Below are 133,282 nucleotides of genomic sequence, written 5' to 3'. Positions count from 1 at the left end.
CCCCACTCCCATCCACCCAGGCAGCCACAGCCCCTCCCCCACAGCTGCCCTCCACCCTCCCTCCCTCCCTCCCTCAGCCACAGGTCCCCACCCCACCCCAGCAGCATTCCCCCTGGATACCACAGCCCCTCAACGTGCCCCACCTCCAGCGGCCGGCCCGGGCCCCTCTTCCAGGCTCCACTTAGCCCCGGCCTCCACCACTGTTCCTCCCCTGGTCTTGAGGCAGGCCAGTGAAGTTGAGAGAACGGGAGTTCTACAGCTGCAGCCTCCTCTGGGCCACTAACTTGCTGTGTGACCCTGAGCAAACCCACGAGCCTCTGGCGCGGCTCCTCCTTTTTTCCACTTGTGACCTCTCCTTCCTGAGGAATCCGTAGTGAGCCCGGGTGTAGGAAATGGGTGTACGTTCGGTCAGTTATTGAGAGCGCGTTGGAATTGCGGGGCCCCGCGTTCGGCCATGGAAGTGCCACGTGGGGTCGGGGCTGGGTCTAGGAAGCCGGGGCTCAGAGCGTGGACGGTCTGGACAAAACGGCCCGACGAGTGTCTCCCCGCGTCCTACATTCAGGACTCCTGGGATGTTATGATGCTGCCCCTCCCCGGCGTTCTCCCTGAGCGGCTCCCCCACCCATGCCCCCTGCACCCCAACCATTCCAGGGAGCATGGAGCACGGCCCCTCCAGGAGCCGGGAACGAAGATGCCCCCAAACGCCATTTGCCAGACAGGGCCTCCGGAGCTCACTGAGCCCTTTGGAGATGGGGGGGTCTCTGAGGAGATCCAAAGGAAAGCAGCTGCCACCCCCGGCCGCGGAGGGGCTTCCAACTGAGGTAACGGCACACTCCCTCCAGAGCTCAAACCGCCGATGGTCGTCGTCCTTCCTTCCCCCTCCCAGATGCTAACACCTCAACAGATGGGGAGAGGAGCCAGACCTGGCTTTCTGGGAAGCAGCCCCCCCCCATTCCATATAAGGGAGCGCAGCTCTACATGGAGCTCACTCAATTAGCAGCCACCCGGTACCAGGCCTGGTTTCCATGGTGACAGAGATGAGCTACAGAGCCCCAGGCTTAGCCAAGCCCACCGGGCCTGGGCCCCAGCCCCCAGCCCCAGAGCCGACAAAGTGCACGGCCGGACAGCTGAGGTCCCAGCTTGGAGGCTGAACGCCGGGGACCACTGGCTGTGGACGCCGAAAGCTGTGGCTGGCTGCCCCTCCCTCCCTTTCTGCCCCAGAGCCCCCTGGGAAAAGGCCTAGACCAGCTCAGGAGGGGAAACCAGAGCACAGCTGTCTGGGAGGGAGAGGCCCACGCATGTGACCCCACATCAGGGGGGTCAGGGTGGGCCAGGAGGGAGGAAGGGCACGTGGGGGAGCCTGGGAGCTGGGCGGGTGGAGGCCGGGGAAGCGTCCTGAGCTCCTGGGCTGGCAAGCTCCTTCCAAAGGCTTGTTCTCCATTCTCTTCCCCAGTGGGGAATGTTCTCCTTTCAGGGGGGGCACTTTCCTTATGGGGGGGGGCATTTTGTGGGCAGTCTTCCCCAGCAAAGCTAAGATGGCCATCCCTTCCACCTGAGGTCCCAGAAGCCTCTGCCCTGGGGTGGGCAGCTTCCTGTTGGGCGGGGACCAGCCCCCTGTGGCCACTCTCCCAGCCCCCGACTCATAAGCAAGGACTTCCGGAAGCCGCTTTCCCTTCCCAAAAACTGACGGGGTGGGACACCAAGCGCCCTTTCACTTGGGAGCACCCGGAGATTTCAGTGAGCCAGTGTGAATATGTGTGTGTGCTCACACACACCGCACACACTCACACAGACACACACACTCCCCTCCTCACCGCACACACACCGCGCACACTCACACACACACACACACTCCCCTCCTCACCGCACACACACCGCACACACTCACACACTCACACACACTCCCCTCCTCACCGCACACACACCGCACACACTCACGCACTCACACACTCACACACACTCCCCTCCTCACCGCACACACACCGCACACACTCACACACTCACACACACTCCCCTCCTCACCGCACACACACCGCACACACTCACACACTCACACACACTCCCCTCCTCACCGCACACACACCGCACACACTCACACAGACACACACACTCCCCTCCTCACCACACACACACCGCACACACTCACGCACTCACACAGACACACACACTCCCCCCTCCCCCCAACCTCCAATGGGATCCACAATCCTTAACCTCTTTGCCAACGCGCAGCGCCCTCTGTGGCCAGCTGCCCCATTTGCTGGAGGGACTTTCTGCCCCCGCCCCCAGGGCCCGACCGCAGCTCTTCTGAGGTGTATCTGGGAGAGTGATGGGAGAGGAAGATTAATCGCTGCCTGGCCAGGCTGGGGGAGGAGCCGACAGAGCCCTGCTCCGGGTCACCCATCAGGAGGGGGAGGGGAAGGCCTGAAGCCAAGCTTCCTTCTCCCGCAATCCTCTGGGGGGCTTGGAGGTAGGGGTTGAGTGAGGAAGGAGGAGGAAGGAGATGGACACGAGGCTCCTCCCCTCCCGTTCCTCCTCCTCCCTGACTCCCCCGGCTCTTGGCGCTGCACCTCTCTGGGTTTGGGGGCCCCTGTCCTGGGTCTCCCTGTGGTCGGATGCCCTTTCCTTGGGCTGGTGCCCACCACTCCTGGGCTTCCTCTTCCCTCCGGACCATTTCCACAGGTCTCGCGGAGCCTGTCACATCTCCGCTGATTGCTTCCCAAGCGTGTGCGTGCCACTGACCAACCAGTCGGAAACCCAGCCCGACGGCCCAGTTCCCCGTGGCGGGCGAGGGTGCCAGCGTGCCCCGGTGCCCGGGGTATCACCGCAACTTCAGCACCATGCTGGCTCTTTACCCCCTCATCCCCCAAAGCCAGGCTGCCGCGTGGGGACCCGACCTTTGCGACGTCTGCCCCCGACGTCCCCTCTGTCCTCAGACACCACCAGCGGGCTAATATGGGCCCTGGGCCCCCGGCTTGCCGGGGCGTCCGCCCTCAAATCGGCCTCCAAAGTGATTTCCCCAACGCCGAAGATCGCCGCTGCCCCGCGGGTGCCCTGCCGCCCACTCTGTTGCTGTCACGTGCACTTCTCAGCGCCCGTGGACGGCACCCTCTGGGTTAGTTTGGCAGAGATACTGGCGTGCTGGGCAGGCCTTCTCCAGGGAGTTAAAGCAGAGGCTGGAGGCCTGGCCCAGGGTCGGGAAAGTGGCGGGGTACCTGCGGCTGGCTGACTTCCCTTCCTAATTCCAGGCCCAGCGGCTAGCTACTGAGCCTCCTAGCTGCCGTCACCTGCAGCATCCAGTAGCAAATGCTCTGCTTGGCCTTCGAAGCCTTCATAGACGAATCTTGCCCCGACCTCTCCAGTGTCCTTGTGCCTTACTTCCCCCTCCTTGTCTCGGATCCAGCGACACTGGGCTCCCCCTTGTTCTGAGAGCGAGACCCTCCATCTCCGGGCATTTTCCTTGGGTGTCCCCCCTCGCCCAGGACGCTTCCCCTCCTCACCCCTGCCTCCTGGCTTTCCTTGAGTTCCAGGTGGACCCCACTTTCCCCAGGCCCCCCTCGGGGCGGGCGCCTTCCCTCAGTTGGTGACGGAGCAGTTCTCCCTCCTGCAGCTTGTTTGTACACAGTTGTTTTCTTCCTCCCACCCCCATTAAAGTGGAAGCTCCTCGAGGGCAAGCATCACCTTTTGCCTTCCTTGGTATCCCTGGCACTTGGCACACAGCATGGCACCACAATGTTTACCACATGTTCATGGACTGGCTCCTCCAGCCCCTTGCCCCTAGCTTGCCACGGGGGGAACCCCAGAAAAACTAAGGCTGAAAGCCTGCAAGGGACCTGGGCCTCCGTACTGGAGCCGACGGCCGCCTCCTTCCGACAACCGTTGCCTCGTCCGCACCCAAGTCCACAGCACCTACGCTTCCCCGTTCTCCCCAGACCTGCTGGCCGAGGACATCGGAGGGGTTCTCTGTGCCTGTCTCCGGCACGAATCTGAACTGTAGGAACCCCGTAGCGGTCCCCAAGCCGACCCGTGCCCACCGCCCGCAAGGGCCGACTCGCACGGGGACGGCAGCGAGGCGGGACACGACTCGGGGGGTGACGCTGAGGGAGGCGTTGAGTTCTCCCTCAGCCTGTCTCCAGAGCCGAGCTGCTGGAAATAGCCCCTCTCGGATAGTGCTTCCTGAAGCCCGCTCTTCGCAGCCCGCGCCCTCCTTCCCCCCTCCCTTAGCGGGAGGCTTTGGTGTGAGAGCCGGGTGAGAAGCAGCACTGAAGGTGCAGGGTGAGAAAACGGGGCCCACGGGGCCGGGGGTGGAGCTGGGCAGGAAGAAGCTGGAAGTCAGCTGAGCGGCACCCACGGGGCTGGAGCGTCTGCGGATCCCTGCCCCCGGCCTGCCCCTGCGGATCCCTGCCCCCGGCCTGCCCCTACTCCCCAGCACGGCCGGCCCGCAAAGCAGCCCCACTCTCCCGAGGGAGCTCCGAGAATGACAAAGGCACAGCTGGAAAGGGAGGGACAAGGACAGGCTTCTGGACCACTGTGGGGAACGGTGGGACTTCTGGGAGGAGGAGGAGGGGGCAGGGGAAGGAGGGAGGGACCCTTATCTCTCCCCAACCCCCATGCCCCGAGTTAGCCCTCACTCCCTCCGGATTTCATAAACAGCTGAAACCCAACACCTCCCAGAGGCCTTTATGGGCTCCAGATGTGGCCCCGCTCCTGGCTCCGGCCCGGGAGAAGCCCAGCCGTGTGCTGAGTGTGCAGAGAGGGGCACGAGGGAGGGAGTGGGGGGGGGGGTGCAGACTGTGGTAAAGCTGTGGCTGCAAGATGCCAGCGAGAGAGCGGGGGGACTTTGGATGCCAGAGGCTGGGAGGGAGAAAGCAAGAGGGGGCCCGGCCAGTGCTCCTGCCAGGTGGGGCAGAGGAAAACCCAGCTGTGTGGCAAGTCACTTCCCTTCTGTTTGCCTCAGTTTCCTCAGCTGTCAGACAATACTAACAGCCCCTGCTTCCCAGGGCGTCGGTGACGTCACAGATGATGAAAAGGCCCCCCTCCCCTGCCCCAGTTTTTCACCTGGGAAGGAAGGCCACTGCCCTGCCCCAGCTCACCCTGGTGCCACAGATGGCGTCGCTGTGTCCCTTCAGCTGAGAGCAACTGTGACTCCTCTGCACGAAAACAATCTTGACGGTGTCTGATGGGGCTGTGTTGGGGAAGGAAAGAGACCCTGACATGGCACCTACTATACACCAAGTGCTGTACCGGGCACCTTTAAAAAACCCAACATTAGCTCATTCAGTCCTCATAACAACTCTGGGAGGTGGGTGCTATTTGACAGATGAGGAAACTGAGGGAGGCGCTATTATTATCCTTAGTTGACAGATGGGGAAACTGAGACAAGCAGAGCTAAAGTGACTCACTCAGGCTCACCCAGCTAGTTGATGTGTGAGGCCACCTTGAGGCAGGTCTGCCTCCATGAAACTCCAGGCCCAGGGCTCTTTCCTCTGTGCCACCCGGCTGTGTCTTTTGGGGCAGAGAAGGGCCTAGAAGGAGCCGATGGGCAAGGAGGATCTTGGTGAGAAGTTGCCCCGGTGTCCTCGATCCCTTGTGGCGGCCAGCCTCTACCCGGCAGCTCCTTTCCAGGCTTCTCCGAATTTGCTCTGCCTTCTTCCTCGGAGATGGCTGTCAGAGTCCTGCTCAGGCAGCCGGCCCGCTGGGTGGGTGAAGTCTCAGAAGGCTTGGACTGAAGGCAGAGTCTCCAAGGCAGGAAGAAGGCCCGAGCGGACCTGTCCGTGCTCCCTCCCGTCATCCCCTGCCTGGGCTGGCCTCGGCCCCCCGGCTCCATCCGCTCGGGATAGCTCGCTCGCCTGACTCACCAGGCCTCAGCCCTTGGTTTCTGGGGCTATGCTGGGGCCAGGGTTTGGTGGTGAGCCCCACGTGACTGAAACATGTGGCCCTTTCATTATGGGCTACAGCAGGGAGGGGTGACTGGGCTCAGCAAACGTGGCTGGGTAGGGAGGGCGAATCAGGAAGCTGGCACTCACACAAAGGGAACCACCCTCCGCACTCGCCCCAAACCACCAGCCTCGGGCCCTCAGATCCTGTCCTATAACTCTGCCCAGTCCCCTTCCTCCCATCTTCAAGAGGAAAAGGCACCTGGAAGAACTTCCAAACCCTCAAAAACCCATGCCACCATTTCTACTTGCCCATCCTCCCCTGGAACCTCTGCCCAGGGGCGAGGGGCTGGCCGCCACATTTGGGTTTGCCCGGCACTGAGCCCTGCTGGGAGAATCCCGTCCTGTCCGGCCAGATGCCGAGGCCAGGTAGAGGGAGAGCCAGCCCCCGGTGGACCAGTGGAGGAAGCGCCGGCCACCGGCAACAGGTCTCCCATCACTCTCTTGGCTACGCGTTAGCCGTGTGACCCAGGAGAAGTCATTTATCTTCCCCAGCCTGTGTTTACCTAAAAGGGGGATGACAACATCACCTATCTAGGTCATCTTTGAAAAGTGTCAAGTACACACTGGAGCTTCGTGGCACCCTGGAGGAGAGAAGCGGCTGCGAGGTGGAATGAGGGCAAGGCCGGCTCTCTCCTGGGGCTGGGAAAGGGTGAAGGTTGTCCAGGGTGAGCTCCCTCTTTGTGCACTGGGGCCCGGGAGACGCCCCAGAGGAGGCAGAGGCTCGGGGCAGCTGATCTGGAAATAGCCTGAGGTAAGCAATTCCACCCTCCAATTTGGGGGTGGCCTGTGGTCACCCAGGGTGGGGGCTGCAGCTCGGGCAGCTGTCGTCAGGGCTTGCGGTGAGGGCTTGGGCCCGGCTGCGGCCGCCGGCCCTCTGCTCCCCCAGGCTCAGACACCTAGGCAGGAAGTTGGGCCTCAGATCCCGAAATGGGAAAGGGAGAGGAAGGGAGGATGAAGGGCCGGCCTCCATACCCCTCAGCTTCTGGGCCACAGGGGTCTGCCTCTGGGAGGCTTTTAGTTAGGAAATGAAGGAGGGAGTTTTCACTCAAGCCCCTTCCCCTCCTCCCATCTTCTGACTCCTCCCGCCACACACAAACTAGAACATGAGCTGCCGGGTCATATGATTCCCACTCAGAAAGTGACTCTGTTCCTTCCCTGCATTGGAAAAGGCCTTTTGAGAGCTGTTCGGGTGTCCCCCGCCCATATTTTCTCTACAATTCTTCCTGTCTCAATGGCATTTCTTCTGTTGCACCTCAAGGGAAAACTGAGGCTCAGAGTGACGGGGCCTTGCACCAGGTCTCACTGACACAGGCCCGCAACTAAAGGTCCCAGGTGTTCTGACTTCTGAGGCCTAGAAGATTATTTCCACAACATCTTGCTGCCAGCTCTGTGCAAGTCCCCCTCCCCCCTTCTCCCCTCTTCCCTTCCACCTACAGCTTTCCTTATTTACTGGCGTACATGGGCTGTTCAGCGGCGGGACGGGCACCCTGAGCTTGCCCAGCACGGAACGGTGCACAGCCGGCCCCCAGTTCTCAGCTGATGCAGGTCGGGCCACCACACTCGGGAAAACTGTCTCTGCAGCTGCGCTAACCCAGGTTCAGGAGGGGCTACCCCACCCCCACCCCTCGAATGGTCAAGGGTGAACAGTTTGTTCCTAACAGCCGGGAAGGGGCTGAAGCAGGAGCTTCACCAAGAAGACACCCAGAGGGTCCGATGCATCCCGGGCATTGCCACTGTTGCTGCTGAGCTTCTCGGACTCTGGAAGAGAGGCTGCTGACTCTGCTCACCCGGCTCTCACATAAATTTAATTCAAGCTCAAGACTAGTCCTTGCCAGGGATGTCATCGGTCCTCTCTGACAGGATGGGAACAACCTTTGTTTGCCCTAGCCTATCCAGCTCTTGCACATGGGGACCAGTGCCGTCACCGGGTCCCCGCCTGCTCCCTCCTGTTTCCATGATGTCCCTCACATAGGGCATGGGCTCGTCCCACTCACCTCTTGGAAGCCTTCCTTGACCATAACCACCCCAAAGTGAGGGCCGGCCTTGAACTGCTGTAGAGGGGATTCATCTACACTCACCTGTCCTTCCAACTTGCTGTGTCTAGTCTGGTGGCTGGGGCTTTCCACCTTGCAGTCCCAGCTCCGACTTTAAGGCCTACAGGTGAGCCTGCTGACTTGACTTAGCTCTTTGCAGACAACTTTGTTTTTTCCTTTCTTTCCTTTATTTGTTTGCTTGTTTATTTGTTCATTGCTCAGGTTCACATATTTCCCACTGAGTCGTGTTGGGAAAGAAAAATCAGAACACAAGGAAAAAACCATAGGAAAAAAAACCAGAAGAAAAATAGGTGAGAATAGTAAGCGTTGATCCACGATCCGTTCCCTGGGTCTTTCTCTGGAGAGGATGGCGTTGTCCATCCCGAGTCCATTGGCATTGGCGTGAATCGATGTTGAGATTGAAGATCTCAAGCAGTGTGCGTGCTGAGGAGAGCTAATTCTTCCCCAGTTGATCACCCCGCAATCTTGCTGCTGTTGTGAACAAAGCTTTCCTGGTTCTGCCCGCTTCACTCAGCAGAGGTTCATGCTGGTCTTTCCGGGCTTTTCTGAAGTCAGCATGTTCATCATCTTTGCTTTATTGTAGTTTATTTATGTTTAGTACACACTGCTTTGTGAATCTTGTTAGGAGAGAAAAATCAGAGCAAAAGGGAAAAACCAAAGAAGACATTAGGGAAAAAAAAAAGAAGAAGAAGAGAACATAGCACTGTTGATTTACATGGTCTCCTTCTTCTTTTTTTGGCCGCAGACGGCATTTTCTGTCCAAAGTCTGTTGGGATCGCTTCGGATCACCGAACCACTGAGAAGAGTCGAGCCTTTCGTGGCCGATCGTCGCCCTTTCTTGCTGTTATTGCGTACGATGCGTTCCCGGTTCTGCTCGTTTCTCAGCATCAGTTCCTGTGAATCTTTCCAGGCCTTTCCATAATCAGCTTGTTCATCATTTTCATAGAACACTACTGTTCCGTGGCCTTCACGCACCACGGCTTGTTCCGCCATTCCCCGGCTGGCGGGCATCCACTCTTTTCCCAGTTTCTTGCCACTGCTGGGAGGGCTGGGGGGGGGTCTTAGTTTCTAAGGGGTCGGGTTGCAGGGGCAGGAGCTGCTGCTAGAAAGGATGGATACCCACAGCCACTTACAGGTTTGTGCTGACTCCATCCACTGCGTTAGAGAATTTCGGGGGGCCCTTTTCACAGTGCCCGGCCGCTCTCTCCCCAGACCTAGGAACTAGGCCGGCCTCAGCCTGCTGTTCCAGTCGGATGGCATTTTAGCGGTGCCCAGGGGGGGATAGCGTACACCCCCCTTCCCTGGGAGCTCTGAGGAGACACACAAAAGCCCCATTCAAGCCCTCAGCCTGGGCACTGGAAGCGGATCTCCAGCCTCGGGCCTCTCAGGGCCTAAGGTCCCAGTGGGGACCACTGCCCTGCAGCCCCCAAAGGCTCAAGCAACAGGGGGATACGGTGGCTCTGAGGGGCGGGGCTTAGCTTTCTGCCCATCTCACTTTTCCTTCCCCTCCATTTTCTGGCCGGCCTGAGCCAAGCAGTGCGGGGCTGCCAGGTCCTGCCTGGAGGGGAGGGCGACGGCTGCCGCTTCTCCCCCCTCTCCCCCTTCTGCTGAGCCCATTACACAGAAAAGAGAAGAGCTCTGTGTCTTTCAGCATATGTCACGGGGCGCTGGTGTCGGGGGGGAGGGGAGGGGGTGCGCTTGGGAGGCTGCTCCGCCAGAGGTCCCAGGGAGAGGGGGCGCAGAGCCTCCTCCTTCGCTCCTCCTGCCCTCTCCTCTCTGTCCAGGCTTCTCCCCACCAATGCGAAGCAGGGGAATGGATGGCAGAGGGGAACGAAGGATGGCAAAGGCAGGAAACATGCCCCCACTAAGGTGGCAGAGGCAGCCTTTCATCCGGGGCTCCTCTTGGGGCGGGATCCCCGGCCCTCCAGGACACCGACAGCGTGGGACCCTTGGGCCAGTGGGTACTCCCCTCCCCCCACCCAGGTCGGGCCCCAGCCTGCCTTCTGGTCCGCAGGGGAAGAAGTGAGTGGGCTGCCAGCTGGGGCTTCAGAAGAGAGACAGGAGAGCAGGAAGCGGGACGCCCCCCGCCCGCCGAGGAGGCCGGGCTGACCCCAGAGCTCCTCGGGCGCGGAATTCGGGACTCTCACAGTGATGTGGCAGGTCAGACCGGGGAGCTCTCTGAGGGCCCATTGTTCGCGGGGGACCCCATGGCCCTTGGGGACCAGCTCCACAGAGAGGTCCGGACAGCCTCGGGGGGCGAGGCCTGCGCTGGGGTAACAGAGGAGCCTTTTCCCAGCCGCCCAGCGTGATGGAGGACCCTTCAAAAGGAACAGCCGGATCATTGTGGCGGTGATGGGGGGGTGAGAGCGTGGGGGGGAGTCTGTGTGCCTGACGGGGAGACAGAGAGGCAGAGACAGAGAGACAGAGAGGGAGACACAGAGACACAGACAAAGACACAGACAAAGACATGGACAGACACAGACCACACATACACAAAGATGAACACAGAAAGAGATGCACACACACTCAGAGACAAACCTCCAGAGACAGGCACAGAGAGACACTCACACTGAGAGACACGTAGACAAAGACAGGTACAGACACACCCGGACAGAGACGGGGAGACAGCAGCCCGAAGCTGGGCACACAAAGACGGAGGGCATGGGAAACCAGCGGGCTGCCAAGCCCTTTCGTGGCAGACCCTCTCCTCAAGCGCTATTTGCAAGGAGGCGACTCAGGACGGGAGGGAGAGAAGGCAGCTTTGTTCGTGCTCAGGCCGTCAGAAGCAGGGAAGGGAAGGAAGGGCAAGGTCAGGCTCCAAGTGGCCCCACGACGGGGCGGGCGGGCGGCATTCAGGACTTAATGGGAGCAGCCGCACGGCTCCTGTGGCACCCCCCATGCCGGGCCAGCTGTCGCCCGCCCTTGCTCCGGTGTGTTCTCCGGGAGGAGGTGGCCAGCAAGCAGGGCACTTTCGAGAAAGTCAGAAGGAACATGGGGACCCTTTTCCCACCCCCTCCTTCTTCCACCCTCAGACTCCGCTGGAGCGCAGGTTCCTTCCCGGTGATGATGAGCACCGGCTCCCCGCTCGCCCCTCCGTCCGGGCCCCAGCCACGCGTCCCTCCGCCGGCTCCACGGCCACTTCCAGCCTCTCCCTTCTGCCACGCAGCCACTGTTGCATTTGAATCTCCCCTTTTTCATCTCGTCCAGAAGCTGGCGGCTGTCATCCACTGACCCAGCGGCTTTGCAGAGCCAAGGTCATTGGCTGGCTCAGTTCACCCCCCCCCCCCACTCCTGCTCTCCTGCTGAAGGGCTTCCTCGCAGTCCCTCAGGCACCCGGCCCTCCATCTCCTCACGCCCTTCTTCTCCACTCAGGCGTGGTTTCCCACAGAAATGCCAGTCCCACCCCGTCTCCCCACCCCGTCTCCCCACCCCGTCTCCCCACCACTCGCAAGGTGCCCATTTTCACATACGGGAATGAACCAGTGTTTTTTCCCTTCGCCCTTCCCTCTGCATTGGTCATCCTCCCAGTACCCTTCTCCACCTCTTCTCTTTGGCAAACCATCAGACGTGCCCCGACTCCATCCAAGGCCCTCATTCCCCAACCCAACCTCAACGCTGTCCCGTTGGGGCCCCCGGCCTCCGTCCTACTGCTCATGGTGACTTGCCAAACCCAAGCCTTGGATGATTCCCACCACCTGTCACCCTAACTTATTTGTGGGCTGTTGAAAGCACTTGTGACGGTGGCTCTCCCAAATCTTTTCACCCCCTCTCAAAGCTCCCCAGTCCTGCGGGCTGAGAGTCTCGCCTCCCTGCACATGCACACACAAATGGAGGCTATCAGCAGCCAGCTCCCTCATCAGATGTCTTCCCCCCCCCATCCCCTCCTTCCCAATCTCACACGGAGGCGACTTCTCGCCAAAGCCGCAGCGATCCCGGCCCATTCTCCCTTCTCGAGAAGTTAAGGGGATGAGCATTTACCATGTGCAAGGCACTGTGCTTGGCGCTTTTTACAAAGATTCTCTTCTTCCATCTTCACAGCCATGGGAAGTGGGTATTATCGTTATTCCCATTTTACAGTTCAGAAAACTGGACCATGTTCTCTCCCGGATCTTCCTCTTCAGACTTTTCTCTGCTTCTTCTCCTCGCTGATCTCATCAGATCCCATGGGGTCAAAGAGCATCCTCATACAGACGATTTCCCAGCTGGGTCTCCTGAGCTCCCGTCTGGCATCACCACTTACCTCTTGGGCATCTCCAACGGCATCTCCCATGGGCATCTCCAAGTCAGCGTGCCCAAAACAGAACTCGCTATCCTTCTCCCCCAAACTGCCTCCTTTCCCAACTTTCCTCTCTCTGTTTAGGATACACCATCATCCTCCTGGTCACTGTCATATTGAAATAGCATCAGTGACTCCATTTTACCTTTACCCACCACAAGATGACCCTCCCTCCCCAAAGTCACCCAATTAAAGAATGCTAGAAAACAACTCTTTTCCTTTTCTCCAGCGTGTCTCCTCATCCACCTCAGTAAGAAACCAGGGTCCTCACCCCTTCCTCTTCTTTTTCCTTCCTTGCAACCTGGATGTGAATTTGGCAAATACCATTCCCGGGTCCTTGGCTGTGGAGAAGCTCGGTTCGTTTGTTAGCAGTCGGCATGCACTGCTTAATTGCTGTCCGGATGATTCGCGGTTCCTTTATTTCCATGTGATACCACCTAGACTTGCAAACTCAGTGGCATCCCAACTCTCGGCGGGAATTCACCCCCCAGGTCTGATCCGCTGCCGGGTCTTGTCGTTTCTGGGGCAGTCGGGTGGTTTCACGTGTAGAGCAGTGGGCTGGGAATCGGGAAGATTCATCTTCCTAACTTCAAATGCAGCCCGAAACACTTATTGGCTGTGTGGCCCATGGCGAGTCGTCTCACCCTGACTGCTTCAATTTGTCATCTGGAAAGTGAAAGGAAGATGGCAGACTACCCGGGTGTCTTTGCTAAGGAAATGCCAAATGGGGTGCTAGAGTTAAACACGAATGGCCAACTTGTCATTTCTGCCTTCACAAAAGCTCTGAATATGTCCCCTCTCCTCTGCCATCGCCACTATCCTGGTGTAGACTGCCATCCGACCCCCAGCCTACCACCCTACTGCTCCAACTGCTGATTGTTCAACCTCCATTCAGCTGCCAAAGTGGTCCTCCTGAAGGGCAGGCCTGACCTTTTCCCCTCCCCTCCCCTCCTCAGTGGCTCCCCATCATCTCCAGGACCAACTACAAACCCTCAGCTTGGTTTTGCAAGCACACAAACAAGTCCTCTGCTGCCTTGCCAGTCTTTTGGCACTTGACCTCTGTTCCTGGGCTCCCAGGCAACTCCCTGCTCTCTGGCTGGCTGTAGCTTGAGCCTTCCCCAGCCTCCTTGAAGATAGCCCAGATCCTACCTCCTGCCGTCCCCTGTCCCAACTGCTCAAGCCTTCCCTGAGGTTCCCTTTCTTCCAGAATCATCTACTTGGCTTGTACAGTGAGTTTGACGCTGTCTCCATTCAAACATGAGCAGGGCAAGGGCTGTGTTTTTGCCGTTCTTCTATGCCTTGAGCACAGTATGGCATTTACAACATTGTAAGTACTTTAAAAAGCTTTGTTGAAATGAGATAATTCAGATCACTTCCACTTGCTCAGTGATGAAGAGAGCCATCCACACCCACAGAGAGGACTGTGGGAACTGAGTGTGGAACAAACGTAACATTCTCACTCTCTCTGTTATTGTTCGCTTGCATTTTGTTTGGCTTCTCTCTTTTTTTTTTTAACTGGTTTGAGTTGATTTTTCTTGTGTAACACGATAGTTGTATAAATATGTATGCATATATTAGATTTAACCATGTTTAACATAAAAAAAATGTTTGTTGATTGACTGGGGTTTTAGGTACCCTGTGGTTTCCTTCCATCCAGTCATCTCATTCGTGTGTGTGTGTGTGTGTGTGTGTGTGTGTGTGTGTGTGTATCCCACAGATGTTGAAGACAGAAAGGTTTTATACACACACACACACACACACACACACACACACCCCAAAATAATATCAATAGCAGTACTTTTGATAGCAAAGGACTGGAAACAAAGTGGGTGCCTGTGGATGAATGACTGAACATGGAATGGAAATATTATCATGCAGTAAGGAATGATAAATGTGAGGAATTTAGAGAATCACAAAAAGACTTGTGTTAACCGATGCAGTTAAATAAGTATAAGCAGGACAACGATGTACATAATGAACTACATAATGAAGTTAGTTTGGCCTTCGTCCTCAAAGAGGACCATGACATCAATGACATGCAAGTGAATGAACTTAAGTGAGTGCCTCTCTTTGCCCTCCAGAGTCATCTGGCTCCAGGGGCCAGAGGGAGATCAGAATGACGTTAAAGATCACCACAAAGAAGCTAGCGCCAATTACTTTGGAAGCATGTCCATCCTCTTTGACCTAATTGCCTCGTTGGATGCCCCAAGGAAGTCAAAGACAAACAGAAAGGTCCCACGTTCACCAAATCTCCACAGTAGCACTTTCTACAGTAGCAAAGAACTGGAACCAGGGTAGATACCCATTGACTGGGAACAGTTGAACACAGTGCAGTAATTGAATGTGATGGAATATTATTATTTTACCATAAGAAAGGATGATGATGATTTCAAAGAAACCCAAGAAAACTCACGGAGAAGCTGTAAACAGAACTGAACAACCAATCAACAAAATATAACTGCAGAGAGCAAATGAAGCTGAATGGCCCAAGATTCCTCTTGGAATGAGCCAGCTGGGTTCCTAGGGAAGAGCTAAGAAGTGGGGAGCACTAAACAGACACAGCTGCTGATCTGGTCGCTTGGACGAAACCCATGGGTTTCTGTTTGTTTTGTTTTCTTTTGATTCTTTTTTAGAATATAAAAGATGGTTTTCTGGGTAAGGGAGGGAGGCTTATATAGTTACACATTAAGAAGTTTGAAATACAAGACCTCCTATCTCTGGGCCTTTTCTCTGGCTGCCCATCTTTCCTGCTTCCTCATCCTCATCTCCTGGCTTCCTTCAAGTCCCATCTCAAATCCCACCTCCTCCAGGAAGCTTTTCCTGCTCCCCCTTAATACTGATGCCTTGTCTCTGCTGCTGATGTCCCACACAGCCCATCTATGGCTAAAAAAGCCCTTATCTGCATGTCGTCTCTGCCATTAGGCTGTGGGCTCCTCAAGGGCAGCCACTGGTTTTTGCCTGTCTTTGTATCCCAGTGCCTGGCATACAGTAGGGGCTTAATCAATGTTGGATTGAATGAATCTGTTACAAGGAAAAAATGAATGGCCGGCCCCAGTGGGATGACGGCAGAAGAATAAGCTGTATTCAGAAGTAACTAGAGTGAAAACACATTGTTTTTTGTTTTTTTTTTTAAATTAGAAAAAGCATTTGTGCTCCTTCTTTCCCTCAAATCAGGGCTCAGAATATAAGAGTTCCAGTTCTCATGCAAAAGTTTATTTATTCTGAAATAAGAAATGTATAAGTCACAGTAGAATTAGAGAGTACAAATTCAGGAATCAACTCCATGTCACAGCTTCCTCAGTCTGCGTCAATTCCAGGCTCTGCTTCCCAGATGGACCTAAACGACCTGGAGACATTAGAAAAACAGTGGGGGGGAAAAAAGGGAAACAAAACCAGGGGGAAGTTCCATAATGGGGAAAGGACGGACAGGAAGAACAGGGGAGGGAAAGATGTGTAGAGGCAGCGGTGAACGTTCCGTGGCAGGCTTAACAAACGAGGGAATGGATGAGGATGGAGATGAGGTGACGGAGTACGCACTATCTTTTACAGGTGCTCAGCGGATCTTTGGGATGGAAGGGATGGGAGCAAGAGATGGGGGGAGACAGGGAGGGGAAAAGGAAGAAAGCGGGGGAGAAAGAAGGACAGAGAGACAGAGAGAATAAACATATCAGTAATATGGTTCAGACCTCAAGATTGTGATTTGTTTTCTTGTGGGGCTGTGGACGATGATTGCAGGAAGCTGGGAGTGGGGAGCAATGTATACTATATATGTGGGGGGGGGAAACAAGCCATCAGAAGGCTGGATGTAATTGTGGGTGGGGTTGAAAGGGACCTGTGCTTAGTAGCTTCCAGGTGGACCTTGCCCAACACACCTCCCCCAGGTCCCCATATACCCTTCAGGGTGGCAACAGCAGCCTGTGGAGCTCAGCTCAATGCTGAGCGGCCCACAGGGCATCACTTGGCAGCTCCCGCTTGCCCTCAGAAGGCCCAAATCTCCTCCCCCCGTTGCCCTCTTGCCCTCAACTTCTAGCTCCTCATGGTGTACTTGGTCCATTTCTTCTCCGGGTCATAGGGCTCCCAGCGGCTGGCTGGGAAAATATGTTTGTTCTTTTCATACCAGCTTCTCAGCACCACCTTTCCTGCGTGTGACTGCGGGGAAAAGGGGCCAGAGATCACATGCTGACTCCCCACTTAAGCCCCACCGTCTGAAAGGTTCAACCATAGCTTTCCAAGGAGATATCCCACCCCCACCCCAGCCCCAAGTCCCAGCTGCCCAACAACTCTCAAGGCCCACCCCGGTCCTGCCCACTCACCTCATCCTTCTCCACTGTAGCATCATTGAGCAGCCGGACGTCGTCATGGACATCAAAGTTAAAGAGTGGGCCTGGTGGGAAAACGGCGACTGGAAGTCAGGTTTTTCCTGTACTGGTAAGGTGGCCAGTACCCACAGGCAAGAGCCATGGCTGTGGGTGCAAAACTGAGCCCAGGGACTCAAGGCACCCAAAGGAGCCGGAGTTCCCGCCCCCGGGCTCACTCACCACTCTTGCCTCTGGCTTTGGTGACAATGAAGTCATAGAAGCTGCGATGCTGGAGGTCAACAAGAAGAGAGGGGTCATTGAAGCATCTGGCCGAGGTGGTGCCCGGTAACAGTCCAGCGGGATGGGAACGGTGAGTGGCTCCTCCTTACATGCCCAGCCAGCATTCCCTACCCACCATTCCCTGGTCCGTTCCCAAGGGAGGCAGAGCTGCTAAGAGGCCATATGGCGTCAGGGAAGGGGCACTCTATTGGCTTTTGAAAACTCCTCGAGGGAAGGGGCCGTCTTGCCTCTTCGGTATCCCCAGCCCACAGCTCGGTGCCCTGCAGACAGCTGTTTACTGATTGGTTGAGACCTGGCCCCCAGGCCTGCTCCTGCTGCTTAGCTAGCTCCGTGGCCCGGGACACACCCCTGGCTTTCTATTTCTCATGTGTAAAGGACCGTGAGGATGCAGAGAAAGAGGAGCAAAGTGCATTGTCAACCAGCAAGGGCTAGACTGACGTGAGGTGCCATCGGCATCATTTGGACCTCCATCTAAGCCAAACCACAGGAGAAAGGGCCAAAGCTTGCCTGGGACTGTCCCAGGCCGAGGCTTCCCAGGCGCCCTGCCCCGCCCCCCCACGCTGTTTCCCTTCTTTTGCCAAGGATCCCTTGGAGCCAGGAGAAGGAGCACTAACGTGAGGAATGATCAGATCCTCCTTGATGTACATGAGCTGCTCCACTCCTGCTGACCTGAGGGGAAGTAGGGAAAGGAAGTCAGCAGCATGGTCTTCCCCAGCCTCCTCCCTCCCCAGATAAAGAAATCAGATTAGCCAGAATGTGGGGGCAGCCCCCCCACGCGTCCGGATCCATCTCCCATCAGCCTTCCAGCCGACCCAGCCGGATCTGTCAAGAGCCAGTCACATCTTCGGGTTAGACAACAGAGGCAAGGCAGGGCCCTTGGCTCCAGAGGGCCCCTCCTAAAGTGCACATGTTTCCTAGGAGAACAAGGGGAGCCAGGCTCTGGCCTTCTGTCATGAGCGCATTAGCATCACTTAACAAGTGGGGACACGCAACCGGAGGCACCGTGTGCTGGCCCAGGGCCCAACAGACCTCAGCTCACTGAAGTCTTTCCGCAGGATCACCAGAGCTTTCTGCAGGAACTGGTGCATCGAATTCCCCTTCTTCATCTACCAGAGGCAGCGTGGAGACAAAACAATTGAGGAAGGAGAAAGGGACCACAGAGTGAGGGTCATCTTTCCAGTGGGCCAGAGATCTCACTCAGGCCCTGCAGGAAGGAAGAGCAACGGTTCCCCCTTGTGCCCCCTGCTCCAGCTAGTGCCCAGCCCGCCCCTGGGCATCCCACGGGGCAGCCACCCATAGACAACTTGGGCCTCTCCTAGCTCGAGCTGCATTTTACAACCCTCTCCTGTGCTCCTTGCTGAACACTAAGCAATCAGTCTCAAACCGGGGTCTTGCCTGAGGAATGGGACAGCTAAGGCGGTAGCAAATCTAACCTCCCCCTTTTGCTTCTCCCAGATAGCAACGGTCCCTACCATCACGGTTCTCCGGTGCCCAGAGCCATCCCAGTAACTAAACGTGATTTCAATTTCTTCACCTAGAAGTGGCAAAAATCATTGTTCTCGGCTCCAGACTTAGAAGTACTCTGAAATATCTACATTTAGATGTTTCTCACCCCCTCCGGTCACAACTGGAGAAAGGTGCCTTCCCATGTGGGCAGAATCCCTGGGGTTCTTTCAGGGAACCCAGACTACCACGTTGTACCCTCCATGAAGACTAGAGGGAGACTCGCCCCCATTGCCCCCACCGCCCCCACCCCCCTCCCCACCCTCCGCCCCCTCCCTCAAGTTTAGTCCCACAGGGGCAGGCACGTATGGAGTAATGTTTGTCTGGGTATCCTGACGCCTCACTCTTGATCTTCTCCTGCTTGGCCTCCCATTCCTGCCGAAGTTCCTCCCGGAGCCGGTTTTCCTCTTCCTGTGGGAGAAAATGGGAAAGGGGAATGAATAGTGTATTAACAGATGTGGCCACTCTACAGTTTGCTTTAGCTAATTTTCATCACGAGGAAGGGTTCAATTAGGGGAGCGAGCGTGTAAGTGTGTGAGTGTAAAACATGATGTAAAGATAGAAGTGATCGATAAAATGTACCTTAAAAAGAAGGGGGGGCTATTGAGTCCCAATTCCTCCTTCCTCAACATACCAAGGCTCTGCCCCCACCAATACCCTAAAGCGAGACGAGCTTCCCAACTCAAGAGGGACTCGGGCACAAACGGACTGGGTTTACCTCTCGTTCACGGTCCGGAAGAAAGCTGGTGTCCACGTCTGGGTTCTTCCCTAATTTTCTCTTCTTTAAAGGAATCTCTGTAGGGAAACAGATGTATATCATCAACACCCAGTGCCAGTCACTCTACCTCCGATTCCCCCACCTGCCAGCACAACCCTTAAGCAGAGTCCAACACCAACCAATATGTGTTGACAAAGACCCCGTGCTATTTATATGTCTTCCTTACCACTGAGACTGTAGGAACCACGTCTGCTCTTGTTCACACCTACATTGCCTGTGGCGTACAACCACACAATAACAGCTTTCCACCACCTAGGTCCCACATGAGCTTCCAGCCTGACCTTCCCCGTGCTCTCCTACACATCTGGGTCAAACCTCGTAAGCACGCTCTGCCGTTTTTGCTCACGGCCCCAGGAAAGCCCTCCCCGTCTTTTCTGGCTAACTAAATTCTAGCACTCTTTAAGATCCAGTCCAATGCCACTTCAAGTGCAAAATCTTCCCTTGACTGCCCCAGCTGCAAGCCAACACACACTATGTGTTTGGTGATTCCTTCCACTGCTTTATCTTAATTATTCTACCTTTTGCAAAGCTAGCTCCAGGGATGTGGGCTCAGACTCCAAGAGGGCAGGGCCTAAGTTCGGAAATGGCTTGGATCTGATCTGCTTGACTCTGCTGTCCCTCTGGGCATCTCCCTGTCTTACTTTCTCGCAGCAGGTCATCATTCATACCTTCCTCTTCCTCATCCATGGAGAAGGACAGGTTAGAGATCTTCCGCTTCTCTTCCTTCTTGCGTTTCTTTTCTCGCAGTTTCTCTAGCTTTCTACAAGGGTATGCAATAAGCTTTAGCCAGTGGCCTCCATGTTAGTCCTGTCCTCTGCCCACCTCTCTCCGGCCTGCTACAAGTTCCTCTTGTATGGTTCCCCCTGTACTGCCAGCAATGTCTCCTAAGGGAGCTAGCTGGGGTAGAGTCAGGGAATCCCTGGGCAGCTCTTCGCATTTCACTGTAACAAGGGATGCCATGGGGGCCAGAGGGGTAAAAGGGGCTAGTGCTGCAAATTAATGATCTGTTCATAACTCAAGATAGAATTTACTCATAAGAAGGAACACTGGGAAATGAGTGTGGACTGTTTGCATTTTGGTTTTTCTTCCCAGGTTATTTTTACCTTCTGAATCCAATTCTTCCTGTGCTACAAGAGAACTGTTCGGTCCTACACACATATATTGTGTCTAGGATATACTATAACACATTTAGCATGTATGAGACTGCCTGCCATCTAGGGGAGGGGGTGGCGGGAGGGAAGGGAAAAGTCAGAACAGAAGGGAGTGCAAGGGATGATGTAAAAATGCCCCATGCATATGTTCTGTCAAGAAAAAGTTATATTAAAAAAATGCCCTAATCAAAAAAAAAAAATTACTCAGAGAAGAATGGTTAACAGGTATACTATGAATATAAAGAAACTGAATATCAAAAAGTTGATTTTTCAAGGCGTACGGTATATAAGTCCAGCTTTATAAACTTGTTCCAAAGGAAGGAAAATTGTCCCCCTTAGAGAGAGCTCACCATCCCCTCAGAATCCTGGGCAGCCCAATGCTTGTGCTAAAGTAGAGCCCCCATCCTGCCCCTGGTGGGCATCTGGGGGAACTTTCTCAGCCTCCCTCCTCCTCCTCCCCTATCCCACAGGAGGAAGGCCAGGATACCCACAGCTGAAGTTTTTTGGACTGTTCCTTTTTTAGCCAGCTGCTTTTCCCGCTCCTTCACCAGCGCTTCCTGCTTGGCCTTCATGTCATTCAGGGTTACAAGACCTGGCAGATGAAGGACACTGGTAAGGACAGAGCTGAGGCAACGGGCAATGGCCTTATGGTACATAAAATGAATAACTGCATTTTTTGCACAAGCACAACCAGTGAAACCAAGATTAGAAAGAAAGCAGAAAACCCATTAGGGGTTCAGGCACACGTCCCTACTCACCCACAGTGCTGGATCTGAGCTCAGCCTCTACCGCATCATAATGGATTGAGAACTTCTTGTCAATGTTTGCCTTCATGATGTTCTCCTGTTAAGGAAAGCAGAGGCCGTCAGGAATACGACCAAACTCACGAACTGGCAGAGGGAGGAATGGAATCAAGACAGTGAAAGGCTCTCATTTCAACCTTGCAACTGGCTTGCTTGGGAACTCTGGACAAGTCCTTTTCCCTCTAAGGAGTTCAGTTTCTCGACTTGCAAAATGGGGCATCAGCCCCTCCGATTTCTTCCTGCCCCCGATTCCAGCCTCTGACTCTCCTTGCTCCTGCGTCAGGAAAATGTCCACCAGAACTTCCCACAGAACAAGAGCCCCTTTCCTCACTGTGAGGGATGGGTGGGATCTGCAGAGGCTCCAATCCCAATTGGAGCCTCTGACCTGCCCAACCTGTGCCCGACAGCCCCAAATGCCACCTCTTGAGGCCTTTTGTGTCCTTCCTCCTTCCTACACATGCATTCCAGCAAAGTGAAGTCAGGGAGAAGGAAGGGGCGGTAGAGATCAAAGGCAGCTGCCGCCTGGTTCTGCTGATTCTATCTCCCAAATCCACTTTCTTGCCTCTCAGCCAGGCAGCACTCCTGAGTTCAGGCCCTTGGCTCAGTCTCAAAAGCTTTTTGTACATATATGTCCTTTTTCTTCTTCTTCTTTTTTTTTTTTTAAATCTTTCTGGGCTATGGACCCAGTAGTGATATTGCTGAGCTAAAAGGTATGCACTTTTATGACCCTTTGGGCATAGTTTGACATTGCTCTCCAGAATGGATGGATCAGTTCACACTTCCACCAACACTGTATTAATGTCCCCATTTTCCACATCCCCTCCAACATCTGTCATTTTCCTTTTCTATTATATTAGCCAATCTGAGAGATGTGGGTACTTTAGAGTTGTCTTAATGTGTTTTTCTCTAATCAGAATGATTTAGAGTATTTTTAACACATGACTATAGCGTCTTCTAAAAAGTGCCTATTCCTAACCTTTGCCCATTTATCAATTGGGGAATGACTTGAATTCTTATACATTTGGCTCAGTTCTCAATATATTTGAGGGGAAAAGGCTTTTAACAGAAACTCGCTGTAAAATTGTTTTCCTCCAGTTTTCTGCTTTCCTTCTAATCTCGGTTTCACCGATTGAGCCTGTGCACAAACCTTTCAATTCAATGTAACCAACATGATTCATTTTACGTCCCATAATGCTCTTTATCTCGTTGGGTCATAAACTCTTCCCTTAACCATAGGCCAGGTAAGCTATTCCTTGCTCTCCTAATTTGCCTGTGGTATCTTTGTCTAAATCACATACCCATTTTGACCTCATCTTGGTATACTGTGTAAAATGTGGCCCAATACCTACTCTTGATCCTACTGCTTTCTAGTTTTCTCAGAAGTTTTTGTCAAATAGAGAGTTCTTATCCCAAGAGCTGGGTTCTTTGGGTTTATCCAACACTAGATGACCACAATCAGCCACCACTGTGTACCTAATCTATCCCTGTCTCTTGGCCAGCCCCAGATTGTTTTGATGATTACCATTTTCTAATACAGTTTGAAATCTGGAATGACTAGGCCACCTTCCTTCACTTCCTCCCCCCACATTGCTTGCCTTGATATTCTCGACCTTTTGTTCTTTTAGGTTAACTTTGGTATTATTCTTCTAGCTTTAAAAAAGCAATTTTTTGGGTAGTTTCATTGGTATGGCACTAAATAAGTAAAGTGATTTTGGTAAAAATATAATTGTTATCATATTGCCTCAGTCAACTCATGAGCAATTAATGTTTTCCCAATAATTTAGAGTTGACTTTACCTGTGTGAAATGTGTTTTGTAATTCTGTTCAAATAGTTCCTAGTGAACAATCTGGAATTATGCCCAAAAATTTATCAAACTGTGCATACCCTTTGATCCAGCAGTGTCTCTACTGGGCTTATATCCCAAGGAAATACTAAAGAAGGAAAGCGACCTGTATGTGCCAAAATGTGTGTGGCAGCTCTTTTCATAGTGGCTAGAAGCTGGAAGATGAATGGATGTCCATCAATTGGAGAATGGTTGGGTAAATTATGGTATATGAATGTTATGGAATATTATTGCTCTGTAAGAAATGACCAGCAGGAGGAATACAGAGAGGCTTGGAGGGACTTACATCAACTGATTCTGAGTGAAATGAGCAGAACCAGGAGATCATTATACACTTCAATACTGATATTGTATGGGGATGTATTCTGATAGAAGTGGATATCTTCAACAAAGAGAAGAGCTAACTCAGTTCCAATGGATCAATGATGGACAGAATCAGCTACACGCAGAGAAGGAACACTGGGAAATGAGTGTAAACTGTTTGCATTTTGGTTTTTCTTCCCAGGTTATTTTTACCTTCTGAATCCAATTCTTCCTTTGCAACAGCAACAACAGCAACAACAACAGCAACAACAACAGCAACAACAACAACAACAACAACAACAACAACAACAGCAACAGCAACAGCAACAGCAACAGCAACAACAACAACAAAATTCGATTCTGCACATATATATTGTACCTAAGATATACTATAAGATATTTAATATGTATGGGACTGCCTGCCATCTAGGGGAGGGGGTGGAGGGAAGGAGGGGAAAAATTCAGAACAGAAGTGAGTGCAAGGGATAATGTTGTAAAAAATTACCTATGCATATGTACTGGCAAAAAATCTTATAATTATAAAATTAATAAAAAAAATTAAAAAAAAAAAACCCAAAAGCCAAATAGTTCCTAGCTTTGTCTTGGCAAGTACTTTATATTATCTCCACTTAATTTAAATGGAATATATCTTTCCATCTCTCGCTGCTGGTCTTTGCCTGTGACATATAGAAATGCTAATGATTTGTGTGCGTTCGTTTCATATCTTGTAACTTTGCTTAAGTTATTTTTTCAACTCGTCTGTTTTAGTTGATACTCCAGAATTCTCTAAGTCTATCTTCATGTCATCTGCAAAGAGTAATAGTTTGTTTTTCCTCATTGCCTACTCTTAATTCTTTCAGTTTCTTTTCTTTTTTTTGCTGCTAAAGCAAACATTTCTAGTAATATGTTGAATGATAGTGGTGATAATGAGCAACCTAGCTTCACCCCTGACAGAGGGTCATATTTTAACCACTAGTTTTAATGATATATAAACAGTAACGATCCAAAGGAGTGTCAGTCCTCCCTGCCCATTTTAATCTATAAAAAAGAAACTAAAGAACTTGTTGCCTTCCATCTGAAGATCTAGATCTCTGGGTAATACCATGGCTAAAGTTTATGCTTTTAGTCTGTCTAAAAGTTTCCTTAGTTGGAGTATGAGAGATGGACGCATCAGCAGGAATCACAGAGCTTTCATGCCCACTGCACCGAGCATGACTTCTCACTGCAGTCCAGCTTGGACAAAGTCAAACCCAAAAGGAAAGAGTTTGGGGTGCCCTGACTTCATCTAACCAATGGTATCGGCTTCATGCCATCCTACCCAAACAATGAGCCAGTTTGCAGGAAGAGGCGATCAGCATTATACAAAGATTCTACTGGGGAAGTAAGCCTCCTAGCCATACCAGCAATGGCCCTAGCACGGGGTGGGGGGGGCAATTTAGCCATAGAGCAGGACACCCTTGGCTCCCTGACTGAAATGCTGGATGACAGAAATGAGGTTGCCATGTGGACACCATTAAATGGATCCAAATGTATATCCTTATTGCTTGATGGGGGGAGGGAGAAATAAGAAGAGGATACTCACCACAAAATCCCAAATGAAAATCAGGAGATCTCAGCAATGTCTGAGAAAAATACCTATTTTTACCTTGGAATCCCCATGGGGTTTCACACTGCAAGTTCTGCCAAGGATGTCATTACTAATAGGGCCTTGTGGTCAAATCAAATTGGCTCCTTGGCAGAAAGTAGTAACAACAGCTACTTTCATGCTCCTCGTGTCTCATTCCATCTTAAGAATGGTATGGACCCCCAAAATGAACTCAAACTCTTGGAGAGAAAAAGTTGTTTAAATGACAAGCGCTAACTACACCTCCCCCAAAGAGTTAGTATGGATCCCTGCTTCTCATCTATAAAATGGGGGGGGGAGATTAATCTGGTATCTCTAGTTGTAACAGTGACATCAGTAAGTTGGTCACGGAGTGAAGCTTCTGACATTAGGTGATCTGGGCCAATTGTCTCACAGTTGTCTAAGTGATAAGGTTAAGGAACAGAATTCTGGTCTGATCCTTGACCAGGAGAGTTGGGTTTCATATATATCATGTACCCATTTGGACCTTATCTTGGTATATTTCATATAAAGGGGCTCTATGGAAAGAGGATTTGGACAGGAGAGGGCCCAGAGACATTCAACTGGTACCAGATTTCTGTTGATTATTAACTAAAATCTCAACTGAATAAAGAAATGGCTGACTTGGAGAACAATCTGAAATATGTACTTTACTTCAAACAGCATTTAATCAGCAAACCTGATCAGGGAACGGCGTATTCTATGACCTCAATGGCTATGGCCTCCAACTTTTTTGGGAGGGAAGGATCTTTTACCTTATTATCAAAGTAGTGATTCATTCACAGAGCCAGACTGAACTGTGCTTCACTGAACAGGCTAGGAGATTTGTTCTTGGTGTGGGGCTCCTCCATATACCCTCTAGCACCGTGGCCTTCAACTGAGGGGATTATTACCTGGTGGCAAAATGCTACTCCAAATGACTTATCTAAGCTCTTGGAGTGCCAGAAAAAACTGAGATTTGGGTACATTCAACAAGCTGCAGGATCGGGGGAGATCTTAAGACCAGATTTAGACAATAAGAATGGTACCATCACTATTATCATTATCACATCCTTTGAAAATTGATCCTCTGTCTTTCAAATAGCCAGAGCTGGCAAGTCTAAGAAACAGCTTTTGTCTGCCTCTGGTTTAGGAAGGGTACCTGCCAGTGAGGGCCCCAGGATCCCATTAAATGACACTGTATTATTTAAGTTAAATTTAAAAGGTCCTCCCAATATTGATGCATTGTCGGTGGAGTTGTGAAAGAATCCAACCATTCTGGAGAGCAATCTGGAATTATGCCCCAAAAGTGATCAAACTGTGCATACCCTTTGACCCAGCCATACTACTATTGGCCTTATATCCCAAGGAACTACTAAAGAGGGGAAAGGGACCTGTATGTGCCAAAATGTTTGTGGCAGCTCTTTTTGTAGTGGCTAGAAACTGGACAATGAACGGATGCCCATCAACTGGAAAATGGTTGGGTAAATTATGGTATATGAAGGTTAGGGAATATTATTGTTCTGTAAGAAATGACCAGCAGGAGGAATACAGAGAGGCTTGGAGAGACTTACATCAACTGATGCTGAGTGAAATGAGCAGAACCAGGAGATCACTGTACACTTCAACAATGATACTGTATGAGGATGTATGCTGATGGAAGTGGACATCTTCAACAATGAGAAGAGCTAATTCAGCTCCAGTTGATCAATAATGGACAGAATCAGCTCCACCCAGGGAAGGAACACTGGGAAATGAGTGTGAACTGTTTGCATTTTGGTTTTTCTTCCCAGGTTATTTTTACCTTCTGAATTCTACACACATATATTGTATCTAGGATATACTATAATATATGTAACATGTATGAGACTGCCTATCATCTAGGGGAGGGGTGGAGGGAGGGAAGGGAAAAGCCAGAACAGAAGGGAATGTAAGAGATAATGTTGTGAAAATTACCCATGTATATGTACTGTCAATAAAAAGTTATAATAATTTAAAAAAAAGTCATCCCACGTAGGCTAGCCCGATGGGAGGGGAGCCGAGAGGGGTCAGGGCCATGGACAGTGAATATAGACCAGGAATTAGGCAGTACTCCAAAATGAGCTCTGGGGAAGAATATTGGGAGAAGCAATGGAGTTGTTATCAATTGGCACACAATGCATCACAATGTTTCTCTATAATCTATTTTCAAATGGAATCGTACAGTATAATGTTTACTTTGATAGCTTTTATATAGCAGTTTAAATATGCAATAACTTATCCCTCTAAAAGGTAAGATGTGATCCAAAGTACCTGTCCGTCTGTTCTGAACAAAATAAAGACACCTGTCGTAGAATCTCAGCGGGGGGTCCCAGCAGCCGAAGGCCATCGAATCCAAGCCTGACTTGATGCCGGGCCCAGCAAGTATTATCCTGCCTTCACTTTTGAGATCCCTCAAATGCTGAAGCCAGAGGCAGAGAAACGGGCTTGGGAAACATCACATACTGGAAGAATTGTACTGGGAAAGTGTCGTTTTCTAAGACAATCAACAGCCCCCAGCTCCATTTGAGGTGGGAATGTGTCCCTTACATGAACCCTAAATGAATCTCTTTACAAATCCCACCCGTGCTCCCAATAGAACGAGTGGGACTCCTCTTGCTTTGTCCTTAAAGCCGACTATCGCATCCACTCCATACCACTAGTCCCCCAAGTCTTCTCCAGGTTACACAGGTTCAGTTCTTTCAACAACCAGTGCTTTCTCAGCATCCCAGCCCCCTGACAGTTTCTTAGCTAGCAGCTTCGCCTTGAAGGAGGCCATGGTTTGGGAGTACTTAACGAGACACTCTGGGAGTCCACTAACCAGACATTCGAGGGACTGCAAATCTCCATGATCCATCACAACTAGACGGCTCAGTCAAGCTTAACAGTCCTCTCTGCCTATTTCCTTTGCCAAGTATACTACCTCCAACCCTGGGTACATTTAGAACCTTTCTCCTTCCCACCTCTTCCGGTGGAAACTGGAATCAAATCAACATTTTCATTGCCATGAGAAAGGGCATATGAATCAGCTCCCCTAGGCTTCCAATTACCTTCTTATGAGTCCCAAGTCAAAACAACCCTGCTTGGAGGCACTGTTCTCTAGAGCCCTAGCTTCCTCTTTTTTAAAAAATAGTCACAGAAGACTTTATTAATGACAAAACAGATGGACCAAGTCTAGCAATTAGAAAAAGTTGGGGAGAGCTTTATGTATTGAAAACTTAGGGTTTCACTGCAAGGTTAGGATTAGGGTTAGGGTTAGGGTTGTAAAATGTAAGAGAGATAAGGAAGGACCCAGGGTATCTTAGAGGAAGGTATTGTTATTAAAAAAAAACAAAAACAAAAAAAAACTATAAGTCAAGATGTAGCTTTTACAAAAAGACAAATAAGTCAGGTTGGGCCTTTTCACGAGACACACAGAGCAACAAATAAGTGATTTAGAGTTCAGTTTCTAAACTGGTTCACTACCCAGTCTTATGGACTTATGGAACGTAGGGCTCCATGATTTATCATCAGTAAATCTTTGATTTGCATACTAATTTTATATACTTATGTACCCAGAGTCTGTAAAAAAGGGTTACCAGTGGAAAAAAAATTAAGAAGCCGTGCTAGAGTCTCCCGCATTAGAAAGGAAGCTTCTTGAGGGTGGAGACTATCTACTCCCAAATTAATTCCTTAAGGGCAGGAACTTCTTCTTTTAGTCCTTACATCCCTAGACCAGTGTGTGGTTCATACTTTTCAACACCTTTGGGAAACAGATGGGACACGGGAGATTGTGTGGGGGAACGCCTAGGGCACTGTTCTGGGACTCGTGGTCACCCACTGAGGATGACTTGATTACAAGTACATACACAATACTGATGGAATCTAGCTTCTAGGGGAGACAGCAGTAGGGAGGGCCCGCTGACCTGGGGGTGCTTCGGTTCTAACAATCTGTCAAGGATTTTAAAGTCTTCTGGCTTTGGAATCAGTGATCCCAAGGTCTCCCCGACTTTAGAGTACTATTGTTCTGGCAATCTGCCCATCAATGATTGCAAAAGTCTTCTGGCCTAGGAATAGAATAATATGTTTTCCCTTAGACTCTAGGGAATATGTATTAGGGATCCTGAGACTCTCTGACCCTAGAGTGCGATTGTTCGGACAGTGTCAATGGTTCTGAAGTCTTCTGGCCCCAGGCTAGGCCCAGATCGGCTGGTCAGTGATAACCAAATTCCTGAGCCCCCTCCTCAGCTCTGCCTCTAGAGCATAAAATTAGCCTACGAGTGACATGAAACACCTCATCTTTCTGTCTTCTTCCTATAAATGTATCTTCTTGCTCCTGGTCCTATGATAAATCCTTTTGGAACTTAGCCCGCTTCAATTGGCATTACAATTACAATAAACTTTGACACCAGTCTGCGATCCCCAACCTTCTGGGGTCCCTTCTCAATCTCCATATTTGATGGCCCGCGCCAGGGAGAGTCTGGACTCCTCTAGTTTGATTCCCTCCTAGTCAAGGTAAGCCCCCCATTTGTTTTTCTCCCTCAACCCCATAGCTGGGACATCCCAAGCAACTGGGAGAAGACTTGTCTGAGTCACGTTGAGCTCCAAGCTCAGCATGTTTCCCTTGACTGGGGACGACCAGACTTGGAAATTCTTGCAATTTTTGGCAAAGTCCTAGGGAACCTTTGCCACCTTTTCACTGTCTCTGGGACTCCGGAGGAGGCGAAGTACAACAGGATGGCTTTTGGCAAAGCGAGACAGTGCTCTAGCACGTCATTTTTGTCTGTGTCTCTGTGCAGAATGTCTGTGTCATGTTTGTTCTGTGAACTAGCTTCTGTAACCTGGAAAGATTAAAATGCAACTAGGAAAAAACCCCCAAACCCTAACCCTAAATGCGCTGTATTAGAATGCTGCGATTTTTCCTGAGGACTCTGCTCTGGCCCAGTTGGGGGCTACACAAGTTAGCTAATTAAAATTAAAATAACATCTTATGACTACGAACCACTACATAGAATTCCCAATCCCCTTATTTTTGTCCGCCTGCATTTCGGATTTCCTTCACAGGCTAATTGTACACTGTTTCAAGTGCGATTCTTTTTGTACAGCAAAACAACTGGACATGTATACATATATTGTATTTAATTTATACTTTAACATATTGAACATGTATGGGTTAACCTGCCATGGGGAGGGGGGAGGAGGGGAAAAATTGGAACAAAAGGTTTGGCAATTGTCAGTGTTGTAAAATTACCCACGCATAGATCTGGTAAATAAAAACTATTATTATTTTTTTTTAAAAATAACATCTTAGCAGACCCTCAAAGTTTTGAAAACAATGACTAGTAAGTTTGGCAATTAGTCATTTTAAGATGGCAAGAAAAATTCCTGAAACATTAGGGCTAATTCCAGAAATTTCCCTCATTCTGAAAGAAAAAGAAAAAACAACCTAGCAATTTTTTGGCTAACCTTTCCTTGACTCCTGTCTTGTCGAATCCCTTTGGAAGAGCGCCCCAGAACGTATTAAGGGACCCTCTTCACTCCACTTCCCGCAGTCCTGAGTGTACCTCAGTTGTGGGGATTGCTAACAAGATCAGTATAGCCCAAGCCCCTGTGTTTGCTAAATTCTCTCATCTCAGGTCAGATTAAAACTCAAGTTCGGCCTCACCTGTGGAAATAGGGGAAGCAGCTGTGGGGATCCCACACAACCTTGCTGAGACGCCTCCTCAACCCAGCTTGGGGGAATGGGGATGGAGTGGGGGTCATGGCCGGCATTCCCTGAGCCCCAGCACCTCAAACTACCATCAAAGGGAGCTCCTGGCACCAGTCCCCCCAGATTTTAGCAGCTTCTGTCCAGCAACGGCCTGGGAAGAGTTGGGGTGCCCTGGCAGCGCCCAGCTGGCAGTGTGAGGGGAGAAAGCCAGTCAGCCTGGGTATTCGGTAAGCCCACCATTCTCTGGGCTGTGGATATGTATTGGCTATGTCATTTTCGGCAAATTATTTTATCTCTGCCCACTTTTCTGATTTGTCAAGAGAAATAATAGACATTGTTGTGAAGTGCTCAGCATGAAACAAATGCTATATGAACGTTAGCTGCTTTATTGGCTAGAATTGCTTCATGCTTGCTAACTATGGTCGCATGACCAACAGATAAATGACTTCTATGTGTGTGTAAAGAAATTTGGAAATGGGTTTGAGATGTGATAGTAAAAGCAGTCTTGAAGGAGTTCTCTGAAAGCACTAAAGGCTTACTTTTAGGGAAACAGAAAAGCAGCTTGCTAACTCTGGCCACAAACAAGCCTGCTTTTGAGTGACCTAGAGTCAGACTTCTGAGGGCCCTGTCAGTAAAAACTGGCACCGTGACCCTTTCCTGGCTCACAAAGGAGAAATGGCTTGTGTGAAATTGGAAAAGAACCAAAAGGCAGTTCGGCCTGTCTGGAACATTTCATTAGAATTTAGGGAACCTCATGAACTAAAAGTGAAGTCGATTTAAAAATCGGTTGTATCTCAGTTTGAAGAATTGTTTTGTTTTCTCCCTACAATAAAGGGGAAACTAATTTAAGAGAAAGACTATTTGGCTATTAGGAAAATTCTAAAATTGTTAACTGGCATTTGGAGTTCTAGTCACGTTCAACCCCAAATTGGTAATTACTGTGGGTGGAACAAGAGGGATGAAGTAAAAGCCTTATCAGTGTGAGGTGTGCAGCACCTTCCTCCTTCACAGAGTGGGGGGAGCCCATGAAAACACCTAGAATGGTTGGGGTGGGCAACAGCAAGCTCAGCCCCTTCCCTGGGGTCTCTGTCAACTCCCCTTCATTCCTAAGCTCGCCAGTTTGTTTTTTTTTTTAAACCATCAGGAGAAGCAAGGTTATCAGCCCTAAGAAATGACCTGTTCAGGATGTATAGTTCCTAAAAAAGGGATGTGTTTGCTCGGTATCGATAAGCTTGTTTAATGATTGATCCTTTGCACCAGGAGAAGTTTAAACATCTCCAACATGTGAAGCAAAACCTGTTGTGTGTGTGTGTGTGTGTGTGTGTGTGTGTGTGTCCTGGTAAACTTTAAAGCCCTGAGCTGGGATCAGCAGAATTGGCTATTAGCGATAACATCTCTGGGGTCTAGAAGTGATATTCTTTTGGAGCTGACTGCCTAATGGATCATGAAGTTGATAACCCACTGTTGGAGAGCCGCCCTAAGTCTCTGAGGGGAATGCCTTCTTGAAATGTCTAGCTGGAGTTCCTATCTGAGCAAGAGCTGGGAGGCTGGGGCAGGCCCCTCAGACCCGATTTCCAACTGAATTCTACCTCTAGGCCATAACATTGGTATATCCAGCACATGAAGAACTGGACCCGTTTGCGTCTCCTTTTCTCGGTCCTTTGCTAACTCCTTTTGGTATTTATAGCTGCTTCGATTAACGTTACGATTACAATAAACTTTGCCCCTTGACTTGGATTTGGGTTCAAACCTGCACATTCTTTTTTTCCTGAGGCTGGGGTTAAGTGACTTGCCCAGGGTCACACAGCTAGGAAGTGTCTGAGGTCACATTTGAACTCAGGTCCTCCTGACTCCAAAGCTGGCGCTCTAACCACTGCGCCCCCTAGCTGTCCCACCTGCAAATTCTTTTGAGACACCTCCCGGAGCCCCCGCCCCCTGACCTTTGGGGTCTCTCCCGAACCTCGACAATTCGATACGGTACAAAGGATAAGTTTTCCTAGTCCTGGCACTAAGAGGCTCCCCAAACACAGCAGAAACGGAATGTTAGTCAGATCCCAAGCAGAGCCCGAAGAGCCGGGGGTCAGCCAGCCAGCCCCCCGGGGAAGCCTGTCCTCACTACCCGTACAGCCCTAGAAACGGCAGCGCCCCAACCCCAGGCCGGCGGACAAGCCCCTGGGCAACCAGCAGAATTACGGGGTCCCCGACTCCAGGAGCCAAGGGGGCGGAGAAAAAAGACACACAACCATATGGCACTTTAAGGTTTACGAGCTATTCCCGAGGAGCCTGGCAGCTCTCTGCTGCCCCCTGGCGGCCGCGACGCGCCGGCGTCAGGGCAACCAGCGCAATGGCGCCGGGGGGCTGGGCCCTCTCCAGGCTTAAAACACCACCGGCCAACGCGATCTCATCCCAACGACCCTTTTCACTTGGTTCGGTCCCACGGGCGGCAACGGCTCCAACTCAGGCTGGCGTCCGGCACTTGCACGGAAGAAAGGAGGGCTACGTTCGGCACTCATAGCGCGTCCTGGGCCCGGGCGCGCGGCGGGAGAGCGAGCTCGAAGCGATGGCGGAACAGAATGAACAGGTCTCCCTTCGCCAGAAGGTGGCACACGTCACGCATGCGCAGACCCAGCGGGCCGCAGCGCTTCCGGCCCACAAGGCTTAGCGGCGCGGCCAGCGCGCATGCGCGGGGACTGGGCCCCTCCCTTCCCCCCGTCTTTTTTTTTTTTTTTCCTCCCTCCCTCTCACTTCAGCGTTCCGCTGTTTCATCTGCTCAATTTGTTCCCGCAGTTCCTCCCGCTTCTTCACGAGATGCACGGCGCGGCCCGGCCCGCCTCGCCGGCAGCACCCTTGTAGTGAGCCATGGTAGTTTACGGTCGGCGGTCCCTTGGGCCGGGAAGCGGAAAAAAAAAAAAAAAAAAAAAAAGCCCACCATGACGTCACAAAGATGCCTCGTCCCGCACCACGTGAACAGCGGGAGCGTAGCGGCCGCGGTTTCGGTTCCGTCCGGGAGCGCAACACGCGATGTGACGCGGCGAGACCCTCCCTCCCCGCCCCTCCCCCCCTCCCCATAACGGCTGCAGACACTGAACTTTTCAACAGGCTTTATTGGGAACTTATTTCTCCTGTCCGATACACAGTAAGCGGGAGTCACACACAGTCACTTGTCGACATTTGGTCCCGCCCCCCACTGGCCGTGGGGGGTGGGGGGAAGGCGGGGGAGGGGGCAGGCCATGGCAGGAGTTTGGTCCCTTTCCCCACCTCTTTTTGTAAACTTTCCCTCAGAAAACCTCTCCGAAGTCCTGGCTGGCTGCCCCCCCCCGCGGGGCGGGGGCGGGGAAGGGGCTCCGTCTCCCACCTACAAGGGGCAGAGTAATACAGCACGGACAGGCCGGGGTGGGGGGAGGGAGAGGGGGGAACTACCTTTCTTCTTCCTTCTCCTGCACCCTACGGGAGGGGGAGGGGGAATCACTACGGAAAGGAATATTAATAAGTTAAAATAAATTAAGGGAGAAAGGGCTGGCAATACAATTCGATGATGCAGCAGCAGCGGCGGCGGCAGCAGCTTGATGTCCCGTCCCTCCCACCCCCCTTGTATTCCAGCCCAGCACAGTCAGGACAAAGGATGAGTGAGTAGCTGTTAGAGGCAGCGAGTGTTCATGGGAGAAGAGGAGCACGAGGACAGACACCTGAGACACGGAGGGGAAAGTCTGCTTCCATCTTTCATTCTCTAGCCCCCCTCCCCCCAAAGAAAAGCACCATAGAGGCCGGGGGTTTGGGGAAGGGGGGGGGATGACCACAGGGATAAGCAGAGCACAGAAACCATGACACGTGACAGGGGGGAGGGAGAGAAACAGGAGAGATCTCCCAGACTCCCTAGGGCAGGGGCAAGGAGAAGAAAGGTACCCACCGCCAATCTTTCACTGCTAGGCTAGGGTTTGGTCAACAACTGGAATGAATCCGAAGGGGTGCTAATAGGAAGGTGCAGAGGAGGGAGTAGGAGGGCAAGCAGGGGCACGTTGCTGACTTGGGGGGCCCATCTAAACCTTCCCCTTGAGCCCCAAAGTAGAAAAAAAAATAGAAAGGGAGAAAAGGAAACTCGGTGCTGAGGGAGGCAGGAGAAGGTGTGAGGGCTCTAAGGGAAGGGAATTACTTCCTGCCATCACTGCTCATCCTCTCCGAAGACATCGTTCTGTTTGCGCTTCATGTTTTCAAAGTCAAAGTCTGTCCCAGCCATGCGCTTGTAAATATCTTTGATGTCATTGCAGGTTGTCTCAAAGTGAGTGGTGGCGTCGTAAGAACAGGAACAGAATACCTAGAGGCAGCCATACTCAGAGGATGAGAGAAGCCCGGCATCTCCGCGGCGGACCCTCCCACCCTGGCATCGCTTTGGGACTGGATACTCCCAACCTCCCGGGGGGAGAAGCCATCTGGCAGGTGTTACCTGGCTTTCCAGTCCATTGTCGGTTGGTTCATACAAGTCACTGATGGCCACGAACCTAAGGAGCAGAGCAGGGAGGGTTCATCCGAGGGCTCCTTTCCTCCCAGGCCAATATTTTTTTCCTAGAACTCCTCCCCTTCTCCCCCCTCCCCCAATCCTATTTCCCTGGTCCCTGACAGTCTCAGTTACAAGGAAGGAGATGAAGATTTTGCAAAACAGAGACCTGCTCCCTTGGTACCTCCCGCCAGTCACCCCAGCCTCTCACTTTTGATCGATGGGCTCCAACAGCTCCAGCGCCGGCTCAATCTCCTTCTCGGGCTCGGCCGTTTCCACTGTGGTGCTGACGATAGCGATGTACTTTCCCTGGGCAGCCACGTTATGGGCATAGGAGATCATGCACACATAGATGTCTTAGAGAAGAAAAGTGAGTTAACAGCAATCAGTCCTCTCACTCTCCAACAGCAGCTACTTAGAATTCTACAGCCCTGTCCCATACAACTTTCTGTATGGATACAATAGCTACAAGGGAGGAAAACAACCCTGAGTGATTCTGTCAGGCATTTTGGCCTGTAATCAGCTGTATTATGTAAAATGCATATTCAGGGGGCAGTGAGGTGGCTAGAGCACCAGCTCTAGCTGAAGTCAGGAGGACCTGTGTTCAAATCTTAACACTTAACACTGCCTAGCTGTGTGACCCTGGGCAAGTCACTTAACCCTAATTGCCTCAGCAAAAAACCAAACAAACAAAGCCCCTCATAATATATTATGTTATCCCCTGGCAGCCAGTTACAGCTGTTGGGATTCAACCAGTCCGTAGGTATTCAATTGATAACCAATAATTGACTGTCCCTATCTGTTACATGAGTCTGGTAAGGCTGAGTATCTCCCCCACGAAGGCAGGCGAAAGATCCCTGGTCCGATGGAGGGGAAATGGGATCCAAAGAAAGTATGAGTGATCCAGCTACAAATGCTCACTCATGCCGGCAACGCCCACCTGATTTCCTGTTGACCTGATTCTGGGGAATGATGATTTGGCAGGAGTTGGCATCATTGGTGTTCTTGATGGGGTGGCTGAGGATGCAGATGACTCGGATGACCTGGCCAGCCTTTCGAACCCGGTCGGGGATGTAGCTGGGGTCACAGATCAGCTGCTTACAACGGGCCACCTGGGGAAGAGGGAACCAGCACCCTGGCCTGTTGAACTGGGTCTCCAGCAGTAGCTAGCTATCTTCACTGAGTCGTTTCCATACTCGACTACATTTGATCTTAGCAAAAAGGCTGAGAAGCGATCCATATTCAACTACATTTCTCTCATGGGCCAAGGACTTGATACAGCCAGATCACATGGGGTTAAGTAGCCTCATTAAGCCATAGAAGAAGCAAACCTATGCTTTTGACCTCAATAATCAACTCTAGCCCTAACAGACTAAGAAAATTAGTTGTTGACAAGAGAAACTGTAAAACCCTTGGATCAAAATGCACATGTGAAGACGGATACCATCTGTTCGCTAGTCTAACGGATCAATTGTATGTTTTCACAAAAATAGCTGGAGGAGAATTAGAAACTCCATGTGGGCAGGTAACTTGATATCCTAGTTTATTCTTATTGGTCCAGGCTCAGTTCAGTGGCTTCCTTATCTCTTCCCCAATCAGTCAGAACCTAGAAAACCAAAGGTACCTAGAAACCTGCTGTAACAAGGGGAAAAAAACTGAAATCCGCTTTGGACTCAATACTAAGTGAATGTACCATACAGAACTTCTAGAACACCTCAGCCTCTGGATGTACCTACCACCCGTCATTTCAAACTTGTCAAAACCACTTTTGGCCCTTTGACTACAATGGGAGAGATCTCTAGAAGAATAGTTTAGCTTACCTCCCCTTCTGACTTCACCCCTACCACCTTTCCATTCTCCATGATGATGTCATCCACAGGCTTGTTCAGCATGTATGTCCCACCATAGATGGCGCTCAACCTGAGGTGGGAAGGGGGTACCAACGATGAGAAATTCTCACCCCTTAGGCTGGTCCAGAAGACTTGAGTTGCCAGTCTAAGGGTGTGACTTGGGTTTAACCACATTCATCACTTTAGTGCTCATGTTTCCCTACTAATGTAAGGAAAAAAATCAATAATGCCCATTCTGGTTTTGGGGGGTAGTTATGTTTTTTTGTTTTGTTTTTAACGGAGCTATATTTCTATGAGGCTATGTTAACTTCTCTCACACCCATTCACATGAACAAAATTCGGAATTGTAAACCATGGAATGTGAAGAGCCCTCAAAGTAGCATTGAAGCAAGGCTTTGAGTATTCAAATCCTAGACTGCTACAGGCCTTATTATTGTGTCATGGGTATCAAATATATTCCACTGATCTATCACTCTATTTCTTAGCCAGTACCAAATGGGTTTTGATTACTACTTCTTTCCAATATAGTTTTAAGTTTCAAACTGCTAAGCCAGCATCCTATTTTTTTTTTTTTTTTTCATTAATTCCCTTGATATTCTTGACCTTTTGTTCTTCCGGTAAATTTTGTCATTTTTTTCTAGTTCTATAAAATGTTTTGGCAGTCTGATTGGTATGGCAGTGAACAAGTAGACCAATTTAGGCAGAACTGTCATTTTTATTCTATTAGCTCAGCCTAGCCACAAACATTTGATATATTTCCAATTGTTTAGATCTGATTTTATTTGTGTGAGAAGTGTTTTGTAATTGTGTTTGTATAGGTTCTGGAGCTTGTCTTGGCAAGTAGACCCCCCCCCCCCCCCATGTATTTTATTTTGTCTCTTTCCATCTCTTGCTGATGGGCTTTGTCATGGAAATGCTGATGATTTGTGTGGATTTATTTTATATCCTGCAACTCTGCTAAAGCCGTGAATTGTTTCCAGTACGTTTTGGGATGATTTTCTAGGATTCTCTAAGTATATCATCATATCATCTGCAATGGGTGCTAATTTTATTTCCTCACTGCAAGGTTTTGGGTATTGAGAACAGAGCCAAAAGACAGCAATACAAGATCATCCTAGGCTCAGGGATGGTAACCTTGGCTGGGTAATCACTACACTGCTATACTTTGTTAAGCCTCAGGTTTCTCCAGCTGGACAATAGCCTGATAACAATAAAAAGAACAGCAGCAAAATTGGAGAATTCCCTTCACATGCCTATCGTTACCTCCCCCTCCCCCCAACCTCTGCTTGAATTCTCCTTGCCCCTCACCTTGCAAATCCCTGGGGTAGTTCACCCAGGCCGTAGAGAGGATACAAGTATGGGCTCTTCCCATACCGAGCCAGAGACTCGCTGTAGAGTTTGATGCGGTTAATGGTCTCAAGACAGGGCTGGTCCAAGTAGCTAAAAATGGGAAGCAAAGAAGGAAAAGAGGAAGTTTGTTTAATAAACAAAAACGTTGTGGGACAGTGCTAGAACATGGCCAGTTAAAGGAAAGGCCCTTAAACTACTACCATTCAAGGTCAAGCAAGGGGCTAGGAGGAAAATGGAGGAATGCCTTACTCGTCAGTTCGGTAGAGTGCCAGAGCGTGGCCAGTGAAGTCAATAACATCTTGGCCCAAGTCAAATTTTTTATACACATCTCGCATGGTTGTGGTCTGAGGATCAACACCCTCAAAGCTCTTGGGGTCGTTCTCATCGAAGTTTGCCACAAACACCAGGAACTTTCTAAATCGGCGTTTCTCGAACATGCCCATCAAGTCTGAGAGAGAAAGGAGTTTCTTTACCAACCCATTTCCTTCCCCTAGAGGTGAGAAGGGGGCAGAAACTATGAAAAACTCAAGATAAAAAGACAAAACAGCAGACTAGGTCTACTCTTGTTTTAGTTACTGTATGACTTCTGGGCCTCAGTTTCCTAATTTAAAGATCGGGGCACTATTATCTTTCCAGTCTTCAAAATCAATATTATCCCCAACTCGACATCCCCATCATCCTAACAAGGTCAATGATTTGCTTAATCTTTGTCTCTACCTCCAAAACATCTCTCACATCCAGGCTCTCATTGTCTCATCTGGACTATGGTTTCCTAACCAGTTTTTTGGCTAAAATTATCTCAACCAAAGTCCGTATTATTTCCCTGTTCAAAAGTGTGATGGCTGTCCAGAAGTTTGGCTTTAAATTCCCACACAGCCTGGCCTCAACCTACCTAACCTCACCAATTAACAAGGCGGAGAACTCCAAACTGGTCTCTACACTGCCACATCTTCTTTCCCTGAGCCTTTACACATTATGTGCATGAAACCTTTCCTGATCTCCCCAATTGATAATGACCAGTCCTCCTCCCTAAACTCCCTCGTATTTGTTTTCCGTGCATTTATCTAAGTACACATTTTCCTCTCTGCCAGAATTTCAGCTCCATAAGGGCAGAAATGGTTTCATTTGCCTTTCCAACTTTCCTACCATGCTTAATACAAAATAGGTAGTTTATAAAGGCTTGTTGAATTCAACTTTTACCCTTCTGACACGGCTTGCTTAACCTCTTTGGAAAGCATGCACATTGAAACACAAGTTCTGTCAATGGGCAAGCTCTGCCTACCTGTACACCTGTGACCCCCTGGTATGGCCTTTTCCCCAGTGTTCTGGACAAGTCACTTTCCCCCCATCTGTATCATGAGACCGCTCAGTCTTAGAGCTCTCTGGGATAGAACATTCTCCCCTTCGCCCTGACAGCTGGGATCAAAAGACACACTTACTGGAGGCCAAGGCCTCAGTCTCAGTAGATGGCACCTTGTAGATCTTGCCCCCCTTGTAGACAAAGCTTCCTTCTACGACTTTAAAGTCTAGGTAACGAGTCACTTCTGTGTACAGCAACATCTTCACCAACTGGCCTGTAGTAATATGGGAAGAGGAAAAGAGACATCTCCGTAAGTGCGCCTTTTCCCACTCACTTGGTTTGTCCCTGATCCCTCTGCTCAAATTCATTCTCCCCATCCCACCTCCGTCATCTACCACCGGCTACGTCCTCCCACTCACCATTGGCCATGAGGAATTTGGGGATCAAGTCGACATTCCAGTCTCGGCCTCTGCCCAAGCTTTCAGGAGGCCCTTCAGGTAGGTCAAACCGTTTGAACAACTGCAGGCAGAGAGAGAAGGAAAAGGGAGGATTCAATGTCAGCCTCACCTCCAAGACTGTCCCTTAGGAACTTGAAAGAGCTGATCGGACTGTGGAAGTCCGCCTATAAAAAGCTGGGCAATGGAGTCTGGGAAAAACGGAGCAAGTCCCCTCACCTCTTCCAGGGGTGTGATGGAGGAGCTTTCACCCCCATAGTAAGGATTCCGATCCATGTGCAACACCTTCTTCCCGTTCACAGACATGATGCCAGAGAGAATACACTCCTGGAGAGAGGAGACCAACAAGGAAAGGGAAAAAACAATTGTGAATCTGCTCTCTCCCGAGACCAGTGTAGAATTCTTAGCATGTCTATTCTTTTACCTTAAAGGGGGGGGGGGGAGGAGGAGCAGTAGGAAGCCCCTCCCCTTCCCCCAACCAGGCACACAAAAGGTTGGAGAGGTAGGTTTCCATCCCCATACGGTCTCCATGGCGCAGCTTTTAGGGGCCGGCCATTTGGGCTGGAGGAATGACAAGGCGTGGAGAAACGCCCCCGCCCCCCCCCCCCTCCAGTCCCTGACATCGGATTTCAGGAAGTAATAAGAATGTGGACAAACAGTTAGCACAGGTGCAATGGGAAGCAGAGAAAGGCCATTTTCCAAGGGCCCTATCCTAGGCGGGAGGGACCGGGAGAACTCCATTTCCCAGGCTCAGGTACCCTCCCACAAGAGCAGGCTAATTGATGGAGAAGAGGCAAAGCAACCCTGCCCTCGGGCCACCATCTTGTGGGCGATTACATTTAGAGCTGGAAGGCACTCATTTTACAGATGAGTAAACTAATGAATCAAAAGAGAGATTAAAATGACTACCCAGGATCCCCCCGGCTATTCCACGGCCGGTGGTCTCAACCTACATCCATGGCATCCACTCCAGGGGTAACGAGCACACCCAGTCGGTCCTGTGTCCCCCCCTCCGGGGGAAGGGGAAGTGGGTGGAATCACTTCAGGCCCCTACCCGAGGCGGGATGGCGGGTCAGACGCTTCCAACCGCTCGGCCACAGGGGTGGATTCCCTTATCATCAATACTAGAGTGCTGCTGAGATCCAGTACTGCGGTCTTGGGGGGGGGGGGGGGGGCAGGTGAGGAAGGGACTACGGTAAACCTCAGGGCTGGCCCCGGGAGGGTGGGAAGTAAAGTAGTCCTGGCCCGGGGGCTGCGGACAAGGAGGCTTTGACGAAGGCATATGGGATCACAGGACATAGAGCGCGGAAGAAAGGTCACGATGCGAATGGGTCGGAAGGGTGGGGAGAGGTTACGCTTCCAGGGGGCTTGTCTTGGGGCGGGGTGGGGGGGTGGGGGGGAAGAAAGGGCCTGATTTTCTTTTGGGAGGGGTCAGCCTCTGGATCCGGGCGAAGGGAGTCTGGTCTTTGGGGGTAGGGAGAGGCTCTTTTTTGGGGAGGGGGAAGAAAGGAGGGGCCTTGGAGCTTGAGAGGGAGCGGGGGCGGGGTGCTGCATTCCCATCGGGGCTCCTCGGAGGTGCGGCGCCAGTCCCGGCCCCGCTCCCGGCCTCCCAGCGCCCCCGACTCACCGTAAGGCCCGTGCCCAACACGATCACATCGTACTCCTCGTCCATGGCTCCGCTCGGCCGGCCTCAGCTGGGCTTTGCTTCTCGGCTTCGCCGTCGCTCCCGCCGCTGCTACCGCTCCCGCCGCCGCTGCCGCTGAAATGGACCAAAGATGGCGGGCTCAGCACCGCCTCTCCACCAGTTCCCTCCGCCGTCCCAAAGAGTCCCGGCTCTTCCGCGCTCGCGCCACCGCCCCGTCGCCCCGTGGACCACGCCTGATTCCGGACTCGGCCGGCGGGCTTCCAGGATGCTCGGGCCAGGGGCTACGAGACGCCCGGTCCCACTTTGGGCATGTCTTCGTTTCTGGGGAGGGGGAGGGGAGGGGCGAGAGGTCCGGGGACCCGTGAAGAGACCGAGAGAGAGATTCATCCGCGCCCCTTCCCGCATCTTCCCGCATCTTCCAACCCACGGGGATGCTGTGGGGAGGGGCCGATCTCGGGAGGGGGAGCTGCTCTGGGGAGAGTGAGGCTGAGGGGCGCTTTGGACGAAGGGACCCCCCAGCAGGCTCTGGAGTAGGACTAAGGAAAGCGCCCCAGGCCCCACCACGGCAAATAGGGGGCGCGGGGCTCCTGGGCGCAGGTGCCAGAGGGGGGAGGGAGGATGCTCAAGGCCTGGGTGGGGCATGTTCACAGAATCCTCAGCTCTGCAGGAGAGGTTACAGCCGCTATCTTCAGCACCCCACACCCTCCATGACTCAGCTTTGTCTTTTCCCATCCGTCCCCCCAAATCTCGGAGGGACAAATGTAGTCCGGGCCGGGACTGCACACCGGCCAGCCCGAGGCAGCTTGGGAGGGCTCCGAAAGCTCCTTCCCCGGTGCCCCGCTTCCTTAACACCCCTAGTCCTCATCCGTTACCCCTTCTCTTCCCAAGACTAGGAGACATGACGCTCGGACCTAACTCGGGCAGCCCACAGATTCTCCATCTTGTATCACGGACCCTTCTCAGAATCATGCTTTTAAATGCACAAAGCATTGCAAAGGAAACCAATTCCAGCCTAGAGTTTTTTAATCCCATCCAATTTTAAAGGATCCCCTGAATTTTATCAGTGACCCCAGGTTGAGAACCCCCGGTTTTGGCTTGGCTCCCATAATTCACTGGGCAGCCAGGTGATGATGCAGTAGGCTTTCCAAGTACTGGGCTTGGAAACAGGAAATCATCCAATCCAGCCTCAGACACAAGCTTTGGGACTCTGGACAGGTCACTTAACCTTGTTTGCATCAGCTCCTCATCCCTGACGTGAATTGGAGATGACAAACCACTCCAAGCACTGTGTCAAGAAAACCCCAAATGGGAAGCAATTAAACTGGGAAAACGTTTTTACAGTCAAGGGTTCTGATAAAGGCCTCATTTCTAAACTCTACAGAGAACTGACTCTGATTTATAAGAAATCAAGCCATTCTCCAATTGATAAATGGTCAAAGCATATGAACAGACAATTTTCAGATGATGGAATTAAATCCATTTCTAGTCACATGAAAAGGTGCTCTAGATCACTATTGATCAGAGAAATGCAAATGAAGACATCTCTGAGGTACCACTGCACACCTGTCAGATTGGCAAGATGACAGGAAAAGATAATGGTGAACGTTGGAGGGGATGTGGGAAAACTGGGACACTGATACATTGTTGGTGAAACTGTGAACCAATTCAACCATTCTGGAGCGCAATTTGGAACTACGCCCAAAGGGTTATCAAACTGTACATACCCTTTGGTCCAGCCGTGCTACTACTGGGCTTCTATCCCAAAGAAACCTTAAAGGGAAAGAGACCTGTATGTGCAAGAATGTTTGTGGCAGCCCTCTTTGTAGTGGCCAGAAATTGGAAACTGAGTGGATGCCCATCAGTTGGAGAATGGCTAATTAAGTTATGGTATATGAATGTTATGGAATATTATTGTTCTGTAAGAAATGACCAGCAGGAGGATTTCAGAGAGGCCTGGAGAGACTTACATCAACTGATGCTGAGTGAAATGAGCAGAACCAGGAAATCACTATACACTTCAACAATGATACTATATGAGGATGTATTCTGATGAACGTGGCTCTCTCCAACCATGAGATGAACCAAATCAGTTCCAACAGAGCAGGAATGAACTGAACCGGCTACACCCAGAGAAAGAACTCTGGGAGACGACTATGAACCACTCCATGGAATTCCCAATCCCTCTGTTTTTGTCCACCTGCATTTTTTCTTTCCTTCACAGGCTAATGGTACAGTTTCAAAGTCCAATTCTTTTTGTACAGCAAAATAACTGTATGGATGTGTACACATATATTGTATTTAATTTATACTTTAACATATTGAACATGTATGGGTCAACCTGCCATCTGGGGAAGGGGGAGGAGGGGAAAAATTGGAACAAAAGGTTTGGCAGTTGTCAATGTTGTAAAATCACCCATGCATATATGTGGTAAATAAAAACTATTAAAATTTAAAAAAAAAAAGAGAGAGAAGAAAAATGACCAGCAGGATGAGTACAGAGAGGCCTGGAGAGGCTTACATGAAATGAGCAGAACCAGGAGATCATAATACACAGCAACAAGACTATACAATGATCAATTCTGATGGATATGGATGGCTCTTCTCAATAATAGCTGATTCAGGCCAGTTCCAATGATTTTGTGATGAAGAAAGCCATCTGCACCCAAAGAAAGGACTGTGGGAAGTGAGTGTGGACCACAATAGTGTTTTCACTCTTGTTTTCTTTCTCATTTTTCCCCCTTTTTGATCTGATTTTTCTTGTGCATCATGACAATTGTGGAAATATGTATAGAAGGATGGAACATGTTTAACATTTATTGGATTAGTTGCCATCTGGGGGAGGAGGGCGGGAGAAGAGAGGGAAAAAATTAAAGGACAAGGTTTTGTAAGAGTGCATGTTGAAAATTATCCATGTATTTATTCTGAAAATCAAAAACTTTAATTAAAAAAAAAAAAAAAGAAAGAAAACCTCAAATGAAATCACAAAGAATCAGACAAGACTGAACCACCACCACCCATGACATACTGGTCAATCCCTCAGACAAAGAATCTCTCTCCTCCGGAAGCAAAGCCACACAAAACGAATGAACAGCAGCACTGTCATGGAGGCTTTAGAATTTTATTTCAATTTTTTAATCACATCCAACTGTAGCATCACCGAAAAACTAAAAACAGGAAGCAAACAAGACAAATGACCAAGTTCAAGTCGGAACCCCCTCCCCACCTAGAGCTCCCTTCTAATCCCAGGACTATAGTTTATCTAATTCCCAGAATACATTTCACACAATAAAGTAGCTAGACCTGAGGGCAGCGATCTAGGGAAAATAAATAAGGTTAGACAACCAGCAGGAAGAAAGTGGTCCCAGCTACTCCTTTCCCTTTGAAATAAGTGATTCCTATATAGGGAACGAATGTATACACCTTGTTGGACCAGAGGGACAAAGGGTGGCTGCTGCCTTCTGCCTCCTGCATCACAGAGAAGAGCCTCCCCACAGGAAGTGCTGCTTCAAGCTATCTCTAGGAGGCAGAGCTAAACTCCAGCCTCCCGGTTTTCACTGGGGCTATTTGTCAGAGGCCGGCAGCGCTTTCGATACCACAGACAGAGTAGGGAAAGGAAACGACAAGCTCTGGGTTAATGGGGGGTGGAACCAAGAGGAACCAGGTATACGGAGGCCTAGCTACTGAGGAAGCACAAATGAGTAGTAGCTTGGCAGCCCTTCCAAAGACAGGAGGCAAAGTCACCCGAATCTGCCTCCAACTCTTCTGGTCCCCCTCCCCGCCTGGGATTGGGAGGGTCACTCCGTCAGGGGCACAGAGAGAGTGCTGCCCTTGTGGTCATCAAATCGATCCATGGTTTTGAGGTTGAGGATCATGTGCAGCCCATAGGTGAAGGTGAAAAGCATGAAGATGGAGGAGACCAGCCCCATCCAGATGCCAGGGGAGAAGAAGCCGGTGCAGTCACTGGCATAGGAGAAGTTTCCACCTGATAAGTTGAAGGCCTGAATCTTGAAGGGAAGAAAGAAAATGGAGGTGAGAGACTCAACCGCTGGGCAGGGCCCAGGGCTATAGCATCCAAAGGGAACTGGGGGAGCTCAGGGTCCCTTCTGGAGTAGGTGCTGAGGAGTTTGTGGCCAACGCGATAGGGGGGAAGGCGAACGGCCCCAAGGACCGGAGAGGTTTTTATATCTTGACCGAGGCATTTATGGCACTCCCCACCTATGTAAAAGACGGAGTGCGGTCGGGAAGAAGGGGATGAATCCTCGCTCTCAGCCAAATCCTGTGCTACTGTGCTCATCATTTGCCAATCTCTCTCCTTTTGAGGTTTTCCACAAAGATATTCCACCCCACTCCATCCCTCCCCCCCTTCTTTCCCAAGGAGTTCCGTCTTTCTCGCTGCCCCAACGTCTGACCACGTTCATCTTCGCCGACTTCATCTCCTGTGATAGCACGCTTGTGCTATCCTGTGATGATCTACTCCACACCCAGTCATAACCCTGATGTCAGACCGAATGCTCTACTTCTATGACCCAAGGACTCAAGTGTCTGTCCCTACTCCTCTTTTTGTACTTTCCACCTTCTCCCTTTATCTATTCTTCATCTCAACTCAATTCCGGTCATTCCACTCCTCCCTGCGTCACCATCTACTGCTCTCACTTTCCACCCTCATTCGTTCAGCTCAACGTCCTTCAATCTCTCGCCCCTTCCTCGTCCTGTCACTGTATCCGGCTTTCCAAGTTCCAACCCTGGGAATCCCACCCTCCCGGCCCAGCCCTATCTGCTCCCTCCGATCCCAAGAATGTGGAGTTTACTTGCTTTTGATGTTCTCTAGTTTCAGTTGGGCCCCTGCTACTGACCATTCGTCCTCAACTGACTCACTCTCACCTCCTTCCCACTTTCCATCCCTTAGCACAGGACCTCATGCAGCCTTTTAAGAAAACTGATGCCATCTGTAAGCTTACTTACACTCCTCAATTCCACACTCCAGATCCCCTAATCATCCTCCCCAGTCTCCACCTCCCGGTTTGGGTTTGTGATGAAAAGCTGGCCCTCTTCACCAGGGTCCTGGATCCTTTCCCCTCCAGGAGCTTTTCCTCCCAACCCCTAAAACTGGACTGCACCCTGTGTTCCTCAGCCTACCTGGAAATTCTGGAGATTCACCCGCCAGGCAGAGGAAGCAGGAGAGGACATTAGGAGCCCATCCTTTGAGCGGTCAGTGCTAACGGACTGGCAGTGAAAGGAATAGATACTAGGTGCTGTGATATATGAGGAATTGAAGACAACCACCGTGTTGTTGGAGTGGATCTCTAGTCGATCCATGGTGAACCAGGTTCGGGCTGAAACGGGGTAGAAATGATTTCTCAAGATAAACCTGGGAGAGAAAGGCAGATGATGAGGGGAGATGGGCCAAAGCTTTCTACCCCCCCACCCCCCCCCGGCCTCCACTCTCGGCACTTACTTGAGTGTCAGATATGGCCCGAAGAGGTTTTTATACGTCAGAACGAGCCTGGGAAACAGAGGAAAGGAAGGGCTGCTTAGCTTTACCGGCCTTAGCGATCAAAAAGTGCCTCTAGCACCAAAGCGTTCAGTACCGCTGAGCCTGAAGGGTTTTGGACTGTTCTTAACTTCTGGGCAGGGATTCAGTCAAGCAAGTTGAGAATGGAGCTGGGGCTTGGACCAGGCTTCAAAACTCCCAAGGCATACATAGCCCTACCACCCACTGGCCCCACGGTCGTGTTCAAAGAAAACCATGTGAACATTCCTGCCACCCCAATAGAGCTCCAAAAATAGGACCAATGACTTAAAAAAGGGATAAAGCTGTGCGCTTCCTCCATCCAGGGTAAACGGAAAGAAAGCACGGAAGCAGCATGGACCGAGAGGAGGAGACAGAGCTTTGGGAAGCAAAGCACCAGGGATCAAGCAGGGCTCTTGCCACCAGCACAAACGTCATCCGGGTTGGGCCTCTTCAGGTCGTAGCAAGGAACAAAGGCGACTCTGGGTTCAAGGAGCCACCAAGGCCCAAACTTAAGCCATGTCGTCAAGAGACTAACAAAAGCCAAGAATTCCAGAAGGTGGATCCCATCTGAGCCCCCCTTCCCCTCCCAGGACAAAGCGGGGCCTGTTCACAATATCTGAGAACTGCAAGGGCACCGTCTGACCCAAGCACAAAAGCCCAATCCAGAAACTGGGGTGGATGAAAATCTTGACCACAGTGAAGACATACACACTGAGAGGGCTGCCAAGAGGTAAAGCTACAAGAATGAACTTCTAAAGTCCAAATGGAGCCTCAGAAAAAAATGTCCTGGCCACAATAATAAGAACATTCATCAAAGTGCTTTACAAATATCTCATTGAGTGCTATCACTATCCCCATTTTACAGATGAGGAAATTGGGGGGGGGGGGAGGTCAGACCAAAGTTAAGGGACTTGCTCTGGATCACACAGCTAGTATATCTGGGCAGATTTGAATTCAGGTCTTCTTGACTTTCAGTCCACCGTCCCCTGTGGCACCTGGCTGCCTAAAATTCTACGCCAAGGAGAAAGGCTGAAGGCCTTTCCAACGAGAACAAGGTGAAGGCAGAGGCATCGGTAGCACTGCTATTATTTAACACAGTAACAGAAAAATTGCCTAGAACCATAGGACAAGAAAAGGAAGTTTGAGAGATTAAGCAAAGGCAAAGAGAAACCTAAATGTTCACTTTTTGCAGGTGAAGGAAAGTCAGCTAAAAAGAGGCTAAAATCACTTCAGCAAAGTCGAACAGAAAATAAACCCACAAAAACCGTCGGCATTTCTGTCCATTACCAACAAAATCCTGCAGGAAGAAAGAAAAAGAGAAATTCTTCTAAAACCATTATTAAAAGAGACAGGAAAAAAAAATAATAAAAGTGAATCTCTAGAGAAACAATGGCACAAGAGAGAGAGGATGTACAGAGCTCAAATTCTCCTACAAAGTGTCAATTCCCAAAATTAACCTCAACTCTTGGTACACGGTGCACAGAGGCGAATGACCATCTCTGGATGGACCCCAAGGCTTCAAGGCCGCCTGATCGGATAAGACCTGCTGGAAAAGCCAGCAATCTGGCAGCAATTAGGGTCAGAACAATACCTCAAGCCACAAGCCAAGCTTCAAGTGGATGCACAAGACACATACGAGCTTATGTCAAACAGCTTAGAGGGCCAGGAAAGCTACCCTCAGTACTTCTGGGCAGGGAAAGCATCCACTTTTATGAGCAATCAGGAGAGGCTCACAGAGTGAAGCTGGACAACTCTGAAGACATAAAAAAGAGCCACTCTCCAATACATCAACAGGTAATTATCTTTAAAAAAAAATTTTTTTTTAATGAACAAGCATTTATTTATTCTAACTCCCCCTCTCCCCAAAAAGGAAAACCCCAAGCCTTGTAACAAATAAGTGCAGTCCACCAAACAACTTCTGCCACTGCTGCATCCCTGACTCCAGCTTCGGGAGGTGGGCACCCGGGCCAATATTAGTAGCCCAGAGCAGTAGAGACCATTGCCATGATCAGCTCCTAAGACTGCCGGGCTTGACAATGTTCATCTAAGGGCAAGTCGTGTATGCTGGAGTTTCTCTGAAGTGCAGCCTTTCTCACGGCACAATGAGCTCACTGGGTTGTCTGAGAAATCCCAGAATCCCTGCATTCAAAGGGCTCTGAGGCTGCCTGAGCCAAGCCATCTGACCCTGAGTAAGAAGCCACACTATGACCCGGATGAGAAGTGGACATGAGGCCTCTGCTTCCAGACCCCCAACAAATCACCCGCCCACCTCTCTGGGCAGTTCACGCTGCTCCTTGGTTGGTTAGTAACTGGCTGTTTACACTGCTGAAAGAAACCTAAATTTGCCTCCCTGACTTCTCCCCACTGCTCCTGCTATCTCTGGAACCAAGCAGTAGAGGTCAAATCCTCCTCCTCAAAGTCAGCCTTCACATATTCCAAGCCACTGGTGCTAGGCTCTCACACCCTTTCAGTGCTGTCTCCTTTGGGCATATATGCCAGCTTCCTCAAATATGCCCGGAGCTGCCCACAACCTTCCAGAGGGGCTCCACTAGAGCCAGGCCTCAGTCCGCCCTGCTTCTCTGAACGAAGTTTATCATGCGCGTATCGGCTTTCCCTGCTGCCGCGGTCCACCGAGAGCTGTTAAACCCACCACAAAGGCCTCTCTCCCAATTTCCCAGTGAAAAACAAAACAAAGTAATGACCTACGATGGCTCAGAGCCAAGATGGTTTCTTTACCAACACTCTGTATTCGTGTGCTGTGAAATGATTAGCAGCCTCCGAAGGAAAAAGGAAATGAACTAGAGGATGAATGAATCGAGGGCTTCTAAGTATTCCCGATGAAAGGATCAGTGCTGCAAAGATACTCTGAAGTTCAAAGCCAGGAATTAGAAGAAAACTCAAAAGGTAAACGTATGCATGAACAATGATGGAGGGCAGCTGGGGGAACCAGGCCTGGAGTCAGGAAGACCCGAGTTTGAATACAGCCTCAGACACTGATGAGCCATGTGACTCTGGGCAAGTCACTTCACCCGCCTGCCTCAGTTTCCTCATCCATGAAAATGGGACTAATAACAGTGCCTACATCGTAGAGTTGTTGTGAGGACATTTATAAAGTACTTAGTACAGTACCTGGACACAGTAAATGCTACATAAATGTTAATTATCATACATAAATCTTAACAATTATGATTACATTCAAAGATGGGGAGATGATACATGTGTCTCCTCTGAACCATCACCATCATCATCATCATCTGGTGTCACAGGACAAAGCCTGGGAGAGGTTCTGGTAGGTCTTGATGAACTGAATGAAGGGGAAGAACACACTGAAGAGAAAGGGAAAGGTAGGTTAGGGGAACTGATCTCACATCGTCAGGGGGTACGTAGCAGGCGCTGGAGGGAGAGGCCCACAGCTCAATCTCTCAGTCGAACCGGTCAGACATCAGACACACACGGAATTGGGTAAGAAGAGGCCAAGGGAAGAAAGCGGATGAGAGTAGAGGGCATTTTAAAGGAGGGGATTGGTCCCGAGCAAAACAAACTCTAGGGAGTTCAGTAAATGACACGAGAGACAAATATGTTCAAAATAACTAGCCCCTCTGGCCAGCGTAAAGCCCAAGCCTACTCCAGAGGGCTCCAGATGAAACAGGATTCACCTCTGATGTCGGGAAAGGCCTCAGTTTGGAATCTTCAGCTTTCAATTGGAGGGGAGTGGGTAGGTGAGAAGGTGGATTCTTGCCCCGTTTAAAAAATGGCCACCATTAATGGACTTGGCCACCTGACCTCCATTTGGACAGCTCTTTCTGGGTGAAGAGGTCGACCAAGAAAGGAGACAGAAGTCCGCTCATGACCCCAGGGGTCAAATAGCTAACACTGGGGTAACAAACACTAAGAATAGATCCTACCCCAAGGGGACAAATCTCATGGGTGGAATGGAAATTGGGTGGGATGAAACCCATGTCTTGGCCATTCCTCTGAATACCTTATTCCAAAGAAACAGAATAGGGAGAAGCGGGGTTGGAGTCAGAAGGAGAATATCAAGGAAATCCAAGAATCAGGGGAGGAAGAACGTCAAAGGAGGAGGAAAGCGATTTTGTGGTTAGATGTAATAGTGACTCCTGGATCAAAAGAGAGGGAGGGAGACGAGCAGATTGGAAAAGAGAAGCCATAAGCCCAGAGGCTCGACAGAGCAAGAGGGGCCTCCGGTCAGCCAGCCGTCGGCCAAAGGCCGAGCGGTCGAGGATTTTCCTGAATGATGATTTCATTCTTCAGAAGGTAGAGAAACCAACCTAGGATAAAGGAGGGATGGAACTCTGACATGAGAGAAGCGCTGAGAACCTTGAGGGGAGCTGGCCACTCGAGCCTGCGGTTTATGACAGAGAAGGAAAAGCAAACTTCCCACAGTCTGCCATGGAACCGGGGCTTTGGAAAAGTGTATTTCAATGGGTTTAGAGGGAAGAAGGGGGTCAGCTCAGCAGCGACAGGAGGCTCCGTTCTGAAATTTTGAAGATGAGAAAGAGGGAAGCCGTTCCTGATGAAGAATGGGATTTCTCTGAAGAAACCAATATGGATGAACAGAGAACTAACTTAGTTTTGTTAAGTCAGAACTGAAATCTTCAGGTCAAAGGAGACGAATAGAAGAGTGCGTCACGGTGCTGTGAAAAGAGCATCAGGCTGAATGGAAGCTGGGGATGAACACTCATGACGAAAGAGGGACTGATTTTAGTTACATCAAGAGAAAAAAGAAAGGAGAGGACCTTTGGTCGGGGGGACGGGGCACTGAATTCTTTTTTCTGGAAAGGAGAATGACTTTACTCTGGGAGAGCAAACAACAAAAATGGTTCAGAAGCTGGCATCCAAGGGAAGAGAGCTGCCCGTGATGAATTCAAGTTGCTTGCTTTGCAGAAACACCAAGTATAAGAAGGAAGAAACCCAGAGGAAGCAGTGGTTCTGGAGAAGCCCGGAGACTTTAGCAGCCAGCAAGGCCATACGCGTCGAGCCAGTAGCACATGCCGTGACAGCCCCCGAAAGCATGTGCCATCCTCGGATGGCTGCATTGAGGCCGGGCTCCCAGAAACGGGGAACAGAGAATCCCACAGAGTGGGGCCTTAGCTAGAAGTTGCCCAACGCTCTTAATTCTGATTGGCTAGAGAGGGGCCGGGAGGGCCACCTGGAGGTCCCTTGGGCTGATGACATCTGAAGGTGGCCTGAAGGGTTAAGCCTGGAAAGGAGAGGACTTAGGGAGGGGACACACATGAACAGTATTCCAGTTGGGTGAAGGAAGGACTTGGCCAATGGGAATGGGGGAGAGAGGAGAAGGAAAGAAGTTTGTAAGAGGCCAATGCAGGCTCTAGTTCAGGAAGAACTAGCCAGCAATTATTGCAAAATGGGAAGGCCTTCATCTACTAGGGCATCTTCAAGCCTACCAGGGCACATCACCCTGAGGAGCCTTCCTCCAGCTCTCAGGTCCTGGGATGCATTTGCTTTTCATTATCTTGTTGGGGAAATAGGTGGCTCCCCGGAGAGTGGTTCTGCCTGGAAGGCGGGGCTCTCTCCTCCCGTGTCCCAAAGCCAGCTAGCTAGGGACACTGCTTCTCCCTGCCTCCCCCCTCCCCTGGGCCCCACGGACTCGTCCCCCTCCCCCCATAAGGGGCAGGGGAGTTAATACCAGAGCCAGGCCTGGGGCTCTTAACTTCCAACTAACTCAACCTTCTTTCCCTTCCCTTCTGCTGCTGCCCTCACTGTTCGAGGCCTGTGCCTGTGACGCTACCCTCCCAGAGCTCTTCATCCTAGCCCCCTTACTGGGCAAAGGAGCTGTTCCAGCTGGAGCCCGTCAGGTTGAGTGCCGAGGTTCCAAAGGTGAGGGGAGTCAGGTCATGTGACTCACTGTTATAGGTCACAGTGAAGTTCTTGGCCCAGAAGAGGATACGAGGTTCCGTATCGTTGTAGCTCACTGGTGGCAGGAGAGGTGCTGAGGGCGGCAGAGGCTTAACACCCTCATCTTCCCCAAGGAGGTGCCGCCCCAGACCCCCAGACACCAGTGACACATCCCGAACCACCTGCAAACGACACCCTTTGTTTGAGAGAGCCAATAGCAGGCACGATGATCCACTCACTGCAGCGCAGAGGCTCACCAAATCCCTCAGTGCAATGCCCCTGCCGAGGCCCCCTTCTGACCCATGCTTTTGGGTCAGAGCAGAAGTAGCTCTGATGCCTCTTTCTGGCCCCCAACTTTCCTGAAGCCATCTGCCATCTGTCCCCGCCTTTCTACACCTCGAGATGTGGCCCAGGCCCTCTGCGATGCTTTCAACTCAGCTTCCTCACTTCTCTCCCCAATTTCAGTCTCACCCAAGTCACCAAACTCACCTTCCCAAGAACAGCATTCTGATCTTGTCACCCCAGGCCCTCAAAACCTTCCATGGCTCCCCACTGCGTAGAGGACAAAGGCCCTCTGCAACCTAGCCCCAACTTGCCTGATTCCCCACTGCTCCTGTCCTTATACCTGAAGCTCCAACCAAACCGGACTTTAACCTTCCATGCTCCTGACAAAATGCAATCCTGGGACTGATGCCTGACCCCTCCTAAATGCCTCCATTTCTCCACACGCTGGGCAGGCCAGCTTACTTAGGCTTGTGTGTGGCCCAGCTCCACCAAAGTAGGCCCTGAGACTTACCCGGGAAGGCCTGACTGCCGTCAGTATGGCTGTGTAGGGTACGCCTTCGGCCTTGAGCGTGCTCATCACCTGCCCGATGATCTCATCTTTTTTTTTTTTTTTTTTTTTGGGGGGGGGGGGCGGGAGAGAAGGGTAAGAGAGATAAAGGGCTAATTAGAGCACATCAGCAACTCTCTGCCCCCCCCAGACTTCCCAGAAATTTGAGGTAGGGTTCAGAGGGGCCTGCTGCTTATGGGAGTGGGTCGCTTGCCTTCTCCCTCACTGACCCGATACCCATGACAGACACAGTCCCTTAGACTGCTGGGAGAGTGGCCCCATAATCCAAGCCATCGGAATGATGTTGGGCACGTGGAGGGGCATCTCACCGGCCCCTAGATTTGGAACTGAAGGGACTTCAGAGAACGCTGAATCCAGTTCCCTCATTCTCCAGAGCAAATTCAGCCCCAGATAAGGAGTCATTTGCCTAACACTACAAAGGCAAGCAGAACAGGGTTTCAAACCCAGGCCGCCAAGATTACCAGGCCAGCCCCTTTCTGAATGCCAGCACTCTGCCACTGGCAGGCAGGCTGCAGGAAGACTGCCCAGAGAAGCCAGAGGAGCCCCTAGGACGTTATGTGGAGGGTTTGACGAGGGGCTCTCGTACCCCAACTCACCATTGCCTGTGAGTACTTCCTTGGGCGCCATCAAGCCAGAACTGTCGGAAACAAAGAGACCTCCCTTACTTTCCAGTCCCTACCCAGAGCAAGAGTCTGAACTGAAAGGCCTTTGGAGACAGTGCGAGAGCCTGGGTTCCCTCCCTGGGTGAGAGCGCCTTTATCTGTCAGTGGCCAGAGACAAATCCCAGGTATCCTGGGAAATGGTGCTGCAGGCTGCTTTACAAACCACCTACTTGTAATTCAAGGCCTTCTTTCCCACCAGCGGCCCAGTTTCCCTGTTCCAGCTTCATTTCCCATACTCCAACACTAGCGAGGGCTTCACTGGTTTTACGCCAGGTTCAAGCCTATCTTTGCCTCCTGTTCTTCCCCTACAAATCCCTACCTTCCTCAAGGTTTCTTTGAGAAAAGCTTTCTATGATCCCTAAAACCCACCGTCTGTGGAAACACCTTACACTTGAGGGATGACTGGGTGGAGAAAGCAAAGGGAGATATACTCATAAAAGAAGGTAGAGCTAATAAAAGAGATTGATACAAGTTGGAGAACTTTGCCCGAGACCCTTTCAAGACAAAGCTCTGCTCACAGCAGAGGGTTCCACACGGCCACGTGACCCTTGGCGCAGACCCTGGAGAGCGGGGGCTTGGCTTCTACTGCCCTCGATCTCCATCACGAACCCAGGCCGAGGCCCTGCGGAGAGCTCCGTGTCCCAGAAAGGCCGGGCTGGCAAGTACCTGGTGGTGTAGGGCAGCCTCAGGAGGAGCAGAGCAGGCAGCGTGTCGTTGAGCTTCAGCTCCCTCAGGGTGGCCTGGTCCACATGGAGGGGACTAGCTCCCAACTTTTCCTTCAGGTAAGAGGTCAAAGTACTGGCTGCATACCAGTCCACTGAAGGCAGGATCAAGGAAGACGGAGCCAATTCCAGAGCATTCTGAGGATTGAAAAGTCAGGCAAGAGAGGAACAACTCCTCTTCCCCCCTAGGTCCCTCATCCACTTCCCCAACAGCCTTTTAAAACCCAAGCTCTTCTTGGTCTCCTCTCCCACCGTCTCCATTTACATCATCCAACAGTTCTTGGTGGATTTCGAAGCACTCCACATTCTCTAACTTGGAGCATTTCCAGCCCGGCTCCCAGAGCACTGCAGTCCGGGGCAAAAGCTGCCCCACACTCCAGACTCAACAGTCCCAGATCCTAGAGCCTTCCCTTTCCCCCAAATCCCAGTCAGCCGGGTAGCCATTAACACTGGCTCTGGGGAGCGGCCTTGGGGGCTGGAAGATAAGGAATAAGCCCTTGATAGCATGGGAACAAAGGAACCTAGGCGGGGGAAGGCAAGGTGACTTACCTCCAGGTTAGAGAAAGCACTATCTTGCTTATTGCCAAACACGCCACCATAAGCGGTGAAATCCTCAATGCTTAGCTAAAAGAGAGGCAGAGAAAGAAGCCTCTTCAGACTTGTGGGCGGGGTGACATTTTCCCAAAGGGCAATGGGGCGGAGGACCTGAGGGAGAACTGATCCAGTCTGCCATCTTCACACAGGGGGAGATGACAGCACCATTCAGTGTTCTTGGGCGTAGTCAGCTTTTTGCTTCCTTCCTCAAGAAGGGATCAAGCCAAAGATCCTGGGGAAGATCAGGCCGTGATCCAGTCAGCAGACCAGGAAGAAATTAAGAGCAAGCAGAGCTGTGGCAACCATCAAGTGTCACCCAGTGAAGCATGTGACCAGCCAAGAGGAAGATGGGAGGAGGGGAGAGGAAGAAAACGAAGAGGAAGAAGGCCAGAGCCGGCTCAGGAATTCCCCAGGGCTGTCACTGAAGTGTGGCTTCGGAGCGTGACTTGGAATGAAAGGATCATCTGAAGTACATCTAGTTCTGCTCCCAGGGAGCTCTTCTCTGGAGCTCGGGACACGCTAGGGCCTATTCCAGCTACTGGGCCCTCAGAGCAGATGCAGAAGGAAAGAAGGCTTCCTTTGAGAGGACGGGAAATGCAGGAGAGGGGGCAGTGTCATTCACTAGTGCGGGAGCCGCACAAACCTAAGGCAGGCCACTCATCCTCCCGTCGCTTGCGCCACAGAAGCAAACACAGGGGGTGGGGGTGGGTGGCAGTGGCCTCTACATGTGTCCCAGCTCCCCACACCTCCCTCCTACTCTTCCAGGTTAACCGCACACCTCCTCTTCCCATCAAACTTCATCCCACCCCACCCCCAGTTACTGGGAGGGATCCAGCAGCCTCCAACAGGCAAAGGTGAGGCCACACAACTGGGACAAAGGAGCGGGTGCTCCGGGTGGGGAAGCGGGGGGGACTAACCCGGCCGGCCCTGCAAAGGTAGGCTGGATCCCGGCGGGGAACGGCTTTAAATGCCAAGGCGCCTTTAGATCAATTTAGAAACAATAAGGTAAGACCTGCTTTGGAGCATCCATTTAATGTGGCAGCTGGGTGGGGTCTGGCCTAGAGAAGGGAGAGTCTGCGGGCGCCAGACCCATCCGGTCTGGTAAGGTGACTTACCCCCTCGCCCAGCTAGTGTTTAGTATACAAACCCACCCGGCTTCTCCCTTCCCCCCATCTAGGTGGGAGCATTAACCCCCCCCACTCTGACTCTGACCCCTTCACTTAGCTTGTGTTTGGTATACAGAGCCACCCTAAGGAAGCTGAGGCCCTTAAGGACAGTTCTCCTCTACCTGCCCCCGGCACTTCTCATGGAGGACTTTTACAACCTGCCCCTCCCCCCTCTCCCACCAGGGCGGCCCGGCAGGGGAAGAAGAGGGACCCAAAGGAGCCGGAACAACCACCTGGCCCGTTAGAAGGGCGCTAAGGCCCAGCCAGGAGGCCTGCCGCCACCTGGGCCTCCTGAAAACTGCTGCAGTCTGCCTGCATGTGGCTCCCGGGGCGAGGGGAAGGGAGCCAGCTTACTTTTTCCTGCAGGAACAGCAGCACGTTTCGGGGGCCTTTCTCCAGGGCAGGGGCCAGGTAGGAGGAAAGCTGCGTGTCCGTAGTGATATGACCTTCGTGAGCATGGTCGAGCGGCGCCCACAAATCCCTGTCACAAGGAACGGAGGGGCAAGGGGCATCAAGGGTTAAGGAGACGCGGGCACGAGCCTCTCGCTCGTCCACAAGAGCGCCCCTTTTTCAGGGCCGAGGCGCCCTCTCCCCTTCCAGCCTTGGGAAGATTCAGACCCGAGCAGCTGGAACCCCGGCCGGAGGCCGCCTCGGCTCCGGGGGCGGGCAGCCCGCGGGCTGGGCCCGGGAATCTCCGGGGAGGACTAAGGCCGGGGCCCCGGCTCCTTCCGCTCCCCGGGCCTCCCGGGCCCCGGCTCCTTCCGCTCCCCTGGCCCCCCCGGCCCCCGATCCCGCCCGCCCTCGGCTCCCCGGCCCCGCTCACCGAGAGCTCGACCAGAGCACCAGCGGCACCTGCTGCTCCGCGGCGGCCGGCGGGGCGGCGCCCAGCACCGCGAACAGCGACAACGACAGCAGCAGCAGCGGCGGCGCGGCCGAGCGGCCCATGGCCGAGGCGCCGGCTGTCGGGCTGGCCGGAGAAGCGCGGAGTCCTGTCGCCATGATCGCACAGCACCTTGGCAGGGCCCGGCCGCTCAGGTGACTTTCGCAGCCTGTCAGTCTGGGCCGACCCCACCCCCACCGAGCCGCCCCATTGGTCGGCTCCTTCTCCCCTCCCACGGACGCAGACTTCTCGGGGTCCGCCCATCGCTCGTCTTCGGGCCGCAGCTATAGGCTTAGTCCGGGTCCGCGACTCCGCCCCCGCGGCCAGGGCTCCCTCTGGCTACGGCAGACTCTCCCAGAAGCCCCGTGAGCAGCGACTGTTATCCGGTCTAGGCCGGCTGGGGAAGCTCTAAAGCCGAGCTCGGCCCGAGGGAAAAGGGAAGTGGAGGCGGCGCTCGAGTCGGCGAGTCACGTACTCCCGCTGCACTTTCCCAGGGTCCTTTGCTCGATCTACTTCCGGGTTATGCCTACGAACTGCGGGTGTCTCGGAGAGACCAGGCCCGAAATGTCTCCTTTTGTCCATCCGCTCTATTATCGCGCTGTGCAGTGTGGCCCCCGGAGGCCTCTGTGTGTGCCCGTGGGTCTGCCGCCTCGGGCGGCCCTCCCCTCGCCCCCGTCGCCAAGGGAAACTCGCGATTCTTGCTTGGAAGGGGGGTTTGGGCGGAGGGAAGGGAGAGAGACGGAGAGACAGGCTCTTCCTCTAGCTGTCTGTCCCCCTTACATATTGTTGTTCTAGAGGAAATCCCTGTTCGTTTGTAATCCCACTTCGCTCCCACTCACCATCCCCTAATGGCGAAGGCGGCCCAGATGCACTTCCACAGGGAATGCACAGACGGCGGATACGCTCATTTGCCCAAATCCGAGAAAGTGTGCCAATAAGAGCACGGACCTGGCAGTACCCACGGAATAAGCTCCGCTTTGGCCGTCAGGAGAGTCTCCCCAAGATTCCAGTGTACAAGCTAGACACAGGGACGTGACCGATAGAGGTCAGCAGCTCCTCCCCACAGGCCTCTCCCCAGTCTTTCCCCTTTTAGGAACCCTAAGAACACTTGGGCATCACTCTCTCGAAGAGGGAAGCCGGAAGACCCTTGAACTCCCTTCTTTGGAGCTCTCACCAACTCTTCTTTCATACAGCCAAGGAATCGATTCTATCCCTACCGATGAGGACAGAAGCCCACTCCAGTGGCGGTCAGGTGACATTCCTCTCCCGGGTCAAACTTCGTAGCCTTTTGCAAAGATCAGCGTGGACCGGCATCAAATACTGAGATCCAGGAGAAATCGGCACCAAATGTGGGAGTCCAGTCCCGTGACAATTCACGTTAACCTTTCTCTTCGCAAAAAGGCATTTTTATTTATGAGAAGAGGCAAAATGAAGAGAGACGCAGGCAGTGGCGAAAATGAAACAGCTTTGGGAGGACGTACAATTAGCAAAGAAGTTTTACAAATGGCAATGGAAAGTTCCCTAGTGGAACTCACAATTTACCAAGAGAAAGGGGACCCACCATGAAGTGGAAGCATGTCCTTAGCTGGCACCCTAAATCCATAGAGGACTTTAGCGCCCTTAAAAGAGTTAATTAGCTAAGAATGAGAAAGACTCCATAAGGTATGGGGGAGGAGGGGAAAGGAAAGAGACCATGAAGCAGAATGCCTTGGTAGGCCAAGCCAAAAGGGACTCAGCAAAGATGCCATAGGCAGATTTGGTTTTGGTTTTGGTTTTGTTTTTATTTACAGCAAACCCCAAAAAAGGTTATTTATTTATTTATTGTTTTCATCAGAACAATGCACAAAATCCAATTTATGACACAAGTCTATGAATGGGTATTTCAGTTAACCTCCTCACTCTGGCTCACCTGAATTATATGATACTTTTTGAAAAGTGTTTAAGTATACTCATTTAGCATTGTTAAATATTTTAAAAGAGAACTTGAATACTTAAATTAGCTAGAGAAAATAGCTCATTTCAAATCTTTACTTCCAACACAACATAGTTAACATAAAATACATTTTAGCCTCCACATAACATATGGATTTCTCAAATCGGCTTTTAAGTCTTCTCCACATTTTCTTTCAATACTCATTTCACATGAGACTTAAAATCACTGTACATATTCACCCAATGGATCCACTGGTTGCATGGGAAGATTTAGCCTCAGGGGTTTGAAACCATCAGTTGGCTTTTCTATTGGTACTGTAAAGTTGGGTTATCTAAGACTTCCACGGGGTGGGACTGTAAGCTGGAGCTGATTCCCATCAGGGCCCTGCCCTGCTTGCCTCAGGGAATAACCTTATCAGTACTCGGGGCTTTCTCTGCTCACCCCACCTAGGGACCTAGGATCTCATCTTTACAACATAAATAGTGCTTTGAACTAACAAAGGTAATTTTGCTGGTCCCAGATAACCAACCCTTGGTATCATTGGATTTGAAATCAAACCAATGCACATGTAGTGCCCGTGGCACTGTGTAGAACACCATCTGGGAGGCTATGCCAGTGACAAAATTCCTAAACCACATTCAGGACATAACTTGTACATTAGGAGAATCACATCCATATCCATGGTGCCCAGCGATAAGTCAAAAGTAGCAAGGGTGATTAACAAAGTAACTCTAGCTAGCTGCAATAATAAAACTATCAATAGGCAAATATATATAAAAAATAGTAAACATAGATGCAAAAACTTTAAAAAGTAGCACAGAGCTGGAACATTGTTCCAGCATGAGCATAACAAAAAACATAGCCAAATGAATTTAACGACAGAGTAAGAAACCAGCATACTCAAATATACAGTAATTCACACGTGTACTAATAAACATGCAGTTATATGCATAGCTTATTTCATATGGGCAATCTCTAGCATTGTCACCTGGATATGCATGTAACGATCTTCAGTTTTATCTCTTATGAGCATAACAACCTAGTGAGTGCTCTAAAAGGCCTAGTTCTCTTGTCACTGAATGATCTCTCGGCTTCCAAAATGGTAATTAGTATGGGCCAACCACCAGGGTGATTATAGATTTGTATGTCTACACCTGGGCAATAACTCTTTCAACTGCCAAATACCAACATTTTTTAGCTCCTATCTTTTCTAGAGATTGCTCCATGTGTGCCCACGCTAGTTTAAGGAAAATATTTTTAGTTTCAAGCTATATTCCTGATTGCTATCCCTTAATGAGAAAGAAGGGCCTCAAGATCCATATCCAAGGTTTGGTTCTCTTCTCACTTAGATGCAGGTCGGCAGTGAAACAGCAAATCACAAATAAAATACATTTATCCAAGTTAGTAGCAAATCAGAAATCAGAGAAAGTACATATGAGACCAAACGGCAGACAATACAGAGGGAATGAGCCTTCCTTTAGGAGTGAAATAACTCAGTTCAGCTGAGAAAATCCCTGGTGATGTCTAAGGGAAAAATTCCCTGAAGTCTCATGTAGCCAGCTGGGGATAGAGACACAATCAGATTGCTTACTTCCTCAAATGTCAGCTTCTTCCTAGTTTTTCTTTCTTTATAGACTCGAAGAGAGATTGGAATTGTGCATGTCATTGCTCTGGAAGCCAGAAGAGCCCAGATCTCTCTTCTCTCTTTCACTAACTCTACCCTCTACAGGTACTGGGTATTGAGTAATCATTCTCTACTAGTGAAGATAGAGTGTCGTCCAAGTGGCCCTTTGAGCCAAGGATTGCAATATTGCACTTAGTGATTTGATCAGCTCCCATGAAATCACCTTATCAGCTGAGTGGAAGATGGATTGAGATTGGGAGAGACGTGAAGCAGTCAGACATACATACCAGCAAGACTATTGTAATGGTCCAGGTGTAAAGTGATGAGGACCTCTACCAGAGTGGGGACAGTGTCAGAGGACAGAAAAGGGTGCATTTGAGAGAGACTATACAGGTGAAATAGACAGACCTGGTATCATATTGGATCGGAGCGGGAGGGGCGGGGGAGGGCGTGAGAACCAGGAGTCCAGGATTTGTGTTGATTTATTTTATATATGCAACTTGCCTGAAGTTCTTGCTTCAACAAATTGAGATAAAAGGTTTTCTTCTAAAGCTAAGTGATTTAAGATGGAATGACGGAAAGGGGAATGAAAGTATTGTCACAATTCTATATGTGAAAGCGTCAATTCAACTTTTTTACATGAAATTTAAAATATATCATTTACCAACATCAATACTGCTTAAACTTTTTCATTATTTTCCACGGGATAACAGACATTTCAAGGCTACTAATATGATTACAGTTATCACAAGATTCCAAATTCTCAAAAATAGATATAAAACATTTACAATATATAATTGAGAAATATTTAGTGAAAGAAAAAAATCTTTTAAATTATCAAGAGAAGTTTAAAGTATATTGCTTGATCCACTGAAACATTTTAAAGCCAATCAGTTATTTCAGGTATTTCCTAATTCTCAAGTGGAAACAATCTAATCTTTATTTTCCTTAAAGAAGTTTACTGCTCAAATTAAACCAAAGGGTCAGCAGGGAAAGGAAAGATATGTGTGAGTATGTATGGGGGTATGTGTGTATGTGTATGTATATGTATATGTTTACAAATGTATATATAAATATTTCCTTTCTTAACCATAGCCTACTTGGGATAGTGGGGGGAAAGGAGGAAGGGGAGGAAAAAATAAAATTTTAAAAGTGTGCAGCAGAGAACAAAAGAATAATTTACAAGGAAGTAAAGAAAAGATGGACACTCATGAATATAATTTCTTCTAATATATATATACTGTCTTGAACTGGTATTTGTTATATATTTTGAGCCCTCCCTACTGTTCTGCTGAACACATGACAATGATCTCTTGTTTTATTTTGTTTTGTATTCCTTTTCTGTTTTTCTTATTCTGTTTCTTTAAATAAATAAAATAAATTTGAAAAAAAAAGAGGTTTACTGCTTCATTAAAAAATTTTAACAATTCAAAATTCTAGATCTTTGTCATATTAGATCTTTATCCTACCTCCCTGGAAGATGTAGATATGTTTGTATAAGCAGATCATCTGGAAATGATGTGCTAACTCTACAATCTCAATCGTATCCAGGAATATATAACAAGGAAACCAATGAGCAAGGAGGTAGTAGGTCCAAGAAGTAATGCTTTCTAGACACCAAGATTAGGAAAGTGATATAAGTAATGGTCCCAAAGCCAGAACAAGGCGGAGGGGGGGGGGGGGGAATCCCAAAGCCACTGGATCATTTATATTTAACAATTCAGAGACTGCCACAAAGGTCCATTATAAAATATTTGCAGTTCTGTCACAGAGAAAGGTGCTATGAAAGGAGAGACATGGTTGTAAAATCATCAAATCAACATTGTTCCCACAGGCCTAAATCTAAGATCACAGACTGCCCTATTATAGACATACCAGGAGAACTTTAGCTCTGCTTGATTTCAGTATAGGCGCCAATGCTTTTGGGAGCAGCTGATCAGAAAGAGAATTCTACATTATTCACAGGGTGTCCACAACACAATAAGGAAAGTGTAAGAGGCTCCTGCCATTACTTTTATAAGGCTATCTTCTCCACTTTACCAAGCACTTAAACCCACCTTTCTCATCATTTCCTTTGAATAGCTCTTAGTATTTTCCCTTTAATGCTGGATAACTTCAATCAGCTTAATAAGTTGAGTAATTATGTTTGGTTTCAAACTCAGAGCAAGTCAAATGTTTCACCTTACATAGCAAGTTTCCCTTTTTCATAACTTGGGAATAGCAGGGTTTAAATATTTCCCAAGGTAACGGCAATATCTGTGAGCACACAATGAATAACAATTAGTAAAATCTTTTAGCCTTAGTATTTAATAAGAAAATACAAAATTTCCAGAAGCTTTTAGTTTTCTGATTTAGCACCTCCTAAAGCAAATTCAATCATTAGAAATTAAGAAAATACTATTTTTGGAGTTTTGTATTTAAATTCAGGGTTTCATTCAAAATCCAAAGAAACTGATTGCCATGTTGCCTGGATGTCCCAATAGAACTGACTCAGACATAATGCTGATATATTGAGTTGCATTTTATCCATTGAGATTCCATAGATTTCATAATAATCAATATTGTTTGCTATGTAGATTATTTTTATATCATATAAGTAAACTTTAAGCAACCCCCTCTTAAGTGTGAGAGTTTGTAAGGGAAGTTTCAGTTCCTTGGGAAGCTAAACTAAACTCTGGAAATTATCTCTAGTCTTACAAGAGGCATTTCTGGACCCCTCCCAGTAGCTTCTTTCACAGAGCTGGTGAGGGTTTATGATTTTAATAAGAGTGCAGAAACTTAGGGGATCTGGCAAAGTCTCACTAAGCTTCTCAAGGATGACAATTTTCCAAGTTCCTAAGTCAATTGTGACAAACCAGAATACAACCATTTTAAATACTTAATATAGTCATTAACCAAAAGGGCATTCGGCCTTGTTATTAAAACCACAGTATTCTGATAAAAAAGAGGAGCTGACCTTCTAAGTCAGCATTTGTAAATAAATCATACTCTCACAATTCAACAGCATTTCTGTACAAAGATATCACAGTGCAGGAACCTCACCAATGCCATAAATACTAACAGAACTTTTATAGTGGCTCAAGGATTTAAAACATGCCATGCAAAACGGCCCAATGATATCAATCCAATTGAACGCATCTTCAGGGAAGTCACATAAATCGTTTCATTCATATGTCAGTTGGGAACATGCTATACTAGTTGCATTCACTGACCAGGAGGGAAAGGGAAAGGAATAAGCATTTATATAGTACCTACTATGTGTCAGGCTCTGTGCTAAGTGCTTTATCAATCTTATCTCATTTGCTAACAACCACCCGAAAAGTAGGTGCTATATCACCATTTTATATATGTGGGCATTTGGAGAAAATGTATTAGTATTAAATGGTCCACTTAAGGAAGTTTGTCTAATTTTTAAAATCACTTCACTGATTACAATGACTCTAAAAAGTATCCTCAATTTGGCTGTAAGACTGTGCTTCCTAATAAAATCCCATTAATTATATTTCTAAAAATACATACTGGATATTGCTCATCATGTCTTAATGAAATAACATCTTTTCTAATCACTATACATTACTTTTAAAAACCTTTATTTATTTCAAACAGGTTCCTGAAGGGCATAATTGAGAACTTGTCTCCTTAGAAATAGGGAAGAACAGAATAGGCCAGATATGATTTAGGTAAGATAAGAAACATTGAAATGTATCATGTCTAGTAGTAAATGACTATTGTAATCCACTGTTTGATAAACCGCGATAGCTCCCTATTTGACAAAAACTGCCGAGAAAACCGAAAAATGGTTCGGCAGAAACTAGGCATGGATCAACATCTCATACCTTATACCAAGATAAGATCAAAGTGGGTACATGATTGACATATAAAGGATGACACCATAAGCAAATCAGAGAGCAAGGAACAGTTTACTTATCAGTTCTATGGAGATGGAAAGAATTAAGGGACAAACAAGAGATAGAGAATGTTATGAAATGCAAAACAGATACAGAGGCAGAGTTTTATAGAGTTTTTGCTAAAAGCAAAGGATTAAAAGAGTAGCACAAGTCAGAGCACATATCAACCATGCCATGAATTCATCAAGCTCAACATGCGTTCATATTTTAAAAAGCTCAATTTAAAACACTGAGACATAATTCCAGCTCGTTTTCTACATTAATAAGAATATCAGGATTGATATAATAAAGCTTAGGAATCATGAGAAATCTCAAAACTAACTTTAAGCAGCTTCCCAGAAAGCAAGCACTTTTCCCAATGAAACTCACAAGTAGGTAGGTGTGGGGGGCAGCCAGGTGGTGCAGTGGATAGAGCATCGACCTTGAATTTTGGAGGACCCTAGTTCAAATCTGGTCTCAGACACTTAACACTTCCTAGCTGTGTGACCCTGGACAAGTCACTTAACCCCAGCCTCAAGAAAAAAACAAACAAACAAACAAAAAAAAAAAACGGGCAGGTGTGGAAAGCTTTCTTTTGTCTTTGTGAGATCTAAAATTCATACTTTCTGTAAAACCCCACTAATACCAGGCTTTTCATTTGGCCAAACCTGACATTTTGATCATTGCTAAAGAGGAAGACTGTCTATTGTCCCATATCTTTCTTCCCTTTGGGGAAATCAAGCTTTTACTTCATATTAGGCTCTATTTGAGTTTCATGTCCGCATTGTAGCAAAGTTTTCCAACTTACTTTGACTTTCTTTTTTTTTCCTTTTAGAGGAAAAATATTTCCTACTGAGTTTATGTGATAGGTAAATGCTGGTGAATAAGTCTATTAAAACACAGAAACTCCAAAGGTGAAAGCCCCAGTTTTATTATGTTTAAACATAGCAATGTTCAAGATTCAGAAAACAATATTGGGGTTTTTGACAAAAAAGAAAAATTACATCAGAGAGACACGAGAAAGAATTTTTTACATTTAGAAATGTTTTTCTAATAGGCTTTCATAATTTTGATAATAAAATGAACATAATAATCCCTTAATTGGGAAGGGAACATTTTTATATCAGAAAGATAACAGAAGGGTAGAATCAGGGGGAAATCCTTCCACAAGTAAAGCATGTTAAGTTACTTAAGGAAGCCTTAACTCTCTTTTGATTTCTTATCTCAGCAATGTAGAAAAATTTCCCCTTAGTATTAAATCATTCCATGAATCAGGTTTCAGTCAAATGAGGTTAGTATTAAAAGGAGACAGTCAAATATCCAGGAGAGCCCCAAATAATAACATTTAATAAAAGGAAATATAAATTACTCCTAACAGTTTTAAATTGCCCATAACTTTTTTTTTAAATTTTTTTTTTATTCATTTTTCCAAATTATCCCCCCCTCTCTCCACTCCCTCCCCCCTCCCCATGGCAGGTAATCCCATACATTTTACATGTGTTACAATATAACCTAGATACAATATATGTGTGTAAATACCATTTTCTTGTTGCACATTAAGAATTGGATTCCGAAGGCATAAGTAACCTGGGTAGATAGACAGTAGTGCTAACAATTTACATTCACTTCCCAGTGTTCCTTCTCTGGGTGTAGCTGTTTCTGTCCATCACTGATCAACTGGAATTGGATTAGCTCTTCTCTATGTTGAAGATTTCCACTTCCATCAGAATACATCCTCGTACAGTATCATTGTTGAAGTGTATAATGATCTCCTGGTTCTGCTCGTTTCACTCAGCATCAGTTGATGTAAGTCTCTCCAGGCCTCTCTGTATTTCTCCTGCTGGTCATTTCTTACAGAGCAATAATATTCCATAACCTTCATATACCATAATTCACCCAACCATTCTCCAATAGATGGACATCCATTCATCTTCCAGTTTCTAGCCATTACAAAAAGGGCTGCCACAAACATTTTGGCACATACAGGTCCCTTTCCCTTCTTTAGTATTTCTTGGGGATATAAGCCCAATAACAGCAATGCTGGGTCAAAGGGTATGCACAGTTTGACAACTTTTTGGGCATAGTTCCAAATTGCTCTCCAGAATTAAATTGCCCATAACTTTCTATGGACTTTGTATCTCTCTCTACATGGATTTTATACTATATTTTCCTTTGCTTCCACTTTCTGGATCCCTCATATCTTGATGTCACTGTCATGTCTCAAGGCAAATGTAGAACTCGTTTTATTACACAATTGAAATTTATTGCAAAAACCTTTTCTCTTCTTTTGCTTTTTCTTGAACTTCAAGGTTAAGACACAAAAATCAAAACTGCCTAAGAAGAGATAAAAATAGTAATTATGCTAGACAGATGAGGCACAAAGGAAAAATCGAGTCAGTGGGAGAGGAGGGCTTGTAGTTCTGGAAACCTCTTCACATGGAAAATGGACTTAAATAAGACAACACTACATGATTTCTGAGTCCCACTTACCAGGAAGACTCCCTAGAGCCTGAGAAATTCCTCCCCCAAAAAAGTTGATCAGAAAATAATTATGGCAATCCTTAAAAAAATTGTGGGTAGTCACGATGTCGCTGTCATTTGCCTCTTTTTTTATCCTCAGTGCTCAGCGAATTGTTGGAATAGATAGAATAGGTGCTTAATAATTTTTAAAAATTCATTTGTATTAAAAAGTACAAGCAGTCAGATAGTAAGAGATCTCTAAAGAAAAAATGTCTGACCTCCGCCTAAAACAGTATTGAGACTTGTGCCAAATATATATTCTTGTCATCAAACTAGACCAGAGTGAAAAAAGGAAGTCCTAGTAGTTAGCTGCACACTCCTCACTTCAGAGCTTCCGGCAGTTTTTCTTTAGCCAGATCAAGACCACATTAACCAGAATCAGAGCAGAGTCACATGAGGAGCAAGTAAAATGTAACCAGAAATCCAGGCCTAGGGAGATAGTGGCCAGATAATACAGAGATAAGGGCTAAATAGTTAAGTCTCTTCTTTGTTAGCTTGTGGGAAAGTGAGATAAAAGGAAAAATCCCTCCTCTTAACATCCTGGAGTTTCTCAGTCAAGCCACTGCTTTAGGCTCCTGAACCACAGTACCATATTCATCAGGGCATCTGGTTGGCTGCCAGACTGAGTACTCCAGAATTCAACAGCTTTTGTTGAATAGTTTATTTAAGGGCAAGAGACACACTGGCGATACAGAGCAGTACAGCAGCATACAGCAGCACCCAGACTACACAGACCCATTTCCTCTCTGTGGTTTCCTAGAAATGACAGAAATCCTGGGGGTTCATTAGATTTTTTTCCCCCCAGAAGCTTCCCCAGGTAAACTTTACTGGAGGGCTTCTGAGATTGGAGGAGCAGGTTTTCTTTCTTCTTTTTTTTTTTTCCAATTTTTTAAAATTAATTTTATAATTATAACATTTTTGACAGTACATATGCATAGGTAATTTTTTACAACATTATCCCTTGCACTCCCTTCTGTTCCAAATTTTCCCCTCCTTCCCTCCACCCCTCCCCTACATGGCAGGCCTTCCCATACATATTCAATATTTTATAGTATATCCTGGGTACAATATATATGTGCAGAACCGCATTTTGTTGTTGTTGTTGTTGCAAAGGAAGAATTGTATTTGGAAGGTAAAAATAATCAGGGAAGAAAAACAAAAGCAACAAAAAAATAATAATAATAGGAGCAGGTTTTCTAACCCCTCACTGTCTGTTGCACATAGAAACAATGGAATGGAGATAATGGAGTGTCAACACCCAGAGAGAGGACTGACTGAGGGAACTGAGGCTGGATTTTCATTCTTTTGGTTGTCTTTTGCCTGCATCTTGTTTTCTTTCTCATTTTTTCCCTTTTTTGATCTGATTTTTCTTGTGCAGTGTAAGAATTGTATAAATATGTATACATAGATTGGATTTAAGATATATATTTTTAATATGTTTAACTTATACTGGATTTCTTGTCATCTAGGGGAGAGGGTGGGTGTGAGGGAAGGGGGGGAAATTGGAATACAAGATTTTGCAAGGGTCAATGTTGAAAAATGATCCATGCATATGTTTGGAAGATAAAAAGCTTTAATAATAAAAAAGATAATGGCATGATTTGCCATTTCCTCCTCTAGCTCATTTTTATAGAGGAGAATGATGTAAGCAGCAGTGAGATGAGTTGACCAGAGAACACAGCTGGTGTGTATCTGAGGATGGATTTAAACTTAGGTCTTCCAGCTAATCCAATTCCAATTGATTAATGATGGACAGAATCAGCTACACCCAGAGAAGGAACACTGGAAATTGAGTGTAAACTGTTTGCATTTTTTGTTTTTCTCCCCAGGTTATTTTTTACCTTCCGAATACAATTCTTCCTTTGCAACAACAACAACAACAAAATTCGGTTCTGCACATATATATTGTACCCAGGATACACTATAAGATATTGAATATGTATGGGAATGCCTGCCATCTAGGGGAGGGGGTGGAGGGAAGGAGGGGAAAAATTCGGAACAGAAGGGAGTGCAAGGGATAATGTTGTAAAAAAAAAATTACTTATGCACATGTACTGGCAAAAAATGTTATAATTATAAAATTAATAAAAAAAAATAAATAAACTTAGGTCTTCCTTTCTCCAGGGCTGGCGATCTATCCTTGAAGTGCAAACCACTGCATAAGTGCATCTAGAGGCTTGTTCATAAGCTTTTATATGCTTTACTGAAACTGCTTAGGAAGGGAGTTGAAAAGATGCAAAATATTTAAAGGTAGATCACCAAGGTAGCAAGATATACCAATGTTCTGCCAAAATGAAGTTGGAACAAAAACACAACAAAAACAAAATGGAGTTGGCTGCTAGTCACATATCATTTTTGACCTACTGAGGATATTTTTGAGCTTCTTGCTCCTATTTGCAACTTTGATCCATTTAACCCACACTGTTCCTCCCTTTGAGATTCTCCAGATTGTTATGGAACCATGCAATAATTCATTGATAGGTATTGCTGCCAATCATATTTGTCTACATGCAGACATTTAGGAGGCAAAACCAATATATGTGTTAGCAGTGGTCAAAAAAATAACAACCCAAAGAAGAGATTTCCTAAAGTTTATATAGTTTCTAGTTACATCAAAGAGATAGAGGGAAAGAATATATAATTTTTATTTTATAATTGCTGGAAAGAAAAGAATTGACAAAGAAACTTTGAAGATGATTGTGCACTGAAGCTGAGATGCAACAAAGTACGGATCGAGTCTCTGTTGCTTGTGTAAAATACAATTGCGAAAAAATGTTTTTTGGAGAACTCACACAGGGCAAGTGCTCACAAGGTAGTCAGAAAAAGCGATAAAATGACATTCTCAAAGTATCTCTTAAGAATTTTGGAATCAATTGTATGACCCGGGAGTCACTGGCACAGGACCACCCAGCATGGATGACCTCATCAGAGAAGGTACAGTGCTCTATGAGCAAAGGAGAATTGAATTAGCCCAAAGGAAACACAAAATGAGCAAAATTAGCGAAACTAGCCCAAATGTTCATATGGACTATTTGTGCCCAACCTGTGGCAGAGCATCCTGAGCTTGTGTTGGTCTATTCAGCCACAGTTGGACACGCTGAAATTCAACTCAAACATACGATGCCATTTGGGTCCTCTCTGAGAACAAGGACAACAACCAACCAATCACTGACATATGAAAGTAAAGATTTACATTTCAAAGATAATTGAAGAAGAAAAATTACACCAGATCTAGTTTATCAATAATCATTAAGAAGGGAAGAATCTTGGATTTACAACCACCAAGTGGCTACCATAAATTCTTTGACCCAATCCATTTTCTTATCTATTGAAATCTTTAGGAGTCTTAGGAAAATCTCAGTGTTCTATGGGATACAACAGTTAAGGAAGTCATCCTCCTACAATGACTTTAAGCAGCCTCTTGGCTGATGATGGATGTAACGAGCTGTCGTCTCCAGAAGCTGCTGGATCGCTCTCTGGGAAGAGATCTGCTGTGTCTACTCAAATCTCTCAGACAGATTCTTCTTCCTGCAACGAACCGTTGTCTCCAGGCAGTTGCTGTTAACTCTTGTCCAAAGAAGTGACTTCCCTTCCTGCAGAGAGCCCCGTCAAGCCTGATGCAATTCAGAGTCTTTTCCTCTTCCTGGAGTGCTGTCCTCTTTATCCTCCCAGAGAATGGGCGTGGGATAATGCAAGGGCTTCTGGGAAGAACCACTTCAGCCAATGGGCTTGCTCCTTCTATCAAGTCAACCTGAGTTCTCACCTTGTAATTGTCCAGAAAACCTGAATTCTCACCTTGTCACTGTCCAGACAACCTCAGTTCTCACTTAGTAATCCTAACAGATGGAAATGGCAACAGATCTAGCAAAGATCTAAACAGCTTCGATGTTTCAAAGACAGCCATCAGAGGGGTCAAGGTAAAGTTCAATGACACAAATAGAATGCTGGTAAAGACAGAAATGAAAGCAAACATGGGTGACATTTGCACCATTTTTATTCAACAAGCCATTGGTGGAGTAGCCCGGAGACTTCCACTTGAATCCCACTAAGACATTTGTATCAATTGCTGTACGAAGACGTGATTGACAAGCATAATATTTCTTCTGCTCAAGATCAAAAGGGAGCCTTCTTCTAGCACTGGCTTGATCGAGTAGCCTGAGGCTAGGAAATAGTATAACATAGTTGCTTTTTAAACTGAAGGATGAATGGAATATTCATTTAGGAAACACACTCTTGGCCTCCTCTTTAGGGATAATTGGAAGCACCATGATATTGGCACCAGCTTTCCAGTTCACTTCTATCAAGTGAGGGAAATCAAGTACTTTGAGGATCTCATCAAAGTTGCTGCTAGTATGTATCAGGTAGAGCAGAAATGTCAAATATGTAGCCCCTAACACTTTGTGTGCTCTAGAACCAGATTAAAATGTCGTTGGGAAAGAATGAACCAAAGTCAACAAAAATACAACAAAACACAACTAACATTGCATTTTAAAAGCAAGCTACTCTGTAGCTGGCTAGCATTGTCAGGTATGGATGAGTGGGACCTCCTTTCCCTTTGAATTTGATCCCACTGGGTAAAGGAGAGATAGTTTCAGCTTCTTATCTGGGCCCAAAATAAAGACCATATGAGCCGTCAAGGCATTCTCACCACCCTGCTAATCTGGCTATAACCATGTGTGTCTTGGCTAGTTCTGTTTGTGATCACCAGTGATGGGGAAAGGCAGCTTTTCTATGGATTTGCCCTATTGAATGCATTGGTATCCTTACTCTGGGCAGGATGATCTTGGATAGGGTCAGTGGAAAAGGCAACCATGTTAATATTTTGCTTGCCAAATTCCGGTACCAGCTTTGTAACTCAGTCCTGATTTGGTGTGCCAATTGGGGTCAAGACCCAAGAGTGGAAAAGAAAATGCCTCATGAATCTTTTGAAAAGTCATGGAAATAGATGTGGTTTCCATCTCAAAGCTGGGGGCTACTCCTGTGAGCAGCAGATCTCCAGGCATGGCAGTGGTGATGATGGTGAGGTGGAAAGTGTGGTCATGCAGCAAAACCCGTAGGAGAATTTGCTTTAAATGTATGCCCTCTTTCTAGTCAGTGTTTGAGTTGTTTCTTTAGGGTCTTCTTAACAGAAATAATTTTTTTTCTTTGTCAAGGAATTTCTCAAAATTTATTAATATTAATATCATCCTGAATTCTGTGTTTTACAGATTGATTCTATATATTTTACAGAATCCAGAATTACTGGATCTTACAGCTGACCTCCTAATTGACTGTAAAACTCTAATGACGTGGTCTGCCATGGAAAATTGCCCATGAAAGCCCATCTGTTTCTTTTTCATATTTTCATCAAGAATGCCCTTGATGCATACATAGACCTATCTCATAAAGATCCCCCCCCCCTCCTCCTCCCCGCCTGAGACTGGGGTTAAGTGACTTGCCCAGGGTCACACAGCTAGGAAATGTTAAGTGTCTGAGATCAGATTTGAACTCAGGTCCTCCTGAATTCAAGGCTCATAAAGATTTAATAGATATGAGAAAGCAAGTATATGGGACAATATTTGGAACAATGAAAGTGAGTCAATATTTTCGAATGTTTTCTCAATTGTCTCTCTTTTTTTGGTAAGAGTATCATTTGTAGCTTTCCCATTCTCTGTCTCTCTGTCTCTCTGCCTCTCTCTCTGTCTCTGTCTGTCTATCTGTCTCTCTCTTAAAGCTTTTTATTTTGGTATATGAATTTTATGGAATATTATTGTCCTATAAGAAACAATCAGCAGGATGATTTTAGAGGGGCCTGGAGAGACCTATATGAATTGATGCTAAGTGAAGTGAGCAGAAGATCATTGTACACGGCAACAACATTATACGATGATCAGTTCTGATGGACATGACTTTTTCCACAATGAGGTGATTGAGGCCAGTTTCAATGATCTCATGATGAAGAGAGCCATCTGCACCCAGAGAGAGGACTGTGGGAACTGAGTGTAGATCATAACATAGCATTCTCACTCTTTTTGTTGTTGTTCATTTGCATTTTGTTTTCTTACTCATTTTCCTTCCTTTTTGATCTGATCTTTCTTGTGCAGCAAGATAATTGTACAAATATGTTTACATATATTGGATTTAACATATATTTTAACATATATAACATATATTGGATTACTTGCCATCTGGGGAGGGGGTGGGGGGAAGGAGGGGAAAATTTGGAACACAAAGCTATGCAAGGATCAACATTGAAAAATTATCCGTACACGTTTTGAAAATTAAAAAGCTTTAATAAAAAAAGCTTTTTAATTTTCAAAATATATGCATAGATAATTTTCAACGTTCACTCTTGAAAACTCTTGTGTTTCAAAATTTTCCCTCCCTTCCCTCTACCCTCCTCCCCTAGATGGCAAGTAATCCAATATATGTCTTAATAATAATAATAACAATAATACTTAGCATTTTTAGAGCTTCTGAGCTTTGCAAAATGCCTAAATATTGTTTCATTTGATCTTCACAACAACCTTGGGAGATAGGTGCTATTATTATTCCATCTCCATTATTAAGCAAACCGATTACCATTTGCCAGAAGTAATCATTTTATTTCATCTTTGCTCTCACTTATTCTCTGCTTCTTTTCTTGTTTCATTTATTTAGCCAGCATCTCTATCACTAAATAATAAGTATATCCACATCATATATTTTTTAAAAAGTTTCTTTTTCATTTCTTTTATTTTGTTATTATTGTTGCTTAGTCATTTCTGACTCTTTGTGATCCCTTGGACCATAATGTCCATGGGATTTTCTTGACAAAATTATGGAGTGGCTCATCATTTCATTCTCCAATGGATTAAGACAAACAGAGGCTGAGTTATACAACTAATAAGTGACTGAGGCTGAATTTGAACTCAGGTTTTCCTGACTTCAGGCCCAGTGCTTTATCCACTGAGCTGAATACCTGCCTCCTTTCATTTCTTTACAATTTTTTTTTCTCCAGCCTAAAATGCTTTCTAGACTTTTCTTTTAGGAAAGTGAGAACAATAGCTAGTGCCTTTAAATTAATTTAATTTTAAATTCCAATTTCTCTCTCTCTTTCCATCCCTTTTCCCACTCCCTGAAGGCCTTCCTTTGAAATGAAATAAGGGTGATAACTGGGCAGCTAAATGGTGCACTAGTGCAGTGGATAGAGTGCCTTTGCTGGAGTGAGGAAGACTCATCTTCCTAGGCAAGTCACTTCATCTTATTTGCCCCAATTTCCTGGTCCATCAAATGAGTTGGAGAAGAAAATGGCAAACCACTCCAGTATCTGTGCCAAGAAAACTCCAAATGGGTCATGAAGAGTTGGTCACAATCGAATAAGAACAACAAAAGGGTGATAACCAAACTTTCTTCTGGTCCACGTAGAATTATTGCCTTCCCACCCACCTGGGATGATTGAGCAATCTAGGGCCAACATCTTCTTTGTGAAATTCAAGGGAAAGATATGGATCACAGAAAGAAGCTGAGCACTGAATATTCTGGAATGTTAACCTAAACAACATTTGATTTTAATTTTTTTTCCTGTTTTTGTTTATTTTTTTATTCTCCCCAGTTACATGTAAAACACTGTTTTGGGGTGGTTATACATGTATATTAATATTTTACATATTTCCACATGAATCATCATGTTGGGAGAGAAAAATCAGAACAAAAGGGGAAAACCACAAGAAAAAAACAGAAGGAAAAAAGTATACATAGCACATGTCGATTTACATTCAATCTCCAGAGTTCTTTCTCTAGTCAATCACTACATGGTCTTGCTGTTGTCGCGTATCATGCTTTCCTGCCAAACGACATTTTAACATATGATTTTTCCATATGATATTCTCACAAATATTCTTGGGACAGAGAGCCATGGGGATTATGTCAGTTTGAATGTTTCTTTTTCAGAGCTTGGTTAGAGCATTAATATTAAATTCAATAAAATTCTTTCTGTCAGACTTGAGCCTAAATCACAGAAACTGATATTAATATTGATTTTTTCTTTGACCATTTGATGGTTCCATCTTACTTGGACACAAGTATCTAATAGAAAGTCAGCATTAGGCACAGGAATGCTTCTTTTTGAAAGAATTCCTTGCCAACCAATTATGAAGGGGAGGGACTTTTTTTTTTTTAGAGGTCCCTTTTAATTTAATTTAATTTTTTTGTTTGTTTTTTTATTTTATTTTATAATTATAACTTTTTTTTGACAGTACATTTGCATGGGTAATTTTTGACAACATTATCCCTTGCACTTACTTCTGTTCAGATTTTTTCCCTTCCTCCCCCAACCCCCTCCCCCAGATGGCAGGCAGTCTTATACATGTTAAATATATTACAGTATATTCTAGATACAATATATGTGTGTAGAACAGAATTTCTTGTTGCACAGGAAGAATTGGATTCAGAAGGTAAAAATAACAGTTTACACTCATTTTCCAGTGTTCCTTTTCTGGATATAGCTGGTTCTGTCCATCATTGATCAATTGGAATTGGATTAGCTCTTCTCTATGTTGAAGAAATCCACTTCCATCAGAATACATCCTCGTACAGTATTGTTGTTGAAGTGTATAATGATCTTCTGGTTCTGCTCGTTTCACTCAGCATCAGTTGATGTAAGTCTCTCCAGGCCTCTCTGTATTCCTCCTGCTGGTCATTTCTTACAGAGCAATAATATTCATATTATTACCTTCATATACCATAATTTACCCAACCATTCTCCAATGGATGGACATCCATTCATCTTCCAGCTTCTAGCCACTATGAAAAGAGCTGCCACAAACATTTTGGCACATACAGGTCCCTTTCCCTGCTATAGTATTTCCTTGGGATATAAGCCCAGTAATAGTATGGCTGGGTCAAAGGGTATGCACATTTTGATACCATTTTGGGTATAATTCCAGATTGCTCTCCAGAATGGTTGGATTCTTTCACAACTCCACCAACAATGCATCAGTGTCCCAGTTTTCCCACAGCCCCAGGGAAGGACTTTTTAACACCCCCCCCCCAGGAAATTTTTGGTGGAGAGTTGCTGGCTTCTGATTGGGCCCATGGAACTGGATCATTTGAGAGGAAGACTGAATGTGATACAGTAAGGAATATTGTACCAGTCTATTCACATTAATCATAGGGACTGGAAGGCTAAAATAGGAAATAAAAAGATAATTGGAATAACAGGCAAATTTGGCCTTGGGGTACAAAATGAAGCAAGGCAGATACTAATAGTCAAGATAGTTCACTGGTCGTTAAAAGACACTCTTTTTTAACAACCCAAAAGATGACTGGATACAGGGACAATCACTAGAAAGTCAATGTAGAAATCAGATTGGTTATATAGTTTTCAGCAAAAGTTGGAGTTAGTTAAAACAAGATCTGGAGCTGACTGTGGCTCAGCCCCCGAGTTCCTCATTGCAAAATTCAAACTAAAATTGAAGAAAGTAGGGGAAACCATAAGACCATATGGATCTGCCTTAAGAAACATCTTTTATGAATATTAAGTGGAGGTGAAGAGTAGATTTAAGGAATTCTATCTGGCAGAGTGCCTGAGGAACGATGTTTTACAATATTGTCCAGGAGGCAGCAGCAGCAACAACAAAAACATTTCAAAAAAAAAAAAAAAAAGCAAGAAAGTCAAATGCAAGAAAGTCTGATGCGACTTTACAAATAACTGAGGAAAGAAGGAAAGAGAAAGGAGAAAGGGAAAGATATACCCTACTGAATGCAGAATTCCAGAGGATAGCAAGGAGAGAAAAGAAGGATTTCTTAAATGAGCAATGCAAAGAAGCAGAAGACAATAGAATGGGAAAGATAAATGATCTCTTTGAGAAAATTAGTTATCATGGATAAGTTTCATGCAAAAATGGGCATGATAAAAGACAAAAATGGTAGGGACTTAGACGCAAGAATGGAGCAACAAGTGGACTATACAATAAAGATCTTGACATAAGCAGTAATCGGAATGGTGTGGTTACTGATCTAGAGCCAGACATCCTGGAGAAGATGCCAGCGGGGCCTTAGGAAGCACTGTTAATAAGATTAGCAGAGGTGATAGAATTCTAGCTGAGCTATTGAAAACTCTAAAAGATGATGCTGTTAAAGTGCTGCGTTCAATATGCCAGTAAATTTGGAAAACACAACAGTGGTCGCTGGATTGGAAAAGATCAGTTTACATCCTTTAACCTGGGGGTGGATGAAACCAAAACAGAGCATGTCCTGACATGACAGAACCAGAACAGAGTGTGTTAGAAACAGGGGAGTCGGGACAGAACCAGAACTGAGCGTGTTAGAAACAGGGGAGTTGGGACAGAACTAGAACTGAGCGTGTTAGAAACAGGGGAGTCGGGGCACAAACAGAAAATGAATTTCAAAGTGAGGAAAATGATGATTGCTGGCAAGACCTTCCTCTCTTAAGATGCTGGGGTCACTTAGATGCATAAAAGGGGTTGACTCACAGCACATTCATTCCTAGATCTTGAGATACTTCTCATGATTAGCATTTCTTGGGACAATACAGGTATTCTTTTTTTTTTAAATTCATTTTATAATTATAATTTTTTGACAGTAAGAGTAATTTTTTTAATAACATTATCCCTTGTATTCGTTTTTCCAAATTATCCCCTCCCTCTATTCCCTCCCCTGGTGACAGGCAATCCCATACATTTTACATGTGTTACAGTATAACCTACATACAGTATATGTGTGTAAATCCCATTTTCTTGTTGCACAATAAACATTAGATTCCGAAGGTATAAGTAACCTGGGTAGATAGACAGTAGTGCTAACAATTTACATTCACTTCCCAGTGTTCCTTCTCTGGGCGTAGTTATTTCTGTCCATCATTGATCAACTGGAAGTTAGTTGGATCTTCTTTATGTTGAAGATTTCCACTTCCACCAGAATACATCCTCATACAGTATTGTTGTTGAAGTGTATAATGATCTTCTGGTTCTGCTCATTTCACTCAGCAACAGTTGATTTAAGTCTCTCCAAGCCTCTCTGTATTTCTCCTGCTGGTCATTTCTTACAGAGCCATAATATTCCATAACCTTCATATACCACAATTTACCCAACCATTCTCCAACTGATGGACATCCATTCATCTTCCAGCTTCTAGCCACTATGAAAAGAGCTGCCACAAACATTTTGGCACATATATGTCTCTTTCCGCTCTTTAGTATTTCCTTGGGATATAAGCCCAGTAGTAGCGCTGCTGGGTCAAAGGGTATGCACAGTTTGATAACTTTTGGGGCATAGTTCCAGATTGTTCTCCAGAGTGGCCAGATTCTTTCACAACTCCACCAACAATGCAATACAGGTATTCTTGAGTCCCATGGGAACATCCATTTTTCACGTGTTGAGGGAAATGGCCACCTTGCAGGGCACAGAACTAGAGTTCCGTGTTGGAAACAGGAATGCGATGCCTATCAGTAACAAGGAACAGGGATTGTGACTATGTGATGGATGGCCCCCGGAAATAAGGGGAGCTCAATTGATCCTGGTGCTAGTCTAACACACTTTTCTGAAGAGTAAGATCATTCTAGAGTGCAAAGAATTATTGCTCTGCCAAACTCAGGGCACGGCCTGCTTGCTGGGCCTTAGTTTTGGAAAATAGGGTCTCTCCAAAATCTTTTGACAGCTTGGAAGGAAAGCTGAGCATCAAAAATGGACACTTTCAGGTTGTGGTGCTGGAGGAGACTTTTGAGAGCCCCTTGGATAGCAAGTAGATCAAATCGACCAACATTTAAAGAAATTAGCTCAGGGTATTTACTGGAAGGCCACACTGAGGCTGAAGCTTAAATGCTCTGGCCACCTGATGGGACTCAATGGGAAAAGTGCTGATGTTCGGAAAGTTTGAAGGCACTAGGAAAAGGGGATGGCCGAGGATGCGATGGATAGTGGCATAGAGATAGTGAACACAAACTTGGGCAGACCGAGAGGTAAGGAAGGCTAGAAAGAAGGGCCCTGCATGCTGTGGCCCATGGGGTCATGAAGGGTCGGACATGGCTGAATGACAAGTTCGCGTCCCCATGGGTGGTCACCCTACCATTCCTTATGCGTGGTAAATCTTCTGTTACACCAACATAAAGCCTTCCTCCAGCAGCTTTTAATCCCCTACTGCTCTGGGACCAAGCCAGCCTAACCAGAGACTTTGACAATGTCTCTTTGGCCCTTTCTTGGCAGTGAACAGCAAAACCGGGCAGCAAATCCCCTGGAAACAGTGGCTCAATCTCCGGACAGGTCCTTAATTGTCCCCAGCAGTTCTGGGAACCCTGTCACTTTCTGTTTAGAGGCTTCCAAGTGATGAAAAGGATTACATTTGGTACTTTTTGCTGTTTTGTAGCTTGCTTTAGGGTCTCTAGATTCTCTTCATGTGACCCTGAGATCACAAAGATTTCCTCCCCTGGAAGGGTTAGACCTCTTGCTCTAGAGATCCTTCTGGTCATTTTGTTCTGCTTGACCAAAAGTGATGATCAGTCCCGGCGGCTGACCTCAAGAGCAGTGGCTTCTCAGGAATGGCAGAGAGGTGAGAGATGTCTCTGTGCTTGGGAAAAAAGCCTTGTTCAGTTGTTTATGTCTGAATCTTTGTGATCCTCCCCTCCCAAGCCCCAAAGGCTCCAAATTGCTCTTCTGAGATTGATGTTCTTATACTATGATTTTGGCAGACTTTCCTAGAGTTGGCAGCGGGGCAAAATATTGTTTGTGGGGGTTGTACTAGGGAGGAAAATAAACTGGTAGAAGACAAAATATTATTGGGGGACAAAGCAGTACTAACCTTTTTTTAGTTTGCTACCACAAAAAGAGCCGCTACAAATACTTTTGCACATGTGGGTCCTTTTCCCTCCTCTCTGGTTTCCTTGGGATCCAGACCCAGTAATGGCACTGCTGGCTCAAAAGGCGTGCACACTTTTATGGTCCTTTGGATTTCATTACAGATTGCTCTGCAGAATGGTTGGATCACTTCCCAACTCCACCAATAAAGCATCAGTGTCTCAAGTAATACTAACCTTCAAAACTGTTATTGTCCCTATTTTATCATGAGTATGTTACATACTCCTTTAAGGGGAAACTGTCATGATCATCACAAGACCACAAGACCCAATCTTATAATAATCCACCCGCTGGTTTTTGAGATTTCCCATGCCTGGGGCACTGACAAAATTTGTTAGGGGCCGTCTTCTTCAGTTAGGAGGCCTTCCAGAGGCAGTGGTGTAGGGGGAAGGAAAGAGAAGGGGCTTCAGCCGAACTGATACCAACTTACTGACCTGGCCAGTATCCTGGAAAGTCCTATGGTGCAAGTAGTTATCCTAATTGTTACCACACATTGTTACGTTCTTGCTAAGTGCTAATGAGATAGTGAGACAACAGCACGCAACAACACATGAGATAAAGAGAATCGGAGTCTCAAAGGCAGTCTTGTCCCAACTTCTCTACTTGCAGAGGGCTCAGGAGAACAGCTTGGTCAATGGCCCCGGGAAGATGGAACGAATCATTTGTGAGGTCACTCATTTTGCCCAGTCCTTACCTGGTCCCTGAGCTCATGGACCTTTTGGGAGGAATCCATCCACACTGAACAAGAGAAGCTAACGAGGGTGCCACTTCCCCCTTAATCTACAAGCAGATAGTAGGAAGGCTAAAGTTTACCATCTTTGTATCCTTACTCCTCCTCAACTGGCCTATTTGTGAACCCTCTAAATATCATTTAATCTGTAATCTGACTTAATTTACCTAGAGAGTGCATTTTGTTTCCTCAGGGACATGTGAGATTATGGCTTCTACCAAGGTTTCTTAAAGGCAAAATGATGTCAGAGTGACAGAGAAAGAATTCATATAAATGAATTAAATTCAATATCCTAACCTCGTACACTCCTAGCATTAAATATCCTAACCTCGTACACTCCTAACATCAAATATCCTAACCTCGTACACTCCTCTTAGGTCATCAAAGTTAAAGCTCTAATCCTGCACTTCTCTTAATGTCATAGACAAGTTATTTTAATCTTCCTCATGATTGTGTACAGGTTTTCTGGGAGTCCTGAATCTATGCTTGAGCATCATCATAAAACCCAGGTTTTTCATCTCCTTATTTTCTGTGTTTTGGTAAATATGTATTTGATGGCAGTTACCCACCACACGAAATAGAAGAGAGGAGTGATTTCTCTGATAACGCTACTATCCTATGGTATGGGAGCTATTATGATCCTCATTTTACAGCAAGATAAGTGATTTCTCCAGGATCACAAAGCTAGGAAGTGACTGAGGCCGAATTTGAACTCAAGGTCCTCCCGATTCTAGGGGCAGGAGCAAGTAGGTGGTGTGGTGGATGGAGCACAGGGTTTATAATCAGGAAGCCTCAGCTTTAGGAGTTCGAAACTGGCCTCAGACACTTACTAGCTGGATAACCCCGGGCAAGTCATTTCACTCTGTATGTCTCCGTTTTCTCATTTATGGAGAAGAAAATGGCAAATAACTCCGGCATCCTTGTCAAGGCCCAAATGGGGTCACGAAGAGTTAGGCACCGTTGAAATGATTCAAGAACAACACTTTCAGGCCTGCAGAAAGATAAATGAATTATGGAATATGATTCGGTCAAAGGTTTTTTGGTTTTTTTTCTTTTAAAGATCCTTGGTTCACCTAAATTAAGAACATGTGGATGGGTTTTTCGGTTGGATGGAGGAATGAATGTTGGTAGTGACAGAAATGTTAGCTCTTGTCTTTTCTGTGAGTGTGTGTGAATATCTCTTGGGTGAAATAGCTGCTTAATCCGTGAACTGAGCTCAATGCCATTTAAAGGGTTTTCCTCCAGTGATTCAGAAAAAAAATTGAGTTTCAATTTGGAGCCTTACCAAGTGCTTAAGAATCTCCTAGCAGGTCATAGTTTTGTTATTTGTTCATTCATTTATGATCAATATTTTTAAATTATTTATATATTTATTTATAATATTTACATTTTTATTATTACTTATGGTTTATTTTATTATAAGGGAGGAGTAGAGGGATTGGAACAAAGGGCCAAATTTCTCTTTCTTTTTTTTAATAGTATTTTATTTTTCTAAATGCATGCAGAAATAGTTTCCAACATTCATTTTTATAAAATTGTGGTCTAAACTTTTCTCCTTCCCTTCTTTCCTTCCCTTTTCTCTAAGACAGCAAGCATTCTGCTATAGTTAAATATGTGCTCTAAAGGGCCACATTTCATTTTAGGAGGTTGGTTTGCCTGACTGCTGGGAGCCAGCTTCTGGATGCTTTGCCAAATTTAATTGCCTGAGTGAATAAGAAGCCACATCGCCTGGGAGGAAATAGCATAGACCTTTTGCATTTGCACTCTGAAATAATAGACTCAATTTGAAATGTTTTACATGGCAAAAACAGAAACTGGAAACCTGAAAGTTTTAACTCTGATAGGCTTAAAGCAAAGTTTTACAATGAATTTGAGATGCAAATAAAAAAAAAAAAAAAAAAGAGCTAATTCATAAAAAAGATTCAGTAGAGTCAAAGAAAAATTAGATCTCAAAAATTTGAAAAGTGATTTGAAAGCAAAGAAGGATCAGGTTTAGAAATTAAATGTATCAGAAAGAAAATGAATCAATATCATAAAGAGAAATGTATTCTGGGTTAATCAGTGTTGCACGAATTCCTCTATGTATTTGCAATGAGTTTTTTCTTACCTTCTCAATGGGCGGGAGAGGCAGAAGAGGGAAAGAAAGAATTTGTAATTGAAAATAAAATAAAATTGAATTTTAAAAAATGTAATCATCCCTCCCTGCCCCTGTGTTTTGTAGGATGCTTCACGTGCAATTCCCAGCTGTCCCAGAAATTGCCAGGCAATTATAAAAAGCGAGCTGGGCTGGCCTGTTGAAGGGGCTGAGAATGACCTGTTTAGAACTGACATAACGAATTCCATTTTGCCCTGTATTTGTTATTGCTGTTCTTCTTCTTCTTCGTCTTTTGCTTTTGCTGCGTGATGCTTAGCACACACTGCAGGGACAGCTTGAAACACGCTGTCTCCTTTGGAACCTGCAACTCCTCTGCAAGCTTTATGACTGTAAAAGGGGACTCCACGGACTTTGATAGTTCCACAAAAGTTGCCTCCTCTACATTTTCTGTGACAAAGGAGGCATTCTTCCCTTTTGATCTAGTGGGAACGGACACGCTAACAAGGACACATTCCTTCTTTAAAACAGTGATAGGCATTCTCTTTTGTGGTAACAAATGCTTTTCACTTGTCTCTTTTGCCTGAAGTCTCCTTTTATCTCGCATGTGAGTGAATGATAAACTAGTATTTATGTAATGGAGCTGTAACACACACACACACACACACACACACACACACACACACACAGGTGCCATCCTGCCCTGGAATAAGCACTTGTCTCTTTTGCCTGAAGTCTCCTTTTATCTCGCATGTGAGTGAATGATAAACTAGTATTTATGTAATGGAGCTGTAACACACACACACACACACACACACACACACACACACAGGTGCCATCCTGCCCTGGAATAAGCACTTGTCTCTTTTGCCTGAAGTCTCCTTTTATCTCGCATGTGAGTGAATGATAAACTAGTATAAATGTCATTAGTGGAGCTGTAACACACACACACACACACACACACACACAGACACACACACACACACACACACACACACACAGGTGCCATCTTGCCCTGGAATAAACACTTGTCTCTTTTGCCTGAAGTCTCCTTTTATCTCGCATGTGAGTGAATGATAAACTAGTATTTATGTAATGGAGCTGTAACACACACACACACACACACACACACACACACACACACACAGGTGCCATCCTGCCCTGGAATAAGCACTTGTCTCTTTTGCCTGAAGTCTCCTTTTATCTCGCATGTGAGTGAATGATAAACTAGTATAAATGTCATTAGTGGAGCTGTAACACACACACACACACACACACACACACAGACACACACACACACACACACACACACACAGGTGCCATCTTGCCCTGGAATAAACACTTGTCTCTTTTGCCTGAAGTCTCCTTTTATCTCGCATGTGAGTGAATGATAAACTAGTATTTATGTAATGGAGCTGTAACACACACACACACACACACACACACACACACACACACACACACGTGCCATCCTGCCCTGGAATAAACACTTGTCTCTTTTGCCTGAAGTCTCCTTTTATCTCGCATGTGAGTGAATGATAAACTAGTATAAATGTCATTAGTGGAGCTGTAACACACACACAGACACACACACACACACACACACACACACACACACCCAAGTGCCATCTGCTGGTAGTGTTAACACTCTGAATAAATAAACTGCAATTCTCTCTGAATCTCTTGTACTGATTTATTGGCAATGGCTGTCTAGTCAGGACCCCAAGAGAATAAATACGAGAGGCTCCTTGACCAAGATCTGTAGCCCCTTTTATCCACCTGGCAGAACTAGCATGGCTTGGTTTTCTTTCTCAGCTTTAGTCCAGCTCTCTTACAAATCCCATAATTCTTTTGAATTGCTTATCACCTTTGCGGTCCCAGGGCTCTGCATAATGCTCTTGAGCTGTTGCTAGAATTTTCAGGACCTTTGTTAGCCACTACATGAATAAGACGGGTCAACTGCAGGCTATTTATATGTTCAAGAGTGTGTCACCTGCCATCAGTAGGCGATAGATGTGTCTCACAATTCTGCAGATGATATCGACAATATATATTATATATACACACATATACATATGAGTCTCACAATTCTGCAGATGACACACATATACAAAATGCATACACACACACACACACACACACACACACACACACACACATCCACGTACCCCCGCATATATAGACACACTGTGAGACATATATGAGGAGATTGAATGTAGACACCAAATGAGGAGCCTGAGGAGAGCACTTTGCACCAAATGTCGAGGTTTAGCACCAAGCGATGGGGTTCGACAGCAATTCACATGTGAAGAATTCACAAGGGCCTTTTCCTTACCAAAAGACACATTTATTTATGAGAAGAGGTTGTGGACAAAATGAAGAGGAGAGGTAAATGTGACTGTGATATAGGAAGTGGGAAATAGAGTGGGGAGAGCATATGCTTAGCAAGGAAAGGGGTTTTTTTATTTTAATTTTTTAAAATAGTTAACAATGGAAATGACAAATTCCTTATGGAACTCACAATTAACCCAGAAAAGGGGAACGTGCTAGGAGATGGGAGCGTGACATTGACTGGTAGGATAAGTCCATAGAGGAGTTTAGCACCCTGAAAGAATTAGTTAGCTATAAAGAGAGACACTCTAAGGCATGGGGGACAGGGTGAGAGGAAAGATATGGTGAGGAAGAATACCCTGGTGGGCTGATTCAAAAGAGATTCAGCAAAGATGGCATAGACCATGAACAGATTCATAAGGGAAATTTAATCTCGGAGGTTGGACCTCATAGCGTGGCTTTCTAATTGTATACAGGAAGGTTGGATTCCCCAAGACCTCTAAAGGGCTGGGACAATGAGACTGAACGGATCCCCATCAGTGCTCTTCTCTGCTTGCCTCAGGCGGGAATCTTATCGATATTTCAGACTTTTTCTGCCAATCCCACCCAATGACCCAAGACCTCATCAATGTGTCTCACAAGTCTGCAGATGACAAACATCTGTGAAACACACACACACACACACACACACACACACACACACACACACACGCCCACAAGTATATAAACACATATATCTTCTCTCCTCCTGAGCTACATTCCCTGGACAGAATAATAGAGCAATCCCGAAGCAGTTTGGGGTAAGATCAGGTGGGGCATATCAGCACAAAAGTACTTATTAGGGTATTTCATTGTTACAGTACAGAAACAATGCATTCTTTAGCCAAGCAATTTACACTGTGATAAATAAAATGGTTTCTTCTTTATGGGTTAGTGAATTGCTATTTGTTCCATCCCTACTCCATGTATTATCAAATGGGATAAAAAGGAGGGACTGAGCTCCTGGATCTCTTCAAAATCATTTGAGTTTTCTTTTGTAATCTTAGAGCTATAAAACAAACAGAGGCAAGGGAGGTCCCCAAGATGATGTCTCCACGACAAAGGGAAAGAAATGGAATAGCAGCAGAGGTGGAGCAAAAATGGAGTCACATTTATGTTCTCTCCTGAATCACTTGCCATAGAGCAAAATGGAGGGTTGATGGTAATTTGGTAATTGCTGGAGCACAAAACTTTGTTTTAAAAAAGACTGGCGGAAAAATTCCTTTTACAGGTAATAATGTCATCCAGCGATCTATTGTTTTGCCTATCTCACTGGCCAGGCGTATAATATTGAAAAACCAGACTGAGACGAGGAAGCAGCTGGGAGGCACAGGGGCTAGAACATCAGACTTGGAATCGAGATCGACTTGAATTAAAATTCTGCCATGGACTCAGTAGCTATAGTTAATTCATCTGTAAAGTGGGGATAATAATAGTATCTACTTCGTAGGGTTCTTGTAAGAATCAAATGTTTTGCCGACTGGGAGTGTTCTGAATCCAGAATGCTGGGTATTCAGTCAGAGAAAGTGGCTTACAGGATAGGTCTTCTGCAAGACAAATTGATCGTATCCAAATGACTAATGTGTCCTAACTGTATCCAAGTATCCGAGTAATGATGAACGCGTTAGCGCTTGTTCTAATATACATGCGTGGAGGATGAGTTGAAGTTTACCTTTCTGCTAGAGTCAATGCTCAAGTAGTCCCGAGAGAGTGCTTAAAGGCTTTTATTAGCAGATTTACTGCTCACCACCACACGGCCGCTGAAAGCCAGGTTAGTCAATACGGAGGCCACAGATTCCACCATAAATGAACTTTTGCTTTGAAGGAGCTAGCCTTTCCCTAGCAACCGCTCCTCTGCAGAAAAATGTGCAAAAATGAGCAAAGAGATTGTACCCTGAGTCCAGATAAATATGGGGAGAACCTAATTAACCCCATTTTATGCTGGGTTAGCTGTTATCAGATTTCTTTCTTTTTCTGTGTGACACTGCATGTGCTCAATGTCTCTTTCAGTACCTCCTTCTCCCAGTCACTTTACAATTACAACAGAATATTCATAGGGCTTCCCCCCCGCCAAGCACTCCTTTTTAAAATTTAATATTTACTTTTCCCAATTACATGTAAAGCAATTTTTAACATTCATCTAAAAAATTTAAGTTCCAAATCCTTTCCCGATCTCCCTTCCCTCCCTCCTCTTGAGAAGGCAAGGATTTTGATATAGGTTATATACGAGTAGTCTTTATTCCATATATTTTGATATAGGTTATACACGTGTAGTCTTTATTCCATATATTTTGATATAGGTTATACACGTGTAGTCTTTATTCCATATATTTTGATATAGGTTATACACGTGTAGTCTTTATTCCATATATTTTGATATAGGTTATACACGTGTAGTCTTTATTCCATATATTTTGATATAGGTTATACACGTGTAGTCTTTATTCCATATATTTTGATATAGGTTATACACGTGTAGTCTTTATTCCATATATTTTGATATAGGTTATACACGTGTAGACATATTTCCATATTTGTCATGTGAAAGAAAACACACACACAAAAACCTCAAGAAAAATGAAATAATTGCGCTCAGACATTCCATAATTCTGCATTCAGACTTCAGCACTGTTTCTCTGGGGACGGAGCGCATTTTTCAGCAGAAGTCCTTTGGAATTGCCTTGGATCATTGTATTGCTGAGAAGAACCAAGTCCTCTACAGCCGATCATTTTACGATAATGCTGTTACTGTGTCTGATGTTCTCCTGGTTCTATTGGCTTCCCTTTGCATCGGGTTTTTGGGAGAGCACCCTGGTGATCATTTCTTACAGGATAGTATTCCAGCACAAGCACAGCTCATTCAGCCATTCCCCAATCATTGGACATCCCTTCAATTCCCAATTGTTTGCCACCACCAAAAGAGTTGCTAGAAGTATTTTTGACCACTACATAGGTGCTCCCCCTTTTAAATCTCTGTGGGATAGTACAGACCCAGTAGTGATATTGCTGGGTCAAAGGGTATGTGTGGAAAAACTCATAGGACTGTGAATAGATCCAGGAATTTAGCTTCTTCTCTTTACCCTCCTGCCTAATAAGGCAGGTGGAAGAGCTAATTAAGAGACTGATTGAGAAAGAAGATACTGTTTCCTTAGGTCCAGGACAAATAATTATAGTGAAGGACACATTCTTTCCTTTGAAGTAATTGAAGCACTCCCTTTAAAAAAAAGTTTTCCTGCCTCCAGGTCTTCTCTGATCTTATTTCCAAATTGCTTTGTAAACCGGCCCATATGTCTTATCTGATTTTACCCAAACTCTGTGGCATCCAGCTCAAGAGGAGAGAGACACAGAGAGAAACAGAGACACACACACACACACACAGACAGGAGAGAGACAGACAGACAGACAGACAGACACAGATACAGAAAAAGAATTTGTAGAATTGTGAGACACATATATCCAACACCTACTGGCGGGGTGTGTCACACTCTTGCTCAGTAACCCGTAATATAGCCATGCCAGTTTGCATTCCATGCTGCTTTATTCATGTGGGAGCTAGCAAAGACCTTGAAACTTCTCCCATTTTTGGTGAGTCTGTGAGGACTGCTGCTGGCTCAGCCTCTCAGATTCTCATTCTCAAGAAGTTCCCAACAATGCACGTGAAAAGGTGACTTCACCAATTAGGGAACTTCTAGAGAAATGGAACCAAGATCAGGTAAAGTTGCAGTCCAGAACTTTTGTACCCTAAATTGAGAAAACTTCAGAGACGGCTTAGTGTTCCATGGTCCTACATTTTCTGTCTGTTTCAGCAAGAAGATCTCTTTCTAGGTGACTATTGAGGTAGGACTAGGACTTTTCTGAACCTGGTACCCCTTCACCTTATTTTCCATGGACATATAAGCAAGAGATTTGTCTTTCATTGCAGTCTGTTGTTTGTGACTTCTGTATTGTCTTTTTGATCTTATTTTTTGGATAATTTATTTTCCCCAATTACACATAATAACAGTTTTTAACATTTTTTAAAAAAAAATTTGAAGTCCAAATTCTCTCCCTCTCTCATCCCTTCCTCATCCTTGAAATGGTAAAAATTTCATACAGGTTAATACATGCACAATCATGCAAAACATATTTCCACATCAGCTATGGTGTGAGATAAAACACAGACAAAACAAATAACTTCTATGAGAAAAATAAAGTGGAAAAATCTGCATTCTGGTTCATATTCAGAGGGAGAGGGTGGAGCTTAAAAAAGAAGCCACTCTTTTTTCAATGAAAAATGTCAAATGGTCACAAGTCCAAAAAGAGTACTTGAAAGAACTTAGAAAGGACTTTAAAAATTAATCAAAAGAGATTGAGGAAAAATCAGGAGAAAAAAAGAAGAACAATCCAAGAAAATTATCAAAAGAAAGTCAACCCAACTGAAAAAAGAGAATCTAAACTTAAGGAAGAAAATAATTCCTTGAAAATTAGAATTTGTGAAGGGGAAGCTAATGATATTGATGGGGGAGTGAAACTATGTTCCCTTTAATCTGAAAAAGTATCACTCTGAAATTGTTTCCCCTTTTGATCTGTAAAAGAAGGGAGATTCCTGGTCTCCCAGACTCCAGAGAGTCTAAGAGAGAGAGAGAGAGAGAGAGAGAGAGAGAGAGAGAGAGAGAGAGAGAGAGAGAGAGAGAGTGTGTGTGAGCATATCCTCCTCACCCCCCATTGATAGCCAGATCCTCATTCAGGAAGCCTTGGAAGTGATTTCCATTCAATTAGAGATCTGGGCCTGAGGACTTTGGCTTTCTATTCAATTTGAAACTTCGGTCTCAGATTTCCTATTAAAGGGCAACTTTAAACTCACTTCTTTGCAGAATGTCCAAAGTAGCATGCTTTGCCTCTTTGGCATAGCTGCCAGGACCCTGCCCGCTGTGAAGACATTCTCTTCTCAGTGCCAGCCTCCATTTTCCTAATAGGATTTTGCCACTACTAGGAAGTCAGTCTCCTAGCAAAGCTGACTTCTCATCCAACAATAAACTTCCATTTTTGCCACTTAATATTTTAGGTTTGTGAATTCTTTCATGAAGGACTTGTGCCTCTGATCAAAAGGGGATTTCCACAAGTCTTTGATTGCCAGTAGAACCTTATCAATATTATAAGACACAAAGAAAAAATAAAACACAAAGAAAAGAATGGAAAAAATAGAAATAGGATATGAAATATCTCATCAGAAAAATCAACTGATTTGGAGAACAGATCAAGAAGAAACAATATAATAATAGTTGGACTGCCTGAAGGTTATGATTTTTAAAAATCTTGAAAAATATTACAAGAAATTATTAAGGAAAATTACCCTGAAGTTCTAGAACAAGAAGGTAAAGCAAAAATAGAAAAAAAATTACTGATCCTAACCTGAATGAGATCCCAATAAGAAAATTTAGGGGAATGCCATAGCCAAGTTTCAAACCTTTCAGTCTAAAGAAAAGATATTGCAAGTTAACAAGGAAAAAAAACAAATTAAATATTGTGGAGCTAGAATCAGGACTGACATAGCAGTTTTACATTGAAGGACAGCAGATCTTGGAAGATTATATTTCATAGAGTAAAAGAGCTGAGGTTATGACCAAGCAAAGGGATAACTTACCAAGCAAAGTTAAGTATAATCCCAAATTTTAAAAAAATTAACAAATTGAAAAACTTTCAGGTATTTATAACAAAAAGAGCAGAACTTAATGGAAAATTTGACATATAAATCCAGGAGAAATGTAAGATAAACTCTAAAGACCAATTATCAGAGACTCATTAAGGCCAAACTCTTTACTTCTTATATGCAAAAATCTTTTCAAAATAATTTGGGTAGTTTGAAACAAAAGCTTTGACTGAGCTGTGTAAGATAGGATGATTCTTAAAAAAATAAAACTGCAATAGTGAGAGATAAAAAGGAGTACTTATACAGATAAGGCATGAAAGGAAGAACTGAGACTGAAGAAGCAAGTGGAGGTGGAGGTTTGGTAGTGCTGGACCCTTATTCTCATCAGAAATAGTTTAAAGAGATGTAACATATACATCTCAAAGGGTACAAAAAACTTTCTAAACTTAGAAAGAAATAAGAGGGTTAGGGGATAGGATAAGGGAGGGACTTTTAGAAGAGTATGTAGATTAGGAATTGGTAGGTAGTTGAAGGAAGAGGAGAGCAAAGTAGCAGGTAGAAGTGTCGTTAGTTTTGTTTGTGCAAACACTTTTAAATTTAACATAATCAGAATTATTCATTTTATATTTCATAATGCTCTCTATCTTGTTTGGTCCTAAATTCTTCCCTTATTCATAAATCTGACAGTCAAACTATTCCACGCTCTCCTAATTTCCTTATGGTATCATCTTTTATGTCTAAATTATGTGTCCATTTTGACCTTCTCTTGGTATGCGGTGTGAAATGTTGGTCTATACCTAGTTTGTGCCCTATTGTTTTCTAGTTTTCCCAGCAGTTTTTGTCAAATAGTGAGTCCTTGTCCTCAAAGCTTGGGTCTTTGGCTTTATCAAACATTAGCTTACTATGATCATCTACTACTGTGTATGCTGTACCTAATTCACTATTCTATTCCTTACCAGATTAAAACAATCCAATAAAATAATCTGATGATTATCATTTTATAACACAGTTTGAGATCTGGTATGGCTAGGCTTCAATTTTCAACCTTATTTCCCTTGATCTGATTGACCTCTACAAAAGAATTTTTTGGTAGTTTGATTGGTATGGCATTGAATAAATAGATAAATTTATGTAGAATTGTCACTTTTATTATAATGCTTTGACCTACCCATGAGTAATAGATATTTTGCCAATTGTTTAGATATGACTTGATTTGTGTGAAGAGTTTTGTAATTGTGTCCATGTAGTTCTTGGGTTTGTCTTGGCAGGTAGATTCTCAAGTATTTTAATACTGTCTAGAGTTATTTTAAATGGAATTTCTCTTTCTATTTCTTGTTGCTGGGCTTTGTTGGTAATGTATAGAAATGCTGATGATTTACGTGGGTTTATTTTCTATCCTGAAAATTTGCTAATGTTGCTAATTGTCTCAACTAGTTTTTCAGTTGATTCTCTAGTATTCCGTAAGTGTGCCATCATGTCATTTGCAAAGAGTGGAGCTTTTGTTTCCTCATTGTCTATTCGAACTCCTTCAGATTCTTTTTCTTCTCTTACTGCTATAGCTAAGATTTCTAGTACAATATTGACTAACAGTGCTGATAAAGGACATCCTTGCTTTATCTCTGATCTTACTGGGAAGAGTTCCAGCTTATATCCATTACAGATGATGCTTGCTGTTGTTTTTATGAGAGATACAACTTACCATTTTAAGGAAAGCTTCGTCTATGCTCTCTTGTTTTTAATAGGAATGGGTGTTGTATTTTGTCAAGTTTTTCTGCATTTGTTGAGATAATTATGCTCTCTGTTGGCTTTATTATTGATATGCTTAATTATGCTGATGGTTTTCCTCATATTGAACCAGTCCTGCTTTCCTGGTATAAACCTCACCTGCCCGTAGTAACACGATCTTTGAGGTAAATTGCTTTAATCTACTTGCTAGTGTTTTATTTTAAATTGTTTGCACCAATGTTCATCAGGGAAACTTGTCTATAGTTTTTGTTCTGTTGTGGCTCTTTCTGATTTGGGTATCAGCACCATATTTATATTGACTATGTGGTTCTGACCACACTTCTTGACTAACTTTACAATTTCTAAGCTAACCTGGGTAGTTAGCAAGATTGCTATGACTAACGAATGTTGTGTTGTCCTTTGTCCTTTGTTCTTGATGAGGACCGTGACATCAGGGAGGTGATTTCAGCAAGGATGGACTGTGCAAAGTCACCGGCCTCACTTTTTCTTCCAGAGTCATCTGGCTTCAGTAGCAAGATCTAGATCAGGACGATTAGAGATGGCCCTCATCACTGATGATATAAAGCTCATGAGCCTCAATTCTGACTCTTAGTCTTCATTATGGGATCCTTTGTATTCCCTTGTCAAATAATGACATAATACTGGCATGAGTGGAGTGGTCAGTGGTCATTAGGGGACCTACTAAATCTGTCCCAGAACAGGTCCCTGTTGAGTTTCTCTTGGCAAAATGGGGGAGGGGGAGGACTACTCTAAGTCTGTACTTGTTGGGTTTGGGTAATATAAAGGGCCACTAATGGCCACTACCTGTGACCTTTTACAGATTCTAAAGAATAAAACCAAGCCAACTCTAATGCTAAACTCTTCTAGTTTAAACACATCCTGATGTAAAATTCAATTGAGAAAATATTCACATTTTGGAGTTTTATACATAAAGCAAATACCTAATGAGGAAAAAAAAAACCCAAGTGATCAATATTAACCCTAAAATAGGAAGAAAATTCTTTTAGATCCGTGTCTGTTGAAACTGTTTGTTAAAAGATGCAACTTCATTGCATAGTACTTCAGATATAATTTCATAGTTTTCATAATCAGTACAGACAATTTATCCTATAAATCACTTCTGTGCTATAACTCCCCCCCCCATCCTGTGACTGGGGTTCAGTGACTTGCCCAGGGTCACACAGCTAGGAAGTCTTAAGTGTCTGAGACCAGATCTGAACTCTGGTCCTCCTGAATTCAGGGCTGGTGCTCTCTCCACTGCGCCCCCCAGCTGCCCCCTTGTGTTATAACTTAAATCATCCCACTTTGGATGGGAGTTTATTGGGGAAGAGTTTAGTACCTTAACAAGGTAATTTCAAGGGCAGAATTCACAGGAGACTCTCAAACCCTTTCCAAATAGCTCCTCCTTTCCCCTCCCTTCCTTTTTTCTCCATAGAATAGATCTTACCAGGGTCAAAAATAGTGAGATTGGCAAGATCTCACAGACAATGAGAGTTCTCAAGGTAACAGATTCACTTTGGCTAGCCAGCGCATACCCATTTATAAATATGAGAGGATTTAATTAGGATACTGCAAAAGTCTCCAAAGAGTAACAGTTCAAAATTACAAAATAACATTTCTTCTACGTTGGTTTCTTAAAATTATAGTGGCAGAAATGATATAACATAAAACATAAACATAACATAAAACTTCAAAACAGTATCACAGATTCAATAATAACTTAAGGTCTGACAGTTAAATATTCTTATTACTCTTTATTATTATTGCAACATAAAAAGCAACTGTATCCTGCTTTAGGCTGTAAGCACTGGAACTTGCATTTCCAGGTCTGTCATTTGATTTGCTCTGAGTTTTAAATTCAGTTCTAGTTGTTTAATCATTAAGCCAATACTCCACCAGTCAAAGAAAATGACAAAAGCCGCTCAAAGACTGTCTTCTGGAAAACTCCCCTGGTGGATGTAAATGATCGGCAAAACTGAGAAGATGGCCTGCTGAAGTGAGGGCAGGATCCTTAACTCCTTAAATCGGCTAAGTGCTAATCCCTTTCTGGACAGTAACATTGATTCTAAGCCTGACTACGATAGCTTGTGAATAAATGTGGGACTTTGCTGAATAATTGGCTCTTTCAAAAGATCTAGTTAACCCTTCTATATTCCAGAGCTTAGGGGCACAGTGACCCCCAGGATCTGAAAAAATCCTCATAAAAAGTTTTGGCCCTCCCTTTGTACCTGAGAGTAAGTTTGAATTTTTTCCTTTTTAATGGGATTTATTATTCCATATATTATATACATTATACATATGTACATACATATTATATATATATATATATAATGATGGGGTATTATAGGTTACAGTAAAATTTGGGCTAAATATTTTTGTGTCATCTACTGGCTTTCATGTTATCAATTGTGTCATCTACAGAATCCCCCCAAATTCCCATTTAATTTCTTATGTCAACCTGCAACGTAGCGAAACCATGATGGGGAAAGTAGTGATGTGGAAGGGATAACTGTATACAACTTTTAACTTGAAATCCAACAGTGCTAAGGTCCAAGGAAACAGTGTTGACTTGATATTTTCACAACCATGTCCCTCATCCTCCCTTTCATTGCACACGTCTCTGACCATAGCATGAGAACTTCAAAGGTTTTAGAAATAAATCTTATCGCTATAATCAGCATCTCTGAGTTACTATAGGAGATGCAAGTATATAGGACGCTACTGCTTTGGTTTCAGTTGTTTAGAATTGCTGACCATTGCTTGCTTTAACCTCCCAATGTAGATGACTAGAGAAAGTTCTTAGATCTGCCATCTCTCTGCTTCGTGATTTATTTAATTTTATATTCAAGTATGTGATTATGTCTGTATTTCTGAGTGACATGAAGATAAACTAGATCCTCAAAACGGGGAGAGAATATGGTAAAATGTAAACGTTTTCATTTTAATTTAGTAAACGCCACTTTGAAAAAAGCAACACAATTAGACTATTTATATATATGACTGATTTCCAAATGTTTTTGATTGAGTGAAACAATACTTAAAGGAGTCTTACTAATTGTCATTGCTTTAGTAGCTTTATAATAAGGGAACTATTTTAAATTTGATTATAGATAGAGAGCATGACTGAGAAAAATAAGGGGTACAACAAAGTACTCACTTTATTTCAGGCTCATTTGAACATTCACAGATATTTCCACCTGAATACATGGGTCTTGGATATGGTTTAGTAATTGTCTGGATTGAGATGCTTTAATTAGTTGTAAGAAATTTTCAAATCATGATCACTTTTTTTCTGATTGAGGTCTCTGATAATTGTGTTTGTGTGTGTGTGTGTGTGTGTGTGTGTGTGTGTGTGTGTGTGTGTGTGTGTGTGTACAAAAAAAGAGGAGGGGACTTGTTTTACAAAGTCAGATCCTCGAGGATTTTTTTTAAGACTTTTCTTAGGGGCCTTTGAGGCCCCTAACAGGCTTTCTGGGAGTAGAGGGAAGCCATCATTGTGAGAATTGTGGTATAGTTCTGGGAATCAAGAGAGACCTCCTGAGGCTGGTTGGTTCAGAAGGATGGGGTCCCCGGAGTGTGTGTGGGGAACTTAAGCATGTGGCCTCTGGCTCTTTGGCAGTCCGTTGGAGTCACAGCCCTTCACCGTGGGGCCACTACCGTGAGGAACCAAGGCCCCCCTGAGCAGTGGGGTAGCTCTTTTCCTGGATGTCCCTGGCATTCACCTTTGCTATTGGTGGAGCTTTATTGGCTGGCACGAAGTACTTCAAGAAAGAAAAGGTAAAGAAGTTGGAGAAGGAATGGAAGCAAACCATAGGAAAGCCTTTACTTGGAAGATCTTTCTCATTCACGGATCACAGGGGAGAACATAAAACTGATAAGGATTAGCTGGGACAAGGGATACTAATTTACTTTGGTTTCACTCATTGTCCGGATATCTGTTTAGAGGAACTGGAAATAATGAGAGCTGTAGTAGAAGAAATTGATAGTATTCCAACTCTGCCAAATTTAATAGCACTTTTCATCACCATTGACCCAGAGAGAGAAAACAGAGAAGCTACTGCGAGGTCTGTGAAAGAATTCTCTCCCAAGCTAGTTGGCTTGACAGGTGGTCCAAAAGAGACTGATCAGGTTGCCAGAGCACATAGAGTTTATTACAGCCGGGACCCAAGATGGAAAATTAGGATTATAGAGTGTACCATACAACAACAATGCACTTGGTCGACCCAGATGGTGAGTTTCTGGATTATTTTGGCCAAAATAAGAATTCAGAAATAGCTGGTTCAATTGCTGCACACATAAGGGATCACAAGAAGAAACATTAAAATAATGTTACTTGTGTTGCAATATTTTCTTACTAGTATCTCCCTTAGGAGATGGTGGAGATGAATTTCAGCTCCCTTGAATCTTTATTCTCTGACTACATTAGACCTTTATCCCATCCAGAGCAGGGGAAGAAAAAGACTAAGTTTGCTTAGTCCTTTGAATTAAAATAATTAAAGCAGGAAATCTCTCAAGAAGTTCCTTTCATTGTGCTGCTGAAATTTGGGGAGAGATCGAAGCAACAAGTAGTGACAGCTTAAAAATCATAGATTTAATTTACCTACAGACATGGGAGGCTCTTTCAGCGCCCTGTATTTCATCTTGCTAACCTTGCTAAGCCTCCTGGCTTCACCCAGACTACTGAATTGTGGAAAGTTATTTTCAGAGGAAAAGAATCTTTATAGCACTATTTCTCTTCTCCAATTTCTGGTGGTTGTTATTTTTTAAAAAAGGACCATGACTGAGCAAAGGTAGTTTTTGTATTTAAAAGCAGAAAAGGCATCGTTATTGCTTCCTTAACCAGCATCAATTGATCTGAGGGGAGGGAGCTGATAAGAGGTTTTGATTTTCTTTTTTAAGTTGGGGATTTCATAGGTTCTTGGTCCTGTGAATGAGATCTTCAGTAGAAATAATTGGGGATAAAAGTGAATTGTGATTATAAAACAATTATTTTTTCTTTTAGCCTATAGATAGCATTATCCACGCAATGTAAAGGGCTCAAGCAAAGACAGAAAGAATAAATGGCATATGAAAACTGAAACTCTTCAAATCTCCAGATGTTACAGGTACATGTTCAAATGAACACCCTTCAATGTTCTTCCTACAGCTCTGATGTTCATAAGGTTAACTCCATAAGATTCCCACTGGCTTTCACCACATGAAATAAGTACTGGAAGGCCAATGAAATTAAATTTTATTCTTATTTATTACTAGCAGGTTGAAACAGACTTACTGAGGAATCCTTCACAATTGGCCTGAAACCTAGAAAGTTGATTTACTGGAACAAGGAACTTTGCAAGTCTATAGAAATAAGGCAAAAGGGCCCATCCCAGGTGCCATTAAGACACACCATCATCAACACCAAGATGGTGATTCAGGGATGCACATCTCTTGAGTTTGAGTGGACCCAACTGGACAATGTACAAGCAGCGGTCTAGAACAGATCCCTTTGACACAAAATATCCAAGGGAAGTGGATGACTTCCCGAAGTAGGTAGCTAAACTCAACAATGGAACAAGAAGCCTGTTTAAATGGACATTAAGATGCAATCCCGTTGCATGTCCTTTTGGTCTTCCTTATTAGTTATATTTGTCATCCATTATTTGTCACAGTACTCTGGCCCTTACAGAAAAGTATCTAGGTGTCAGATTTAAAACACAACTGGAAGTTTAAATTCGGGTCCTCTGTTAGCTCCTTGTCCAATTGTTAATTATATCTTAATCTGTGTCCGGGAGCACCTTGGGTCTCAATGAGATCCTACTCTTTGAGGTTTGGATTCCCACTTCTGAGTGTGGATAAATTTGCTAACTACTTGTGTTTAAATCAGTCAATCAGAGCTCTAGAAGCTGCGTGCGGTATGCTTGAGCTTTGGAGATTATGATGACGATTCAATCTGCCAAGTTTTGTTCAAGCTCTTCGTGTCAAATTTCTTAGGGTCTGTACACACATCTGACTTGTAGTATTGTTCTCTTCTGATCTTACCCTCAACTGCTTTGGAAGCCCGCCCAGGTTTTTCCAGATGACTCTTTGGGTCTCCATAGAAATAGTGACAACTTCCTGCCGGGTGTCAAGCTCCTGGTTGGCTGAAGTGCAGTGTTTGTCTGCCTGTGTTCACGCAGTGACTAGCAAGGACCTGGAAAATCCTTGCCACACTTGTGATAGTGTGTGCACTATCATCAGGACATAGATTCTATGTCGATTTCTGATGAATGTCTATCTAAAAAGAACTGGGAGTCAGCCAGAAATGTGAGACAGATTGTTGCAGGAGTACGAGAATAAATTTTACTACCTTCCCAATAGGAACGCTTGTCAGCTCAGCCTACGTGACTTCATTTTGTGATCAGTTGTTTTTGAATAAGATAGGCACTCGTGTGGTATGATGTTAAGTATAAAACGTGTATAATCTTAGAACTGAAAGACAGACGTGGACTCTTCAACCACTGGCAAAATACTTTAAGCAAAAGCCGGTGAATTACCAAGTTATGTGGGGAACAAATGAGGGGCGCCCGTAGTTGTATAAAAGCCACTGGAGGTGCTGCCCATTGAGTTGTTTCTGGACGGCAATGGAGATTCAAGCAGCCATGTTGGCTAGAGGGAGAAGGCCTAGAGCTGGATACAGAGGGGACATTTTCTTGGGCCTCAGTATAAGATGCTTTATTAGGACCTCTAAGAGGGGTCTGAAGTTTGAACGTATTGATTGGTAAAGTTTGGTTAACTGCTGTTTTCATCCCAATGGCTAGCACGTAAACTGGCTTAGTATGTACCGTGGGGGCTCAATGTGGTTAGAATTTCCCCAAGTATCCTAGTCAACCTTGAGCAGCCACTAGTTCATAAACTGCTCTTTCTTTCCCCGTATTCGTGGCCGACCACACCTTTCAAACGACTGGCAGTGGCAGCCATCACATGGACTGATTGTTTCAATCCACTCAGTGACTTGGATTCACATCCGAGGGGCTCCACAAGCTTATCGCTTCTCTCCGAGGATTATTATTAGCGTCAGCTCCCCAGAGGATTCCTGGCCTACAGCCCCACCCCCAACTGTCTTTCCCACCATGTTCCCAGAACACAGAGACTGGAGTGGCAGAAGTGGGTGGAGCCACAGCATAGACACAGACTTTATTGTTAAAAATCTATTAAAAACCTTAGAGGCGTGAAAGAGAAGCCAGTGGGTGGGGAGAGAAAAGAGAGAAGGCCGCCACAGTCTTGGGGTGGGCAGACAGAGGAGTAAGTAGACTATACCGAGAGCCCCCTGGGATGCAAAGGCGTGCCATTCTGTTCACCCCAGCTCGTGCAGGCTTGAAGGCTCTGCCTCAACTAAGTCTTGGCCACAAGGGAAAGGAGAGTGAAAGTTTTCTGGGAGCGTCTGGAACAGTCTGCCTCTCCCTTATACATCAGAATAGACACTTTAATTTTCAAGTTTGTTCCATGATTTTCTGTACGGGCAAAGGTATTCCTACCAAGCCAAATCACAATCCCGGTAGTCATTATGACTGTTGAGGATCCTCCCAAATCTAGCATCTTTTTAGGTCCTTAGACCCCTTGACTATCTACCCTCGCACTCCTCAGTCTCTACTATCGGCTAGCAGAGCAGAATGCAAAGCAGACTCTCTCAGATAAAAAATAAAAAGGTAACGACTGCCCCAGCCTCAGATCATCTGGGCTACAAGAACTCCGAAGAGGGTTCTAGGCGTTAACTGTCCCATAAGCACACGAGAATGTTCCATTGAAAAAGGGAACTTTGAGTGGGCTTTTCTCTAGGGAAGCACCTAGAATGCATCTCCACAGGCAGCTAAATGCCGCTCGATAGAGCAAAAGCAAAGCAGACAAGCCCCCCTACGGGGACACTCTGCTCTCCCCCACCCCCCTCCCACCCCCCAATCACAGTGAGCCTCATAACCGCCCCACCCCTTCCAGGCCATCATTTCATTGATTTGCACCAGAGACCGGAAAAAGTTTTGGCACGTGCTAAGAGGGACTGCTGCTCTATCAGGGAAAACAGAAGGGAGGGCATCCCATGGGAGAGCCCTGAGAAGGAAGATCCAAGGTAAAACTTGTGGTCTAAAAAGGATAAAACCGAAGCCTTGACCTGACTTCTTGGCTTCCCAGCTTGACACGTATCCCCCCATGCTCTGGCCAGGGTGAGACACTGGTGTCTGGAAGGGAAGCAACCTATTCTTGGCTCCCTGTGCTTGGTTCACCTCTTGACCCAAGGTGCTAGCTGCCCTGAGCTGCCACTGAGAGAGTGGGACTAGGGGGAGGAAGGGTGCACTCTCAGCCCTTGAGGCAGGAGCACGGAACCCTCCCCTGGAAGACCATGGAAGGAAGACGAAGAGTGAGCCGGAGAGACGAGTGGGCGGGCCGGAGTGGCGCGGGAGAGCCTCGGCAGAGCGGGAGCCTCCCCGGGAACCGGCTCCAGCCGGGAGAGCCTCTGGGCTAACTCGCAGGCTGGAAGTGGCTGTGCAGTGATTCTGCCTGTGCTCTGAGGCTCTGAAACTCATCCTGGATAAAATCTGTCAGGGCTTTGCGCATTTCCACCTGAGAAAAAAGATGGAGATGGGGAGCTGGGCAAAGATGGGAGGCTGAGGTGTCCCGAGGCCTTTCCTTACCCAGTGTTATTTTCTAGGGGAAGATGGAGGTGGGAGAAGTGGCACTGAGGAGCGGGAGAAGGAAGAGGGAGAAGGGAAGGGATAGGCAACACAGAGCTCCTCACAAGCACGATTTCACTCAACGGGGTAGGTACGCCTCAGCTCTGGGCCGTCAGGGGTCCCGGCCGGGAAAGGGCCTTCGGCCGGTAGGAGGCCCAGATCCCACACGAGACTAAAAAGACTTTCTCACTTCTCAGATCCTGGTCCTTCTCAAGGGATCGCCCAGGCCCCCAGGAGATCTCCAACTCTTCCCACCCACTTTCACCATCCAGCCAACTCACTGCTGACTTATTCTCAGATCGGAGACGTTCAAGAACAGGCATGGCGCTGAATGGCTTCCCAATGAGCACGGTGATTTTCTGGGAGGGAGAGGGTGTCACAGGGATGTGAACAGGGCCACGGAACCAGCCTGAATCCTGCCAGAGGGACGCCCCTCCCTCCTCCCAACCTGGGGGGGTAGCAAACAGGACAACTCCAAAGGCCTGGAGGCCAAGCTGGGGAGAAGCCAGCAGGAGCCTGGGAAGCAGGAGCCCGGGTTGTGTCCTGCCCTTGTACTTTTGTCCCAAATAGGCCTCAGTTTACTCATCTACAAAGCCAGGGGGTTAGACTAGGGACTCTTTCTAACGCTAACATTGTGATATAAATGTCCTAACACCCCCAATCCTTGTTCCTAAGGGTCCACCTCTGCCCATCACCCATGTTTAGACATGTTAGGCTAAGCCAACAGGGCCCTTGCCAGGAAGTCCTTAGGCACATCATGCTGCGGCTTAAATTTCTCCGTGTGCGATCCTCCTTGTTCCTGGGGCCAGAGTTCTGCGTGGTGCTCAGAAGAGTCATAGGCACAGAAATCCTGCGGCAGACACGGCGCCCAGGCCACCAGGCGCACAGCTCGGGGGCCGCCTTTCCTTTCACTACTCTTTGGCTTTCTTTGTAATCTTATGCATCTTATTTTGTGAATTTCAACACATTGATTCTGAGGAATCTCTAGGCTCCAGCAGATCATCATCATCATCATCATCACCACAAGAGCTAACATTTATATAGAGCTTCCTACGTGCCAGGCACCTCACTAAGCGCTTTCTAATGATCCCGTTTGATGACACCAGGAGGCAGGCGCTATTGTTATTTGCCCTTCATTCTCCGAGAGCCATCAGGGAGACGATGGCAGAACGTGCCGGGAATGGGACCGAAGTGAGGGAGGGCTGTGCAGCTCCATTTTACAGATGAGCAAACTGAGGCAGACAGCCGGGGTCATACAGCTAGTGAGCATTTGAGGCTAGATTTGAATTCAGGTCTTTTCGACTCCAGCCCCAAACTCTGTGCGTCGCCCGGCGGCTGTTATGCAAGTCCCCCAGCCCCTATTCTGAGAACAGCTCCGTTCAGCCTTGAGGGTCCCTTCCCTGGTCTCCGCCCCAGTGCTCTGTACATGGATCCACCAGGAAGCCATCTGCCGGCCAGAGCAGCCTTAGTCAGGAGAGCTCAGCCACTGAGGTAGATGTGTGATCCTGGACAGGTCACCTCAGTGACTTCAGTTACAGATGTTGCCTCCCATCCTATTGGTGGAAGGAGTCTCCTTAAAGGTCAGGGTCAGGGTGGAAGAATCAGTTAGTCTAACTGCATCTGACAGAGTAGAAACCAAGCGGGACGGGGGTCGCCCAAGATACTGCCAGCAGCACCCTCCTGGCCCCACTCTCTCCATCCAGAGGAGCCCCGAATGGGGTGCTGGCCATGCCTGGGGAAAGCAAGGAGGAGGAGGGGAGGAAGGCAACCAGAGACCGGCTGGCTCCCACTCACCTGGCCAAATCGGGGGAAATAGGGCGGAGCGTTGGGAAGCACATCACTCATTCCTACACGACAGGCATGGAGGCCAATGAGAACGAGGCAGACGGTCAAAGAGGAGGGAAGGGAGGGTCCTAGCCCTCACCCCCATTTCCTCCCAGTTCTGCCACCCCAGCGTACCAAGGACTAGCCACCCCCTTCTCCCCGCCTCCCACCTCCTTCTGAACACCACGGAAGCCCTCCCTCGCCCCCACTCCCAAAGCTCACCAATGTGCCACAGGGGAAGGATAATGGGGTTGAGGTGACACTCGGCAACCAGGCGCCCTATTCCTGCTGAGACAGAATGGAGTGGGTGGGGATGGGCCCCGCCCCCGAGAAGCCCCTCAGAAGGAGCCGCCTCAAAGCCATTCCTATCACCCAATGGACCAGAGGGTCTGGGGGAGTCAGAAGGAGGCAATGTGGGGCGAGGGCACTGGCTGAGGCGAGACTCACCCCACTTAAAGCGAAGAAACTCCTGGCTCATGTTCACTTTTCCTGAGAGAGAGAAGGAGGTGAGCAGCTCAAAGGGGCTTCCCCCTCACCGAGGCCCCCCGATGGGGAATGGGGCAGGACGGGGATGTCGAGTCTGCCCTCCCCCAGGCCCCCCCCCCCCCGCCATCTGCAAGCAGAGAAAGAACTAAGGAGACTGAATGGCTCTGCCCACTTCTTTTTTTCTGGGGTTTGTTTTTTAAAAATCTCTCCCATGCTTTCCCCCATTTGCTCTGACTTTTCTCTCCCAACACAATTCATAAAATGATGTGTGTTAGAGAAATAAACTAAGTCTCCCCTTTCTCCCAAAGGGAACGGTCCCCGTCCCCTGCTGGCCGCTCCCCAGCCTCCACTGCCACCAACCTTCGGGGAAGATGTGGACCCAGTCCCCGTTGTTGAGTTTCTCCAGGATAAAGTCCATCCCTTTCTGGTAGACGCCATCCCCTAGGAGACAAAAGCCGTCCCCGAGCCATTTACTGTGGGCTTAGAGTTGGGGTAAGGGAAAGAGAAGGGATGTGATGGAGGTGACGGGAAGAGACTCTAGCCTGGCTCTGGGCAGGTCTGGAAGAGGTGGGACTTCAACTCTGCTTGGGGTCAGGGGGATGTCTGGGGGCGGGGGGGCGACGTGAGGCTATCCGTTCTGCTCTTACCTTTGAGGGGGCACTGGCCTCTTAGTCTGGGGAGATATCAAGGGGGACCCCGGGTTGGGAGCGGGGTGGGGGAGAGGGCTCACCTCGGCACACAGGGACACACTTTCCCAAACTGAAGAAATGAGAATGCAGCTCCTTGGTGAAACAGATATCTGCAGCTGCCGGGGTCCTGTGGGGCAGCAGGGCCAGCACTGCTTTTTGAGCAAGCCCGAAGACTCCTACTGCCTCCCATTACCCCCATTCACGCTGCTGCCCCCAATTCCAATAATGCCGCTGGTGGAAATTCTGGGAGGGGAGGCAAACCTCCGCCTCCTACGCCTCTAAGAAAAACGGACGCCTGCAAGACCTGCCTGGGGTGGGAGATGGGAACTGAGGCTTGGTCCTAGTTTAGGGACCCATTCCTTTGAACAGGAAGCCCCACTTACCACCTCATCAGCCTCAGGTTCCAGATGTGGCGGAGTTTCAGGATCCCTGGGGGAAGACAGAAAAGGTGCCTCCTTCATCAGGTCCTCACCCCTCCCGGGCCCCTGGCTTATTATCCCTGGGGGCCCACCAAGTTCTCCCAGCAGCTCCAGCCCGCCAGGATTCACCAGCTCAAACGTTGGGATTTCATATCCCAAAGCCACTCATCTTCCCTCCAGGCCTAATCCTCTTTGACCCCATTTCCATCTCTGTGCTCCACACCCGCCAGGCCCCCTCTTCTCCCATCATCCAGTCCAGGAACCTCCCATCTTCTGGAGGTTGTAAACCAGGGCTGTGATTGCTCCAAACCCCTCAGTGGCTCCCCAGGGCCCGCCTCAGCCAGGTGGCTAGGGTTCTCCAAAGTCTCTTACCTACTCTCAGCGCTTTGTCTCCTTGTCCTGCCCCATATACAGTTCCGGCTCTCGCTCTTACAAACGTAACGTACTCTAGCGCACCCACTCCTGCTGCTGCCTTTGCTCACCTATGTCCTGGCCCAGAATTCTTTCTTCCTACACTTATGTAAGACCTACTCAACCATCAAGTCTAAAGTTCCACCTCCTTCAAGAAGTCTTGTCTGAGCACCTCAATGACAATCTCTCTCTGGCTGGGAAGACGTATCTGTGAAGGAGATTGGGGATTTCTGGCCCCGGGCTTAGTGGGCCGGAACCATCGGCCCTTTTCTAGAGAGAATGTGCATCTAAGGAAGGGCACTCGAATACATTTGCCTGGAGATCTGCAGGTGCAATTGAGAGGACTTTATAGAGAAAATGGGGGCAGAAGAAAACTTCCCATGTACATCTGTCTAGTCAGATCCCACAGAGAGTAAGATCCTCTCAGAACACTACAGGTTTACAACATAGGAAGAGTAACAGTGGGAAGGCTTCGGAGGCAAGAAGGGCGGTAATGAAATTCGGCCTCAGACACTCCGGGTAGTGAACAAAGTAAGATCTTAACCCAAGGCAATAAATTCAATCTCAGAGGTGCCCCAAACTGGAGGGATGACTCTTGTTCCAACTAAAGCTGAGTGAAATAAAGGGGCGGGGTGGATTAGCATTCTGTACCAAGAGGATATCCTCAAGAAAAGAAGCCCTCCTCCCCCCAAGAAGGAAAACAGCTGGGGGAGAAGCAAGTGAACCTCTTGATTGGAAGGGCTCTGGGCTCAGTCTGAGAGCTCAGCTGTGGCAGCCACAGATCCTGCCTCGAGAGGGTTATCTGAAGGGCCTGGGAGGTGTTTGGCCTGGAGAAAGAAGCCTTGGGGGGCCCACGAGCTGTTTCAAGCACAGAAAAAGCATAGAGGGCAGCGCCAGGAGCACTGAGCGTAGTCTGTGGCCAATGAGGAACAAAGAGTTCTTCCTCCCGGAGGCCTGGATGGACCCCCACTAGTTATTTTGTTAGTCTTAGTCAAGACACAGATTAGATCTGGTGGTGTCGGAAGTTCTTTGCACCTCTTTGAATTTAGAATGAGAGCTAAATGTGGACCCCACACTAAAGCCTAAGTGCAAACTGCCCTGGGCAGAACCGAGCAGCCCTCAGTGGCGGCCTGGCCACGGCCTGGGGGTGGTCTCCAAGAGATTCCTGGTCTCTGCTGCCGTGGGGGCCTTCCCACCTCGCCCGTTCCTCTCAAGGACTGGGGCACCTACTGTCCCTCTGCTTTGTCAACTTCAATGGCTGCTGTGGAGCAAAATGCCTCACACAGAGTTCATTAGGTCCCCCAACAGCACAAGGTGCTGGAGACCAGCTTTATGATAATGCTCACATAATGCCTGTTGGTTGGGCCAGAAATCAGGGGAAGGGCCCAGAATGCTCTGTGCTTCAGCCAACATTCTGGTTAAAGAGGGCACTAGCAAAGATGAATCAAAATGTAACCCAGAGAACGCTGAAAAGCAGCCTGAAGGGAACGGCCTCTTTCTCTGATGACTCCAGGGCCAGGTGGGGAGGGCCTGGAAAGGAAAGCCCTTGAGCCTCTCTGAGTCTTCTTGGAGGCGGGGGAAACGGGGGTGGGACACTCTGGCTAAGAAAGTTTCTTGGAAAGCTCTGGCACTGGCTGGAGACAGCCCTTCCCTATGCTAGTCATATGCAGGTGATTTCTGACCCCGTACAGATGACAAGACTGATTCACTGAAGCGATTCCAATAGCATAAAGGCCCCATTTAGCCAAAGAGATCTCATGGCTACTGTTAGCTCAGTGGTGCTGGGAGGGGAGCGGCAGATTTTAATATCCCTCAATAACATATGAGAAAGCTGGAACTCGGTGAACTAAAATTACTGGGCAATCACACTGAGCACGTGAGAAGAATCCAAATCTAGAAAGTGCCCGGAATAAGTTGTCCCCAGCCCAAAATGTGAAAGGGGAAGGAACTCATCAGTAGCAGTGGAGGGGTTCCCGACGGGCACTTGCTCTCCACCCCTGATGACGTGTCTGCTTTACCTCCTTCCTTCCGACAACCTTCGTTTCATTCAAAAACGTGTCCTGAATGTCTACTCTGTGGGAGGCGATGGGCTCAGCTCTGCTGGGAGCTTAGGGCAGTGGAGGTGAGCTCGGGCAGAAGAATGCCACAAAGCAATCCAAGTCATATGACTAGGACAGCCAGTCGGGGTGAGAGACAAGGCCTACGGCCCTTTGTGTTCCCACGGAATGCCCGGAGAGCGATCCCCTTCCCCAGCCCCCGGAGGCCCGGCTTCCCCAGGTCCGTACCCCAGAGGTGCGGGTCATCCATGCAGGACTGGTGGTTGGAGACCGTGATGAGCGGCGTGCCAGGATCTCGATTCTCGATCAGTTCATACAGCACCTCCTTGTTGTGCACATTGAGACGGTTCATGTACTCTATTTGGAGAGAGGACAAAGGCCCACAGAGGGCCACTGGGCTCGTACCACATTACAGCCCTCAGCCACAATACTCCTGCCAACCTTTTCTCTCCATGTGTGTCTGCACACACACACTCACGCACACTCATACTCTCACACGCACACTCACACACACTTATACTCACACTCATACATGCACACTCATACACATTCATACTCACACACACTCACACACACACTCACTCACGCTCATACACTCATACACACACTCACGCACACTCATACTCATATTCACACACACACGCACACTCACACTCATACTCACACACACTCACGCACACTCATACTCACACTCATACTCATACACACACGCATACTCATATTCATACACACGCACACTCACACTCACTCATACTCACGCACACTCATACTCACACTCATACTCATACACACACGCATACTCATATTCATACACACACACACTCACACTCACTCATACTCACACACACTCATACACACACACTCATACTCTCACACACACACTCACACACACTCATACTCTCACACGCACACACACACTCATACACACGCATACTCATACACACTCACACTCACACACTCATACACACACTCATACACACACACTCACGCACGCTCATACTCACACTCATACTCATACACACACGCATACTCATATTCATACACACGCACACTCACACTCACTCATACTCACATACACTCATACACACACACTCATACTCTCACACACACACTCACATACTCATACTCTCACACGCACACACACACTCATACACACACACGCATACTCATACACACTCACACACTCATACTCACACACACGCACACTCATACTCATACTCTCACACGCACACTCACACACACTCATACACACATGCATACTCATACACACTCACACTCATACACACTCACACACATACTCACACACTCATACACACACTCACACTCACTCATACTCACACACACTCATACACACACACACTCACGCACGCTCATACTCACACTCATACTCATACACACACACATACTCATATTCATACACACGCACACTCACACTCACTCATACTCATACACTCATACACACACACTCATACTCTCACACACACTCATACTCATACTCTCACACGCACACTCACACACTCATACACACACACGCATACTCATACACACTCACACTCACACACTCATACACACACTCATACTCTCACACACACACTCACACACACTCATACTCTCACACGCACACTCACACACACTCATACACACATGCATACTCATACACACTCACACTCATACACACTCACACACACTCACACTCATACTCACACACTCATACTCTCACACACACACTCACGCACACTCACTCACTCATACTCTCACACGCACACTCACACACACTCATACACACATGCATACTCATACACACTCACACTCATACACACTCACACACACTCACACACTCATACTCTCACACACACACTCACGCACACTCACTCACTCATACTCTCACACGCACACTCACACACACTCATACACACATGCATACTCATACACACTCACACTCATACACACTCACACACACTCACACTCATACTCACACACTCATACTCACACACACACTCACGCACACTCACTCACTCATACTCTCACACGCACACTCACACACACTCATACACACATGCATACTCATACACACTCACACTCATACACACTCACACACACTCACACACTCATACTCTCACACACACACTCACGCACACTCACTCACTCATACTCTCACACGCACACTCACACACACTCATACACACATGCATACTCATACACACTCACACTCATACACACTCACACACACTCACACTCATACTCACACACTCATACTCTCACACACACACTCACGCACACTCACTCACTCATACTCTCACACGCACACTCACACACACTCATACACACATGCATACTCATACACACTCACACTCATACACACTCACACACACTCACACTCATACACACTCATACTCTCACACACACACTCACGCACACTCACTCACTCATACTCTCACACGCACACTCACACACACTCATACACACATGCATACTCATACACACTCACACTCATACACACTCACACACACTCACACTCATACTCACACACTCATACTCTCACACACACACTCACGCACACTCACTCACTCATACTCTCACACGCACACTCACACACACTCATACACACATGCATACTCATACACACTCACACTCATACACACTCACACACACTCACACTCATACTCACACACTCATACTCTCACACACACACTCACGCACACTCACTCACTCATACTCTCACACGCACACTCACACACACTCATACACACATGCATACTCATACACACTCACACTCATACACACTCACACACACTCACACTCATACTCACACACTCATACTCTCACACACACACTCACGCACACTCACTCACTCATACTCTCACACACACACTCACACACAATGTTTTCTCTTCCTTCAGATCACTGGTTCCTCCTTGGAGCTGCAGCACATCTCTCGGGAAGTAGAGCGCCCCCTCCTCCGCCCTCTCCAAAGATGTGCTTTCCCCAGCCTCTTTTTCAGATGGGCTCTCAGAGGCAAAGCTCCCGAGGAAGCCAACCCCCACCCCGGAGGCTTGCCAATGCCAGGGTCCCCTTTCCTTCCCGGCTTTTCCCGCTCTAGCCCCTGAGGAAGTCCCGGGGCCCAAGCGCACTCACTGGTCCAGAAGCAGCTGTAGGTACCGACGAGCCCCATGACCACGCTGCTGGCCAGCGTCCACGACAGAGGAGGCACTGAGGGGAAAGGCCATTTCACGTGGAGGGGCATCTTCCCATGTCCAAAGCAGGGTCGCTTTCGGCTGCCTGACCGAGGTTCTGTCCTCACAGCAAGAAAGAACAGGGAAGGAATTCCCCGAGCTTGGCTCCAGACAAGGACCATCATGCAATGGTCCTGCCCGACGGGGCCTAACTAGGGTGGGGTGACCAGTTTGAGCAGGGCACTGAAACTTGGAGGGGCCTGGCAGCCGTTCCACTTCCTCGGTGTTGTCTCAGCATAGTTACAAGGTTAACGGCCACATGGGTCGTTTAGAGGCCAGAAAGGGTTCTTTGCCTGGGCTCTTGTCATCATTATCTAGGGGGTTGGGAGAGCTCCGGCCTCCACTTGCTCCTCTTCAGAGAACTGCGCCAGCAGAGGGAAAGTGACCAGGCCACGGTCACCAAGAGGAAAAACTCGGCCCTTCCCTGCAGGTTAGCTCAGGTTAACTAAGTAAACTGGGGGGGGCCCACACGGTGCCTTCGGTTCCCTCCCCCGCCCCAGGACCCATCTGTCTTAAGCAGGCGGCTCCCCCCCATGACTGGCATTTGAATCTCCCGGGCAGACACATGGCTTCCCCCAGCAGATGACGTCCTTGAGGTCAAGGACGGGCGCCTACCTGGCCAGTGGGCGGGGCTACTGGGGAGCCGGGCCTTCGGGGGCCATTCTTACCGCCGGCCTCAGTGGCCCTGGGGGAAGGGGAAGGACACAGGTGGGGCGGTCCTCTCCCGCGAGGCGGCCCGGACCCTCCCCTCCCCCTCCCCAGGGCTTTCCCGCCTACGCCGCGGCTCAGCCCCGAAGGGGGGGAAGCCGAGGCCCCGGGGCGTGAGCCGACAGAGCCCAAGGTCACGCCGCCGGCCGGAGCGGGGAGGGCGGCGGCGGGGAGGAAGGCCCGGCCGGATCGCCAGGCCCCTTTTTGCACGTCACTCACCGTCCCGGCGGGTCCCGGGCGCCCAGACTCCCGAGTGGGGACGGGGGTGGGAGGGGGGGCCGCCGCCCCGGCTGCCGCGCTCCCCGAGCCTCAGGTCGCCTTCTCTAAGGCTGCCGTAAAGCAAAACAGGTCCCGCTGCCAGGTATATACGTGTCGTAAACCCAGGCCCGGCTCCAGCGACAGCTGGCGGGGCTTGGCCGACCCGGCTCTGGGCCTAACCGGCTCCCAGGGCGGGGAGGGGAAGGCGGAGGCGGGAGGAGCCTCGGACACGCCCCGCCCCGTCGGCCCTAGCACCCCGCCCCGCCCCCGGCCACGCCCCGTCCCCGCCCAAGAGCATCTCCAGGAAGGTGGGATTTTCCTGGAGACCCCAAAGAAGCCCGGAGGCAGAGGATGGCGGGCGGAGAGGGACGAGGTCGTGACAAGCCGGGGATAGGCCCAGGGCCTCGCGGGAGGAAGAGCAAAGAAGCCTGGAGGGGGGGAGGGTTCTATGGAAGCAGAGCGGGTGGTCCAGGCTCTAAGGATTCTCTGGGCTGATTGTGCTGGGGAGCGCAGGTTTTGAGGGAGGCCCGCTTTGAAGCCTGGCCTGGAGTTGGGCAGGAGAGAAAGGCTCTCCATCATTTCCAGGGCTTGCCCCCAGGGGAAACCTCTCTCATTTCTCCCGCCTGCTGGCCATCTTTGTTTTTTTGGTTTTTTGTTTTGTTTTGTTTTCTTTTTCGGAGGCTGGGGTTAAGTGACTTGCCCAGGGTCACACAGCTGGGAAGTGTTAAGTATCTGAGAGAGATCTGAACTGGGGTCCTTCTGAATTCAAGGCTGGTGCTCTACCCACTGCGCCACCTAGCTGCCCCCCCTGCTGGCCATCTTGATCTGAATTCCCTGCCCTCCAGCACTGCCAACTAGCTTGCTCCCGAGTCTCCCCCTCCTCTAACTTCTGCCTTCTGGGGCAGGCCTCTTATCCATCGTCCCAGCCCTTGTTTCGCCTGCTTCGCTGAGCTCGCCCCTTCATTGGTTCTCACTGCCCCCACTCTACCTTCTCTCTGACTCGGCTTCAACACAATCGCTCCACCCACAAGCCCCCAGCCCCCGTGACCTCCTCCAGGAGGGCAGGACCCGGAGTTTGTCTTTCTTGGTGTCCCGGGACACCCTCATCACGAGATGACCCGGGCCCCTCAGTGCGGGTTGACCTGATAATGCGGGAGACAACTGCCAGGGCCCCTTTTTGCACGTCACTCACTCGGGCTGGGTGTGTGTGTGTGTGTGTGTGTGCATGTTTGTGTGTGTGTGTGTGTGTGTGTGTGCGTGTGTGTGTGTGTGTGTGCATGTTTATATCTATATATGTATCTGTATAACATATATCTATGCTTAACTAGAGCCTGCTTGGACGAGGTGAGAATGAAAGGGGGAACAAAGCACAAAGTAAAAAAAAGTATCCAGCAGAGAGCAAACTTTGTAGCAAGCAAAAAAAGATGGACACTCCGAATTGTCGTTTCTTCTCCTATTCTATATACTTCCTTGAATTGCTCATTTGTTGTTGTATATTTTGAATGCTACCTGATGTTCTGGACACCTGACAATGCTCTGTTCTGTTTTCCTTTTGTCTTTTCTGTTGTTGTTGTTTTTTTAATAAATTTAAAAAGTGAAGTTCATCTTAGTGGAAATATGTTGAAGGTGACTGTACAGGTGCAACTATATCAGCTTGTTTGCTTTCTTGAGGGAGGGAATGAAAGGGAGAAAAAAAATTGGAGCTCAAAAGCTTATGAAAACATGGAATTGGAGTGGGGGAAAAAAGAATCAGTCCATATGGGTGGGCTTGGGCTTGCACTTAGGGGCCATTAGCATCGAGAGGATGCTGTGAAAAGCTCGCCGGTCCCCATTGGTCCGAGGCCCCGCTTTTCCCTTTAGCCGCTGATGCCTGGAGCGACCAGTTTGTGGGGTCCCAAGCCGGGCTCCAAAGGGGAAATGAGGGTGCTGTCCCCAGGAATGATCATCTCCCCAACAGGCTATGGAGAACAAGTCCTATACACAAAAGAGACAGGATGGGAATCGAAATGTGCACGGCCATAGGCAAATTAGGGGAAATGTGGAACGGCTGGATATGCTCCTTGCACCTACTGCATAAGGGTCCGAAATACTCCCTGGGAAAAGGGCGACGCTCTGTGGCACTGGGACACCCGGCGGGGCTCCCGTCTGGAGCCCAGAGACAGATTTTGTGCTTAGATTTATGAAGTGGCCTTGCATAGTTTTTCCGGACGGCTTTCTTTTCATCCTCCTTTGATCCTATCTAAAGTTTTGCTTCAAAATTTGTCATTTCATGGGATGTGTGTTTATACTGTCCAAGGGAAAAAAGCCAGGCTTGTGGGGTGGGGGCTGGTCCTGTCAAGGGAGAAAAACAGGGGAGTCCTGCCTCCGGGCACCCCACCGCTCCACAGCCACCCCTGGGGGGTCGATTCAGCCGCACAGAGCCACAATTCCGGCTTCCCGTTCTTTGCATGAGCACACCGCTGCACAGGCTGCTGGCAGTCTCCCTCCGGTGGGGGTGCAGGGCGCTTGACTCCTCAGCACACCGCCACATCAGCCTTTTTTCCTAGCGCCCTTTTGGTCTTCTGATTGACGGGCGTCTGACCACGTGCAGATCATCACAAGGCCAAAAGACGATGGATTAGCGGGAGTGCCCGGAGCTCCCCCCTCCCCAGGAGCCCTGCTGGTCGGGGGCAGCCTCTGTAAGGCCCTGTGCCCCCGGGTTAACTCCCCCGTTATCACATTGGGGAGGGCCCAAGCGTCCAGCACGCAGCAGCAGGGAGTGGGCAAAGTCAAGCTTGGGCTCACTTTCCCCTCTTCCTCTCCTCTCCTGGCGCTACCAGCTCGCTGCCTCCTCTGGAGCTGGCATTTCATCCTGTACCTACCTGGGATCCCATTCTCCTGGCACCAGTTGGCATCAGGGGCAGGTTAAAGCCACGGCAGGCCAGTGTTCCAGAGAAGAGCTTAGAACAAGCCTTGACTCCTCAAACCGTCGAGGGCACCCCCCATGCCTCTTGGGTTTCTGGGAAGGAGGTCGTGGGGTTCGTTGTGGTTCCCGGACAGAGAAGAATCTTCTGGAGAGATTTCTCACCAGGTGGGGGGGCAACAGCCAGCCCCCCCCTCACTTTGGGCCCAGCTGCGTTGGCATTTCCACAACGTTCCTGACAGTCCCAGGCTTGTGATGGCCCCCGTTGTTGTGTCGGCTGCTGCCAGGAAGTACCCTCTGTGTGGCGCTCCTCTCCTGAGGATGCCCTCAGGAGCGTGCCGCAGAGACCTTCTCTAGAGTGGAATCTGGTCTCTGAGCGCTCTGGGGCAGCCGCTCTGTGGGGCGGCCGCTCTGTGGGGCGGCCGCTCTGTGGGGCGACCGCTCTGTGGGGTGACTGCTCTGTGGGGCGCCCTCTCCTTGCCTTGGGGCTGCCAAGTGACCTGACCCGAAGGCTCCCCTGGTCTCAACCTCCGGCTCTCAGCTCTGTAACAGCAACAACAAAGTTGTCCAAGCAAAGGAAACGGGCTCACAGCCACACCTGTCGGGAGCAACAGTATCTGCCTGTGGAGGCTACAATGTTTTCAGGGGCCATAAACTCTTCACATTCAGAAGCCTCGAGTTCATTTCTCACTGGGAGTCACTGCTGGGTGTCCAGATTGCCTAGGATGTGGTCCCCTCCCCCCCACTCCCACCCTCCTCTGGTTCTCCAGTGGGCTTCGCCTTAAGGGCCTTGACCCTTGACTTTCTGGGTACCATAATGAGGACTTGGTGGGCCCACTCGTTATTGCTTTTATTCAGTTTACTTGTATCCAAATACATCTGTCAAAACTTGACTTGTCAATTGATGGACAAAAATGCACAAAAGCAGTTACCCTAAAGCCGAAATTCTTTTGTCCCTTTCTCCCCCTTCTGTAAGGAAAAATGGCCGCTTCTGGTTTATGTTGCCCTTCTCCCCATGCTTCCGCTTGCCCATCTTATTTCCCTTCCATTCTTTTCCATCTTTCTTCCAGTTCATTCTCTCTTCCTCGCCAATCCCCATCCCCATTCCCATCTCTCCCTTTCTCCCCATCCTGGCTCTCACTCCCTCTCCCACCTCATTTTCATTCCTCTTTCTCTTCTAGTCTCCCCTGATCCCCTCTCCTTTCCTCTCTTCCCTCACCCCATTTCCCACACTCACAGTCAAAAGTTTGAAGCTTTTTCTCCAAATTCTGCTCTATTTGGGTTCTTGAAAAAGAACAACCCTTTTTTTTTTTTTTCTTTTTTTTTTTTTTTTTGAGGCTGGGGTTAAGCCCAGGGTCACACAGCTAGAAGTGTTAAGTGTCTGAGACAACCAGATTTGAACTCGGATCCTCCTGAATTCAACGCTGGTGCTCTATCCATTGCGCCACCTAGCTGCCCCTAAGAATGATCCATTTTTAATCAAATGAACTATAGGCTTTCAACATGTCTAAAAAGCTAGTAATTCATTTAAATAGCATACACTTATGTCATGTGCACATAAGATTTAACCCTAAATTGTAAATGCAGCTTTCCAAGTCCTCATTTACTTGAGGACAATGAAAATTAATGTTCAATTTGTCAATTTTTCCGAATCAACGTCAGGTCTTTTCCCCTCCGTTTGACTTTGCTTATGTCTATTGCAATGTCCCTATCTACTCATTGCGTCTGTATAAGCTGAAAGGTTTGGGGAGAGTGAAGTGATCCTTATCTTTTTTCCTTGATCTCTTTTTAGAATTTGTTTTTTATTCTTCTTCAGGACCTCATTGTCTTTGTCTTCCTTTTCCTCTTCGATTCAGGCTTCCTCCTCCACTCACCTTCTCTGCAGATGAAGAAGCCTTATTCTGACAGACTAGCTTCTTCCCGATTCACTGTAGTTTTGCTTTTGCCTCCAGTACTTTATTTTTAGCAGATTCAGAGAAAGGCCGATCTTCTGCCCATATTTCCTTTTACTTTCATCTTCTTGCTTCCCCCCCCCCCCCCCATTCACTACATCTTATCCACCATTGTCCTGGCTCCCAATGACACGTGACAAGCATCTTTTTTGCTGAATGAAAGCTCAGGTTTGGTTAGTTAAGCTTTTTAAATCTTCTGAGGCTAGGTGGAAAAGCACTGAGACATCCAGTTTTTGTCACTGTGGCTATTCCCTACATGGTGGGAAGGACAACTGAGCCTGTGACCATGGACTGTGGGCTCATTCACCGTTTCCAGATGGGGTCCTCCCGACTTTGTCCCAGACAGAGTATCTGAACAAAGAGAGAGGCAAAGTGGAGAACTGTGGGACGAGAAGGTGAACTCTATGGCTAGAAATAAGGTGAACTCTATGGCTAGATTAAGGTGAAATAGATAACTATCACCCAAAAGAGCCATAGAGTTGGTATTTAGGATTGGGATCTTTCGAGCAGATTCCCAGGTTCTTGCTGTAGATTTACATATGTGCATGGAACTGCTATCCTTGGGGTTACGGCTCAGGCTGAAGTTAGTATACAGGCTAAATCTGGGGAGAAGATTTGGTTTCGATTTGTTATTCTGTTTAGGTGTCAGTGTGGGGGCCAGAATCTGGTCTCATTTCTGTAGCCAGTTTTAGGAGCCTGAGCTTAGGGGTCAGTCTAGGCTCAAAGTATAAGCTAAATGAGGGTTAACATTTGATTTGGAGAAGGAAATGGCAAACCACTCGAGCATCTCTGCCAAGCAAAACCGATGGGATTACAGAGTCAGACACGACTGATCTGACCAAATTTAAAGATCGATTGGAGTTGATGGCTAAAATCTGCCTTCAGTCTGAACTCAACCTCCCCTGGGAGTTCACACTCAGTCTTTCCCTCCAATCCCATCCATCTTCTGAACGTTGCCATTTCAGTTGTTGGCCCCTCCATATTTTTGGTCGCCTAGGTTTGAAACCTCAGAGGCATTTGTGACCTTCCCCCTTTTGTATTCTCTCAGCTCCATTGGCAAGTTTCCTAGGATGATTCTACCTGGCCAACAACTCCTGAAGAGATTATCTTCTTGCTACTCAGGTAGTATTCCCCCTTCTGGTCTTCCTTACCTTTCCCCTGGACCACTACAGTAGTCTCTCCACTGGCCATCCTGCCTCAAATCTTTGGCCCCCTCCAATTACATTCTTTCTTATATAGTATTTTTTTTCCAATTGTATGTAAAGAAACTTTTTAGCATCATTTCAACAAATGTTGAATTCCAAATTTTTCTCCCTTTCTCCCTCCCCTTCTATTTTCTTAAAATAGTAAGGAATTTGCCAGTCCTATTCTTAAGGACAAGTTTGTTCTTTTTTTTAATTAATTTTATAATTATACATTTTGACAGTATATATGCACGAGTAATTTTTTTTATAACATTATTCCTTGTATTCATTTTTCCCAATTATCCTCTCCCTCCCTCTACTCCCTCCCCCCGATGACAGGCAATCCCATACATTTTACATGTGTTACAATATAACCTAGATACAATACATGTGTGTAAATCCCATTTTCTTGTTGCACATTAAGTATTGGATTCCGAAGGTATAAGTAACCTGGGTAGATAGACAGTAGTGCTATCAATTTACATTCACTTCCCAGTGTTCCTTCTCTGGGTGTAGTTGTGTTCTGTTGGATCTTCCTTATGTTGAAGATATCCACTTCCATCAGAATCCATCTTCATACAACATTGAAGTGTACAGTGATCTCCTGGTTCTGCTCGTTTCACTCAGCATCAGTTCCCGTAAGTCTCTCCAAGCCTTTCTATATTCCTCCTGCTAGTCATTTCTTACAGAGCAATAATATTTCTTTAGGACAAGTTTGGCCACATCAGTTTGTTGCTCAATAAACTCCAGTGGTTCCTTGTTCCTTTTTTTTTTTTTTATTGCTGTCTTTTATTTTTATTTTGCCTCCATCTCCACTTGTATCTCACCCCTCCTATTCCAAGAGTCATCCTTTGTCATTAATAGAATCTCATTGAAAAGATAAGGAGAGGAAAAAAATGAGCAAAGCAATTATCATGTTGAAAAAAACCTGATCTTATATGCAATGTTCCATGGACCCCTATTTCTGCAAAAGAGAGGGGAAACACATTAGGTTTTAGTTTTTATTTGGGGCTGAGCATTCAAGAACAATAGTTTGTCTGCTCATTCCTCAATCAGTGAACATTCACTTGGTTTCCATCACTTCGCTACCATGAAAAAAGTGCTGCTTTCACTATGCTGATATATATGAAGCCTTTCTTTTTGTTAATGACCTTTTTTGGGGTATGTACCTTGCATGGAATCTGGGGAAAAGGAGAGGGACATTTTAGTCATGTGATGTACACATAATAGGCACTTAATAAATGCCTGTTCATTGATTGGTTGATTGATTTTTTCACTCTGGAACCTAGCCACGGGGTCCACTGGGGTCGAGTCATCTTGTGACCAGGGTTAGATTTTAGTTTGTGACCATAGTTTTGAGCTTCATTGTGGGGTTGGGGTTAGGGTTTAGCTGTGACTAGGGTTAGCCATACTCAGGTCTCAGTAAAGGTCAAGATTAGAGTTCTGAGTATGGGTCTGCATTTGGGACCAAATCTGAGGTTTTCTTCAGGTCTCATTCGGGAAGCAGATTTAGGGCTCAATCTGGAATGGGAATCCCAATTTACTCTGGTCCCGGGACCTGGACTTGGTCTGAGGTTCAAGTTTGGTTGTTATTAGGCTTCACTCTGGACCCTCAATCATTTCTGCATCAGATCTTGGGTCAGAGCCGGGTTTCACACTATAGCTCAGTTGAGGCTAGAGTTCAGGACAAGGTCTGGGCCTCCATCACACTCCAGGATCAGGGCGCATATTTAGGCAGGGGTCAGTGCTAACTGAAAACTAAGTCTGGGGGCCAGCTTCATACTCCGATGGAAGCTAGTCTTAGCCTTTAGTTTTTAGTCAGATGAGAAGTCAATGTGGAGATGTTTAGGAGCTCGCAGGATAGAGCCAAACTTCGAAGAAAATTGAGACCTTTAGGACTCAGTCTAGAGTCAGTGATTCCTCTGGGGCTTAAGTTAAGGCTTAGTCTTGGTCTCTCTGAAATGATTCTGTGTGGCGGGGGAAGGGATTCCAGTGAATCTATATACTTTATGGTTTGAAAATTTACAGATATGGCGAGGAGTTCAGTGGAGGACCTGGGAAGGACAGGCTGCATGGCCACTTCAAACTTCAGAGTACTTACATTTCTTTGGCATTATTTCCTCTCCCACATGAAGGAGGTTCATGGAAGGATTCTTTGTGTATCTTTCTGTTTCAATGTGCCTGACCTTGCAAGCATTTCTCTGCATATCTCACTCACATAACTACTCCAAATAGCATTCTAGAACACTTGGTTATCATTTTCAAGGACTACGTATGTTTCCTGTAGCACAGGGTCGGGGAGGAGCCTATATAGGGGGCTAGGATGGAGACTAGGACTTTTTAAACTTTTCCTAATCACAACCTCTTTTTGCCCCTGGGAAATTTTTGTGATACCAGGTAAATAGGTATATAAAATAGGATATACAAATCCAACACTTCCTGATAATAAATCATAATTTCATGACCCCCACACTCAATTACAAGACCCCATAAGAGGCTGTGAACCACAGTTTAAGAATGTGTCTAGACAGACGTGTTCTGCTAAGTTTGAGTCATTTTCCCAGGCCTGATGTCTTTTCAAACTTGGTTAAATTTGGTTCATGAATTGTGGATTCCTGTTGTATGTCTTTATGTTGGATCAGATAAGTATAAAATAGGTCTCTTTCTAGTTAGGTGGCCTGCCTCTTTTGAGGGAAAGAAATAATAGAGTATATATATATATCCATTTCCCAATAGGAAGATAGCTTCTCAATTTTCAATTTTTGTCTTCTGCAAAAGAGCTGTTATAAATATTTTTGTACCTAGAAATTCTTTTTATCTTCCTTTGATCTCTTTCTGATCTAGGCTTAGCATCAGTATCCATGGATCAGAGTTCAGAAATTTTGAAATATAATTCCAATTTGATTTTCAGAATGGCCGGTCTGGGCCACAGTTCCAACACTGTACTAGTGTGCTTGTTTTCTGACAGCCCCTCCAACAACTTGTCATTTTCCTTTTATATCATCTTTTCCAATCTCATGGGTGTGAGAAAGTCCCTCAGAGTTGCTTTAATTTGCCTTTTCCTACGTACTTATTAGTGTTTGGGGAAATTTTTATATGGTTGCCGATAGGTTGATTTCTTTCTTTGAAAATTGCCTGTTCAGATTGGGGCAGAGCTGAGTATGATGTGATTCTAAAAAAGTAAAACTATCTAGGAAAAGGTAAAAATAGTAATTATGCTGTATGAACCAACATCAAGGAATTATAGGGGGGAAGAAGGCTGATAGTTGTGAAAACCTATTCACATCAGGAAGGGATTAATGAGGAATCTCTCTCTCTCTCTCTCTCTCTGTATATATATATATGGGGGGGTCATTATGTCAGTGATATATTATTTTAGATGTATGTATACATGTATATGTATGCATGTAGGTGTATGTACGTGTTTATATGTGTGTGTGTATATATATATATTTGTATATGTGTGTGTGTCTGTATGGGGGTATGTATATACATATGTACATATATAAATATTTCTGTGCTTAATTATAGCCTGCTTGAGGGATATGGGGGACTAGAAAGGGAAAAAATAAGTAAAAAGAAGAAAAAGAAGAAGAAAAAGAAGAATAAAAGAAGCAAAGCTGGTCAATTCTGAATACGTGTTTTATTATTATGTATGCTTTTTTGAAATGGAAATTTATTGTTATATATTTGGAATCCTCCCTGATGTTCTACTGGTCACATGACATTTTTTTCTTTTTCTCTTTTGTTTCTTCTTGTTTTGCATTTTAAATAAATAAATACATAATAAACTGCCTGTTCATATCTTTTGACCATATAGCAGTTCCTTTATAAATCTTGGTTATTAGACTTTTATCAGATCATCTTTCTATTCAAATAATCCTCTTTTGTAAATTCCCTCTCACTTTGGAGGGCACCATTACCTTCCCAGTCACTCTGAGTCACCACCCAGATATCATCTTAGACTCTTTATTGTTCCAATCAATCAATTACTCAGCCAAACATTATCAAGCACCTACTATGTGCCAGTCACTGTGCCGAGCCCTGGAGATACAGGAAAGTCTGAGTCTTATGCCACATATTTAATCTATTGACAAGTCTTGTCAGACTTGTTTCTAACTCACCATCTCTCATCCGAGTCTTTCCCCAGTCCAGGACACCCTTCACCCAGCTGCCAAAGGGATTTTCCTAAATCAAAAGTCTGATCATGTCACTCTGTTCAGCAAATTCCAGTGGCTCCTGATTACATCCAGGAACAATTGAGAATTCTCCAAAACCCCGGTATCTGACAGTGAGCTTTATTACATTTCATTCCTTCTCTAGAGGTTTTCTTCTGTTTCTTCCTTCTTTCAGCCAGGCAGTACTAGATTTATTCAGATGTGATACAAGAAGTCAAAGCCTGTAAAATGTCATTCTGGAAAAATAAAGGAAATTCAAAGTTTTTTTTTTTTAAATCATAATTCAATTCTTGTTCTATAAGAAATGATGAGTGGCTGATTTCAGCAAAACCTGGAACGACTTACATGGACCGATGCTGAGTGAAGTGAGCAGAGCCAGGAGAACATTGGACACGGTAACAGCAAGATTGTGTGATGATCAACTATGACAGAATTAGCTCTTCTCAGCGAGACACTGATTCAAGACAATCCCAATAGATTTGGGATGGAAGATGCCATCCTAATCCAGAGAAAGAACTAGGGAGACTGCATGTGGTTTGAAGATACAATTTTCACCTTTTGTGTTTGCTTTTTCTTTCTTGTGATTTTTCTTTCAAGACGTGACTAATACGAAAATATGTTTAAAATGATTGTATGTGTATAAACTGTGTCAGATTGCTTGCTGTCTTGGGGTGGGAGAGGTGAAGGAAGGAGGGAGAAAAAATCTGGAACCCCAAATCCTACAAAAATGAATGTTGAAAACTATCTTTACATCTATTTGGAAAAAGAAAATACTATTGAGAAAAAAAATCATCATTCAGCCCATGAAGGTGGTCTAGGTTAATCACAGAATGACTTTGTATTAGGAACTGATCTTGCTTCCACTGTCCCACACAGAAAGGGTTAAATAGGCTGAAGATTTGTGAAGAGAGAACATCACTCTCTCTCTCTCTCTCACACCCACACCCACCCACACCCACACACACCCACACCCACACCCACCCACTCACCCTCCCCCCCCCCCACACACACACCCACGCCCCTGGAGAAAGGTTATTCTTAGGGGAAGGCCCTACAGAAAGGATTTTCTACAGACAATTGAGATACCTTTGCCCTGTTAAAAATAAAAGGGGTGGGGAGAAATCCAACACAAAAACACCCCTCCCCAAACAAAAAATTACTAGAGAAGAAAGGCCAAAAAAACCACCTTTCTTGCCTTCTTGAAAACTATCTAACTGTAGAGTACATAGATACTGCTATCAGCTGTTCCTTTCTTGTGACAGGGATTACAGTGTGCTTTCTTCTAGCATATCTTCTTCTCTTTCAGTCTTCATAGGCTTGCAAACATTTGTTTCTTCTCCACAGAGGCAGCTAGTGAGCCAGCGGGGCCAAAGGTCATCTTTAAAGCAGATTGTCTTCGATGGAAACCTGCCTGCAGAATTGGAGGCTGAGGAAACCCTATGGGGACAGTTGTAGACTGCCTCCTATTAAATTTCAATCTCGGGTCCCATGTTCACCTTACCTAAGGTTTCTGGGCCTCATCTATTTATTCATTTATTTATTTATATATCTATGTATGTATGTATTTATTTATTTTCCTGAGGCTGGGGTTAAGTGACTTGCCCAGGGTCACACAGCTAGGAAGTGTTAAGTGTCTGAGACCAGATTTGAACTGGGGTCCTCCTGAATTCAGGGCTGGTGCTGTATGCACTACGCCCCCTAGCTGCCCCTCTGGGCCTCATTTAATCACGGATAGTGTAGTTCCGGAATGAGGGATTCCTGAAATATGCCTTCATCCTCACCTAGGCCTGTGATCCACAAGAGTAGAAGGAGGGGAATGGGAGTGGGAGAATTTGGACATTGAAACTGAAAAATCATTGGACCAAAAGAGCCTGCTTTGTATTAGGTACTGTGCTAAGGGCTGGGTATGCAGAGAAAGGTCAAAGATCATCTCTGCTCTCCAATGGGAGAGTCAACATGAAAATAACCGTATACATAAAAAATGTGTGCAGGGCAAATTGGAGCTCATACTAGCTAACATTGAAAGAGTATATATATTAGCGCATTTAATCCTCACAATGCTGAAAGGTAAGATTATTACAGGAGGAAAGCCCTAGCATTGAGAAAGCACTCCAGCACATAGAAGGCACCTAACAAGTGTTTGTTGAATGAAGGAAGCAGGGCCAGAAAAAGCTTCTAACACAAGGTGGGGTGTTAACTGAGCCCTGAAGGAAGCCAGAGAACTCAAAAGTTGGATGAAGAGCGAGAACATTCCAGAATGGGGGAGAACCGTGAAAAAGCATGGAGGCCAGAAATCTAGAAGGGGAGGCTTGGACCACTAGGGGAGGCTTGGACTGAAGTCGAGGCAGACTTGAGACAACGAGAGCAACCAGCATGCTATTGTAATGATCTAGAGGAGACAGGATAAGGGCCTGGATCAGGGGAGTGGTAGTGACAAAGGACAGCAGGGGGCATCTATAGTGAAAGATGCGAAGCTGGGCCTTTGCAGAGATTGACTGTGGAGAAAGAGAGGGAGGCATTTAGGAGGGATGTGGACAAAATAGGAACCATGGGCCAAATCTCGTCCACTGCCATGTGTGTGGCCTGGAATTCAGGAGCATTTTTTACATTTTTTAATAAAATTGTATTTAAAAACTTAAAAACCATTCTTAACTCATGGTATGCATGCTGGATTTGGTCCCCAGGCCATTGTTGGTTAACCCCTGGCATAGCTTGACACCTAGATTGTTTGTTTTTAAGTAAAAACTGCATGTAAAAACAACATTTTTTAAAACATATTTCCTTATGAATCATGTTGGGAGAGAAAAATCAGAACAAAAGGGAAAAACCATGAGAGAAAAAAAACAGAATCAAAAAAAAGGGAACAAAGCATATGCTGATTTATATTCCATCTCCATAGTTCTTTCTCTGAATGCAGATGGCATTTCCAGGCAAAGTTTATTGGGATTGCCTTGGATCACTGAAGTGCTGAGAAGAACCAAGTCTCACAGACTCTGACAGACACACAATCTTTTTTTAGTTCATTTATTTTTAATGTATATTGTTTTATGAATTATGTTGGAAGAGAAAAATCAGAAGAAAAGGAAAAAACCATGGGAGAGAGAAAAAGCAGAAGAAAAAAAGGGAACAAAGCATATGTCGATTTAGTGATCCTCACCCAATCTTGCTGTTGCTGTGTACCATGTTTTCCTTGGTGCTGCTTGTTTCACTGAGTATGAGTGCTTGTAAATCTTTTCAGACCTTTCTAAAATCAGTCTGTTCATCATTTTTTATAGAACATGATAATCCATTATTTGCATAGGCTACCGCTTACTCGCCATTCCCCAATTGAGGGGCATCTACTCATTTTCCAACTCTTTGACAACACAAAAAGGGCTGCTCCAGATATTTTTGGCGCTGGGGATCCTTTTCCTTCTTTTATGATTTCTTTGGGATCCAGATGTAGTCATGGCACTGCTGGGTCAAACTGCTCAGTTTGATAGCGCTTTGGGTATAATTCCAACTTGCTCTCCAGATTTGTTGGATTATTTCACAAGTCCACCACCAATGCATTAGTGTCCCACTTTTCCCACATCCCGCCACCATTTGAATGACACTAGATGGTGAGTCTGGGGGACTAGGAGGCTGGCCATATTTTTGACAATAATAGGGAAGTTCGGAAGAGGGCAGAGGTTAGCGGGAAAGACTAAGTTCGGAGTAGGATGTGCTAAATTGGAGCTGTCTGTGAGTTAGGGGGCCGGGTGCATGCAATGGGAGCCCGTGAAGGCCGGAGAGCAGTTAGGGCGGGAAAACCAGCCCTGGGAAGCACCTGCCTAGACATGGGAACCCAATCCATGGGAGCTGCTGAAGCTCGTACTTAACGGAAGCAGAATCTCCACTGGGCGCTAAGTTGCGTGACCCTCAGGGAGGAGACTGAGTGAGGGGCAGCGTGGAAGCGGCAGTGGGGAGCAAGGTGGAGTCCGCCGTCCCGCCACAAGGGCTGGGAGTGACGGGGGGTGGGGGCCGGGGCTAGCTGAGGGCCAGGAGTGACAAAGGAACAGGTGGAGATGGAGCGGCTCTGTTGTCCGTGGAGCGGGCGGGCAGAGGGCACAGTGGCAGGGCTGGGCAGGTGCGAGTGGGGCATTGGGAGGGAGGCCCCGACGGGGCTGGGAAGAAGGGAGTGGCTGTGGGAACATCTGTGCTTCGTGGAACCCGGCTGGGGGTCGGAGTCGCTGTGGGGGGCGAGGGGTGCTGACTGCTGGGGCACGAGGTCAGCAGACTATGGTGAAGCATCCATCAAGCTATGGGGAAGCAAGCTGGCCGAAGGGCCTCTGAGCCCTCCACCAGGGGGCGCTGCTCGAGCTGTCAGAGTTGAGTCCTCTCATCTCTTTTCTTATTGTGTTAGCCCCATTTTGGGGGGAACCCTGAACCCCAGTTTCATTTCATCACTTAATAGTCACACCAACTTTTACAAAGAAATGTTTGCCTTAGAGGAAGGCCACCTGCACCCCCTCCATCTGCCCAATCCGGTAGTCCTCAGTCCCTGAGGAAGGGAATTCGCTGCTCAGCCGACTTCACCTCCTCAGGGTGGGGTCCCACCACATGCTGAGCACAAAGCTTCCCCCGGGGGAGTTTCCGAGCTCTAACTTCCCGGGGCCGCCCTGTTGGGTCGCCGGTGACGTGGATTCTTGCTTCCAGGTCTGCCAGGGCTCCTGCCAGGGCTAAGGATTCCTCTGCTTACACTTAGAATTCAAAAGACCACCACGCCAAACTGTCTCTGAACTGAAAGGTCTACAGTGTGAGTGTGAGAGTGTGTGTGTGTGTGTGTGTGTGAGAGAGTGTGAGTGTGTGTGTGTGAGTGTGAGTGTGTGAGAGAGTGTGAGTGAGTGTGTGTGTGAGAGTGTGAGTATGAGAGTGTGTGTGTGTATGAGTGTGAGTGTGTGCATGAGTGTGAGTGTGTGTGTGAGAGAGTGTGAGTGTGTGTGAGTGTGAGAGTGTGTGTATATGAGTGTGAGTGTGTGTGTATGAGAGTGTGTGTATGAGTGTGAGTGTGTGTGTGAGAGAGTGTGTGTGTATATGAGTGTGAGTGTGTATATATGAGTGTGAGTGTGTGTGTATATGAGTGTGTGTGTGTATATGAGTGTGTGTGTATATGAATCTGAGTGTGTGTGTATGAGTGTGTGTGTATATGAGTGTGAGTGTGTGTATATATGAGTGTGAGTGTGTGTGTATATGAGTGTGTGTGTGTGTGAGAGTGTGTGTATATATGAGTGTGAGTGTGTGTGTATATGAGTGTGAGTGTGTGTGTATGAGAGTGTGTGTGTGAGTGTGAGTGTGTGTGTGTGTGTAGTGTGTATGGGGGATAGATAACCCTTTCCCCTACACTCAACTCAGTGCAGAGTTCTACCACCTGGACTCCAACAGAAATACTTTCCCCAGCCCGTTAGTTTTTATGCCAGCGCCAGGGCAAGCAGTGCTGATGAACTCTGAATTGCTGCTGCCTGGCCAGAGAAAAAGGAATGGAGAGAGTGACTTACATCACCAGCACTCTGCCAACTCAGAGAGAACAGCACAACATGCAGCTGGGATCAGTACTGACCACTGCAAGTCAGCTGAGGCAGAGGCCTACACCAATGAACTGATAAGGAAAACAAGGCGGAAAAACAGTGAAAATATCAACGATTTCAGGAAGAAAAGACTCAGAGCCCTAGAACATCAACTGGTAAATAATGGGAAAATAGGAACTGAAGGAAATATTGCCAGTAAACGAGTTCACAATAAATTTTGCAAAATGAAGGGGAATGATCCAATATTTGATGAGATAGAGGACATTATCAAACGTGAAGAGAACATGGAATCATAAAACCCTGTTCCTAAGTTGATCAAAAGAGAAATGAGAATCATGAGAGCAGAATTGACAACCTGCAGAGCAGAAATAGAGGGCAGAATACAAAAACTGGAATCCATGGTGGCATGTCTCACCAAAACAAAAACAAAAACAACAGAGAGAAGAAAAGACTGGGAAAACAAATACACAGAAATGAAGCATGATGTGAAAGAAGAGAAACAAAAAAATCTCTGGACATTAAAGGAAAATATGCTCAGGACAGAAGAAAAACGTGTGGATCTTGAAGAGAGGATGTGCAGAGATAACATAAAGATAGTAGGTCTCCCAGAAGAACACAACAGGGACAGGATTATTTCCTCACAATGAAGGAAACAATAGAAGAGAATTTCTGGACATAAAAATGAAATTCTAATGAAAGGATTACAGATTGTCTTCAGAAAAAGACCAAAGGCTGCAAGCTCCAATTTATTATTAAATTTAACAACTTAGTTCAGATGCAACAAATTCTGAAAGCCATTAAGATAGAAAGGGAAATACATTTCTTCGAAAATACAAAGGAAAGCATATTCAAATAGAACAAGACTATTCTGCACTTGCTAGAAAATATACAATGAAATGGAATAATGTTTCCCAAAGAACAATGGAAGGGACACTGATATATTCTTGGTGGAATTGTGAATACATCCAGCCATTCTGGAGAGCAATTTGGAACTATGCTCAAAAAGTTATCAAGCTGTACATACCCTTTGACCCAGCAGTGCTACTACTGGGCTTATATCCCAAAGAGATACTAAAGAAAGGAAAGGGACCCGTATGTGCAAGAATGTCTGTGGCAGCCCTCTTTGTGGTGGCCAGAAACTGGAAATTGAATGGATGCCCATCATTTGGAGATTGGCTGAATAAATTGTGGAATATGAATATTATGGAATATTATTGTTCTGTAAGAAATGACCAGCAGGATGATTTCAGAAAGGCCTGGAGAGACTGACATGAACTGATGCTGAGTGAAATGAGCAGGACCAGGAGATCATTATATGCGCAACAACAAGACTATATGATGATCAATTCTGATGCATGTAGCCCTCTGTAACAATGAGATGAACCAAATCAGTTCCAATAGAGCAGTAATGAACTGAAACAATTATGCACAGTGCAAGAACTCTGGGAGATGACTATGAACCACTCCATGGAATTCCCAATCCCTCTCTACCTTTGTCCGCCTGCATTTTGGATTTCCTTCACAGGCTAATTGTACACTGTTTCAAAGTCCAATTCTTTTTGTACAGCAAAATAACTGTATGGACGTGTACACATACATTGTATTTAATTTATACTTTAGCATATTTAACATGTATTGGTCAACCTGCCATCTTGGGGGGAGGAGGAGAGGAAAAATTAGAACAAAAGGTTTGGCAATTGTCAATGTTGTAAAATTATCCATGCATATATCTGGTAAATAAAAACTATTAAAAAACAAAACAAAACAATGAAGTTCGGGACACATCCCAGGGTGATCTATCCTGCAAATCTGAACTTGACCATAGAAGAAAAAAAGGTAACATTCAATACGAAAGAAGAGTTTGAAAGATTTTTAGCAAGGAAACCACAAGTGAAAAGATTATTTGCCTCTTGAACACCTCAAATAAAAGAAATACAGTAGGAATGAATAAATGCACATGGCAATATCAACATAGGGACAACAGAGAGATGTGTGGAATGTAGAAGACCCTTACCCAAAATGACTACTCAGAGATCACTCAAAATAGAAAGCAGAAAGGTCATTTATTATACCTCTGAAGGATGAGCCATCCCATCATGAGATAAGGGAAAGAAGAAAGCTCGTGGTAGGAGGGCTAAAGAAGTAGTAGTAAAGACACACAGCTTTTATACAAGAAATTACATCACAAGGAAGAGAGCATTGAGAAGGGGAGGGGGAGGCATCTCATTGGTTGTTGCTATTCAGAGAGATTGGAATGGAAGGTTTCTGTTTCCCCGAAATCTCCTGATTTCTAAGAAACAGAAAATCAGGCCTTCAGGCTTCAGATATAGCTGACTCAAGTAAATATGGGCCTGCACATATGATACAGGTCATAGGGGAAACACAGACATAATGAAAGTAAAATACAGAAAAAGAATTCACAGTCCTGTAAGTTCTTCTATTATCTCTCTATTCCACACAGAGCCGAGTAAGTGACTTCTTTCTACATGTGTGCAAGAAGACAGGAGTGAGTGTGGAAATCTGATGGCGTTCTTAGTGAAAAGTCAGACAGCTTACAGACGAGTGCTTCTTTTGTGGACTATTACAACATGAGAGGGTCGTGAAAGGGGGAAAGAGAGTAGAGGGAGAGTAGAGTAAATATTCACCGGGGTCAAATCAAGAGCTAGCAATGAAGGGAAGGGATCTCCCAAGGAGAAGAGCTTCCAGCTGAGTGATTGAAGAGGAAGGGGGGAAATAGGAGGGGAAAGGAAGAAGGCCTTATTTTGGAGGTGGAAAGGGTTCTATTGATGAGTATTGAGGAGAGATGATGAAGGGAGCTGAGGACCTTACAGTAGATGAGACCTGGTGGATTTGGTGCTTGAATAATCTACTTGGTCTACATTGGGAGTAGCGTGGGTAAGTTGGAAACTCTTGGAGCAAATGACATCTCATGAACCTATGGAAGACGTCACTAGACAATACAGAAAAGAAAGATCAGCAAGAGAGGACATCCATCAGTAATGGGGGAGGGGTCCTATAGTGGCTCGATTTCTTTGTAACTCTTGAAATAATTGGCATTGTTCTGAAAATGGGGGCATGTTCTTTTGTCTAAAAATAATCATTCTCTGTGAGTAGATTTCTTGAGGAGCTTCTGGAGGCAGCCTTAGTTTCAGTTCAGTTCAAATAATCCCAAATGCAGCCAGGGATTAAAGTCCAGATCCTTTATTGTGTCCTTCAAAGTCCTGAATCTTTTCCTCTCTCCAGCCAGCTTCAGCCTCTCATCCTCCCAATGTCTCCAGCCAGCACAAAGGTGGAAGTGGGAATGAATCTTGACTCTGAATCTCCTGAAGTCCTCCCGAAGTCCTCTCCTGAAGTCCTCCCTGGCCCTGAGAGCTTCTTGCTTATAGGCTGCACACCAATCATTTCATCACAAGGAAACCATTACTTGTTGTAGGATTAAATCGATGCTAAATTAGATTTAACCATTGTCTCCTCAATTCCGCTCAGTACCTTGTTTCAAGTTCTGGCCCATAACATCTCCTTGTAGGGTCAGATCCATCCTACTGAACCAGGCTAAATTACATAATTATTGTCTCTATTCATTCCAGTGACTTAACACCTTGTAAGAATCTTAACGGGGCACAAGGGAAAAGGGGAATCCATGGGGTGTAACCTATAAGATAGTATATATATGACAGTAAAATCTGTAAGAAAGTGCTCAGAAAGGAGATAGCAGAATGGATACCTTGGGAGCTTTAACTGCATGAAGAATCCAGAGAAAATACCCAAAACAGATAATTATAGAGCTAGTGAATCAGACAATGAGGGACTAGAGTAAAACAGAGAAGGTGGATAATGAAGAGAGAGGAATCTTTTTTTGGAAAGGATATAGAAAAATAAAAATAACCCCCCCACACACAAATGAGGTAATTGAAGGGGAGGTGAGGAAGGCAGAATCTACTTGACTGAGAAAAAAAAGTGGGGGAGAGAATCATTTAATAAAAAAAGAGAAAAAACTAACAAACCTTTAGAAGGAAAGGGACAAAGATTATATGATAAAAAATAGAGGAAAAACTAATCATATGCCTCTTATAGCTATGGATAAGAGATGAATCTTAAGCGAACAAAAGACAGAGGCAATTACAAAAGATAAAATAGATAATTCTGAAGAAAACTGAAGAGTTTCTACACAATCTTAATGCATCTAGGATAAAAGGGAAGTGGTTGAGTGGGGGGAAATCTTTGTATCAAATTTTCTTATAAAGATTTTATATCCAAGATATATAAACAATGAATAAATGTGTATATGTGTATACCACCAATATTTGTATTCACCAATAGTCACAAATATGAATAGTTCTCAAAAGAACTGCAAAGTATTCATAATTACATGAACATTTTCTCCAAAACATTGATAAGAGAAATGCAAATTAAAACAACTTTAAGTTTTCACCTTAAACCTTACAAATTGGCAAAAATAACAGACCAAAAAAATGGCAGCAATGTTGGAGAGGTTGTGGGACTAATTGTTGGTGGAGCTGTGAAATGCTTGCTGTTCTTTGTTCTTTGATCTTCAAGAGGGCCATGACATCAGGGAGGTGACACTATTGTGAATTGGATTTAAATGATTTTGAAATGGATTGAAATAAGGATGGGCTGTGCAAAGTCAACTGCCTCACTTTTTCCTCCAGTCATCTGGATCCAGTGGCAAGATATAAATTAGGACAACTGGAGATGGCTTTGGATGCAGTGAAAGACCTTTTGGAAAACAATTTGGAATACTGCAGATAAGTGACTAAAATGCCTGTACCCTTTCAACCAGAGACCCTATGCCTAGGCTTATACCCCAAGGAAGCCTTTGATAAGAAAATATCCTTCATTTATTACAAAATATTCATAGCAGTTATGTAAATGTAAAGAATGACGACAAACCAAAAAGAGCAAAAGTGAATGTAACAAATTATAAAAAACAAAGCAAAAGATATGAGAGAACAAAATGAACTTAGCCTCCTGGTCCACAAGTGTTACAACATTGTACATTTTCAGACTTTTTCAATGTATCCATCAATTGTGCTGACTTATTACTTTCTTAAAAATATTATTTGTCATATTGGATGACTCTTGGGGAGGCGGAGGGATAAGTAGGACAAATATGATTGTGGAAGCAATCGTCTCCACCATTAAATTGGGAGCCCCTCAACAACAGGGACTATTTACGCCTTTCTTGGTACCTCCAGTGATTAGCACAGTAACAGTAACAGTAACAGTGCTTAATACATGTTTGTTGATCTGACTTTAATAACTAAATTGACTTGAATGGTCAAAATCTCTGTTTGTTTTAGATCTGTGAATCTGATCGCTGTGTGTCTTTGGCTTCCAATAAAGACGTTGCCATCAGCTGTCCCGAGCACAATGCTGGGATGACAACAAGAAGATGGGACGTCTTCTGTACGTACCTCTGAAGTTCACAAGGTTTTCCTCTGGACAAGGGAGTGA

General features: G+C 46.6%; 4 protein-coding genes and 1 pseudogene across 11 annotated transcripts; 1 reads left to right on the top strand and 4 right to left on the bottom strand.

The window, feature by feature from the left end:
• Positions 1–15,475: 15,475 nt before the first annotated feature.
• FAM50A (family with sequence similarity 50 member A) lies at positions 15,476–33,417 on the bottom strand. The gene is given in 14 exon segments (XM_074278134.1): positions 15,476–16,415; positions 16,580–16,650; positions 16,805–16,853; positions 17,479–17,533; positions 17,894–17,970; positions 18,337–18,398; positions 18,712–18,778; positions 19,086–19,162; positions 19,814–19,905; positions 20,788–20,816; positions 20,818–20,888; positions 21,055–21,139; positions 33,302–33,382; positions 33,385–33,417. Coding segments are annotated over 14 exon segments (972 nt in total). The 3' UTR covers positions 15,476–16,292.
• Positions 33,418–33,640: 223 nt separating this feature from the next.
• On the bottom strand, positions 33,641–41,787 carry GDI1 (GDP dissociation inhibitor 1). Its single transcript, XM_074278133.1, has 11 exons — positions 41,631–41,787; positions 40,223–40,330; positions 39,968–40,067; positions 39,688–39,822; positions 38,498–38,696; positions 38,207–38,338; positions 36,869–36,968; positions 35,989–36,160; positions 35,260–35,404; positions 34,998–35,052; positions 33,641–34,868 (listed from the first exon to the last, which is right to left on the bottom strand). Exons 1-11 carry the CDS (start codon positions 41,673–41,675, stop codon positions 34,716–34,718), a joined length of 1,344 nt encoding a protein of 447 aa, XP_074134234.1. The 5' UTR covers positions 41,676–41,787; the 3' UTR covers positions 33,641–34,715.
• A 2,965-nt stretch (positions 41,788–44,752) lies between these two features.
• ATP6AP1 (ATPase H+ transporting accessory protein 1) lies at positions 44,753–58,119 on the bottom strand. The gene is made up of 10 exons (XM_074278132.1): positions 57,858–58,119; positions 57,389–57,515; positions 55,824–55,898; positions 55,219–55,412; positions 54,487–54,527; positions 53,834–53,919; positions 52,963–53,219; positions 47,104–47,151; positions 46,785–47,016; positions 44,753–45,652 (listed from the first exon to the last, which is right to left on the bottom strand). Exons 1-10 carry the CDS (start codon positions 58,031–58,033, stop codon positions 45,443–45,445), a joined length of 1,446 nt encoding a protein of 481 aa, XP_074134233.1. The 5' UTR covers positions 58,034–58,119; the 3' UTR covers positions 44,753–45,442.
• A 21,634-nt stretch (positions 58,120–79,753) lies between these two features.
• Positions 79,754–97,598, top strand: LOC141549084 (protein SCO1 homolog, mitochondrial-like; annotated as a pseudogene).
• A 2,804-nt stretch (positions 97,599–100,402) lies between these two features.
• On the bottom strand, positions 100,403–112,238 carry TAFAZZIN (tafazzin, phospholipid-lysophospholipid transacylase). 8 transcript variants are annotated; one of them, XM_074277905.1, is made up of 12 exons: positions 112,007–112,238; positions 111,695–111,764; positions 110,982–111,137; positions 108,075–108,203; positions 105,343–105,388; positions 105,001–105,086; positions 104,631–104,711; positions 104,232–104,273; positions 104,007–104,072; positions 103,755–103,807; positions 102,242–102,319; positions 100,403–101,850 (listed from the first exon to the last, which is right to left on the bottom strand). In XM_074277905.1, exons 3-12 carry the CDS (start codon positions 111,088–111,090, stop codon positions 101,749–101,751), a joined length of 792 nt encoding a protein of 263 aa, XP_074134006.1. In that variant the 5' UTR covers positions 111,091–111,137; positions 111,695–111,764; positions 112,007–112,238; the 3' UTR covers positions 100,403–101,748. The 8 variants fall into 8 exon arrangements, with proteins under 8 accessions (XP_074134006.1, XP_074134008.1, XP_074134007.1 ...); XM_074277907.1 differs by having other exon boundaries at positions 104,007–104,069; XM_074277906.1 differs by having other exon boundaries at positions 110,982–111,142; positions 112,007–112,216.
• Positions 112,239–133,282: the final 21,044 nt, after the last annotated feature.

The sequence above is a fragment of the Sminthopsis crassicaudata genome, chromosome X (genome assembly GCF_048593235.1).
Source record: "Sminthopsis crassicaudata isolate SCR6 chromosome X, ASM4859323v1, whole genome shotgun sequence".
NCBI classification, from domain to species: domain Eukaryota; kingdom Metazoa; phylum Chordata; class Mammalia; order Dasyuromorphia; family Dasyuridae; genus Sminthopsis; species Sminthopsis crassicaudata.
Note: the sequence above shows the minus strand (reverse complement) of the source record. Positions and strands in the feature narration are given on the sequence as shown.

Coding starts and splice junctions, on each gene's coding strand:
- GDI1 (XM_074278133.1), bottom strand. CDS start 41,675: ATGGACGAGGAGTACGATGTGATCGTGTTGGGCACGGGCCTTACG. Junction 40,068..40,222: donor CCATCACACCCCTGGAAGAG/GTGAGGGGACTT, acceptor CTCTGCCTGCAG/TTGTTCAAACGGTTTGACCT. Junction 35,405..35,988: donor TCAGGTCAACAGGAAATCAG/GTGGGCGTTGCC, acceptor TTCTTCTCTAAG/ACATCTATGTGTGCATGATC.
- ATP6AP1 (XM_074278132.1), bottom strand. CDS start 58,033: ATGGCGACAGGACTCCGCGCTTCTCCGGCCAGCCCGACAGCCGGCGCC. Junction 53,220..53,833: donor CGGCAGTCAGGCCTTCCCGG/GTAAGTCTCAGG, acceptor TGTCGTTTGCAG/GTGGTTCGGGATGTGTCACT. Junction 47,017..47,103: donor GGGCCATATCTGACACTCAA/GTAAGTGCCGAG, acceptor TTTCTCTCCCAG/GTTTATCTTGAGAAATCATT.
- TAFAZZIN (XM_074277905.1), bottom strand. CDS start 111,090: ATGCCCCTCCACGTGAAATGGCCTTTCCCCTCAGTGCCTCCTCTGTCG. Junction 105,389..108,074: donor GGATGACCCGCACCTCTGGG/GTACGGACCTGG, acceptor GTCTTCCCCCAG/GGATCCTGAAACTCCGCCAC. Junction 104,712..105,000: donor GTGTGTCCCTGTGTGCCGAG/GTGAGCCCTCTC, acceptor TTTGTCTCCTAG/GGGATGGCGTCTACCAGAAA.